At 39.5% G+C, this 131,216-nt stretch overlaps 1 protein-coding gene across 10 annotated transcripts; it reads left to right on the forward strand.

Annotated features, from left to right (window-relative positions):
• Positions 1-9,324: 9,324 nt before the first annotated feature.
• ZNF326 (zinc finger protein 326) lies at positions 9,325-50,114 on the forward strand. 10 transcript variants are annotated; one of them, XM_039324697.1, is made up of 14 exons: positions 9,376-9,533; positions 16,702-16,840; positions 18,773-19,178; positions 22,237-22,432; positions 34,766-34,800; positions 36,792-36,876; positions 37,396-37,462; positions 37,680-37,804; positions 40,101-40,215; positions 41,031-41,178; positions 41,874-41,973; positions 43,431-43,561; positions 46,866-46,961; positions 48,926-50,114. In XM_039324697.1, exons 1-14 carry the CDS (start codon positions 9,518-9,520, stop codon positions 49,121-49,123), a joined length of 1,857 nt encoding a protein of 618 aa, XP_039180631.1. In that variant the 5' UTR covers positions 9,376-9,517; the 3' UTR covers positions 49,124-50,114. The 10 variants fall into 10 exon arrangements, with proteins under 10 accessions (XP_039180626.1, XP_039180625.1, XP_039180631.1 ...); XM_039324698.1 differs by having other exon boundaries at positions 22,237-22,366; XM_039324699.1 differs by lacking the exons at positions 37,396-37,462; positions 37,680-37,804.
• Positions 50,115-131,216: the final 81,102 nt, after the last annotated feature.

Below are 131,216 nucleotides of genomic sequence, written 5' to 3' on the forward strand. Positions count from 1 at the left end.
ATAACACCAAAAAAACCTTGCTTTAACAGGTTTGCACAATGCCTTCAAGTTTGGGAAAAGATTAGAGGAGGTTGCAGAAAAGCTTAGGAAAAAGGAATGTCATAGCAAGATAGGACAATTGGGAGGAGAATTGGGATAATGAACATTTTCCAAAAGCTCTCAGAAATTATATTTGCATGAATAGCTTGATCTAATGTAGATTTTTTTGAGGAAAACATTTTTTTTTCATATTTCAACCTAAAAGTTATTGTACTTTTGAATGGGAAGGTTCTAGAAAAGTTTAAAATTTTCTATTCAGTAACAGGCTCACTGAGCATGTGCGGGAAAACCTGAATACGTGCCTGGAACTAGGTATGGAATGTCCACATGTAGAGAACAAAAGAATACCCATATATGGTAAAGTAGGAGGTAAGGTAGGATAATTGTGTCGTCTGATAGGTTTGTGACCTGCCACGTCAGGAATAGCTGACGTAGGTATAGGAGGAGATAGGGAGGGGTATAACTGCTGTTACGCTTCTGTAGGAGGTGTGGCTTTTCCCTGCAACTCTTGTGAGTGCATGGTTAAGTTTCACCACGCTTTGCAAACCGTTTTCTTTTACTAAACTCAACTTTGATAATAAAAGAAACTTTATTCTGCTACTCCGAACCTCGTCTCTGAATTTCTTTCAAGGAATTCTATAAACAAATTGGGGGCTCGACCGGGATCCAATCTGCGCTGGGACTCTGAGGGGTCCTCCTTAGGTGCACCCCTTTCCTTTTGAAAGGAGGGGAACCACCCAGAGGACTGTGAAGCTCTTGGAAACCCGTAAAATTTCAATAAAGACGAGTATTAGGAGAAGGGTGAATAAAGTGCGGAACAGCCTGAAGACAGACCGGGTAACATCTGCGCGCAGACCCTGGTGAGTCCTGGTTTGAAAACACCAGAACACAAGAGTCCAGGGCGGTCGGGATAGAGTGTGTGGATGTGAGAACTGGCAACGGGGCCGGGTGGAAGTCCTTTTGAGGGACCTCGGGGAGGTCTGCAGGACGGAGTGAGTGAGGGGGATATTATTGAATATCCGGAGACGGTGACGTGTGGAACTGGAAGGAGTTGCTGGGAGGGACACAGGCGCACATACTCAAGATAGGCTGAGCACCCATAAAAGAAATGGGGGGCAATACAGGGTCGACCAATCCGGGGAAAAAGTGTGTTAAAAGGATCCGTAAAAACCCCACACTTAAAATCGACCCGAATGGCCCTTTGGGCAAAATATTGGCTGGATGGGGATCCCCGCCCTATAACCGGGAGATTTTGAGGTTGGGGTTGAATAAAGAAGATATGGTCAATTTATGTTGTTTTATTTGGTGGGAGGAATTGGAACCTAGCCCCAACAACAGCCAGAGAAGGAGGACAGTGTATATTCAGAGAAAGTAAGGCAGAAAGTAAAATGATGGTAGCAACAGTACAGCAAGTGATGAAGCAGGAAAAACCTCCTAGAAGAGAGTTTGGGGATAAGAAGAGTCCCTTTGAGACAAGATATAGGGGGGATGAAAGGAACCAGTATGTTAATGGGAGTAGAGGAAGGGAATTTGGAGGATTTCAAGGTGGATACCAGAATAAGGAGACAACATGCTTTGGATGTGGAATGAAGGGCCACTTTAAAAAAAAAAAAAAAAAAAATTGCCCTAAACGCGCGAGAGAACAGCAAGTTTACTCAGTGTGGGAAGAAGAGGATAGTTTTTACTAGGGGAGGGAAAGGAGCTCATTGGGTTTTGAACAGCTCCTTGAAATAATAATAATAGTTATTGATTTGTCAAGAGAAAGTATGAAATGAAATATCCCTATGTGAAAGTGTTTATACAAGCAGTTTGAATGGAAGTGAATGTATGGATATGCTGATCCTGTCTCTCTCTCTCTCTCTCTCTCTGTGAGTGAGTTTCTCCCCCATTTAAACTGCAGGTTTTATTGTTTTAGCAAGTGTTTGCATGAGAAGAGTTCCATGGAGAATGTGAGAGAATTTATGGCAAATTCATGTGAAGGAGAGAAAGCTATTCCTCCCCCTTCGTTTTCAGCTGGCTGTGTTGCTTTAAGAGTGAGAGACAGAAAGAAAAGGGGGGGGCTGCTCATTTTAACTTTTTTTCTCCGCTTGGAATTCTGCTTTGGGAGGAAGGTGGGGTGGATGTGAAATTTAATACCCATTCTTATAGTAATGAAATATGAGAAGAACTTGAATACACGTATACTGTAGTTTTATTTTTATGTTTTTATGTCTGTGCAGGACACACTGATAAAAACATAATATCTAGGAGACCTGAAGGAATGGTAATTCAACCCTTGTTTAAAACGAAGGAGTTGAGAAAAAATTTTGGGATTATAAATGAGCTATGTTTTAAATAAAGATTTGTATGCAAACAAACTCAAGCAGAGTTGGTGATAGCTCCTTTGTTGGCTCTTTACTAAGCAATGTGTTTGTAAATACGGATAAAAGAAATGGCTAGGGGAGGGATAATTGATACTTTTCTATGGTTAATATATGGTTGGTTATATGATATGTAGACAAATACATAAAATGCTCTATAACATCTAATGGTGAGGCTATTTCAATGCATTCAATTTGATTTTAAATCATCTCAAGTAGGAAATTCCACAATATGAAAACTAATGACATGTTTATAAAGAATTAGATACTGGGGCTGTTTTCTGCTTTGTCTTATCTCAGGAAACAAGGCTTGCTGATCCAAACACCCCCTTTGAAATTTCCTGTCCACAAGTTTGAGGTGGGACAGTGGATCCTGATCCGAACGTGAAAGGAGGAAAAACTGCAACCTAAGTGGGAAGGACCATTCCAGTGTTGCTGACCTCTGAAACAGCAGTCTGGACTAAAGAAAAAGGGTGGACCCACTACACACGAGTGAAGGGACCAGTAGCTGAACCAAAAGAACAGTGGACCTGTGTTCCAAATCCAGAACCTTTAAAGCGACAGTAATCGAATGTCCAAACCAGATCTATGACTGGAGAACGATATAGGAGAGCAACAAAAACAGAAGGATGTGAAGCCTGCATTACGAATGCCACCAAAGGAAACGCAGTAATTAAAACCTTGGTATATTATACCCCAGCACCTAGGGGATGTATATTTCAATCTATGTGTCAATTAAATAACACACAATATTCAGTTTGTAAGGGAGAAGACAAGAAGATACAATGTTATGATCCATCAATGCCAACATATTTCAATTTTAGTATATATGTAGGTCTAGCTAAAACAGGAGCAAGACAGAGACCTGAAAATGAATGGAAAGATTAAAACTATGTTAACGAAATTATATTTGGAAACAGGAATGAATTGGATGAAAACTTTGCCTATAGCCCTGTTTAGAATAAGAACACAACCTCGGAGGGATGTTGGGATTTCACCTTATGAGATGTTATTTGGCATGCCACTAAGAAATGCTGGTATACAAATGGGGAATCTACCTAGTAAAGATAAGGGACTGATTCAATACTTGCAAATACTGTCCCAGACTTTTGATTCTTTCAGAAAAACTGGCTATTTGATACAAACTCCTCCTCTATGCTTCAAAGTCCACTCCATAGAAGTCGGAGACCAAGTGTGGATAAAGACGTGGAAAGATGATTCCCTCAAACCAAAGTGGGATGGACCGTTCTTGGTGTTATTGACCACAGACACTGCCATTCGAACACAAGAAAAGGGTTGGACTCATTATACCAGAGTAAAGAAGGCTAATCTTGAGGAGTCGGAAACATGGAAAGCATTTCAAAAAGAACCATTGAAACTGGTGTTAAAAAGACAATGACTTATATCCTTTTGAATATGACAATAGTGGCGATTGGGGGAAAATTATGGATTGAGCCGCCTAGAATCTTTGAACCTAATGGAACTTGGACACAAATTCGGTGTTATAATGACAAAGAGAGTGAACACTGTCCCATGAACTGGATCTTTGAACCCAAAATTTGGTGGTGTGAATCTAAGTTGCAACCAAACTGGCAGCAAGTAGGTCAGGAGAAAAGTTGGGTAACGCAAAATAAAGGGGGTAAGTGTCAAAGTACTCTATATTTACAAGTAACCAGGGAGACTATAGGTAAATATACCTGTACCATGTGGGAAGGGAAAACTTATTTGACTAGTCACTCTTTAGTGGCTTCTCCAGACTCCTTTGAATTTCCTCCTATTCCCTTGTTGATATGGACAGCTTCGGCTATGAGGAGACACTTTCTGCGGAGAGAAAAGAGAGCAACTAGTACTATTATCTGTCTAAAAGGTGGGGGACATCAAAAGGGAGAGTTCCAATACTGGAAAACTACTCAATATGGATGTAATCTGACTCTGGAAGTAACACCAAGGCAAACCCAGAGAGATCCAGCTTGGACTTGTAAAAATCAAAGTAGAGAGTGGATGAGTGGAATTACCCAGATGTGTGAAAATGCAACCAGGGGAGACCCAAGGTGCCATTGGATAGGGAAGGCCTTGTGGTACAGTGGTTGTGGCACAGAAGGGGAAAGCACTGATTATCTCTACTTTCTATGTAACAATACTAGGAGTCAGTATTTACAACCTGAATGGGAAGGGCTGTGTGAAGTATTATGGGAAGAACTTGTTCAGACTCATCAGCCTGTCCATTCCTTATCCCCTCCTGTTAGAAAGATGAGAACTACTGTTACTACAAAACAGACCACAACGAAGTTCGGACCCTGCCAAGAGTGCACAGAATGTATTAAAAAGACCAAGCAAGGGAATATAGTTACTAGTACCTTATTATATCACACTCTAAAACCAGAATGTAATGCTACTAAAGTGCAACCTTGTGTGTGTAATCAAACTCAATATTTTAGGTGTTATACAGCCCAAGGGATGCAGTGCTATGAACCAAAAGCAGTAGGTCCAATTACTGCTAACATTTATGTATATGGATATAAAGGGGGAGTTACTGGAACAGAAGGTTTATTTGCTATAGCCCAAACTAAGGGAGGATACGTTGCCCACAATACCACAAGAGGAAATACCAAGCTGTCTGTGTGTTTTGACACTTGTAAAGCTATAAGGATAGGACAAGGACATGATAATAGACAAGGAATGACGTGTGGTAACTTTGAGTGGGAAAGAGATTATATGAGGGAAGAAAAATATTTATTCCAAGTTGCTATGCCCGCTGCGAGTACAGGCCAGGTGGCTTTTGCTCCAAGTCACACTTATTGGTATACCACTAAGACCCCTTGGGAATGGAGGAAAGGACCCCAGGGGTTCAACTTGTCTATGGCCTCAGTATCAACAGATTGTGAGCCAGAACAGTGTACACGGATTTGCTTACAAATCAAGGCATCTGAAACCCCCTCTACTAATTTTTATTATTTTGGTATTGGTATAAATGGAAGAGGAAAAGATCCATATGGGTATATTATAGTAAAAGTGAGTTCAACAAAGTTAACTTCAGAGCCAGTAAAAGTATATTGGGAATATCAGGAAGAGATTGCAAAATTTAATAGTCTCCCTGTTCCACCAAAGGCTACAAATATGTTTATCGCTTTAGCCCAAGAGGTTGCTCAGAAGTTAATGCTGAAAAATTGCTTCGTGTGTGGGGGAACCAATATGGGAGATGAATGGCCATGGAATGCTAGAGAAGCTAATTATACTGAAATTGAGAAATGGAAAGGAAATTTCACTTACCAGAACACCTATAATGAAACTTGGAGGATGTCCATTAACCTGGTGGGCAATATATGTTACTCGAGGAATAACCATAGTGGGAGAACTAAACCTATGGGGTTCATGCGCTGTTTGAATACCTGGGAAAACAATACTTGGATATCACAAACGAATCAAAGTGTCCCTAACAACTCTTTATCTTTAATTCCCGAGCTCGCCTTCCTAAAAGATCCTGAAAACGATACCCTCCTCTGGACCACTCCTGATGGGTTCTATGGGATCTGCGGAGCATTTGCATATAATATTCTCCCTGCTGGATGGTTTGGGTCTTGTATTCTGGGTGCTATACAACCCTCTTTCTTCCTCTTGCCATTACAAAGAAGACAATTATTGGGTGTCCCTGCCTATGAACATGTGGGAAACCTGGTAAGGCGGTCTGTGGCTAAAGTGGGAGAAGGGTTAAAAATTGGGAATTGGAAAGATGATGAATGGCCACCCGAACGAATAATTGCTTATTATGATCCAGCTACTTGGGCCCAAGATGGAAGCTGGGGGTATAGACCCCAATTTATATGTTAAACAGAATTATCCGATTACAAGCAGTAGTAGAAATTATAACCAATAGAACAGCTGAGGCTTTAACTAAGTTGGCTAAAGAAAGTGTTTTGTCCAGAACATATATTATGCAAAACCGCTTGGCTTTAGATTATTTGTTGGCTAAGGAAGGAGGTGTCTGTGGAAAATTTAATTTAACAAATTGCTGTAATTGACGATTCAGGCATGGTAATTAACCAGATAACGAAAGATATGGTTATGAATTGCACATGTACCTGTACAAACTTGGACAGGGATATTGGATGATGAAGATGTTCTTGGGAGGAATATTCAGAAATTGGAAACAGGCTCTGTTTATGTTATGTATTGTATTATATTCATAATGATGTTACCTTGTCTGATTCCAGTAATAAAAACCTAGTAAACAGTTCAGTCCACAGTATATTACAAGCCCAACAAAACAAAATGCTATAATGGTATTAAAAGAAATTGAGGACCAAATCCAGTTGTTGGGAAATATGAATACTTACATCCAATGAAAACTACCAAAGAAGAAACTAGTAGGTTAAATGAAATAAAAGAAAATATTAAACTAAACCAAAGAAGAAATGGGGGAATTGAATGGGAAGGTTCTAGAAAAGTTTAAAATTTTCTACTCTATTCAGGCTCATTGAGCATGTGCGGGAAAACCTGAGTACGTGCCTGGAACTAGGTATGGAATGGAATGTCCACATGTAGAAAACAAAAGAAGACCCATATATGGTAAAGTAGGAGGTAAGGTAGGATAATTGTGTCGTCTGATAGGTTTGTGACCTGCCACGTCAGGAATAGCTGACGTAGGTATAGGAGGAGATAGGGAGGGGTATAACTGCTGTTCCGCTTCTGTAGGAGGTGTGGCTTTTCCCTGCAACTCTTGTGAGTGCATGGTTAAAGTTTCACCACGCTTTGCAAACCGTTTTCTTTTACTAAACTCAACTTTGATAATAAAAGAAACTTTATTCTGCTACTCCGAACCTCGTCTCTGAATTTCTTTCAAGGAATTCTATAAACACTTTGGCCCCAAATAATATAAATTTCAGCAGTTTACATTTTTCTAACTTTAAGTGACAGGAACTTATTGACCTTGCCTGAACTTGGAATTTAAATAGATTTGAGCTAGTTAATACACAGGGAAGTTGAAAAACTTCCATAGACAAATCAATTCCATTGTATTTCCAAGAAAGTGCAAATGTTGTGCATTTGTTACAAGAATCATATTCAACCAAGAGAAGACTTCATTTTTATCATTACCTAAAGTGATTGACTGATATTTTATTATCCCTGGAAAAATTAAGTACCCTTCCAAAAATGTTATATAAGCTATAAAATCAGCCCATACCCTAGAAGATTTTATGCTCCTTTTATTGCTTACATTTCATCAATAATTTTATAAAAAGACCAATAGAAGGGTGAGTTTTTGATCCATTGTTCTGCTTGGTGGTTACTTGAATGCATTATTTTAAGTGATTCGTTTTTGTGTTATTGTACTTTGAATTGTGTGCTGCCAGATCCTGGATAGACTGAGCGGCTTATAAATACTGCTACATGAATAAATAACCTGGATCCACTAAAGTCCCCAGGAACGTTCACATCTTTTACATGCCCGATTGTGAGATGGGCAGCTACAGTATATAAATGTGATGAATGCATAAAAGTGATTTGTGCTAAGTTTTAAGACCTTTGTGATTTATTCCGTGCCCCTCCTGCACTACCTCAGAATCCCACCTACGACACGCGTACAAGAGATTGAACACCACTATTTTGAAACAGAATTAATTAAAGATTGTATGATTAAATGGGCGCAAAATATTCAAGAACCGATTTTATTGGATACATGGGAGACAATTTGGGTTAGAAATGTAAAATTTACTCAGGCACAAAATTTAAGAGAAAATTTTTATAAAATGTTTTATAGATGGCATTTGGATCCCCAAAAGTTGTCCCGCATGTATCCGAATTTAGCCCAAATGTTGGAAATGTGGAAATTTAGATGCAACTTATTTTCATATTTGGTGGACTTGTAGAGATATTAAAGGTTTTTGGATTAAGATTTGGTGGAATATTCAAAAGATTTTTAAGAAAAAGATAAAGTTTACTCCGCAATTATTTTTGTTGGGTATTATTGTAGATTTTAATGTTAGAGAAACTAATTTGATGTTGAACCTTATAACAGCTGCAAGACTATTGGTGGGGCAATATTGGAAGAAAAATTTATTGCCTACTTTGGAAGAATGGATAAAGTTTCTAATTTAGCAGAAATGGCGAAAATCTCCGCCTATTTGAAGGATCAATCACAAGAAAAATATATTATGTTTGGAGAAGATGGATTGATTATATTCAGAAAAAATATGAGATTGAAAAGTATTATCTTGCTTTTGAGTAGATTTTAGATAATTATTAATAGTTATAATTATCTTATTATCTTTGATTTAATTTGTTAATATTTGTTTGGAGAAGGAGTTAAAGTGTGTTATGGTTTTGTTTGATAGTATAGTCGGTTTATGTTAGTTAGATTATGTTTGTTTATTTTATTTTTTATCCTGTAATCAGCTCTGGGAAGTGGGGGAGGGGGGAAGGGGTGGGGGGGTTTATATTGTAATAAAATTATAAAACTCTTAAATAAAAAAAAGAAAAAAAGAGATTGAACACCACTGGGGTAACCAGTTCATCAGACCCTTGAAATTCGGTTGGAATATGAGACGCACAAGGATATTTTTAGACTTTTTTTTTTTTAAAAAATCGATCAAATCTCGCTCACCGAGTTTGATGGGAGAGTTCAAGCAGGTCTCACCCTTGCCACCCTGACCCTCTGTAATTTTCCCTATAGAAAAATAACGACATGTTGCACAACGTCTTCTCATTGTCCACAATTCTGATACTACGTTAACTGGACAAGCATGCGTATAAATACCAGAGACCCCCTTGATCACTAGGGGGCGATAAAGAAAGCCGTTCCTACTCTTTTTTTTTTCCCCTCCCGGCCAATCTTCCCGCAGCTGCTGCTATCTCTAGGGGGCTATTGAAACCTTCTCGTGCTCGCGCTGTCCCTTTATCTCTCTCTTTCTCTCTCTCTCTTTCGCCGGCTCTATGCTCGGAGAGGGGTTGACGCAGCCAATGAGCGTGCTCAGAGCCGTGCGTGCCGCGCCGTGCTCCTCTACGTCGCTGGGAAAGGAAATTACGTCACAGGGAGCTTGTGACCGCCACACGGAGAGTGACGGAGCTCCCACCACCGCTTCTAAGCGCGCCTAGAAAAATCCCCGAGAGTCGTCGCTGCCATGGATTACGGGGAAGGTGAGAATTTGGGATTTGCGGTCGCGGCCCTTAGAGCAAAGAGAGGCTTGGGCTCAAAATGGCGGTGGGAGCAGCGGCAGCCCCCGGCGGGAAACGAGCCTGCCGGCCTAGTGGGGGCCCTTTTCCCTGAGACTGAGGCGCGCCATATTAATTAACGAAATGCTCGTCTCACAAAAGGCCCAAGGGAGCCTGAGGAGGCCGCGCTGCTCACAATCCCCCACCCCCCGCTGGCCTAGTGTACCCGGCCGGCGCCAATAATAACGCCGCCTGAAGTGGTTGCCGCCCCCTCCTCATATTAGGAGAAAACCAAAAAAAAAAAAAAAAGGCCTGGCTATCCGGAATGGTGTAACTGACGAGAGCCATCGTAACGTCTCAAACCTCTTCACCGGCGAAGAGACCGTTACATTTTAGGTCGGGCACATCCGGGTTGCCGGAATTTGAACAGACACAAAAAGCAGCAGCGAGAACGAGGGTGGGGGGCGGAGCCCCGCATGCCTGCACGTCGCGTCGCCTTCACGTGATCCGTGCAGTTGTAGGAAAGCTGGTCTGCCGCGTGGGGACGCATTCGAGCGAAAGGGCCGCGTGGCCGGACTAAAGAAGACTTCTCGCTGCAAATGGGACGTGATTTAAGCGCAGCGTTTATCGTGCGGCGGGTATTCGATTTGTCCCTGGTTCCCCCCCCGCTGTTTCCAGGCGGTTTTTCTTTAAAAAAATACTTTAAATAAATAAAAAAATATATTTATATATGGGTAACAGTGACTCCAGGCTGCTTACAAAGATTGAGACCCAATATAAAAACAAAAATCAATAACCACCCCCGCCCTGCGACGACAATGAATAAAAAAGCTGCGTCACACTCCGGGGACTTCTTGGCAAAACCAGCCTCTTTCGGGCCTTGCAAAAGAGTGTCATAGTGAGAGCCAATTTTATTTCCGTGTGGAAGATGTTTCACAAGGAGGAAGCCGCCTGCAGAAAAGGCCCTTGGTCTTTGTTAGACCAACCTCTTTAGGAGAAGGGGACCCGTAGCATCCCTTGCCTTCCCACTCTGTGGGTTGGGCAGAGGTATTCAGAAAAGACAGTCCTTCAAAAACACCTAGCTGCAAGCCCTGTAGGGCTTTATTTCAGATAGAGTATTAAGGCTGAAACATGTTTTTTTAATTGAGTCACATTTGTTTTTGCACTTTTCTGAATAGTAAGAAGTAGTTTGGTGAAAGATAGGGCTAGAAACTGGGAGATTCTGAGTTCTAATCTTTCTTAGGCATTGAAGACAAACTGGATGGCTTTCGGGCCAGTCACTCCCTTTCAGCTCAATTCACCTCATAATGAAATATTAGGAATGTTCACCACTTATTATGTTGATTGAAAGATTACTAGGTATCTTTGGCTGACTAGAGACTATGTATACTATATTTCCCTACCCTACATGGTCTAACCAGGAGCACATATTTTGGGTATCCACTCTGAGAAATCAAATGGATTGTGGCCTGGAAGATAACTTCAGTAGCACTCTTGAACAGCTTTACCCCTGAGGTCCAATCCTATTGTTTAATGGTAAAATAGTTGTTCTCAGAGAACATTTGATGAGAAGGACTTTTAATTAGAAGACAACACTTGTATAATTTATTTTTTATATCTTATGTATTTTAAGATGTATAGAGTAATGAATAGCATACAAATTACTGAAATAAAACCAATTGTTTGGGTTTTCACAATAAATTGAAAGAAAATAATATACACAGGAAAATTTTATAGACTATGCTAGGTTAAAATTTAGATAGTTTGCTATAGGGGTTTGCAAATTCTTTTAAGTTCATGCATATCCATATAGCGACTACCATGAGCAGTATGTAAAGCAGTTTCATGAGCCTGAAAAAAGACATGAAAGTGTTCAATCTATCAAAATAAATGTATTGACCTTTCATCTAACCAAGGGTGTTTTTTTTAACATGGAGAAAAAGAAAAAGTGAGATACATTAAAGGGCCATGATCCAGAGAAGAAACTGAGAGACTTGAGTTTGAATTGCTGTTAGAATAGGGATCTCAAATTCAAATTGCAACATTAAAGCATTTTCATATATTTATCCAAAATCTAATGAATAAGTAAAGAAAATGAAAATATATCTTTAATGTTTTTATTAAATAAAGTTACTGTGTAACAGTGGCTTTTTAAATCATTTCACTTTGGCCATATATTCCGTTTCTTGGCCTATAAAGAGGTAGGAGAGAAAATATAATTTCAGACATGCATGATTCTGTTAAACTTTATAATAAAGTTAGTGCTAGTGTGCTTGTCTGGACTACTTGCAAAGCTGACAAATGTTTCAAAGATCACTAGTTGCTGCTGTTTTACTCATATAAACTTCTTTTGTATAGCTATGCCAGGATTCTCACTCTGATGTGTGTTGTTAGGCGTCCAAAATTTGGTAATAATTATATACATTGATTGGAAAATAATTTTTATTACCATTATATTTGTGAATGGTTGTTAAATGAGGTGGTTACTAAATGAGGAGTGAGTGTATAGGCTGCAAAGATAGCTGTACAACGATAGTTTAAATTACTGTTAACATGTGGTGAGTTTAAATTACTGTTAACATGTGGTGAATAGTTGTTGCATAGAGAGAGGCTGGAGCAAATCCCAGAAATTTTGTAATAAAGTGCTGAAACTTTAGGTGGGGACACCACCACTCACAGCTCTTAACGGAGCCAGGCTTAGACTGTATCTCTACACAAGAGTAGAGGAGTAACTATAGAAGTAGCTATAGCTAGGGATAGGGACTAGGATAGGAGACCAGGCAAGATGGGAAGAGTGGGACTAGGGTTTTGGCCTCCTTTCTCATAGTACCTGAATTTATTATTAGTCCGAAGCTGTTGGTCTCAGCATCTGCAAGGAGCCTGGTGAATTTCACTGCCTTTACATTTTTACCAGTCTCCTGATGCTCAGTTATATATTCAGGGTGGATCCATAGTTCTTGTCCAAGATCATCAAGCTGTTTACTGTTACATGTGCAGTGAGTGAGGTGCTTTTTACTATTTTGGGGCCATGGGGAAAGCTTCTCTTTTCCATCCTTATCTTGTCAATTTAGTTTGCTCTTGCTTCACTTGTTATACCCCCAGACATGAACAGAGAGCATTGCTGTCTCCTGGGATAGATCCTGTTAGATTAGAGACAGATGCCTTCCAGAACTTATTCTGGCCACTATTGTTGTAAACCACAGAAAATGTCATGGAGGTCTACATGCAGCCCATGGACCACAAGCTTGGGAACCCTGTATAAATCATGCAAGAATGTGGATAATAATATGACAGTACAACCGGTGATTCTGAGGAATCATTAGGAACTTTGTTAAGAGAAAAGATTGATTCAAAATAAGGGCTCAACTTAGGGTTAGCAAGTGCCACTAAAAGAATGGCAGAATTGAAAGAAATGACATCTAGTATTAGATATTTAGACAATTACATTTCATTAGCAGAAAGTGAAGAAGAGTCAAAAGAACTCATTATAAAATTAACATATAAAATTAAAAATTGAAAGTGAAGATCTGGATTAATATTAAATATTAAAAGAATGAAGGTAATAACATGATTAAAATGTTCAGAATTGTGAAGGAACTTAGAGTCAACTTTGGGGAATATATGAGAGACATTAAAAAAAGGAAGGAAAGAACTTGCCATTAAGGTAATAGTGTTATAAGAAGGAGCAGACAGAAACATACTTTCAAAATTGTATTAATATGTCTTAAAATAATACAGTAGCATTCCTGGAAAACTTGTAGCCTTTGTTTCTTAACCTGGCTTACATTAAAGGGCTGATAACAGCTGATAGTGTAGAAGTAAAAGTCATAAATTGCCTTGTTTTCCTTGAGCTGAGTAATAAGTAAATAGTGTGCTCTAGAAGTAAACAGTTTAATTCTAGGGAAAAAGGTAATGATAGATGTAGAAAAGATCATAAAGATTAGAGTATAGTTAATACTTAAATGAGCTGTTTTGCTACTGGTAATATATTGATATGCACATTGCACATTGAGAGAGAAAAAGAAGATAAGATACCTTCAGATTACAGCTTTAGAGTGTGTTGTGTATTGAAAGAAGGCAAGTCTGTAGGTCCCAGATAAAATAAAGATGGACTTCTCCCTTGAGGGAATGAGTTTTGCTTATGTAGAGTGGCAGATGATGGAAGAGACAGCAGATAAGGTGGTCGAGGACTACCCAACCGGTCGTAAGTCGAGGACTTTCCCTGCCCGGGAGCGCCGCACATGCATGGTGCCGCCCCCTGCGCCAGCTGAGGCATAGTTGGCAAGCGGCAGAGATGGAGCAGGCCGACCACCGGCTGGGCCACCAGCTGGCCCAGCCCAAGGGAGGTAAGGCACCTGCCGGGCCCCACACATGCCAGCAACCCTCCCTGCGCCCGCCGGCCTCCCACCCCTGGCCCTCTTTTACTTACATTTTTAGTAGTTGCTCAACAGGGAGGGGTGGAAACTTCCAGACAGCTCGCCTTCGCTGCAGACAACTTGCAGCACTGTTTGCAGAATGGGACTTTTGGCGGGCTCAGCAGGGCAGAGACAGCCTGGACAATTCCTATTGGCTTTTGAAAGCCAATAGAATTAGACTGTATTCAAGAGAGTCTATTCTATTGGCTTTCAAAAGCCAATAGAATAAAAGGGAGTAGTACAGCTAAGGAAAAGGGGAAAAAATGGCAGACTGCGTTGTTTGGCGACCCCCGTGAAATGGTTGTTCGACCTCAAATGGGGTCCCGACCCACAGGTTGAGAACCACTGCAATAGTGGCACATCTCACCACTATAGTTACATGCATTTTGGGCACATGGCAACAAACTTGCTTTTACTGCTGGTTGCCACATTCTGCTGTCACAATAAGAGATTTATGATGTTTTTTTGCTGGAAACCAACTTTTTCAGCCAGTTTCTGGTAAAAATATGTTCATAGGAATGCAATGACTCACTTAACGGCTGCTGCATTTGCTTTACAACTGCTGCAAAAAAGATCATAAAATTGGGTTGGTCCTGTAGGTGCTTTGACTTACAATCATTTTAACTTACGACAGACTGCCTTCCACAGTTGTAAGTCTACTACTACCTATAATGAATGCATTCTCGTGCTCAATATATTTGAAAATAATTTCTGTAAGTATTGACATAGTCTTAACTATTGATTCTGGAAAGGATATTTTAGATATGCTAAATCAGCTGCACTTTGAGATTAAAACATTTCACTGACACTATAGTAACTGAGTAGTTTCATGGAAGTAGTAGGGTACTTTTATAGAAGTTGATAGTTTTAGCTGGTAAATTGTATACATATGTAAAAGCTTATATGGCCAGAATTAATTTGCTCTGTGTGGTTAAGTTATAAAAATTGATACCAAATAAAATATCATAAGTAGCTGCTTATGAAGAAATTGCTGCTTTGTTGCCATCTTAGCTTTGCCTCCTCTAATCTCTATTTGCTGTGCATTAATTAATGATGTGATAAATCTCAGTGCAAGAAGTTGAAAGGCATTTAAATCCCCATATATTATTTTTCTCCCATTCTAGGAAATGAGTATTAAACTTAATTACATCCCACCAGGAATGATCCAATTATGGATTTAGAATAATAAAACATTCAATTCTATGTTCTATATATTTTGTTTTGTTTGTCCTTTACAACAATTTGGTAATTTAAACTCTCCCCCTTAAAAACCAGCTGGCATTAGATCACTGTTTCTCAACCTTGACAATTTTAAGGCATGTGGACTTCAACTCCCAGAATTCCACAGCCAGCAATGCTGGCTGTGGAATTCTGGGAGTTGAAGTCCACATGCCTTAAAATTGTCAAGGTTGAGAAACACTGCATTAGATGAAAGATTAAGCCAGGGGTCTTCAAACTTGACCCTTTTATGACTTGTGGACTTCAACTCCCAGGCACGCTGGCTGAGGAATTCTGGGAGTTGAAGTCCACAAGTCATAAAAGGGCCAAGTTTGAAGACCCCTGTTCTATGTCTTTCTTATGCTGGGCCCTACAGGATGCCATTTGGGGACAATTGCTGGCAGCAGATTTGAAGTTGATGAGCTTTGTGTGAACAAAAAAAAGTACATAAAAAGAAATATTCTAGTACCATGATCTTTTCCCAGATGTTTCCTTGGGTATGCCTCATGTATGATCCTACTTTTGTTTAACCTTTTCTCTCTTATTATCAAGCTTGTCTGTAGCTGATTAAAGCATTTGCAACATTTTGTTCTTTGTGTAAATTCCTTGCCATTCCATGTGTTCTTTAAGCCACTAATACAGAATTTCTAGAATTTTAAATCTTAAAATTTCTCAGAAATTTTTAAGTTTAATTGACTTGTATTTGATAGACTCAGTTAAAAAAGTGACTATATAATTTTAAATTGTATATTAATCACTAAAATTATGAGAAATGAAATATTTTATTGAGGGTAAATGTAGTGCAGCATGTTCAGCATTACTGTTAAATCACTTTAAAAAAGAACTCTTGGAAGAAGTACAATTTTAATATTTTTGGCAAAATCCTTCTTGATGATCCTGTGGCCCTTCTCTCAGATTTTAATTTATTTTTGAAAGAAGGAAATATGGAATGCTTGAGCTTCATTTGCTCAGTCCCATCTCTTCTAGCTGCTTTTCTGCAAATTAGCCTCCTTAGTTGAACCAGAAAGCAGAATGAATTTCTGTGGTCTTGCTGTATGGTAGTAAATGTATTGGTAATATCTATTATAAGCTGATTTTGGGACTGGAATTCAAGTAGGTCTTGACATTTAACGACAAAAGTTATGACGGCACTGAAAAATGTGATTTGTAACCAGTCCTTGCACCTATATCCTAGCATTCCATAGTCACATGGTGAACATTTAGGTATTTGGCAAATGGCAGATATTTATGAGGGTTACAGGGGTCCTGGGATCACATGATCAGCATTTACAACATTTTTAGGGGGCTTCTCATAAGCAAAATCAATGGGGAAAGCTGAATTCACTTAATGATCCTACGATTCACTTAACAATAGGAGCAAAGCGGTTGTAAAATTGGATGCAACTCAGTTAACCACATTGCTTAGCGACAGACGCTAGTCCCAATTGTGGTTGTAAGTTGAGTGCCTAATTTATTCATCTGCAACAGTTCAGTAATCTTAAGCCTTCTTTTTTTTAAAGAATTGGACCGGGACTATGGGCATGGTGCCTATAGTGTCCCAAGAGCTATGGACTCTTATATGAATCAGTCATATGGAATGGAAAGCCATGGAGGCGGCAGTGGAGGAGGAGGAGGAGGAGGAGGAGGTGGCAGTGCCAGGTAAAATACTGAATCATTTGCTTTGTATGTCAAAGATAATATAAATATATTCTGCAGTATACCTCTATCCAATTTAAGTGTTCCTTAAGCATATTGCAGGGCATGGTGTGTTATTATGCAGAGATGTAATGTGTAGCATATTTTAAAATAAATGTTTTTATATAAAATATAATGCTGCAACGCATGTTTTATCTCAGATCTCTCTTAAAATCTGTTTCAACAAGTGATCTTTAAAAACCTAGCAATTAAATATTAGCACAGAGCTGAAATGCTCTTAATTGAATCAGAACTGCTGCTTTTGTTTCCCCATTCTGTTTGAAAGGAACACTTAAATTTAATTTGAATAGTAATATCTTTTGCAAGAACATTCATTGGTAGACAGCTTTTCATGTCCAGATTATTTTATTGGCAGGTACTAATTACACTAAAGCATACTTTTTTGCAGTGTTTTAAAATTGTTCCTAGCACTGTAGTAATATTTCTGACAGTTTGATTTTTCACTGTGCCTGCAATTGATGTTTACTAACGTCAGATCACAATTTTATTCTAAATTTGGCTTTCTTATAAGAACTCTGCATTTTAAACAAAATAACTGTATAATATATTAATCCTGGTTGCAGTCTCATTTGCATATCCTAACTCTTCAATGGCGGCAAGAAGAACACGGATTGACAATTGGATTCCTCCAGTTTTTTTGTGGCATTGATTTTTAAGGAATTGGGAGATTAGCTGTATAAATGCACAGTGCTTTTCAACAATTAATATAACTAACATTGATGTAAACTATTTTGAGAATCAGCAAAAAATGTACCTACCATTTAGTAATCTGAATATGGTTGGAATTTACTGAATGCATTATATAAAAAGTTTATTGTTGTAATGGACTGTTTGTAGTTGGCATTTTAAATATGAAAGTTTTATATTTAAAGTATGAACTGGAGAGAAGATAAATTTAGCCTTCTCATATTGTGATTTTAAATTATTAGAAGTTTCTTTTCAAGTTATTTAATTAAGAATTAAAATATAGTTAATTTTTTGGGATGAAAATGATTTCCCATTTCTATGCAGTATATGACATTGATGTTACCCTACGCACTTTTTTTCTGTTCTTCAGTTAATATCTTTTTAAAATGCTGCATACAGCTTTTTGGTAATATAGTATTTGCATGTAATATACAGCCTTTCTCTGTGCTAAAGGGTCATTAATATTTAAGATTTATTTTGACGTTTCAGTTCTATAAAGGTTTTCTGTCTTATTCCCTACAAACAGAGGCAGGTGAATCTATGACCTTCCAAATGTTTCCAAAATCTAGCATTTCTTGGCCTTTCATTCTGGGGCTCATGAAAACTACCATCCAACAACATTTGGAGGGTCATAGATTTCCCACTCCTCTCTAACACATTGTAAATGTAATAGTAGAAGATGAGGCATGCTAGTAGTTAAGCAAAATTATTTAGATTTCTTCTATAAGATATAACTGAACTATGAACCATTGAAATATCAAGTTAAAATAGTTGCATTATTGATACTGTCACAGCTTCTAAGTAGAGAGCAACGTCTTTCAAATGCTATTGAACTGTTTTAGGCATGACTTTAAACAAAAGAGTTTTATGAACCTTTAAAATATGCAGGTGCCTGCATTCGTTAGACTAGGTCTGGGCACAAATAATGAGGTGAAATAATAATTTTGAGCAACTAAATTTAGTGAAATTTAGGCATTCTGAATTTTAATACTATTTTTAACTGAAAAGTGACTCAGATAGCTTTCTGTCTGATCACAGCATGGAAATGCCCAGCCCTAATCAAAGCAAACCCTACTAAAGTAGAATATTCATTGATTTTAGTTGATAAATGTCAACTGATAACTTGTCTTTTGAAATGTTTTAACTTTAGTAAGCTTACTTTTTTTTTCCTCACTACAACTTTTCCAGGTTTGGACCTTATGAGTCTTACGACTCCGGGTCTTCTCTGGGTGGGCGAGATCTGTACAGATCTGGCTATGGTTATAATGAACCCGAACAAAGCCGCTTCGGAGGTAGTTATGGTGGTCGATTTGACAGCAACTACCGGAATAGCCTTGACTCTTTCGGAGGTAGAAACCAGGGCGGGTCTAGCTGGGAAGCACCTTACTCACGCTCAAAATTGAGGCCTGGGTTTATGGAGGACAGAGGAAGAGAGACTTACTCTTCCTACAGCAGTTTTTCTTCACCCCATGTGAAGCCTGCACCTGTAGGCTCTCGGGGGAGAGGAACGCCTGCTTATCCTGACAGTGGATTTGGAAGCAGAAACTATGATGCTTTTGGAGGACCATCAACAGGCAGAGGCCGTGGCCGAGGAGTAAGTACAGAATCTTTTCAGATTCTTTTCACTAGTGACTCTTTTAAACCCTTTCAAGACCATAGCATTAAAACAAAAGCACTGTATATCACACTGCAGTTTTTGCCAAACTATTAGGGTTGATAACTTTCCAATCCAGTTTGGTATTTACCTAGAACTTAGTACCCTATCTCTCTCTCTCTCTTCATTTACACAAGTAAAAGCGCTACAAGATTAGTGGCTAAGGTTTTATCAAATCACTTTTTTTGTGAAAGGTGAATATTAAGGCAATGGGTTTGGTCTAAAAGGGGTTAAAAGGAATTGCATTTTTCCTTGTTAACACTAGCATCTTGGCTAGTGGGAGAAGTCTTGAAACTTTGTAAAGGTTAATTAGAACCTTTTTTCATTTTGACTAGGTTAAAGGTGCAATGTATGTATACTATTGATTTTAGAGAATAAATGCCACAGAACAGATTTTGTTGAGGCAGGAAGCAATTAGTTCTACATGCTCAATTTCAGCTTACTTTAAGGTCACTGAGACTTACATGGAAGGGAAGATTTAATACAGGCAAGAATTAAAGCATAATTTCAAACCATTGTTAAAGGGATATCATCAGAACTGTTCATGCTGAAAGTCAACTGTTGTGTTATAATTCAGTACTAGATATTTTCCTACGTACGCTGAATCTAACGTTTTAGTGCAAGTTCAAAAGAACAATTCAAAGATTATAAACAAATATCAAATATTACCCTACCAAATCAAAACATCATTAACAGCATCTTAAACTTCAGGAAGCTTCAAGATATAAGATGATATCCTATTAACATACTTTATAATTTCATGTCTGAATTTATATAGAGTTCCATTTCAGTTGATAATCAATAGATGCTCTCTTAAAACTCTTTAAATACTGAGTTTCAAGAAGCTGGCCTGAAGAAAACAATTGAAAGTTTAAAGTAGATTGGAGGAGTAAATGTAGAGTAGAATATTTTAAAGTTTTTTGCATGCCTATTACTATATTTTAATTGATTTATTAATGTGATACTCTGAAGGGTACAATTGGCATTTAATCCATAGACCTAGGAACTCTAGTAATATTTCTATAATTTGTTGATAAAAGAATAAACTGATTTGTTTAGTCTGGTATGTTTGTGAAATTAACTAAGCAGTACTGAGTAGTTTCTCTTTTTCTTGAGCTTAATGTTACTCTTGAGAACTAACTACTTTAAGAAATAAGCTGCTTGTTTCTGTGAAATGCATTGCACCTTTAATAGATTCTGAAAATATTTGCTCGTGCAAATGTACATCACCTAGAAAGTGTCCTTTGATGTATGTAATATGCAGGATGAGAATATTGCTAGACTGTTATTTACTAGAGCCCAGTTTGTTACAAAGTGAAATATAGAACATATGCATGGATTTATTTAATATAATGATCTCTAACACATTGTGGCCTGCTAGGAATAAATGCAACTCAAAGTAAAAAAAGTATTGTGTAAATGTACTGCCTTTACTGTGTCTAATTTTTATTATTAAATATTTATGGCAGTTTACTCATTTCTGCTTATATAATTTCAATCATCCAGTCACATGAGCCTATCTTACATGTTACTGTCAGTGAACAGTAGAATCTTTGCATGTTTATTCAGAAGTAAATGCTACTAACTCCCGAGTTAGTATTACAGATTGCAGCTTAAATTATAACTATTATACTCATTCCTTGTCTTCAGTTTGTTCTGTCATTCAGTGCCTTAAAACCAATGAATTCAGTCATGTATGCTCTATTGATTACAAGATAGATGTCCAAATTAAGATTAGATTTTTTTTACCACTTTGTTGATATTCTAAATTTTATTTTTTCCTTTGGAAATAATTTGATCTAAGAGGGGCTAATATTTTACTTTTCTCATTGCTCCTTCAAATATTTATATACTTTTTAAATTGTTGAGATTATATACAATATGCAATTATCTCAACAGGGTGGGGGGGGTGGGGATTGATACACACACATCACACACAAACTGCTGATTGGGTTGAACTGTTGATAAAGATGTAAGATTTCTAATCAGTTTTAATATGGCTAATGCATTGCACTAGGTTTGCTTGTTATATGAGGGGGAAAAGAAAAGACATTTTATGAAAGTTAGCTTTTTATCTACTCTAAATTAATACAGGACTATTTTACATATTTATAATATTTACATAATCTTAAAATCCCTGCCTCACATAAAAAAATCTATATGTATTTACTTGGAACTTATTGTTTTAGTGAAAATAGGAAAATATGAGATATGTTACCTCAAAACAATAAACTTACCTTCTCCATGTATTTTTAGAAGAAATTCCCATGAGTTCAGTGAGACTTATTCCATGTACAGTTTGAACTTCCTACTAGTAGCACTTATTTCTGAGTTGACATGCTTGAGATTATACTCTGAATTGTGAATAAAATATACATATTGTGAGAAAAAGGGAAATAGGAAAAATAAAGTTTGAAAGTAAAATATATTTTACATAAGCAAAAAGTGTGAAGTATGAAACTGGAATCCCATTACAGTGTTAAGAGATAAAAATTATTTGGATATTAACTAATTTTAAACATAGACAATATCATACACAGAAAATCTTACATACATATGAGCAAATTTTAAACCATCAAAAGGTTATTTTAAAACTTTTTTAATCATAATAAAAGAGAAGCTATGAATGTTTCAGGCAGAGACTTTCATGATTATTTTTGTTTTTCCCTAAGTTTGCATTCTTGTATTATTGTTTTGTAGAAATAATTTTTCTTCTGTTTGTTTGAGGCATTATTTGAGAATCCTGAGAATGAATATGGGTAAAATTCTAGCAAGGCTCATAGTCTGGACCAATGATTTTGAATAAGCAGAAATCCATTTGATATAAGCACTTTAAGTCAAATATTTTAAAAACTAATCAGTTTGCATTCCTGATGTGTTAACTTAGTATTGCGTTTTTTTCTTGAGTTAAAATATTTTAAAATATGTTTTTATGTAAGCTAGTTTGTTTATGGTCAGCCACATCATTTTCTAATACTTGATCTTCACCTATTTACAGTATATGGGAGACTTTGGAGGCATGCATAGACCTGGAATTGTGGTAGACTATCATAACAAACCCAGTTCTGCAGCAGTAGCTGCACGAGGAATAAAGAGAAAAATGATACAGCAGCCGTATAATAAACCAGGTGGGACATTTATCAAGAAACCCAAACTGACAAAACCTAATGTGAAGATGAACCAAAACAAACCTAGTAAGTAATTGAATGAAAGATGTGAATTACAGCTCTATTTAACATTTTCTGAGAGGATACATTTATAATGCATTGCTGCTCCTCATTTTCCAGCCTCAAAGCCCCTTCTGTTACCAGTTTTTCATAGGGATTGACCTTGGTGGCACAAATTAAAATTTTTGAAAGATAGTTACAAGATATTTTACTAATTTTGTGCCTATATACTCTATACTATACTATACTATACTATACTATACTATACTATACTATACTATACTATACTATACTATACTATACTATACTATACTATACTATTGTATATATACTATATACTATATATGTATACTATTATATATATACTATATACTATATATTTTTCTGACAAAGAGTTAAAGAACTAAATTGGGAGATTAAGATGGCCATTTCGAGCTCATTCTGCTCTCTTCAGTTAGCCATACCCTTTATGGGATTTGAACCTGGGCAGTTTACATACTAGGCAGTGATTTAACCACCAAGCCACAGGTTCTCCTCCCCTCTTTGTCAGCCGAGTCAAGGGAGTATATACAGAAAAAAGGGTGTGGATTTGGATTTGTAATGTTTTGCAGTTGCGACTTGAGCCTACTTAACACCCCTAGTTGGGGGGCTGCAAGGCAAAAGAGATGGTAAAAAGTAAAACTGCAGTATAGCAGTTAAAAATGTCAAGGTGTAATCAATCAGACTGGTCTGTCTGAAAAACGTCCTGCATATACAGTGGGGCAAAAAAGTCAGCCACCAATTGTGCAAGTTCTCCCACTTAAAAAGATGAGAGAGGCCTGTAATTGTCATCATAGGTAGACCTCAACTATGAGAGACAAAATGAGAAAACAAATCCAGACAATCACATTGTCTTGATTTGGAAAGAATTTATTTGAAAATTATGGTGGAAAATAAGTATTTGGTCAATATCAAAAGTTCATCTCAATACTTTGTTATATATCCTTTGTTGGCAATGACAGAGGTCAAACGTTTTCTGTAAGTCTTCACAAGGTTGACACACATTGTTGCTGGTATGTTGGCCCATTCCTCCATGAAGATCTCTAGAGCAGTGATGTTTTGGGGCTATCGCTGGGCAATATGGACTTTCAACTCTCTCCAAAGGTTTTCTATGTGGTTGAGATCTGGAGACTGGCTAAGCCACTCCAGGGCCTTGAAATGCTTCTTACGAAGCCACTCCTTCATTGCCCGGGCGGTGTGTTTAGGATCATTGTCATGTTGAAAGACCCAGCCACGTTTCATCTTCAATGCCCTTGCTGATGAAATGAGGTTTGCACTCAAAATCTCACGATACATGGCCCCATTCATTCTTCCCTGTACACGGATCAGTTGTCCTGGTCCCTTTGCAGAGAAACAGCCCCAAAGCATGATGTTGCCACCCTCATGCTTCACAGTAGGTATGGTGTTCTTTGGATGCAACTCAACATTCTCTCTGCTCCAAACATGACGAGTTGTGTTTCTACCAAACAGTTCTACTTTGGTTTCATCTGACCATAGGACATTCTCCCAATCCTCTTCTGGATCATCCAAATGCTCTGTAGCAAACTTCAGACGGGCCCGGACATGTACTGGCTTAAGCAGGGGGACACGTCTGACTCTGCAGGATCTGAGTCCCTGGCGGCATAGTGTGTTACTGATGGTTGCCTTTGTTACGTTGGTCCCAGCTCTTTGCAGGTCCCCCTGTGTGGTTCTGGGATTTTTGCTCTTGTGATCATGTTGACCCCATGAGGTGAGATTTATTTATTTATTTATTTATGAGACTTATATACCGCTTTAAGTGCAAGCACTCTCTAAGCGGTGTACACCAGTAAGCAATGTATATATTTACATTGCCCCCAACAATCTGGGTCGTCATTTTACCTACCTCGGAAGGATGGAAGGCTGAGTCAACCTTGAGCCGGTAAGATTTGAACCGCTGACCTGCTGAACACAGTCAGCTAAAGTGGCCTGCAGTACTGCACTCTAACTGCTGCGCCACCTCGGCTCTTGCGTGGAGCTCCAGATCGAGGGAGATTATCAGTGATCTTGTATGTCTTCCATTTTCTAATTATTGCTCCCACAGTTGATTTCTTCACACCAAGCTGCTTGCCTATTGCAGATTCAGTCTTCCCAGCCTGGTGAAGGTCTATAATTTTATTTCTGGTGTCCTTCCACAGCTCTTTGGTCTTCACCATAGTGGAGTTTGGAGTGTGACTGTTTGAGGTTGTGGACAGGTGTCTTTTATACTGATAACAAGTTCAAACAGGTGCCATTAATACAGGTAATGAGTGGAGGACAGAGGAGCCTCTTAAAGAAGAAGTTACAGGTCTGTGAGAGCCAGAAATCTTGCTTATTTGTAGGTGACCAAATACTTATTTTCCACCATAATTTGCAAATAAATTCTTTCCAGATTAGACTGTGATTGTCTGGATTTGTTTTCTCATTTTGTCTCTCATAGTTGAGGTCTACCTATGATGACAATTACAGGCCTCTCTCATCTTTTTAAGTGGGAGAACTTGCGCAATTGGTGGCTGACTAAATACTTTTTTGCCCCACTGTATAGATATATATGTATATGTATATATAAAATATAATAATTTTGTGACTGCTTTTATTGTGAAGACTGCTTGTTACATGAGATGGGCTGTTATCAACAAAATAATAGTCCTCCCAAATTTAACATATTCTATGTACAATTACATTACTATTGGAATTCATTCAGAAATATATGCTTTTAAGGATGCATGGATTTTGTTACTTTAAACAATTATGTTGATTGGATGAGCCAAAAAGTGATTTGTGTTAAGAGATTTGAGAAAACAAAAATTGACAGAATGCTTTTTTGCTAATAAAGTATTTATAATAATATAGCAATATCACTTAGACTTATATACCGCTTCACAGTGCTTTACAGCCCTCTCTTAAGTGGTTTACAAGTTAGCATATTGCCCCCACCAATCTGGGTTCTCATTTTACTGACCTTAGAAGGATGGAAGGCTGATTCAACCTTGAGCCAGTCAGGAAGAAACTACTGGCAGTCGGCAGAGTTAGCGTGCAACACTGCAGGCTAATATCAATGGAGAGGTTAAATAAAAGAGAACAGAACAAATTGTAACCCAATGCTGGCCATGCAGAAATTGGAGGAGAGGTCTCGGGAAGACTGGGAAAATTGGGTGCAGGGGGCATGGAAGGGCAGGGCAGGGCAAGGGAAAAAAGTTGTAGGGTGTCTGCATGTGTATGAGTGCAGGGAGGGTAAGGAAAGTAAGTGTGTGTGTGTGTGTGTGTGCAGGAAGAGTGAGGAAAGAGGATATGGCTTTCTTGCAAGCATACGAAGGCCAGGGAAAGAGAGCATAGAATGTGTGCAAGTTACAAGTTCAGGAAGCTAAGGAAAAAAGGCACAAGGTGTGTGCGAATGTAGGGAGGCTAGGGAAAAAGGGCATGATAGTGTGTGTGTGTGTGTGAGAGAGAGAGAGAGAGAGAGAGAGAGAGAGAGAGAGCGCACAGGAGGATAGGAAGAGTGTGTGAGGTGCTTGAGTGTGTATTTGTGTGAGTTCAGGGAAGCTGAGGAAAGAGGGCAATGGTATGTGCAAGTGAAAGGAGAAAGAGAGTATCATGCTTGTGAGCAAAGACAGGCAAGGGTGGGTGAGACTTACCTGAACAATTTGTAACTTTGCCTATCCCATTAGCTTTGCTTGTTGGAAGCTGGCACGGAAAGTTGTAAATGGCAGTCGTGATCCTGCAACCAATCACAAGTGCGAGCTGATTGCCATGCATTTGAATTTTCTCCATGTGGCTATGTGGGTTGCTATAATGGCTGAAACTTTGAGGACCAAATACGAATCCTTTCATTCGGTGCTATTATAACTTGCACTGGTCAATGAAAAAATGGTTATGACTTGAGGATTATCAGTTATATGTGTGGGAGAATGATTGCTATATTCTCCAGCATGACAAATGGAGAATGGGTTGATCTTGCCTTTCTGCCCTAGAGACTAAGTCAATCAACCTTTGCCACGCCTCTCTTCCCCCGGCTAGGAATCCCCAATCACGACTTAGTCTTAGCCCAAGAGAGACGTGGTGAAGATTGGCTCTTGTTTCTAGCAGAAAGACAAAACTCTGGATTTTCCCAGGTTGTACTCTTCCCTTCCCTTCTCTGGGCTGATATTAGCACTGCTTTTCAAACGGCTGAGTGTCAGCGGTTTTGTAGGCTTTGGCTGAAGTCTCGAGCTAATTATAGCTTCCAGGCAGGCAGAAGTGTAGTGGTCTCCATTTTGAGTGCCGCTTTTATTGTTCCTGAGTGGAGGGGGTGCTGCTTCTCCAATTCCAGGCTCCTTGGCAGCTCGCAGCATACCAAGGCTATTACAATTAGAGGCAACAAAAACAGCCTCCTTCACTGTGTCTGGACACAATTTCCAAAGACTTCAGAGCGTGGCTGAGTGCCCGCTTTAATTGCCACAGCGCCTCTTCCCACCACTGATTTCGCTGTTTATAAGTGTGTTGGCTACCCCATTAAGTTGGTTTTGCCACCACTACCAGGATTGTGAGTGTGCTGACTATCCCATTAAGTTAGTTGTGCCGCCACCACTTCTAACCACAACTTGACTCCTTGCTAGGATCATCTCTCTGTTACAAACACTGAGATTGCCATTTCTGTGATATCTCTGATTTTGCAATGGCAGATAAAACCACAGAAGCTCAGATATCTCAAGGCGCCTCCAGCAGTTCCTCCAGGCACCAGAAATCCAGATCACCCAATCAGGAGGCTGCTGGGAAATTCAGATCCAAAGCTATCTCTTCCGAAGCTGCTGAGAAGGAAGCAAGCAGAAGGCACCAGGCATTGGAAAAACAATTATCCAAAGCTGCAAGGCAAAAGAATGATCCAAAGGTTGGTCAGATTACTTCTGTTCCCAAGGAGGCATCGGCTCCATCAACCTCTGCTGCTTCAAGTGCCTGGTCTCCAAAAGGGGAAACAAGTCAGTTCATATTTCCCATGGCAGAACAGGTGGAGATGGTTCCCCGTTCCAGTGAGGGGCTTGGCCTTCATATCCCTACTCCTCCAGGTACAGCTAGACCTCTGGGCCCAGAGGCCACATTCACTCCTACAGCAGCAGGGCTTCGCCCTCCAGAGGCTCAGGAGACAGAATTATTAGAACGAATGCAGCTACTGATTTCTCAGGCTATTGCCCAAGGTGTAGCTTCAACCCTACAACAGAAAGCTCGACCTGAGTCAGGGATTCCATCTCACAGCAATGTATCATATCTCTCCCAGGCGGAAGCAGCTGCATACCAAGGGTCAGTGTCCCCCTCCAATTCCTCCATGAGTAGAGGGTCGTTCATAGGGGACGACGAACAGACAGAACAGGAGATGTCAGAAGATGAGAATTTATCCCCTGATCTTTCTCCTTTCATGAGTGTGTTTAATCCGGCCCTCTTTAAATCCCTACTTCACAAGGCCAGGAGCACTGCTCAGATTGGTTCTGAGGGGGCCCCTCAGGCTGAACCTTCCACCAACCAGGGACCTACCAGTCAGGTCTTTTCAGAACCCACTTTCACTCAGCAGGACATTCCCTGTCCTCCCCTATTCCTCAACATAGTCCAAAGACAATGGGAGGCACCTGGTACTTTTCCATCCCCGGGGGAAACTGACAAAAAATTGTTTAATGTGGCTTCAGCACTGTCAGAGTTGCTAGCAGTCCCCATGGTAGATGAGCCATTAGCATCATTGGTTTCCTCCTTCACGGTGTCTGGAGATACAGCGGAGGCTTTGAAATCAGAGGATAAGAAAGCGGAGCTTAATTTCCGCAGGACTCATCAAGCCTTAGCATGGGCGGTAAAGGCAGCTGCATCTACTTCTTTTTTCGCCAGAACTTCACTTCTCTGGCTCCACCAGTTGCAAGCTAGGGTCCCGCCTGAAGAGGTACGGATGCACCAAGACTTAAACAAATTAGTGGCTGCATCAGAGTACATGGTGGACTCATCCTTGCACGCGGCCAGATTTTCCTCTCGAGCATTAGCGTCTAATATCACCTCTCGGAGACTTTTGTGGCTCAGACAGTGGAAAGCGGATGCTAGGTCCAAGTGGCAGTTGGCCTCAGCCCCTTACGTGGGAGGCCAGTTATTTGGAGAGGCACTAAACCCTTATCTGAATGAGAATGAGGATAAGTGCAAGGTCATGTCCCATCTTATTAAGAGAGCAGACAGAGCTACCCCTTACGCCCACAAGCAGTCCTTTTGCCCCACCGACACAGGGTCAGAATTCACTAACAGGGACAGGTCCAGACAGCAATTTCAGACCAAGCGGCCCTTTCGAGGGATGGGAGGTCGTCCTTTTAGGCGGTCCAAGTGACAGCAAGGGTGCCCCTCCCATAGGGGGCAGGTTGGCTCTCTTTGCACACAAATGGGAGGACACTACTACAGATCTCTGGATCCTCAACACCATCAGATTTGGCCTGATTCTAGAGTTCAACTCCACCGCCCTGAGGCATTTTGTCTCTTGCCCATCATCCAAAAATCTGGTCAAAAGAAGCCTCATGAAAGAGGCCATTCGACATCTCCTGGAGATCCAGGCCATAGAATGGTACCGGCAGGACAGAAGGGATGGGGTTTTTATTCCATTCTGTTCATTGTTCCAAAGGCCTCGGGAGGGTGGAGGGCAATCCTAGATTTAAAGAAATTAAATATCCATTTGGCATACAAGAAGTTCAAGATGCAAACACTCCAATCCATATTAGCAGGCATTAGAAGGGGGGACCTCCTCATCGACTGTGGAAGGGCGGCAGCTCCTTCCGCGGTCCGAGATTGCTCTTTAGGGCCAACGAAGAAAAGATCGGCCAGTAAAATGGCTGATCACTTTGCTGCAGTAACCGAAAGTCAGAAGAACATTTAAGTGTATAGAACCACCGTGGTTGATCTGGGTGAGACCTTTTCTTTCCTCTCTTAGCCTTTTTTTTCCTGTAAAAAGCATTTTTGGAATTATTTCCCTTCTTTGAGAGAGCATCGTTTGTCAGTGTGGGAAGAGAAGCTTTGAAAAAAGAAAGAAAATTAATTTCATTGACTATTTTTTACTTCTATTTACTTTGGAGTCTTGAAAAAATTCTTATTGAATTTCATTATTGGATTTAGTTTATATGTGAAGAATACTATTTTTTCCTGATTTTCTTAACGATATTTTTGGGTCTGGGAAGAGATTTTATAATCTACTGAGGACACTTTGTGGAGAAATTTAAAAAAAGCAACTGTTTTTTTTTCTTATTTGATGCTGAGGTTGGCTTTGACCTTCAGATCATCATAAAAGGGAAAAGATAAAGAAGTTCAACAGCTGTTAAATCTGTGGGGCTGGACATTGGCTAACTGTTATTAAATATAGCCTCCACTAAAAGATAACAGGACTGTCTATAGTTACTATTGAAATGGAGAAACCCTATTTACAACTCAACTGTAAATTTATATTGGAAAAAATCTATGAAGCCACTGAGCAAGTATGCGTTAAAATAAAAGAGATTACTACAGAAATAAAAAACAGAAACTCTGCTTTGAATTTACAAACTGACCTCCAGACTTCATTTGACTATCCTACAGACCAAAAAACAACGGAAGAGGATTCAATTCAATCAAAAGATTCTATGCCATTCTGTATACAACCTATTGAGACTCTTGATGATCAAAAAGTGACTTTAACTAAACCATATACAATTTCAAAAGTAACAGGAATGAACGCACAAATACAATTTATTGAGAACTATGACAATTTTGACAACCAACTATTAACCACAAAATTGGACATAATTGAATGTCTTACTCAGCAGAATCAAATGTCGAGAGTTGAATTTTTAAGGCAACAAGGGATCAGTTACAAAGGAGTCAGGTTCCTAAAACAGAGGATGGGACTATTTTTTTTTTTTAAACTCAAATGATACCACGAGGAATAAAGAGAGATTTATTTGTTGATATAGAGGCTCTGTAAGGAAACCTTCTTGGCACAAAAAGAAAGCTAAAATAAGACTTAAGAGTGTGACCTAAAATTGTATGTAATGGGTTAAAAAGGCTTTTTAGACACGGATTGACTTAAGGTTTAAGATTTAGAATTATAAGTGGGAGGAAAATTTTTGGCTAGTAGAATATATATCTGAGAGATAGACTGTATTTTTTGAATTAATGTGTTTATGTATGATAATTATTCTGTATTGGATGGAGAATAAGAAAACGGATTGTGTTAATAGAAGATATGGTATTAGTAAATGAGGAGATATTAGAACAAGAATAGAATATGTTTAGGAAATATAAGAATGTAAGTGTGGGAATAATATGCTTTTTTTCTCTTTCTTTGTAGATATTATAATTATTATGTTATGAATAGAGGGAAATTACGGATACCTGAAATTTAAATAATAAGTTTAAATGGCTAATTGAAATATGGTAATTGGAATTTTGTAAAGCTTAAATACAGGATTGGGATTTATTTACAATTAATGGCTTTTTATAAATTCTATTGATTGATGGATTTGTGCTAGAAATGTATTAATCTGAATATGTTACATGATTGGTGGGAACTAGAGAGGGAATTTTAATGAGTTAATTTGAATTATACATAAATGTGTTGGTTTTTGGATAATTGACTACCCCATCACCACGTTGTTTCCTAAGTACTTTGTTGTAAAAATTGAAAAACTTAATAAAACTGTATTTAAAAAAAAAGAGAAGGGGGGACCTCCTGATGTCCATCGACCTGACAGAGGCTTACCTACACATTCCCATACTTTCCGGACACCAGAAATTCCTCAGGTTCTGCTACGCAGGCCACCATTTTCAGTACAGAGTGCTACTATTCGGCCTGTCATCGGCCCCCAGAGCACTCACAAAGGTCCTGGTGGCGCTTGCTGTGCATCTGAGGACCATCCTGCTGCATGTCCAGTGTTATCTGGACAACATCCCCATTCAATTCTCCTCAGTACAATTGGCTTAATCAGAACTGGCATTGTCCATCAAGACCCTCCAGGACCACGGGTTTTCAGTAAATTTTCAGAAAAGCCAGATAGTTCCCTCCACTCGCCTCCTTCACCTGGGCACAGTGATAGATACAAGGAAGTGCAAGGTTTACCTGTCTCAGGAATGTCAGGACAGTATCCGATCCCTAGTCATCCAGATTCAAAGGGGGCGAGTAGTCACCCTAGCAATCTTTTCTCAACTGCTAGGAAATATGGTTTCCTGCATAGCAGTAGTTCCTTGGGCTCAGCTCCACTCCAGAGCCCTCCAATGGTTCTTGCTCCCATTCCAGAGACTAGGCACCAGTTCCTCCAACCACAGGGTACAGGTCCCGTCACAGACCCTGAAATCCCTCCAGTGGTGGGTCTCCCAGTGATGGCCAGGGGAACCTTATTTAAGGAGCCCAACCGACTCATCCTAACATCAGATGCCTGCTTGTTCGGCTGGGCAGCGCACCTGCAATTCCAGTTGGCCCAGGGTCGGTGGTCCCGGACAGATCTGAAGCACAACATAAACTGGTTGGAGCTCAGAGCTATACATCTGGCTCTACGACACTTTCACAACACAGTGGCAAGGCACCACATTTTAGTCCTCACGGACAACGTGGCGGCGAAAGCTCATATCAACAGGCAAAGGGGTACCCACTCCCGGTCTTTCATGGCTGAGGCTCAATTATTAGGAACCTGGGCAGAGACCAACCTCTCATCCCTCAAGGCGGAGCACATCTTGGGAGAGATGAACCGGCAAGCGGATTTCTTGAGCAGGACCACAGTGGACCACTCCGAGTGGCGCCTGCACCCAGATCTCTTCAGGGAGATATCGGAGAGGTTCGGTCATCCAGTGCTGGACTTGTTCGCTACCCCGGCGAATTTCCAGCCCCCGAGATTCTTCTCCTGGTTCCCGTCTCCAGGGGCGGGAAGGGTAGATACCTTCCGTAGCCCATGGCCCAGAGAGCTCCTGTATGTGTTCCCTCCTCTCCCTCTGATCCAGGCAGTTATCCGGAAGATAACTGCAGGAACGGGGATACTCGTTGCTCCCCACTGGCCAAGATGGCCGTGTTATGCTGACCTAGTAGGTCTCTCAAGCTCTTCGTGGAGGATACCCCAAGATCGAATCTCCCTCAGCCAGGGGGTTCTACAACACCCAAAGCCTCAATGGCTCCAGCTAACCGCCTGTCATTTGAAAGGGGACTCCTAATAATAGAGACCTACTCGTCAGATGTGATTGTCATGATTCAGGCTTCAAGACGGCCTGCAACTAATAGAATCTATGATTCCACATGGAAGAATTTCTGTAGCTGGTGTGGGAGACAGCAATTAGATCCAGCTACAATTCCTATCCCAAGAATTTTGGATTATTTACTGGAGGGACTTAAGAAGGGTTTAGCACCCAACACAATTCTCAGATCAGTTGCTGCCCTGTCCATGGTGCTCACATATGGCAACTCAGACCCTTGGCTCAACACCCCATGGTATGTTCCTTTGTCAGGGGAGCAATCAACAGCAAACCGCCCGTAGTTCACAGGTATCCCTCTTGGGACCTGTCCAAGGTCTTACAGGCTCTCACTTCACCTCCATTTGAGCCTGTCAGAACCTCCACTCTACGTTTCTTGACACTCAAGGTCGCCTTCCTAGTAGCCGTCACATCAGGTAGGCGCATCTCGGAATTGGCAGCACTCTCAATTAGAGATAACATGTATTTTTCATAACAACAGGGTAGTCCTACGCTTAGACCCCTCCTTTGTCCCCAAAATCAACTCATTGTTTCACAGGGTGCAGGAGCTTGTACTGCCAGAATTTTGTCCTGACCTGTCCCATGATTTGGAACGTAAATAGCATACCTGCCATTTACTGCCTCTTTGCAAATCTGAAGCTCTATTCGTTTCATTCCACCTCTCTTCTATAGGTCGGAAGGTGACTGCCTCTACTATTGGCAGTTGGATTAGGGCTTGCATAGTAGGGGAGTACCAGACACACTCCTTGCCAGTTCCAAGACGAATCACTGCACACTCCACTTGCAGTGCGGCAACTTCAGCGGCGTGGGCGACACAGGCATCAGTTGAGATATTCAAGGCGGCGACGTGGTCGTCTCCTTCCCCATTTGTGAGGCATAAGTTGGATAAGTTCGCCTCAGCAGATGCTTCATTTGGCAGGAGAGTTCTCCAAAGGGTAGTAACAGATATTGGGACACAGGCCCAGACTTCTTCCCGCCCATAGGGACAGTGAGGTTTTGGTATGTCCCATCTGTGGAGTCTCCATTCATCATGCTGGAGAAGGGGTGTTGTCTTACCTGAACGCCTTTTCTCAGCATGACGATGGAGAATCCACTCCCCCCCACTTGGGTCCATCCGGCCCTGTGTCAGGGGAATTTGAGCCACCACCTTGTAAAATCATCAGCTGCTGTGCCTTCGTCGTGACTGGGGATTCCTAGCCAGAGGAAGAGAGGCATGGCAAAGGTTGATTGACTTAGTCTCTAAGGCAGAAAGGCAAGATCAACCCATCTGGATTCTCCATCATCATGCTGAGAAAAGGCGTTCAGGTAAGACAACGCCCCATCTAAAATACTGATGTTTTCTATTTGTAGAATATATTCGTAATATATATAGATGGCCAGTTTAATAAATATTTATACAAGTATTGAATGCATTAATGAAAATAATAAATAACAATTTCACAATAAATTCTCCCTATTGAATCAATTGTATTTTACATTTGATTGATGACATTACATATTATGAAAAACTAGCTTTTGCTCTTTTATTTGAGATTTAAAACCAATCTGAATTTGAATATATTTATTTTAACAGTTCTTTTACTACTAAGCATTCTTAATTCTAATCAGATTAATCTAAAATATTGTTTACAAATTCCTATCTCCTTGTTTTCAAGTTGGTTGTCTATTGAAATGTCTTTAATTGTTCAGTGTAATTGTTCAGATATTTTATTCCTGAATTGAGAATAGGTGTAGAAAGTTATACTGCTCTTATTAGGTACAATGCTGTGAAGAATAATACTGCATATGATTAAAGCAACAGTTCTGAATGGAAGGTAAAAGATGTATAACCAATTAATGGAAAACCACTTACACAGTATGATGTTATAATCCCACATGGTCTACTGCATTTTCAGTTTTGGTGTATTTTCGGTGCTTGAAAAAGAGAAATAGGCAAAGTCAATTTTTTTTGTATTTTTCCTGGGTTTTTTTTAATATACCCATTTCTTTATTGTTTCCATCTGATTTTCTGTGTCCAAGATTCTTATTTTCTCAGTGCTCCAAGGATTTAAAATAATTGCTAGGTGAGACAAAACATTTAATTGCAGTTTGATTTTCTTGAATTTCTTCCTCCTTTCATGCTAATAGATCCAAGGACGCCAAGCAAGAAAACTACTGCAGAGGTAAAGATCTAGTTTTGGAAAATACTGTACTTTTTATCAGGTGTTGCAGTACATTAAAGTAATAGGTACCTCAATTTTTCAAAACCATTTTCTAAAGAAGCAGAGAGAGACATATGTCTTCATAATAACTTTTCTTGATCTTCATGGTAGAATTTTGAAGCAACATCTGGTACCATAGTGTTAGAAAGTAGAATTTATTTTTGAAGCTCTGGTTGCAATCCAGAGACATTTAAAAAAGCCAGTTCTAACAATATTGAATTTAAAGTAGGCAGATATAGATCATATACAGGTGGTCCTTGAATTATGACCACAATTGAGCCCAAAATTTCTGTTGCTAAGCAAGACATTCGTTAAGTAAATTTTGCCCCATTTTAGGACCTTTATTGCTATGGTTAAGTGAATCACTGCAGTTGTTTAGTTAGTAACATGGTTGTTAAGTGAATCTGGCTTCCCCATTGACTTTGTGAGAAGGTTACAAAAGGGGACATAACCCCAGGACCTCAACTGTCATAAATATGAAATCAGTTGCCAAGCATCTGAATTTTGATCACGTGACCATGGGTAGGCTGCAACGATCGTAAGTGTAAAAAATGGTCATAAGTCCATTTTTTTACAGTGCCATTATAATTTTGAACAGTCACTAAATGAACTGTTATAAGTCAAGGACTACCTGTAATTTTAAAGTCTGGATTTGTAAGAAGTATTTAAATGTATTGAGCAAAACTTAAACAGGAACCTTAAAAGCTTTGAAGTGGCATTTTACAAAAAAAATTGAATTAGTCTAGACTTGGTTTCAGTGAAAAATAATAAGAGGTCTTCAAATTTACTAGGCAGGCAGTTTTCAGTTTTCAACTTAGACCAAATTATGACCGTTCATTTATGTAAAAAAGATTCACCTGTCATTTAAATCTAAGTTCTCAGTCGAGATCATTGTCAATGCCTTGACACATTAAAATTTTAAAATACGATTTAGTTGGTATGAAGCTCCATTTTTTTTAAAAAAAATTGCATCAGAATCTCTGAACTACATCCGAGTTCTCTGTAGATACATTTATAAAAATAGTTAATCATTTGAACTCTTTTTAAGCAGCTGACAGTTTACAGTGGTGATTCATTGATTGTGATCAAGTCAGTATTGACTCCTGATAACCAGTATTGACTGCTTGTAATATCAAAATCTTAAGTAGTTTCAATTCACGCAATATAATTTATAAAAGAATGTGGCACAGCTAAAACATTAAAACAGATATACGAGTCTGATATTCCATAGTAATATCCTCTTACCACTATTCAAGCCTGATGGAACAAAAATGCGAGTGTGCTGTCTTCTTGTAAGTGGTGTATGTATGAGATAAGATTCTGCAGTTGATGATGGGATGTGAAGAGGGGCTTTGGTTTGATCTGTACCACAAAACAACAACAACAACAACAAAATTCAGAGGATAGTTCTTGAGGGCAAATACTTCCTGAAACACCATTGGGATGGATAGGACAGTTACATTTGCATTTCAGTGCATGAAGGATGATCAAGTGAAAAAAACAATATAGTAAAACATGTAACTATCCAGTAAAATAATGCCGAAGTACATTTTCATTTCTAAACTGGGCAGCAGTTTTTGAAAAAGGAAACAATTGCTTCAAGTTTAGTCTTGACAGTAGAGCGAGATACAAATGTCCTTGTATGTGACATACTCAGTTGATGAGAAATGCTATCAGATCACGAATAAATCAATTACCCCAAATACTGTTTACATTAAATAATTGAATATGGCATTTAAATTGTCCGTTATATAAAACATAACTCTTTGATGTGTGACTGCTTGACACACATTAACTCCATATAATGACCTGGAGTTGACTTGCTTAAATTATCTCCTCTGAAGCTAATTGCTTCAGCCAATTGGATTAAAATCCTTTATTGGAAATAATATGGCACATTTTGTCAGCTCTTCTGTTTACTCTGGAAACTTGTGCATTTGACCTTTCATTAGGATAATGAAGCTGAAGCTTGTGACACAATTATGGATGAAGACTTTACAAAAGATGCCTATGATGGCATTGATCAGGCATTTGAAGGTAAGCCTACTTGTTTTATCAGGTAAAACTCAGTATATAATGCCTTTACAGTTTCACCTGGTGAAATATCAAAACCCTACATCTGAAATTGAAATTTTATCCTAAACTTCTTTTCCCTAATTATGCTTTGTTGGATGTAATCTGTATGATATGCAGCATGCTGGGAACTTGTTACATGACATTTTGAAAAATTGTGGACATATCTCATACTGTGTAATAGGCTTTCCATTAAACTACCTTGAACTGATAAAAATCTGCACTGTTCTTAATAATGAAGCTAAGTGGACTTATTTTTCTCTCAGATTGTGCCATTGTGTCAATTCAAAGTCTTATTTAGTGCAATAGTATGTCTGTAGATCTATTAGGTAATGGTACTTTAGCAAATGTTTACATATTTCAGTCTCAACTCTTCAAGTTCATATATGGACCTGAACATCCCTTCTCCAGGTCTGTGCTAGGCTAGGATTTAAATTTGTCTGCTGATCTTGAAACTCAAGATATAGCAATGTCTCTCTGCAGAAGTCAAGCAAATAACTTACAGAGAAATTAAACAGGATTTCATTTGCATACCCTTTGAGCTTCAGAGGTAAGATGCAACATTGTACGTTTATCCCTATGGAGTATTTTGGAGGGTATTGGGGATATGGCGGGCTAGAACAGTGGTGGAGAAACATCTTTTTATTGTCAAGCTCCATGATCACCAGAGGGGGGGGGAAATGTTGAACTGCATTCTAAAGATCAGCAGAGTTTGTGGTGGATCATGGCTTGTTCCTTTCTTCTTACTCTTTTTTCCCCCCACACAGATTTTCTTGGTCAGCTGTTAGGCTTAAATTTATGTTCCACTGTTTCGATAAGCCTGTTAGTGTTACAGAGAAGATTGTAGGCTGCAGGCTGGATTCAAAATCTCTAGGAACACCAAGGCTTTTAGGTTAGCAGTTCCCTGGGCCTGGGCCAGGGTATGTATGACATTGAGGGCTGTTTGTTCTGTAAAATAGAATGCTACTGCTGCTACGGCTTGAAGTAAGTATATGACCAGGTGTGCTTATGTATCTCTTTTATCTTTTAAAAGGAATCTAAGACTCATTAACTAAAGCCTGGCGTAAGATACAGATACTTACTACTAAAGAATTGTAGGCCCTGGAATTTGTTTTGTATATTCAAATGAAATAAAACTCAAAATTCTTCCACAACAAACTCAGTACAGGGAGTCCTTGACTTATACAGCAGTTTGTTTAGTGACTGTTCAAAGTTACAGCAGCACTGAAAAAATGTGACTTACGACCGTTTTTCACCCGACCGTTGCAGCATCCCCATAGTCAAAATTCAGAAGCTTGGCAGCTGACCTGGGCTCATGTGATCATGTTTTACGACCTTCTGACAAGCAATGTCAATGGGGAAGCCGGATTCATTAAACAACCGTGTTACTAACTTAACAGCTGCAGTGATTCACTTAACAACTGTAGCAAGAAAGGTCGTAAAATAGGGCAAAACACAAGTAACATCTGCCTCGCTTTGCAACAGACATTTGGCTCAGTTGTGGTCATAAGTCAAGGACTACCTATATGGGTCATCCTAAGCTTGCTTAATTTCAACAGTATAATTTATGAAGTTGACAGAGCTGTGTGTCTCTTGTTCAACAAATGGGAGTCAGAAAGCCTTCCCGATTTCTGTGCTATTAGATTTGTATCTTCTTTCTGCTCATCCTTAGGTAATGGGAATTATACAGTCATTTCCAAAAGTATTTGTGTAATGCTTCAGTTATTATTTCCACATTAGAAGATGTTTGGCAATTGGGAAATTGATAGCTTATTAATACCTGTTTTTAATAAGGTAGACTTTTATTTCAAAGTGACAAGTAAAGGAAGGAACCCCATTTGACATATGGACTGAAAGCTTGCCTGCCTTATAAGAAAACAGCCCCTTAAATAGAGAAAAATATTGAAGTTACTTTTCCTGGCATACAAACAGATGTTTAGAAAGATAAGGAATGTTGCACATTTTAATATGTATGTTGATTTTCCCTAGCCATGTAGGGAAAATCAGGATGTCTTTTCTTTATTTATGTAACAAACTTACAAAGCTGCCCATCTCACTGAATGTAAGATTGGGCGGCATACAACTTAACACAACCACAAAAAACATTTCAAAAATAAAACAAAAGCAAGAGCGCAGGATAAAAGCATCCCATTAGACATAATACAACCAAGGGGATCTCCAAATATGCTGAAAAAAAAAACCATTTTCTGAAAGGCTAACAATGATGGGACTAACCTTACCTGAAGGGGGATGATGTTCCACAGGGTGGAAACCACAATAGAAAGGGCATGTTGCTTGGGTCCTGCCAAATGGACCTCTTTAGTAGACAGAACCTGGAGCACACCCTTTCTGCTGGACCTGGTAGGACAGGGAGATGTGGTTAGGAAGAGGCAGAGCCTCAAATAGCCTGGTCCTTTCTCATAGCAGAGGTTCCCTTTTTTATTTTTTATTTTATTTCATTTTGGAGAATCTTGCATGCATTGTCTTGTCTGTTTCTGTAAGCTGTCTTCACAATAAAATCAGCAAATACTAAGTTTTAACAAATTTTATCTAACAATAAACCTGCAATTATGGTAATTATAGGCCCTCCAATTGAGGCAATCCCCCACTGTTATTTGCAGCATTTACTTAGTTCTTTTATTATTTTGGCACATTAAGGCTGGGCTTCAGTTCTGGATATTATTCCTAAGAATATGGCCCTTAAACATACATGTATCACAAAGTGTTAAAATTGCATTTTTTCCGTTTTAATTCAACAACATCCTAATAGATGCTACCATCACACATGGCATACATTATCCCTCCTTATGAGATTCTAAATCAGTGGTTCTCAACCTTTTTAATGCCGCAACCCCCAACCGGTCGTAAGTCGAGGACTACTCAACCGGTCGTAAGTCGAGGACTACTCAACTGGTGCAGCACCATTTGCAGAATGGGACTTTTGGCAGGCTCAGCAGGGCAGAGACAGCCTGGACAATTCCTATTGGCTTTCAAAAGGGGAGGAAAATGGTGGACTGCATTGTTTGGCGACCCCCGTGAAATGGTCGTTTGACCCCAAATGGGGTCCTGACCCACAGGTTGAGAACCACTGTTCTAAATAATGCTGAAAGGTGGTAGGGTAAGTTCACATTCTCCCCTGGTTAAAAGTCTAGAACCTAAGGATTTATTTAACTCTTAATTGTTTTTAGGCGTCAAGCCAGAAGTAAAAAATGAAGAGGAAGAAAAACGTCGAATTGAGGCAAGAAGAGAGAAGCAAAGGCGTCGGAGAGAGAAAAATAGTGAAAAGTATGGTGATGGTTACAGGTTTGTGATGGAAATGTTGTCAATTTTTCCCACCCATAATTCAAGGGCATGTATAATAACAATAATATTTACCCTAAAGAGCCTTGGCTCTGTTTGTTTCATGGTGTTGTGCATTCAAATCTCAGTGCTTGTCCTATCATGTCTGCATATATCGGGGGTTTTCCTGGGGGGCGGGGGGAGGGCGGAAGGGTGATTTATGGGCATACTAAGCCATTATATCCAGGAAATATTTTGAAATGTCCAAGAAATATTGGACAAGAATAGAATGCCAGTAAGCCATCTTGAGGAGTCACCTTGATCATTATTTAGATTCAGTAGTGAAAAGGAGTGGTTTTGTCAAAGGTAGTTTTTTTCCTGGTGCTACCAAACCTGATCTGTAAAAATCCAGATAGCAGAGACAAGAAAATTCTAACCTTCTGGTGCCATCTGGTGATGGTCTGGTTTCTTACAGTTCAGACTAAGTAACCCTATTTTTTTGTTTTTGATTTTTAAAATAACCCATTACACAGTTGTATTTTGCTTTATAAGCTAGTATGGTAGCTAAAGATTTGAGCCAGAAAATTTTAGGTTCAAATTTCACTTTGTCCATAAACTCGTGGCCTTCAAAACACTAACTCACAATCTCACTTGTGATGGCTACATTTGTCATACAGCTGAAAAATGTTTTAAGTACAGGGATACATTTTCATTAGTGTTTAAATGTTTGATAAGACAATTTCATTAATCAGAATATCCAGTTCTCTTGATTCCATTAAACTTTGATGAGTTAGCTATTGTACATGTTGCACTGACAATGTGCCTGTATCTTCTGCTAGAATGGCATTCACCTGCTCATTCTGTAAATTTCGAACGTTTGAAGAGAAAGACATTGAAGCTCATCTTGGAAGTGCTGTTCACCAGGACACTTTAGATCACATTCAGAAACAGACCAAATTTGACAAAGTTGTGATGGAGTTTCTGCATGTGAGTAATTTTTAATTCTGTAAATCCAGTGAACTATAATTATCAGCTTAATCTTCTGGGTTAAAAAAACATCATCATAAACAATAAAGGCTGGTATAAAGCCAAGCATAGCTATTACCTGTTTAAGAAATATTTATACAATGTGCTTTTAACTTATGAGGTTCATTGTGTGCATGTTGAAAATGTTTGATCTTCTAACATTGCCATCCTAAAACATTTCCTGAAATGGAGCTCAGATGATAAATTCTCTCTTCTGCCCTACCACACCCCTCACCATTGCTTAATCCCACCCTTGGTTGTCTATTTAGGCACATATTTTTGCCTTTATCTTCCTCATAGTGCCATTTGATCGTACTCTGCCATGTGATAGGATTGTCGGATCTATACACTACCACAAAGCCAAGAGCCTTTTGTTACTGCAATTTGTAGAAGTGCCTTATTCTGGCTGTGAAATTTTTGAAGTTTTTCCCACATTCTGTTGTGGAAACAATTTATCCCATACTTGTCAAGGTGGGAGAGGAAGGGAAGAGAACAGGACTCCACTGTTGCAGAAAATAATATTCTTATGTCCCTAATTTCATAGTTATTTGAATCATGACTGATGAATCTAGAGTTTCACAATGTAGGAGATGAATAGGGAATCAGTGAAAATAATTTTTGATTCCTCCAAAAATATATATTAATTTCTGTTTTAGGAGTGCATGGTGAATAAATTTAAGAAGACTGCTATGCGTAAACAGCAGACTACAAGCCAAATGGAAGCTGCTCAGATTACTGAAAAAGATGTAATGGAAGGCAAGTAGCCTATGAAAATAGGTGTTCTGTTTCAACACTGCTGTTCTCTCCTATAGACCAGGGTCAGCCAAGCTGGCTCAGGAATTCTGGGAGTTGAAGTCCACGAGTCATAAAAGAGCCAAGGTTGCCTACCCCTGCTATAGACTCAGTATGTTTTGAATATCTGTCTCTAGATTCTATTACCAGTAAGTAGATAGATCACAATAAGGCTCTTGTTCTCACTACAGATGGTTAACAACCCCTTATTCAACGGCTGTTCAAAGGTTACATGGGAGCGAGCAAGTGGGACATATGACAGGCTTTCAAAGTTTCAACTGTCCCAGCACCCATGCAGTCACTTGATCACAAACTGGGTACATGGCAACTGATTCACACAAAAGTTGCAGCTTCCTGCAGTCATACGATCATCATTTGTGGTTTTCCCTGTTGACTTCCCCAAGCAAAGTCAACAGGGAAGCTAGAAATTTACTTCCACCCTTCCTGCTTTTTTTTTTGTCCCCAAGGAACCTGACTGTGGTGTATGAGGTTATGGAGATCTGATGCTCCATAGTCCCCCCCCCCCCCGCAGCATCCACTTCTGGCCATACTATCACTACAGCAACCACTTACTGACCGGCTGGCCTTCTGGCAAACCACCCAGGACTTGCAACTTTCTGTAGGCTTCTCCATTGCCTTTGCTTGCTGGAAGCAAGCAGGAAGACATGAACAGATGCTTGTTTAATGTCCTGAAATCCTCGCTTATTGATGGTAACCAAGAGTGCCAGGATTGCTGTTGCTGAGTGTGTAGTCATGTTACACACTTTAAATCTGCATTGCTTAGCAATGAAAATTCTAGTCCCAATTACAATTTAACAACAACAACAATAATAATAAAGTTGGAAGGGACCTTGGAGGTCATCTAGTCCAGTGGTTCTCAACCTTTCTAATGCCGCGACCCCATAATACAGTTCCCCATGTTGTGGTGACCCCCAACCACTTATACATCACCAGGTGCCAGGGGTGTGGCCAAAGAAAAGGGGGAAAAAATGGCGGACAGCCTTGTTTGGCGACCCCCATGAAATGGTCGTTCGACCCCAAATGGGGTCCCGACCCACAGGTTGAGAACCACTGATCTAGTCCAACCTCCTGCTCAGGCAGGAAACCCTATACCATTTCAGACAAATGGCTGTCCAATCTCTTCTTAAAAACTTCAAGTTTTGGAGCATTCATTGTTTCTGGAGGCAGGTTGTTCCACTGGTTAATTGTTCTAACTGTCAGGAAGTTTCTCCTTAGTTCTAGGAGTGAGGAGTTACTTACATGTACTTGTAATTTCTCCCTCCCCCCCTTTTTATATTATGCAGTAATCGGATACTTGGAAAAGTATGGCTGTCCCCTTTTTAACTCAAAGCCATATTGCTTCTCTTTTATATATTGAATCCTCACTTCCTTTTTGACCAAATCTCAGATGTCTGTTCTAGGTGTTACAGCTGATGATCATATGATGAAAGTTGAGACTGTCCTCTGCTCTGCATGCAGCGTGTATGTTCCCGCACTCCACAGTTCTGTTCAGCAGCATTTAAAGTCTCCAGAACATGCAAAAGGAAAACAGGTAAAATGTATCTACTCAGTTGAATTTTGGAAGAGTGGCAGGTGACAGGTATCTAGAGATATGTAGTTAGGCCATTTGTCAGTTCTTTAGGAAGACCCTGAATGACTATGTAAGATGTTAGCATAATTCATCAAAGAAAAAAATAAATGATACAGGCTACTATATTACTCTCCCTTGATTACATCTTTGTTTGAATGGCTGATCTTATTTTATGTTGCTCTGTTCTTCAAATATATGAGAACTGGTAAAAAGTAACATTTGTACAAAGATGCTTAAGTTTTTCTTTTCTTTCAAGGAGGAAAGAAAGGATTGTTGCAGAGTTTTCTCCCTCCATAAAATAAGAAAAAAATAAGTAATTTTGACTCTACTCTTAACTAGTTTTTCACTTTTATTGAGATTTACTTTGACCAACATTTGTATTAATTCTTTTATGTGCTTCAAAAAGTATAATATGGGGAGGATGCAGTAGCCCAGTGCATTTATCGGTGTCAAAAATTGTCCCTTTTTTTTGGATACTATAGGGAGTGATTTTCTTAACATTTTTTTTTAAAAGAAGGAATGCAATCTTTATATTGTTTTTATAGGATGGGCTATAGATGAGTCAGTCAAAAAAAGTGGCAGGAAAGCAGGTGCACATGCCTGTATTTTTTCATACATACACACAGCCTCCATTAGTTATCTTACGAATGCTAACTACACATCATCTTGTAAACAGTCAAAGGGAAGGAAGCTGTGAATTCTAGTCCCACCTTAGGCATGAGAGCCAAATGGGTGACCTTGGGCCAGTCCCTCTCTCTTACCCCAACTGACCTCACATGGTGGTTGTTATGAGGGAAATAGGAGGAGGAAGGACTATTCGGTATGTTTACTGCCTTGAGTTATTTCTAAAAAATAATAAAGGTAGGATATAAATAAATACAGTGCTAGATGATTATCAAGTTCAGATTTTGTATGCCACCATGTCTTCAGAAATGTTCTAGGTTTTTGTGTTTTTTCAGGCTGCAGAAGCTCTTAGTTAAAACAAAAACAACCCCTGATTGAGAGACAAAACTGTATTGAGAGAAAAGTAGTTTTATGTTTCAGTGAATGTTATTTCACCCAAATCTGTCACAGAATTACATCAGATTCTCAACAGAACTCAGTTATGATTATGAACCCAATTTGAAAATTTTGCAGATGGATGGAAACTTAGCTTGAAGAGTAGGAAAACGCTTTCAAACACAAAATTGCTTCCATGCTGGGTTGATAATGTGTTAAATAAAATATGCATGGAACACAAATACCATAACAATGCTGACAAAATGCGTGAAATTTAAAATCCTATTCAGCTACTGCTGAAAGTAGTGAGGGATTGTGAGCTTATTTCAGATTGGTGCTGCCATTATTCATCATTTACATTACAGCAAAGAATTTGTATAGACTAATGATATGATCCCCATACATATTCTTACTTACAACATTAAATGCAAATAGTCTTACCAAAACAAATTTGGTGAGTCCTGGATGGGAGTAATGCATCCATTCTGTTCCTCCTTGACCTCTCATTAGTCTTTGATACATTGAACATGGTCTCCTTTTGCACTGGCATAGAGAGTTGGGCGTAGAGGCCACTGTTTTGTAGTAGTTCTCTTTCCTTCAGAGGTTGTTGTAGTTACTGATGGTTGGTGGGGGAAGTGATCTAATCCTAGACCCCTATTTTGCAGGATACCTCAAAACTCTTTCCTTTTTAACTTCTACACAAAATGCTAGACTGGGTAATCTGTTGGCACAGAATGCAGTAACAGTTTGTTGATAATTGTGTATTTCTGAGCCTCTTCCCTCAAGTGAAATTGTCACGGATTGGTCCTGGTATCTGTAAGCTCTGAGGATCTAGATGGGATACCCAAATGACTGTGAGTTTTGGACTTCTCGGGTCCTGGAGCTGGAAAGATTTCATCTTTGACTCTGGACAGGGTTGCAGTAGCCTGCACTGGTAATGCAGTTTTCCTGGACTGAAATGTGAATTTGCATAATTTCAGTTTGTGTTCCGGTTGCACCTTTTCATGAATTGATGGGGGGGGGGGTTATTTATGGTCAATCACGTTTAATCATCTCCTGATTGGATTGTTACAGTTTTTATGTCCTCTGTATGGAACTGCCCTTGAAAACTCGGAAGCTTCAGTTAATTCAAAATGCATGGGCATGGGTAGCTAAGAGGGTTCCTTATTCCATTGTGTCCACATAACAAAGTCTCTATAGGTTGCAGGTGTTGGTTATCTGTAAGCATTGGACTGGTTTATGTGTGAGGCCAGCTTCTGCCTATACCATACACTCCAATAGGGAGCCTCCACTCAGGAAACAGTGTCATCTTGTGAGACCTCGTAGGGGTGTCTTTCTAGTGGCTGTCCCTGCTGTTTGGGATGATATCCCCTCCCCTCAGTATACGGTCGGCCCCAACCTTGTAGTCATTAGAAAGGCAGGTGAAAGCAGGCTTTGGTCCCCAGGCATTTGGGTCAGGGTAAGTACACTTCCCAATTACTGAGTTATATATTTTTGTGCCAATCACCATTCGTTTTGTACTGATTTTGCACACATTGTTTGTGTAGGGTGGCTGGGAATTAGAACTCTAGAATGAGGAGAAACTGTCCACCTTTTTTTTTTAAAGAGCACAGGTGCACACACGTCTGTAGTTCTTATGAAATTTGTCATAGCAGCATATGGACAAGATGGGGTGGAGAGGGATGTGGTTAAAAGAGAATGTTTCTATAACAAATAGAATGCAGTTTTAAAAGAAGTACTCCCGTCTTCTTCAAATTGGTTTCAAGGTCTTAGGGCTTGTCAGAACAGATACCTTTTAAAATAAAGCCAAGTTTGGTTCAGATTGGAGTAGGCTGCAAATGATCTCTGTGTGGTGTGTCAGGGTACATATTCTAAAAAATATGTGAAAATCAGTTAATGAAACTCTTATGCGTAAGTACTTAAGTTTTTCTCTTTTCCATCAGCCTAAACACTGTAGCTGCTTAACAACATCTAAGGCATTTATGGCTGTTGGCAGCCCTGGCCTTTCAGAATGTCCAGTTCTGTAACTGACCTTTCCCACCTTTCAACACTGTGGAGATTCCATAGAATTAGTTTGGTAAAGAGTTGTGGTCCCTGCTTGATGGGCTTCAGTATAGATGGTCATGACAGATATTTAGATTTATAAGAATTAGTAAGAATTCAACTTTTTTTGAGATTTTTTTTTTCTTCAGTGGCAACTTGGTATATTTGACTAATTGAACTTTTGTTGTGATATTTTTTGAATGGCACTCTGGAATATTTACAGACTTACAAAGAACAGATCAAAAGAGAGAGTGTTCTAACTGCTACCAGTATTTTGAATAACCCCATAGTGAAGGCACGGTATGAACGTTATGTCAAGGTAAGTTTGTAATATGGATTAATTTTTCCAGCAGCAGCGACAGCAATGATTGAAATTGATGTGAAATTAATTTCTTCGAATTTAACAAATCCAAAACTACATTTCATGTTGCTGTAAAGTGTAGCTCACATATAAGCGGAAGGAAGAGCTGGGAAATGAAATTAATGTTCCTAGATTAATCCATTATAAATCCATTAAGTTAGCATATATTTTCATGTTAAAATATTTCTGAAGCAAGCCTGTCTTTTAGTTTATGGACAAGGTATGTTGCATAATTTTGCAAGGTTTAAAACTGCATGTATCAGTTGCCTGCTCCACGTGTATTTTTTAAAATTTGTTTTAATATAATTTTAATATGATAAAAGGAAAAGAAGCCTAAGACAACCAGAAAAAACCCCAAGAAAGTTATAAGTGACATAATTAAACCTTAATACAAAAATGCTGATCATTCTTTTTATTATACTAGTTGAGAGCTAACTCATAAAAAGTGAGTATATCTGAATGATCGAAAATGGACTTTGCTATTTTTATGGCATCGAAAAATAATTGTTTTTTTGCCTCTCCCAGTATATCCTCTTTAAATACCTCAGATAGTTTTAACAACTTGATGACAATAAGTTTATTGGCTAGTTTTGGTTTTACTTATTGTATGCTGCCCAGAGTCACTATTGCAAGATGGGCAGTCATATAAATTATTTAAATAAATGCACATTAAAAAAAATAACAACTTCCAACACAAAACTTTACTTGTTACTTTCAAATTAGATTATTCTAGAATTTAAGTTTATCATGCCAACATAATGCTTTCATCCCAATATGTCTTGTGACGTTTGACCTAGGAAGTACAATTGTCAAATTTACCCTTCTGAATCACTGATTGCTGCAGTTAAGCTAGACCAGACATGTCAAACACAAGGGTGAGGCCCGCAAAGTGGTTTCATGTGGCCCACGAAGCCATCCTAGAAACAGTGAGGAATGGCCCTGCTGCCTTGGCCCTGGCCCAGGCCAGCTGGGAGCCAATATACAATTTTGTGGTGGCCATCTATGCTGAAATGCATTCAGTCTTAGCTACACAAGGCCATCTGGAAACAGCGAGGAACCAGCCCCTGCCGCGTTGGCCCCACCCCCTGGGTGCATGTCACCCTTTGTGAGGAATGAAGAAATGCACCATCGCCTGGAAGTGGCCAGCAAATGGCCCTTGCCTACTTCACATATCTTGATGGGCTCTGCCCTGGTCCCACCCCTTTTTGCCAGAGACCCTCAGATCTGTCCCACTCCTGTCAGATCTGTCCCACTCCTGCCCAGGCCCCCACAGGCACCCTTGACGCGAATGATGTAGAGCTGGCCACGCCCACCCAGTAGGCTGAATCCACCCTGGCCACACCCACTGGCCCCCTGAGGGCAACCACAATGCTGATACAGCCCTCAATGAAATTGAGTTGGACACCCCTGAGCTACTAGACTGTTATAATGTCTGGATTTTATGTCCATCTAGTTGAACCGTCCAGAAGGACTAGATAAGGAAACATGGTTGTACTGAGTCTACTTTCTGCCCCTGCCTCAGTGTATTGTTGCAACAAGTATTTAATTTCAGTAATAATGGTTTGAACAAATTGCAAACAACAATGCAAATAGACCACTCATGAGCTGTAGATGAATTTTTCTCATTATATGTTCTTGATTGTAAAGTAGTCCAAGTTTAGTGGAATGAACTTGAGAAGATATAGGATACAGAGCATGAAATGTAAGTGTGGTTTTACGTTATTTGCATTTTGATTTTAAATACTGTTAGCCACCAGGTGAAATAAGTGGCCATATAAATTGTGTAAGTAAATACTGAAGCTTGTTTTCACCATGAATTGGAATTGGGAGTCCAACTTTAGATTTATTTATTTTTTATTCCTGTCAGTACACATTTCGGTGAGCAGTTTGTTTCTGATTAGCTTTAATTACTGATTTTTTAGGGTGAAAATCCATTCGAAGTCACTGATCAGAGTGCAGAACAGCAAGGAGAGGAAGAAGAAGACAAGGCAAATGAACCCGCAGAGGAGGAGGAGGAGGAGGAGGAGGAAGATGAGGAGGCCGAAGTGGGGGAAGAAGACGAAGAAGTGGAAGCAGAAGAACAGACTGACTTCACTCTTGACCAAACAGAGGACAATTAAATGCAAAACATTTTGCACAAGCCGAGGAAAGTCCTACTTTTACTTTTCTGTTCATGCGGCTAAATGTAAAATTTCTTAACAATTAAAGCTGTTGTTATCCTCGGCCCTCTGCATGTACTTCGTTTGAAGAAATCGTTCTGTAATCTACTTCCACTTTTGCTTAAAAATGGAAGTAAACTCATTTTTAGTAGAATCTTTCTAAGTGATCTTGTTGTTAGAACTTACTATATATTGTATCTTGTGAACATTGGATTTTTTGTTTGTTTCTTGACATTGATTTGTATACAAATAAAGTAGAAAGTTTAAATCATTTCATCACAAAGCGTTTTAACTAAATATAACATAAATAGTTCTAGTAGCCTAAATATAGAATTATGTTGTGAGTGTGCTGTCTCCTGGACTGCAATCCACTCATTGTAAAGTACATATTATGACTTGTAGGTTTTTGTGTGTGTGGTGAAATGTACTGGTTTGTAACAATAAAACATTTTAGAAACCATGATGTCCGGTTTTAATTGTAGGCCCAGCCAAATTTGCCTATTAAATAATATAGACAATAATATTCTCTACTTTTTAAGAGATAATAATTTGTCTATTAAATAATATGGCCTTTTTCATTTCTGATATATAAATGTTTGCTCTGAAAAACGACGCTAGTTTTCTAATGTAATCTAAAATGTAAATTGTCATTTATAACTAATTGATAGTGTCTTTACCCATATCTTCAAAACTTTGATCAGTATTCATATAATCTGTTTATACTGAGCATCTTGAGGTAAATCTGTCATTATGAAACTGTGGTCAGTTGTCCTTGATTATGTTTCTAGATTTTCTTGGCAACTGTTAAGTTTCAAAAGTGCTGTTATTTTCTGTTGTCTGTAAAAAAAATAGAAGTTCTGAGTACAAAAATTAATGCCTTTTAGTTGTATGAATGTAAGAGTGAAAGCATACTTGACCCCTTTTTAATATAAATAAAAGCCACTTGACCTCTGTTGGGGCTGAAAAATAGTTCTGTGTGCAGCTCCCACTATTTATGATTTTATCTTAAACTTCACATATTTTACCATTGAAAAATGGTCTAAAGAAGTGGTTCTCAAACCTTTTATTCTGTTTTATTTCTGTTTTAAAAATGTCATTTGATTTGTTGAAATTTGCTTTCATGTGTTGCACCCACACATATTACAAAGTTCTAAATTTAATTTTTCAGTAGAAACGAGTCTTCAAGTTTATTCTTGGAAGAGTGCAAGAGCAAAATTAGCTTGTTTCCTTAAAACTGAATAGAAGGACTTAGCCATGATAACTTAGTGTAGTAAAATATTACATCAGAAATGGTATAGATGCAACCATGAGCTCTAGAATAAAGAAAACAATGCAACTGAAAGTTCAAATCTGACCCTGATAAAAATATAATTTTTATTGTTCTTTCAAGTAATCATAGATCTCTCCTTTTGCATCTTAATTCTCTTTTCCTTTTCTAAAAGATGCATGTGGCCCTGCACACACATGCACACACACACACATATTGGCTTGAATAAACGAAACCTATTCAAATAAAACCTTACGAGATCTACGAAGTTCCAGATGGCCCTAGAAATAGGAATTATGCACAATATTAATACTGTACATTCCAGCTAAAATGGAGAAACTCTCAAAACTGCATTAAAAAGTTGCCAGATATATGGCTTATTATTCCTTGAGTCTAGAATTTTGCATACTTTGATATAGTCTAGTTTTAAGCTTTATAAGATAAATCTTATAATACTTTGCGTATGTTAGATAAAATAGCTTTCTTGTATTTATTGCTGGTTGTGTAATTTATGCTACACTATAGAACAGTGTTTCCCAAACTTGACAATTTTAAGGCATGTGGACTTCAACTCCCAGAATTCCACAGCCAGCATTGCTGGGAGTTGAAGTCCACATGCCTTAAAATTGTCAAGTTTGGGAAACACTGCTATAGAAGAAAGAATAGCAACAAATGAAAGAAAAGTGAGTTCCTTTGGGTGAGGTGTACAAGAAGACAAGCATGAGTTGGAACTGAGTTGGAACATGACCTGCTGATGGGTGCCATCATTTGTCTTCATTCTGCTCTCCAAATACTGGCTGCACGTAGAAATGATCATGGGAAAAAGGAAAAATGCCCCAAATGCTATTTTTTACGTGTATGGCATGCTCTTTTTTGAAAAGAATTTTGAATGAAAGAATTTTGTTTAATGTCATCTACAATTGGAAATGGATATTATGAATAGAAGCTAACTTTTCTGACCTTAAATTTATCTTATGAATTGTTTGTGTTGTGTGAATGAAAAAAAAAAATCATCAAGGGATCTTAAATTTTTTTGTACCATAGTACCCAATGGGTTATTTAAATCACAGATACCAATTGCATCACAAAGGAAACTGGCTGTTAAGCAACAAAAGAACCTTTGGAACAGCTGGGTTGATCATTGTTAATTATCTGCGAAAGATACTTTGCACAAACAAATGTATTCCAGTTTTCCCTTTTTAAGCACGAGTTAACGTACATTTTTTGAGTCTAGAGGCCATAAATTACATAGTTTTTGATGTAAAACAAAATGCAAGAATTTAGTGAAAAATGAGCAGCACTGCCTGTTCGCACTGTATTGGTATTAAATTTCCTAACAATCATGTTGCCTTTAAAACCTGTGGAAGCATGGACAATAGTTATGGTCCTGACTTCCAATAAAGAGTTAATTTGCTTCCATTCCCATCCTACATTTGAATTGGCTGTTCTCGCTTTTAAATGATGAATGTCTTCCCAAAAATTTCCTGCATGTATCCCTCCTGATACATAGCAACTACAATAATGGTGTGGACTTCTTTAATGTTAAATTGATTCTTTAGAGCAGGGGTCTTCAAACTTGGCCCTTTTATGACTTGTGGACTTCAACTCCTGGTTGAGGAATTCTGGGAGTTGAACTCCACAAGTCATAAAAGGGCCAAGTTTGAAGACCCTTGCTTTAGAGATTTATTTGCTAACTGTTCTATTGCTTCTTAAATGCTCTCTTGACATAGAACAATGCACCTCCTCCTTTGGCATGACGCCTGTGGCTTTCAAAGTTATATAACTTGTGTAGCCCCCAGTTTAATGCTGGTGAAATACTTGCAAATCTCCTAGTGTTTTCATGCAGTAGCTGGGAATGATAAGTAACCCCCCAGACAGCCTCATTGAGGTATACAGAATGCCCAATCATGAGCTTCAGTGTCACTTTGGATGATGAAGCTCAAGAAACTTTGTAATCCCCAAGAAGTAATTATTTGTATTCTCCAGGAAATCTTACACCAGCCAGATATTAATTTGGAAGAATGTCATTATAGTGTATTATATAGAGAACTATAAGATGCTATAATGATACCTCCAGCTTCCTTTCATTTTCTGTCTCCCAAGTGTTCCTATGGTTTTTCTCCATGTGCAGGACTGGCTTTTGTCATCTGGACTGCAGATTGCAATCATTGCTTCAGGAATCACACGCTTACTTCCTTCTGAAAGTCTTGGAATAGAGACGCTGTGGAAATGGGACTAACCTGTGTCTTACGTATTTGGAGTTACAAGTTCAACCGTTTATAGTTAAAATGCTAATGGTTTTTACACCTTGCTTGTCCTCTCTAATATATCCAGGCCACACACATTATTTTTTATAATTAATGTTCTTAAAAAATTCAGTAAACAAATTTGTTTTACAATTGCATTTTTCTGTTCCTTTTTTCAGCAGCTTGTTAAACAGAGTACCTGCTAAATTAATATTTGCCAAGCACAATGATTACATACATGCTCAAAAGATGTATAGAGAAGTCCCCAACCTTTTGGGCACCAAGGACTGGTTCCATGGAGAGAGGTTTTCTGCGGACCGGAGGGTGCGTGGTTTTGCTGCCTGCATCTCGTGGATGGGGCTTTGGTTGTTTGTGTGGACCGGTTGCTGGCATGCCGCGATCCGGTAAAGGTCCGCAGATCGGGGATTGGGGACCCCTGGCGTAGAGCACAATTGTCCAAATTAAGTAATCCTACTTGAGTATAGGACTTAATTTTCAGTAGTGCTAACTTACTGGCTGCTGCAAGTTCTATTCCTTTTGGTAAATAGTATTCAGAATGGTATGTTTTTGTATTATAAAAATAAAACTTGCATTTAAAAAAAATGAACAAATTCATTACAGGGCAAAGAACCTTGTAACAGTTAAATATTCGCAAAAGAGTATGCCATCCATAATGAATATATTGATCTGTTGAAGTATCAAAAGTTTTCCTCCTGTAGTAAAGAAATGTACTTTAAACCTAGCATGATGGGAAAATGTGTATTGAGTGAGTACTTTATGCATAAGGATCTTCATTCTAACAGGTCCTGAATTTTAGCTTTCCTCTGAAAGCTACCTGAGGCAGTGGTAACCTCTGCATTCTCAGGCCATAAATTCTAAAAGGTACTTGTGTTTGATTTGAAGTTCAAAGTTAGATTCCAAAGCAGCCCTATCTGCAGTGGCGCTTAAAAGTTTGTGAATCCTTTTTGATGTTTCAATATTTCTGTATAAATACGGCCTAAAATATGATCTGTTCTCTGCATGTGTCCTACAACTAGACAAAGACAACCTAATGAAAGAAACAAATGTCTCAAAACATTATATTTATTGAGGAAAATGATCCAAAGCTACATATTTGTAGGTGGTAAATGTAGGTGAACGTTGCTGTTGGTAACTGGTGTGCCTCACTCGGGCAGCAATAACTGCCATTAAATTTTCCCAATCATTGTCAATTGGTCCTGCACATTAGCTTGGAGGAACTTTCACCCCTTGGGCTTCCTGAAGCATGAGCAACTTGCTTTGGGTCCTTCAGCAGTGTTTCTATGGGATGAAGGTTAGAACTTTGACTTGAGTTCACAAACTTTTGAGCAACCCTGTACATCTACACAGAGTGGTCAATCCCGTGGCTGAAATATGCGCATCAATGGTCAATATTGGGTATATTTGAACATACCAGCCAAAATGTGGATAGATCTAGCGCTATAACTGGGAAATCCAAACACACAGTTGGGATCCCAGGTGTATTCCCAAATGACCTACTTGATTTTTCCAATGAGCTTTAGCATTTTTACCCATTTCTATAATGTGTACATTCAATTTTGCTTGGCTTAATTTCAGAGAGAGGGGCTGTCTTGGGCCCAGATGCGGGACTTTCCACAACCCTGGAATTTATCTGAAAGGAATTACCAGCATCTGAATCCTTATCCTTCATGGTTTCATTTATAGTTTCACGTAAATGTACAGTGATGTTCTGGCACTCCATAGTGTACTTTCAAACTAAATACAGATACAATTTAAATAAAAAGCTACATTATGAAGGCTCCATATTTATATTTAACCTGCCAAGTGTGAATACTGGTGATTCAAACATGGCCTTGGACTCATCTTGTTCTTAGTTTTTCCTCCACAATCCATGATTTCGGGTACAATCTATGTTAGGTCCTGCTGCCTCCTGACACTGACCCCTGCACTGAACATGCTGTAGCTTTTGCTGGTCCTTGGAAGATCAAGGCTTCTCCAGAGGTTGGCCTCTTTCTGCAAGGCCAGTAACTATGCAGTTTTATCAGAACAGAAATATTAGAACTGTGTCTCTTGCTTGGCTGTTTGGACTACAATTGTTAGGGTTTGTTTGTTTTTTTAAAATGTGGACTTTAGATTCTTTTGACTACGCTCCGGATCAATGGGAGCTTTGATGGTGCAGTGGCATCCTAACATCCATTTTGTGAATGGCAGATCTTGGCTCCCATGCTGCTATTTTGAACAAATACTCGTGACAAGTTAACAACGTCCCTCAGATTTTTGGAAAGGTTGAGGAACACATTTGTAAACATTACTGCAAGTGGTATATTAGGAAGGGGTTGGGTTCCCCTCCCCCGTATTTTTAACTGAATTGAAATGATTTAGAGAAGGAGACATAGAATGTGGCTTCATTTCTGTTAGTGAACCTAAAAGTTAGAAATGTTACCCATTGGAAGACGGCAATGAAATTGCCTCCACAATTCTGATGCTCAAGATGGCTAAATGGTTCTTTAGCACAGAAATGTCCACAGAGGTAGAAGATCAAAAAAGCCAAGAAGGCAGCTCTGACTGCAGGAATAAAGCAGCCCCCCCCCCACATATTATATACCATACATCTAGAACTGGAGGGTTTTATCCAAGCTTTGATTGTGAAACTTGAGTGGGTTAAGGTATCCCTCAAAAGAATCTTAGAGATAGTTGGGCACACCAAATTCAACCTCTTGCTCTGTGCAAAAATACCGATGAAAGTCTCCCAGATAGATGACTATGGAGAAATGCTTTCACTGAAAGGCAGTCTTTTATTATCTTCCTGGGTAATGAATGGCACTTTAACATTTTTTGAAGAATGCTATTCTTTATCAACCTGCACCCCCACCTTTCCATATAATTTCTTTTCTTGGGATTAAATACATTCAGCTCCTTCACCTTCTCTTTCTATTGTTTAGCTTCTGGTTTCTGCGTTGTTTTCATCAGACTGGTTAATGAGAGAAAAGTCCCCAACATCAGCAGACCTAGAAAGCAACCAGTGAGATTGCAGAAGGAAAGATGTTAGAACAATTGTCAGAACAATTAATCAGTGGAACAACCTGCCTAAGAAGAGACCGGACAGTCATTTGTCTGAAATGGTGTAGGGGTTTCCTGCCTGAGCAGGGGGTTGGACTAAATGACCTCCAAGGTCTCTTCCAACTCTGTTATTCTGTTATGTGTATGTATGCATGAGAGAATGGGGTGAAGGTACAGAAATTGGCGATATTTTGTAAGCTGTCCAAAGTTCCCTCTATAGAAGAAGGGCAGCACACAAATCTAATAGTATTTTCTTCTTTCAGATTTAAAGGACTAATTTTCTTACTTTCTCCCCCACCTTGATTTAAAGCAGGGGTGTCAAACTCAATTTCATTGAGGGCCACATCAGCATTACAGTTGCCCTTGGGGGGGCAGGATGGGTGTGGCGTACTGGGTGGGTGTGGATGAAGTGGGTATGGCCTACTGGGTGGGCATGGCCAGCTCTGCATCGTTCGCATCAAGGGTGCCTGTGGGGGCCTGGGCAGGAGTGGGACAGATCTGAGGGTCTCTGGCAGAAGGGGGTGGGACCGGGGCAAGTGCCAAGGTATGGTCCATTTTTTCATTCCTCACAAAGGATGACACCTCCCCAGCATGCACCCAGAGGGCAGGGCTGACACAGCAGGGACCAGTCCCTTGCTGTTTCTAGTCGGCTTTGTGGAGCTAAGACTGAATGTGTTTCAGCATAGATGGCCACCACAAAATTGTACATTGGCTCCCAGCCAGCCTGGGCCAGGCCAAGGTAGTGGGGGCGTTCCCTCACTGTTTCCAGGATGGCTTCACGGGCCATATGAAACCACTTCGCGGGCTGCATCCGGCCCCTGGGCCTTGTGTTTGACAAGTCTGATTTAAAGGATCTGCTTAGATAAAATCCCCTTCCCTATTTCTTATATTGATAGGCAGAGGGCAGCAAAGCTCCATTTGAAAAAAGTCCTCTAGCTAACTAGGAATTTATTTTGAACTACACAAAGCTGCTGCACATTTGCAGGTGACTTGCTCTTTTATTTATCCATTGAAAACTTTTAAATCTGGATAATGCTTTGTAAAATAAATTAAAGAAACAAAATTTGAATATGGAGGCCAAGCAGAGGGTGATACAATTCCTCCTCCTTTTCTGAAAGCCAGCGTATGCATTAACTGTTAAAATAATGATGCTGGGAAAGGGGTATTTTGCAAGAATCAAAACAGGATATTAGTAAAATGTAAAGGTCATGCTAACTGCTGTGGAGAGGGGCCACACTGGAAAGCACAGCAACTAAACATTCTGCACTTGTTTTAATATGGACTTAAAAGCTATCATATACCAAATTCTAATTTTCATTTAGTTGAATGGACACTATAGTATAATCCTTCTTGGTGGTAAACTGCACAAAATAAGTGTAGACTCTTGCATTCTTTAAAATGCATCTGGCTTAGAATTGATTTTTTTAAAATTTTAAATTAGAATATATGTTTATTTTCTAGTAACGTGAAATCACTCATATTATTTGGTGGTTGAATTCCATTCCCATTTCTAACCTTATGTATTTATAAATAGTTCAGTTTATTCAATCAGAAATAAATAAACGTGGAATGCTACAGAGAACACAAATATCAAATCACTTAAAATCTGGCAGCCTTCTTGACAGTACAGGTGATATGGATTCAATCCTTGTATTGGAACACAAGAAGTCCTTGATCTAACACCACTCATTTAAGTGAGAGTTGGAAGTTACAACAGCACTTTAAAAAATGACTTATGATTGATCCTCACACTTATAATCATCACATCATCCTCATAGTCCCTTGATTTAAATTTGGGCTATTGGTAACTGGCATCTATTTTCAACAGTTGCAGCATCCTGGGTTCATGTGATCACTATCTGTAGCCTTTCCAGCTAGCTTCCAACAAGCAAAGTTAATGGGAGAAGCTGCTTAATAACTACATGTTTCATTTAACAACTGTAGCTACCATGTTTCCCTGAAAATAAGACCGAGTCTTAATTTTTTTGCCTCCAAAAGTGGCATCAGGTCTTATTTTCGGGGTAGGCCTTACCTCACCTCTGGCACTGACAGCCCCACCCAGCTGGTCCACGTCTTCTGGAGCCAAAGTTCTGCAGCTGCATTCGGGCCTGCTTTTTGCAGTCAGGCCTTTCCAGAAGGCCTAAGCAGCTGAGTACTGAGTTATGGATTCTGTGTGTGTATACCAATTGGAGTGATGAGTTTTAGAATTCCCAACTATCTGAAGGATATTGGTCCTGGGGTATCTGCTTTAGAAGCTACACCTAAGCTTTTTTATCCCATTGAAAGCAACCATCTTCATCTCACCATCTTTATTCATCCAAAGAGCTGTATAATGATTTATTGACAGCATAAAAAGTAAGTAATCCATCAGACATCAAGAAAATGCTAGTTATTTGCTTGCTAAAAACACACCAACTTCCTACATATTCCATGTTGATCTACACAATCCAGTTAATGTGCTTTTTATTGCTCTGAATCTCATTTGGACGCTCTGGTGGACCCAGTGGCATTAATAGAAGGGGACAATTCCCTATGAGTATAGTAGCAATCCAAATCCCATATATCTTTCTGATTTTCCTTAATTTTTGTACATGATTCTTTTATGCCCAAGACATAGTCAGTGGCCCTTGGATAAATATATTTAGTATTAAAATATATAAAATGGTTTTCATTTGGCAGGAATAAGAGCTGCCCGTCTCACTTTTGTCTCTAGCTTTTTAGGAGTCTTTTGTATGTCTCAACGGGCAACTCCCATAAATATTGTCTAAGGAATGCACTGAAGTTTCCCCAAAGACCTTTCCTATCAGCGAATGCCTGTATACTGTAGATTACTATACAGGTTGAGATTGTTGTGGGCTAAATAAGTGTAAGCATTACTGGTATATTTTAATATTCATGAAAAGAAATAATACACATTTTTTGTTTATCTTTTTTTCCATATATGCTTAAAACCAATAACAGTGAGATGGGCGACATATAAATTTAATAATAAATAAAAAATAAGGACATAGTAGGTTCACTAATATGTGTAAATGAATATTTAAACATACATATACTGATTTAATTCAGGACACGCACATTTTATATGCACAGTTGCTTTTTAAGTATCTTTGATGATATGGAGCTTAGCCCTACCGTTATTTTCTTAAAAAATGAAATAGGTTCAGTGAATTGCTGTATACATGTGCACATGACTGTATTCTTAATTTTCTATTTTCAGTTTTAATGCCACGGGTGCCAGAAGAATAGGAGAAACAAAAGGACAATGGTAACACTGGATTTAGTTGCAATCTTTGTGGCTATCAATATTTAATATCCAGATCAAGGGTGTTTTCCGTTTCTGAATTCAAACATCCCATGTTTTTAATGTTCTATTTCAAAACAGAATTTTGAATTCCAAAAGGTCCGATATATTTTACTGACCTACGTAGTTTTTTGAATCATGCTAGATAATGCCTGAATATAAGCGGCAGCGAGGCGATGATACAGTTGCAATAATAGAAGGTTAAAAGAGTAGCAGCAATAATACTTAAAAGACTTAAAAATTTTCACTAGCTAGCCCGTAGTGCTACCAGTGAATAAAAGATTGACATTTGGTCATTATTTCTTATCAAGGGTGTTTTACTTGTAATGCTATTTGACAGCTATATTCTAGCTCTGACAGCAGTGAACCAGCTTAATTCCCACTGAACTGTTTTAAATACGTGGTATTGCAATCAGTTTAACAACCCCTGGAGGCAATGAAAATCTCTCCTTTGAACACACTCTAGGGGAAGAAATCTAAGATTTATAAAGGGCAGCAAATATTCAAGAAGGGGCAGAGTTTATGTGTGAGCCCATAATTGATGTTTCCTTTGTTGAAAAAGAAAGCTGAGGTATGCTTTAAAAATTAATCTTTAACTCCTCCAAATCTGCGCTAATAAGATGACCAAGAGAGAGATGCCATACTCACATTTATTTATTTATTTTGTCAGTTTTGGTCTAGGAAGGTAATAGAGTTCTGGCACACAGAACTGAAATAAGAGGTGGGGAAACTTCCCACTGCAACGGGAAGCGATAATCCTCTTGTTATTTGAAGAGCACAGAAAGAAACATCCTCTGCAAAGCATCGGGCAGCTCCACCAGGTTGGCCACTGTAGACTAGCCAAGCAGTGAAGTAAAACTGATGTATGTTTTAGGAGCCAAGAAACACAGTCTTTGCTCTGTTGCCATTTTACCTGTGCTGGGTAGGAATGGGCACGTCAAATATTATTCGTGATTTGCTTGAGCGTCAAAGCCTATATAGGAGAATTACCTGACAGAATTGGAATTTCTTGAGGACTTCTGGTGCTACTTCAAGCTATGTTTGGGATGGGATTAGAGAAAAGCTCATAATCTCCTGGATAGGAAGCTATGTCCAGCCCTTGTTCTAACACTTTTCTGTTGACTTTGGCTTATGAATTGTCTTCAGGAATAGGAAGGTCACTGTTTCGGAGCATAGGAAGTGGCAAAGCATACAGAGCTTTGCATCCATAAATCTCTTTATGTACCTTATGCCAGAGGTCCCCAACCTTTTGGGCACCAGGGACCAGTTTATGCGGAGAAAGGTTTTTCCACGGACTGGAGGGGGCGTGGTTTTGTGTGCTGCCTGCATCCCGCGGGCAGGGCTTTGCTTGTTTGTGCAGCCCAGTTGCTGGCATGCTGTGGCCCACTACCGGTCCACAGGCTGGGGGTTGGTGGCCCCTGCCTTATGCAAAAGTCACAAAGAATTCAAACCTTGGGAAACTGATGCATGCTAATATGGATGATGTTGAACTGCATCGAATAATTCAGACTACCAAAGTCTACCAAAGTTTTAAGTTAATGTTTCTTTAATATTTCTCTGATTTCACATCTCTTTATGGGCAACACTTTCCCCTCAATATGACATATATTGTTGTTCATTGCCTTGGCTGCTGTGTACTAAAAGAAAAGGTAGAGATGATATGATGAAATAAAAAATTCCTTGCTAGTCTACAGGATTTTTCCATTCAGAAGTTAGATTAGGGAATAACACCACAATGATGTTTCCACTGCTGATTACCTTGTGGTTTTCATAGGTGCGCTCTCCCTCCCTCCTTCCCTCCCTCTCTCTCTCTCTCTTTCTTTCTCTCTCTCTCTCTCTCTCTCTCTCTCTCTCTCTCTCTCTCTCTCTCTCCTACACAAACACACACACACTGATATATGAACTCCCACCTTAAAAAGATCAACATGTTATGTAGATATATTGTAATACAGGAAAAAAAACCCAATGTGAATAATAATGTATATAATAAATGTGAATGAAGTCAGAACTTCAAATAGTATAAAGCAGGTTGCAGTATGGTTACTACGTACAGTGCTAAATACCTCCCCCTCTGTGGGTGTGTGGGTGTGTAGGTGGACATTAAACCATTCAGATGTACTAGTAAGAGGGTTGATCTGGCTATTTTAGCTCCAGCCTACAGCGAAGGACCAGACGCATTTGAGAAATTCAGAAGCAGGACCTGGAACTGTTAGCCCACTTTCTTGGCTGCTTTCTTCCAACTGTGGTTTTTAAGGTCCTAGAGCAGTGGTTCTCAACCTTTCTAATGCCGCGACCCCATAATACAGTTCCCCATGTTGTGGTGACCCCCAACCACTTATACATCACCGGGTGCCAGGGGCGTGGCCAAAGAAAAGGGGGAAAAATGGCAGACAGCCTTGTTTGGCGACCCCCGTGAAATGGTCATTCGACCCCAAATGGGGTCCCGACCCACAGGTTGAGAACCACTGTCCTAGAGCCTATGATAGCCCTCTCCTCCATGAACTTAGTTGCTTTTTTAAAAGATTCAACTAGAACCCTAACTCTAATCCTGAATGATTAGTGCAGATAAACCAGTTTTTTACTGCTTTTCCCCACTTTGTAGTTGTATTTCTTGATGTGTTGAGGTAGCTACAATTCTACTATCAATTCTGACTTCATAATAAGTTTATAAAGGACATAGTTCTTGATAGATGTTGTTTTGGAATTGGAATGATCAGAAAAAAATTGTAACGCAAGCACAAATTTGGTGATAGACAATACAGTACTAAATTTTCTACTGAATGTTGAGAACTGAAGTATGGAGTTCACCTAAGGAGCTCCATCCTGAAAGTACCGGTATACTTGCAGCTGGATAAGTTCAGAGATACTTGCATACCATCAAAACTATAATTACTTCTATACACAAGGTTCTTCTCTAAAAACACACTGGACTGAACGGGTTACAGACTTTCAGGTGAACTCAGTGAATCATTTTAAATACTAAGCTTAACTAGGTAAGCAAGACCGACTATAAATTGGATTAATTACTGTACCTTAAAATTTAGCTCAACAGCTTTTAATTTCAACTTCCAAAGGCTACACAAACCAATTTTGTACTTTTAGATTTTAATGAGGAGTCTTGATTCTTTAATCAGTTTATCCGGTAGCTAGCTGTCTAATATAACATTCCTTTGAAGCCTACAAAGATCTAACATAATTGAAGACATGTCGAATTGCTTGACACTCTCTCTCTCTCTCTCTCTCTCTCTCCACACACACACACACACACACACACACATACACACACACACGTAAAATCAGACTTTTGCATTTCAATTAAAACAATTAAAATGATCATGGAGGGAAACACAGGCTGGAACAAGTAGCTTTAAACATTTTCATAACGAAGGTCTTTTAGCCTCATGACAATGTGTTAGTATATAGGTGGGAAAGTGAAGTGGATCACACATATATAAAGCAAACAGCGTCATAAATAAATAACTTGATTTCACTGGTATCCTAGAAAGGCACAATTTGGCCTTGTGGACCGATGCATGTACACAAAGTCCATATAATTACTAATAATTTGTAACAAGTGTTAATTGATAAACAGCTCCCTCTGGTAGCTTAATTAATGCGGCAGGATATCTAGGCAATTAACAACTGGGATTGATCTCAATTAGACATCAAAAATCTGTGTAATCTGTTCAAAGTAGAGGGAGAAAATTTAGCCCTGTGAGGCTTTTGAGATTTTTTTTTCTTACCCTTAACAATTCCTTAAAAAAAGAAAAAAGAAAAGAAAAGAAAAAAGAACAAAACCCATATACATCTACTAGTAGCGATTATCTATCATGGCTTCCTCTTACCTTGACAACACTTTCCCTCTTGATTGATTCATATAGAATAATATGGAATAGTGATATGCAATGAGAAAGACATCTGATTATAAACATGGGCCTCTTGGAGACAAATGACAAATCATGTGCAACAAAGTCATCACATAAGCGCCAACTTTTGTCATAGGGAAACAAGTATGTAAGGACTGTGTGATGACATCACTGCCTGGGTGTCATTTGAATGTCATCACGGTTTAGGGTGGAAGCTTGCTGTTTATAAATGAATAACGTGCAATTCTTTTTCACACTGTAATTCAAGTGTACAATATTGGGCAAAGTGGGCCAACAGGCTGTGACTTGCAGAAATCCAAAAACATGCTACAGGTAGTCCTTGACTTAGGGCCAAAATAGAGCCCAAACTTTCGGGGGCTAAGCGGGACAGTTATTGAATTTTGCCCCATTTTACAACCTGTCTTGCCACAGCTGTTAAGTGAATCACTGCAGTAACATGGTTGTTAAGTGACTCTGGCTTCCCGATTGAGTTTGTTTGTCACAAGGTTGCAAAGAGTGATCATATGACCCTGGGACACTGCAACCATCATCAATAGGAACCAGTTGCCAAGCATCTGAATTTTGATCATGTGACCCTGGGGAGGCTGCAACGGTCGTAAGTGTGAAAAATGGTCATAAGTCACTTTTTTCAATGCCATTGAAAACGTCAAACTAAATGAATTGTTGTAAGTTGGGGACCACCTGTATTATGATCTATCCGGTGGATGATTGAATTCTATGGGGTTTTTAAAAATCAAATATTCAGCAAGAACAAATTGTGTGGACTGAATGTTCCAGTTTTGTGAACCACAAATAATAGAAATACCGTATATTCCAGCGTATAAGACGACTTTTTAGAGCGTTGAAACAGGCGCCAAACTCGGGGGTTGTCTTATACGCCGAGTCATCTTATACGTTGGAAATAAAGTAGTTTCTGGCATATAAGATGATTTTCTAGGCATGCGACTCGGTGTCGATCGTCTTATACGCTGGAAATAACGTAGTTTCCGGCGTATAAGACGACTTTCTAGGCATGCGACTTGGCGTCGATCGTCTTGTGACCCACCGTCAAACTCAGGGGTCATCTTATATGCCGGAATATACGGTAATAGAAAAGCAAGACCACCATGCACAAGGAGACTTACATCTGGACACTGCCATACATTAGAAAGTGATCTTTAATATTTTCCTCCGCTTTTATTTTCTTTCTGCTTCTGTGACATTTGGTGAACTAGTTCCAACTCCACTTTATCTATCCTAACCCAATCCTAATTAATTTCAACTCTAGCTCACCCAAATTCCTGAAAAGAATAGCAAACTACCTTTAGCTGAAGTGCTCTTAATGGAGCTAATGAAACTATCTACGTGGAGTTTTATAGAGAAGAGACAGTTGGATTCTATCCCAAGGGGATTGCAATAAAAATGTAAAAGGGAGGGGGGATTGAAATATGTATAGTTAAGGAAATAGTGTGTGGTTATTTAATTACATATACATTAATTACAATAAATATTAGGGGAAGAATAAAAAAATGTCCCGAAAAAATTAGTTCTGAAGAGGGAGATAAAAGACATAATTTTAGCGGAGAAAATAAACAAAATGGAGATTGCAACCTTTTTCCTTCCTGCCTTCAAACCTAACCCCTTGTCTAATCTGACACCCCAACTGTTCCATCTTCAATCAACATTCCACCTCCTTAACAATGGGCTTCCTCTTCTCTGGTGTCCTGCTCAAAGGGCCAGTTTAGAAATAACTCCAAATACAAATTAGTTGAAAATAAGGATGTTATACAGTATTATTAACTAGATCACTGAGGGCGAACCTTTTAGAGACCAAGTGCCCAAACTGCAACGCAAAACCCACTTATGCATCGTCGAGTGCCGGGTGGATGTGGCCCATTGGGTGGGCGTGGCCCATTGGGTGGGTATGGCTGCGGTGGTAAAGCAGACTGGGTGGGACTAAAAAGTTCAATCAATCAATTCCAACTTTGCAAGATCTTTTTTTTTCCTGCGAGAAGTTGAAATTGACTGATTGGTTGGACCTTTTTTTTTTTAACACGGCAGCGGAGGCCTAAAGCGAAAAGGTTTTATAAAACCCAGCTGAAGGTCTAAACTGGGGCGATGGCGCGCATGCCCACAGAGAGGGCTCTCAGTGCTGCCTCTGGCACCCGTGCCATAGGTTCGCCACCACTGAACTAGATGATGTAAGATGGTAGAAATAGAATATATTCAAATAGATAAGATGTGTATCTTGAATATTAGACTTTGTTGTGAATTGTGATAAAGGAAACTTTGGTTACCTAAAACTTGGAAATTATAAATATCAAATGTTAAATTTAAATATTGACACTAAAATTGGGAAAAACTAACAACAGGACATTAATTGTCTATAAAGATTGAATGTTAAAGCAACTAGGATATGTATAAGCTAAAAATTTATTGATAAATGTAACAATGCTATTTTTACTTAAATGATATAATAAGAACTGTATTAGTTCAAATATGAGACAGTAGATATTAAGAGAAAAAGAGAGGAAATATTTGATGTGGTAGCTTGAGATTTGTACTAAAGATTTTTGTATGTTATTAATTATCGATTAACCCAGCCACCACATTGCTTTTTAAATACTGAAATGTAAAATTAGAAAATTAATAAAATATTACAAAAAAAGAAATAACTCCAAATACAGCAACAAAGACCTGCCTAACACTCCCAAATTGGCCGGCCAATTAGAACGCTAGGATTTCCTTCCTCATAGCCCTCAATTCTATAAAAATGTTTATTTTTTCCATTGTTCAGGGCTCCTCTTTCTTGTAAAGCAGGCACCAAATGATAGTTGCAATGAGCGTTCTTTTCAGTGTTGTACTCTGAACTTCTGAATGGTTCATGTCATGGTTATATCAAAGCATTGTGGGAAACCCAAGGTACAATCAGAATAGGCTGGGTTCTGTTTGAGGAAAAGAAAAGTTTTGAAACTCCCAAGGGTCATGGCGTTTGATGACTGAAGGTTACAGAAAGAAATGTGTTGCATCATAAATACGATGGGATAATGAATATCAAAGTCACAGCAGGCCTTGATGGTAAGGTTAAGCTACCTTGAGCACTGCCATCCCTCAGACCAGGGTTGGCTCATGATGAATGTGAGACAGACTCCTCCAGCTTTGTTATGTATTTTGTTGGCAGCTACCCATAAATAAACCAAAGTAACCTTCAGAGATTTGTGTGACATCTAGGATTGCACAGAATGGCAATGGAAGATGTAAAACACGAAGTTGTATACTGTAGTTGGAAGAATGAAAAAATGGCAAATCAATACTTCCATCTCTCTGGTTAGCTTGCCTACCCGGAGTAAAAAAAACTCTATTGAGACTTTGCTTACGAAGGTTATTAAGCTGAGCAGAAAAATCAAATCGTGAAATGAAGCAGAAAAAAAATGCAGGAACGTGTGGAAGTTTAGAAGGAAAATATAATGAACGTACCCTATTTATCGATGTTATATAGGCCTTTTCTTCTTTATATACAGAGGATTATGTCAATTTTTATCCACTTATGGTTTCTGCTGGAGATTTTCAGAGCTCAAGAACCAACCATTGAAAAGGAGGTTTAGAAAACAGACGATTGGAGTGATCCTACAGTTTAATAACTGACAGTAATTTATAAAAAGAGAAAGAGACAGGAATGAACAGACAGGGAAATAATTGTATAATGTATTCTGAGTTGAAATGACTGTTTCTGTATTTGTCACAGCTGAAGTCCCTCTGCACCAGTGGTGCTGTCAGTCAAATCCATCCCCTGTAATAAGTTCCTGACACACCAACAGTATAGTTTTTTAATCATCTTCTTGCTCTCAATAGGTATTCCTTTAAAGTAGAATTTGGCTCATATTTTCCTAAAATAATACTTCCTTGGAACTACTCACTGTCTCTTGCGGTCTTTTGGGTGGTTGTTAGAGCAGAGTTCAATGGAACTGACAAGAGAGTAATGAATGGGGCAAAAAAATATATATTTGCAATTCAATGCGCACAACTTCCATCTTTTGTGGAACTTCTTGGGATGTATGTCTTTCGACTTTGCCTTCAAACAAGTGACTTCTAAACACAGTTAGCAAGTGCTGCATTGCCCTGTTCTTTTCTACTGAGCATTTTGCCCAGCTCCAGGAAGAGGAAATTTTATACATTTTCGCCAGGAGTCACAGAATGGATAACATGATGGTGTCACAAGGCTGCTAGTTAAACTGGTACATGCCTTACGATATTATTCTGCGGATTGTGATTCATAATCCAGATTGGTTGTAGCATCTGACAAAAACCCTGGAAGGAGGAAGGTTGCTTGTCATAGGGTTTCTCATGTGTTTGTTGCTTTCTGATATTTTGGAGGGGATCATCTCATTGTCCATTCTGAAGAAATATTCAGGTGTCAGTACAGTTATCATGGAACGGGATGGAATGAAAGAAGGGACATCTCTTTGTTCTTTGCTTTAGAACAGCCTTGCTCATCCTTAAGACACTCCCCAAAGATATGCCATCAAACATCACAAGAAGGGGATTATCAGAATAAGTATTTTTCATATTAATGTAATTCCTTTCAGGCGTTGAAACAATGCAAAGAGGTTTAGCAGAATCATGGATTTCTCCCAAGGCATCTGTTGCAAATCCTTTTTTAAAAAAATACTTATATTAAATTTTACTCTCCTTCCAACCCAGATTCAGAGTAATATACAAGTAGCTCCTAGATAGTTTGCTGCCCAGCATTAGCCAGACTCGTAGCAATTTAGCTTCTGCAAGACTGATTTTTTTTTTTAAAGACCTTCACGTGTTTATTCTAGTCAATTCTGCTTCTTGATGGAAAAGATGAAGGCTAAGCTAGAAATCTCAGTTAAAATGATAAAAACTTTTTTTGGCTTTTAGATTAATAGCATATACTAGCATCCTTTAAAAATTAAAAAAACAACAATCTAGGATTCCAGCCTACATCTTATTTTATGGGGTAAATGTTCAAATGAAAAGTTCTTCATGCATGAGATGAAATCTCATACCCTATTATCTCAGCATCTTTAGTCCAAGACCATAAATCATTGTCAGTTATTCTGCTAAAGTGTTCTGGAAGTTTTCATAAGGCCCAAATCCCCAAGAAAAACACCGTTTGAATAGCTGGTGTAATATATTATTTAAATCTAGTTTTCCCAATAGATCTTTCCCAATTACAGATCTTCCTTCTGTAGTTTTCTGGACTTTGTTTTAATCCAATTCTTAACAAAAAGACTTTTTTTTTTTTTGAGGCAGCTCTGTCTTGTGAATGATGTGTGTTTTGAGACCTCACATCTTGGGAAGGGGGCAAATGTAACATAATTTGAGATGGAAAGACAGAGTTGGCATTTGGTGATCAAAACTAGTTTTAATATTTTTCAGGATTTGAGAAATTTTTTTTTTTTGCTCACCGTTATTCGCCTTAAGCCCCTTAAATTGGAGTAAGCCTCAAATGAAATAAATTTGAAATTTATGCAAAATAAATTAATAACCATAATATTGCTCCTGGGGCACGAAGAACTGCTTAAAACCTGACTTCAGTGCTTCCTCTGGGCTTAGTAACAGACAGTTCATTGTAATTGTAAATTTGTCCTTTTCATCTTATACTATGTAAGGAGTAACTTTTGCCCTCAGGGCTGACTTGTAAAAGAATGATTCTTATACAAAAAGCTGTTTATTTGGTTTGGAGTTTTCTCTGATCCCGTTGTTATTATTTAAAGTATTTGTAGAAGGCTAAGAACAGCCTTCCCTTCAGCTTCACCGTTTATTTGAGCTGGATCAGAGGAGGAAGAGGCAGTGCATGAATTAGATTTCATTGGTCCTCTGTAGGGATTTCCTCCCCAAAATATTTAGGCAGCCAAACTTTGGCAATAAACAAACATTTATTACTTAGATTTATATCCTGCCTTTTCTCCAGGAGCTCAAGGCAGCTTAGATGCTGATCTTTCTTCCTTTTATCTAGGGACACCCAATGGTGATCCCTATGGGACTTAGTTACATAGACTATTGGTATGTATTTGATTTTCAGATGCCCTGGTTTCAGGATGACTAATGTAAAAAATACAAATAGCATCCAGAATTATTCAACTGAAACATTTTTATAAACATGTATTCATCTAATAGCCTTCTTTTTTTCTTGATTCTAATGGGACTTTGGCATAAACATTCAAATGACGGGTTGGACCTACGTTAGCTAAATAGAACACTAAAGGTATTAACATGCCTTTATTTAAAAAGTTAAAGACAGGACTATGTGGGGAGTATGTTTTTGATCTGAGGACTTACTTGAGGGTTAATACTGAGTCCCACTAGGTTTTCAGTGATGCCCTCCAAAGGTACGTTCTCTAAGTAGGTGGCATCTATTTTCATAGGATGGCCTGCATTTGCTTAGGGAAAAACCCTCTGATATGACATTACAGGAGAAATGCTATTCAATTTCTCCCTCTTTCCTGGTCCTCACCATTTCCATGGATCACATTAAAAATTTCGACCTCCCCTTGACAAATACTGTACTCAGCAAAATTGTTCTTCCAAAGTTACCATTCCTGAATACCATGGAGAACCTGGAGAACAAATATGAACTCTGCGTAAAATACTATATTATTATCGTTGTCTTCATCATTATCACTATCAGTACCACCATCATCAAACCACCTTAGGGGAAGATCCACTGCCTCTCCACTGAAGGTTATGGACCATAATCTGCCACATTGGTCTAGGACAGGTTGGTAGATTTTTTTTCAATTTCAATTTCCCAGGCTTGGGCTGAAAGAGAGTGATTAGAGCAGGCATGTCAAACTTGCGTCGTCATGTGATGTCGCGCAACGTATCGGTTCTTTTTCCCCATTGCCAGCAATAGGGTGGGCGCGGTTTCGGCATAATGCATCCGGCCCATGGGCCAGCAGTTTGACATGCCTGGATTAGAGCAAAGGCTTGGTGGTGTCAAGCCAAGCCCAATAATGACTTAGAACAGTGGTTCTCAACCTGTGGGTCAGGACCCCATTTGGGGTCGAATGACCATTTCACGGGGGCCGCCAAACAACGCAGTCCACCATTTTTCCCCCTTTTCCTTAGCTGTGCCACTCCCTTTTATTCTATTGGCTTTTGAAAGCCAATAGAATAGACTCTCTTGAATAGAGTCTAATTCTATTGGCTTTCAAAAGCCAATAGGAATTGTCCAGGCTGTCTCTGCCCTGCTGAGACCGCCAAAAGTCCCATTCTGCAAATGGTGCTGCACCAGTTGAGTAGTCCTCGACTTACGACCGGTTGGGGGTCGCGGCATTAAAAAGGTTGAGAACCACTGACTTAGAACAATCCAGTCATATTTCTGTTCTTTGTTTGCTTACACACAGTAAACAGAATCTTGCCAGACTAAACCCTTGTTACTCTCACCCTAACCGATATGCCTTGAGGTATTCTAGGGTGTGACTATTCTAATTCACTTCCTTGTTATCCAGCTCTGAGCTATGCTGCATCTTGTCTCCCTCTGTTTCTGGGATGTGTGCGCTCCTTCCTGGGAATCACTGCAATCTATGACACCTGGCTTCCATACCTAAGTGAGGACTGGAACCTAGGTTTCCCTGCTCCTGGTCCAGTATATTAACCGTCTTTATTTATTTATTAAATTCATATGGCTGCCTACCTTAAATGTATAACCAGCCAACATGATCTACCAAAATACATAAGAATAACTCAAATTACAAGTAGAAAACAAAATTAAATCAACCATAATGCATTAACTTAGGAAGCATGGAAAATGACTAACACATTTGCACTTATATTGGACTCAACTAACATTCTCGCCCAACATCTGGGGAAAGTCAGGTCTTCTCAGCCTTCTGGAAGGCCAGGAGGGTCAGAGCCCTATGGATGTCAAGTGGGAGGCTGTTCCATAGGGCAAGTATTGCGACATTTCTCACATACCTATACGCCAAGTTCTCATACATTGGAAAATTCACAATGCCTTTGCCAATATATCTCATGTAAACATAATAAAAACATTGGGGAAGCTGTTTTCAATCTTCTTCACAATGTGAGAGGGTTAACATGAATTTCATCTGAGGGGCCACCCCTTCCCAATTCCATCTACCTGTCAATCAGGTCCAGCTGGAGGGATGCATTATAGGTTCCATCTGCTAAAGAGTTCTGGCTGACGGGACCCAGGAGACGTACTTTCTTTGCTGCAGCTCCCACTCTCTGGAGCACTATTAAGGGGGGTGGGGGAGTTATTGTTTTTTATTCTTTTATATTGGGTTGTTATTCTTTGTAAGCTGTCCAGCATCACTGAGAAGTTAGTGGGCGGCCATATAAATCTTCTAAATAAATAAATTATTCCCCGCCAAGGTGACATTAGTCCCATCTATCTTAGTTTTCAGAAAGCCCTTAAACCATGGGTTTTCCCAACAACCTTGAGGATCCCGTGGGGAGCATGCAAGATGGTTGCTTTGTACTGCAATGTTGTTTTTAGTTATGTTTAATTGTTTTTTAAGGTAATTAAAAACAATGTTTTTATTGCTTGCTGGTTGTACGCTGCCCAGTCATGTAAAACAAACAAGTAAGCAAATGTTATCCTGTTTTCCTATTGCCATCTTTCTCACCCTCCATAGGTTGGAGTCCTCCAGTCTGAGGTGGAGAACGAGTTTAAATCAAATGCATTTCCCTTTATTTTTTTTAAGTGTCAAACTTGAATGAGAACATACATAAAGATATCCATCTTCCAACCTATGGAAAACAAAGACAATGGGGATAGATGATTTTGCGATTCTAATTGGCTGGGGGGAATTTAGAATTTCTCTAATGTATCAGATACCAGACTTAGTTCTAATATGGGCCACCTAGTTTCATGCAGTTCTAGTTAGTAATAAGGAACTGAATGAAGATTTTTCTCCTTAAAAATATAATCAAATTATTATTCTTGTCATGGAGGCAGAACCCGCAGGAGGCTATTTAAGGACAAAACTAAACAATGCCTATAAATTACAATCGAGACCTCAAAGGATATTACTGAAGCAAAACTAATTTCTGTTTCCTTATAATGTTTCAGCTAGTGCGGTAAAACAATGAAGGACATCATAAATCCATTCATGTATTTCAAAATTTGCAAAACAAATCCCTTCTTACACATAGTATTTGTACAACACAAAATTATTATTCAATAAGTTGACATTTTAAACCTATTACTGCCTAAACCCATCTATTATGAAGCTGTTCAGAGCTCTAAGTTAACATTTACCAGGACATACACCCACAAATCATGGAGAGATCACGCTCAAATCCTTTATTTCATATTCAGATCTTGTTGGGTCAGGACTGAAAACTCCTCTCTTTCTGATACTTTACAGAAAAGCCGTGGTGAAATCCACAAAAGAATTATTATCAGGTAACTGCCGTTATTCAGCTAGATGTTGACTTTGATATGTCAACTCTCTGATCTTTAATAGAAAATTGATGGTCTTGCCCCGAGGGTCAGTTGTATGGAAGACCAAGCTGGAGCAAGGCTTGCATTAAATTATGGGGAAATGCTACATTCTGATTCCTTGGCAAGTCAGCCAAAGCCAAATGGATCATTTGTTAATTTTGTTTTCTTCATTTGGTATTGGCATATGGATTTAATTCCATAATGGTAGGCTTCTGTGTACAATCAGATTGACTGATTGATTTTCTGGGTAGAACATTTTTTTTTTAATCCGATGACACCCAGAAGTGTAATATAGCAGAACAAAAGCAATTTGGTGCAATCCTTTACACTTTCTGAACTTGCATTTAATCACTGCAAGCTGGTTTTGTCCCAAGAAATCATACAACCCTATTCGATTTAAATTTCCAATTAACTTCTCACCTGCAAGTATAGTTATTCATTAGAGACAACAACCTTCCTTTCTAAAATGTTTGTGTATGCACATGTAATATTTACATTGGCTACAGACCTCACATACTGTATATATTTTCTGGACCTATATGCTATGGAATTCATAAGTGATAGCCATGATTATTTTTCCTTTCTTTCCTACAAAAGCTAAAAGCATAGGGACAAAGAGTCCACTAGGAAACGTGGCAATCAATTCAAGCTGATTTGCGTATTTATTGAGTAAAATATTTTAATTATGGCAAGATGTTTGCACAGAACTAACTACAAACTATAACATGACAAATAGTAACAATGGCACGTTGAAATATCCGCAAGGAATACCATTTACCTGCAACCAAGAACTGTTGGTTCTACAGAATAGACAAAGTACTAGAAAATGAAGAACCTAAAATGCTCTGGGACTTTAGAATTCAAACAAACAAACACTTACCCCCACATAACAAGCCTGACTTAATAATTGTTAAGACAAAAAAAAAAAAGACAAATTGTCAAAACAAAAAAGTCTAGATAGAAGAGGAAAGAATTGGAGAAAATCACAAAATACAAAAACCTGCAAATAGAAGTAGAACGACTGTGGCAAAAGAAAACAAAGGTAGGACTAATAGTAAGAGGCAATCCCAAAACATCTGGAGCACTACTTGAACATCATTGGCATTGACAAATTCACCATGAGTCAATTGCAAAAGGCAGCTTTACTTGGAACAGCTTACATCCTATGATGATACATTTAACCTGATGAAACAACCATATTTGCTTATCCCAGGTCCTTGGAAAGTACTCAGTAAATGGGCAAAAATGTCAAATCCAGTCTAACATCTGGTTGACTGTCCAACATAACAATAAGCTTACTATGGTGTAATTGATAAACCTTGTATCAATAACCAATATTGATTAACTTTAGCACCAAGCGCACCATTTGTAAAATGTATTATTCTAATTTATACTTGAGGGGTCCTTGGCGCTCTCTGACCTTGCTTGTTTTCTTGCAGACGTTTCATTACCCAAACTAGGTAACATCATCAGTGCTAGTAAGTAGTGCTGCTTGCTGTCGGTTTATATTCTGATGTCTTGTCTGTTTTTGTGGGTGGGGATGGTCTTCGGGATTCTTTGGTTAGGCTGTTTACCAATGGCTCTTGGGCAGTTTCTTGATTGGGGTATTGCTTACCTCTCCACCAGTAATCAGCACTCAGATCATGATAGTTTAACTCCAAAGTCACCTCCAGACCAACAATCAAGTAGGCAACACCCCAATCAAGAAACTGCCACAGAGCCATTAGTAAACAGCCCAATCAAAGAATCCCTAAGACCACCCCTCCCAAATAGCACTCCTTACTAGCACCGACGATGTTACCTACTGTAGTTTGGGTAATGAAATGTCTGCAAGAAAAGAAGCAAGCTCAGAGAGCACCAAGGACCCCTCATTTCAGCCCTGAGTTGCAAATATTCTCCTTCCAATTTATACTTAGAGGATTTGTGATTGACCACCCCATAGTCTTCCTAGCACAATTGAATTGGTAATAGTTACAACTGTCCTTCTCCCTATGGACAAGCCGAAGAAAATACCAATATTGTTTTTTTATCTGGCCAACGACAACATCATCAGTAAATTTTGTGTCAATGAGATATCCTGCTGGTGTAATCAAACATTCGTCGGGAATAACTCTTTAATTTTTTTATTTATTTATGATGCCAAAAGAGAAATTGTAAAAGGCTTTGGCAATAATCAAATGTTAACAGTTTGATAGGATAATGCTAAGCTATCAATCAGTGTGTCTTAATCTTGGGAACTTTAAAATAATAGAGATTGGTACTTCAAGTCCCCAAATTCTCCAGCCAATATTATTAATGGTATAATTTCTTTTTCTCTCTCTGTTTTGATCAGTGCGTTATTTTTCCAAAACTGCATCTTTTTTCTTCTTCTTTTAGGTGGATATGCTTTATGAGAAAAAAATTACAGCAGCCATTTTAAAGACCTAATTTCTAAAGATCAAGGGATTTGAGTGAGGGAGAACCACATTATGCATAATTGCAGACATGTCTACAGACATGGGGTCTTATAGGACATAAAGGAAACAGAATGGAGGGAAGAGATTTGAAAAGGGAGAACTTTTTCAACTTTGTTCAGCGGCATAATTTTTATTGTTCATAATTAAGAAAAAAAATCATGCCAACAGAAAAAAAATGCTGTTTTCAAAGACTGCTGAAAGCATATATTTAAGGATAATTTGTTCTGATTAAACTGAAAATAGAACCCTGCCCAATTCCTTTTACTATACTGCTGTGTGAAATACTTGTATTAAAATAGTTATAGCTTACAGAACATCTATTTTTTAATTATGCCCAACACCATATTTAAAAGAAAACAATATGGCAACACATCAAATATAAAGCAGTGAAGTAAAGTAACAATAAATTAAAACTTACACAAAAAAGCCTGAAGCAGTTAATAGCACATGGGAGGCATCAGATTATTTCTTCAAGTCATGGCTATTATTAAACATCTAGCTTACATCTGTAACAATAATTAGAGAACTAAAAGCAAAGGATGCAAATTCCACAAGCTCCAAGCTGTAGTGGGATTCAAATATGTGAACAACCAATTCTCTTTTTGGATGCCACTTCTGGAAGTCCGTTCTAGGCCTGGGAAACAAAAAATTAGTTACCGGTTCTGCTGAAGCGCTGCGAACTGGCTGAATCCCACCACTGGCTCCAAGGCTTCTTTTGGAAAACCAAATCCGTTGTGTTTCAGCGCCATAAACTCTGCCAAGCAGAGGTAGGACTGTGAAACCAGTCCAGAGAATGATCTCTGAGCCAGGGTGAATAAGGGCATTGCCAGGTAGAGAAGGACAAGTTGGAAACGGGAATAAGCATGTGATTAAAAGAAAAATGCCTCAGGGAGTCTCTGATGCTCCTTTATCCTGAAGCCAAAGATATTTTTTCAAAAGACAACTGGACTTTGTTTTTCTTTGATGACATTTCGTTCTCATCCAAGAAGCTTCGTCAGTTTTCAGTTCTGAACTTCAACTTGAAGCTCAGAACTGAAGAAGCTTCTTGGATGGGAAGCTAAATGTCTTCAAAGAAAAACAAAGTGCAGTTGCCTTTTGAAAAAGCACCTTTGGGACAACCATGACCTGGATGATTGAGAATCTTCAAATACATATGTATTCTGAACTGTGTTAGAGTGGGAAGTCACCCCCCCCCAAGAAGGATCTTGAAGAAGCAGAAAAGCATGCCCAGTTTTCCTTGATAGCCCCAGGTCTCCCTCCCCCAAGCAGAAGTCAGCTCTGTACAGATGCAGATGTAAACCATCAGGAAAGTTGGAGCTAGAAGCTTAGGAAGACAAAGACACCTAAAATCTGCATACCCCACCCAAACTCTAAGAGTCATTAGCCCCAGCACCAGGGAAGCAGGATATGACCTTTGGTCATAATAGGACTAACCCATTCCATCAGAATACCACAAAAACACACTCAGACTCAGGTCAAAGTTCATGCCACAGGAACAGGAAGCAACTCAAAACAAAAGGCTCCAGAGGGTATAAAAACCCACTCCCCACATGTGCTCAGCCCTTTTCTCTCTCCTCTTTCCTGCCAGAACCATCTTTCTGTCTGGCTCTCCAATAAACTGCAGCCTTCTTTCTAAAGCAGTTGCCTTGTTGTTTATCCCTGGCTTCGACTGAACCAGGATGAAGACTTTTCTTCCAACATTAGAAGCTTGCCAGTGGTACTAGGGGTGGAGACTTGAATTTTTGTACAGTTCTGACTTTACCACAACCTAGCCCTGAGGATGTTCCTGTGACCACCTGTCGTGAAGATTTTCCTGAATCCTTGGATTCATTTCTTGGAGTATAACTCTGTTTCATTTTATCTTTGGTTTTTGAAACTTTTGGGCCAGGTTTTTTTGAGGAACTAGCTTGCTAACTTGTTGTAGAGTGTATCTTCCATGTTGATTGGGAGAAGATTTAGCCCTCCTCCATTTCATCAGCTTTAACTCTTTTTGTGGCCCAAGAATGACATGATGTAAGAGTTACTTCTGAGTAGTTTCTTTATTGGTGCTTGCCTACAGGCTGAAATCTTGCCAGACTAAAGCACTTACCTGCATAATTACTAGATAAATCCTGTGAACTGCTAAGGGGAGTCTGCCTTCTCTCTCTTTCTGCACAGCAAAAATTCCCAGCTTTTTTGTCTCTTGGCTTCCTGGGAAAGAGACCCCCCTCCTGGAAGTCTGGCCCACATCCTACCAGACGTCTGAGCTCATGGAATATAATATTCTTAATATTGATACTGGCATTTTTCTCTAAGCCATGTTTGACCACTCCGTCACCTTTCAGGTTATGATATTTTGCTGTTTATCTGACAAAAGGAATCTTGCACAAGCTGGAAAAGAAACCATAGACCCATCTGGTCTCCCTCTCCCTCTCCCTCTCCCCCTCCCTCCCTCTCTTCTTCTTCTTCTTCTTCTTCTTCTTCTTCTTCTTCTTCTTCTTCTTCTTCTTCTTCTTCTTCTTCTTCTTCTTCTTCTTCTTCTTCTTCTTCTTCTTCTTCTTCTTCTTCTTCTTCTTCTTCGCTCTCGCTCTCTTTTTTTTCTCCTGCATTGAGTATTGAAAGTTTATTCACTTTGTCTTCACCCATTGACCATGTTTACCCTTCAATAGAAAAAAGGTTCTCAGTGATATGGAAGGAATTAGTGTTGCTGCCCATTTTCTTCACCGAACAAAGTACACCCCAGCAAAATTGGCATTTGAGACAGTCTTCAATCAAAGGATGCAATTGCGACCTTGACATATTTTGTTCACCAGCGAAGCACTGGCTAGAACTATAAGTTTGTCAAGTTGCCTCTAGTCAAACTTCCTCCTGATTGCAAAAACCTGGATTCCCTTTGTTAGTTCTCTTTTTCAAATATTCCTCCATGCAAGGGCTCCCTGTAGAATTGGAGGAGGAGGAGGAGGAGGAGGAGGAGGCCAGTGGATTCCCTCCCCCCCTATTCCACACAGGGAAAGTTTACAGTTCATCCCTTGAGAAAGAGGAAAATGTTGCATTAGGCCAAGGCAAAAGAAAGTGGGAGGGGTTGAAAGCCCTCCCTCCTTGCTTGAATAATTTGCTCCAATTTTTATGTAATCAGGAAATGACATTCATAGGACAATGTAAACTCATTAAATCCTTTCAATGGAAGCCATGGGCATCACCAAAAAATCTAGTGTCAACATAAAAATACGATCTTTCAAGTATTTTTTTTCCCTCTCTTTCCCCTCCCACCTTTTTTTTTTTTTGCAAGCTGGCTCCATCCTCGGCAGTAAGTATGCGTTAATAGAGTGGGAGCCTTAAATGCTTTTTCTGCATTTGGAAGGCATCAAACTCTCTCCTAGTGCAAGTTCTGCCTCACAGCCAGCTCTGGCCCTGCTTTCACCTTGGTCCTTTCATCTCTCTTTGTTCCCCATCTCTGCTAAGGCAGAGACTTTCCTATCTCTCTCTGTCTGGCTGTGGCTCTGAAAGATGATTGCCTTCTGGTGAAGCCCTTTCCCCCTTCTTTTGTACCCCAGCTCCATGTTCAATGAACATCAAAAAGCCTTCTCATACCCTGATGGTTTAAATCTTTAAACACAGAGTAACAGCCTGAGTACATCCAGACCCCTCGCATTCCATAGTCTTGTCACTATATGTTCCTGCAACAATTACCAGGAGAGAGGGAGGCTGCAGCGGTAGAAATCAAGTAGCGTGTGTTGTCTCCCTGGACTCCATGCTGGTGCTCTGATCAGGACTTCAGCAAAATTCTGTTTGAAATGAGAATAGACTAATTTTCATCAGCCTTTCTCGGAGGAATCCCATGTGAACTGGCACGCCAAGGGTCATCATTAGAAAACTCCCTTCAAAAGAACAAGGATAGAAAATGGAAGAAGGAGGGGTGTCCTATGGCACAGCACTTTCTCTCTCTCTCTCTCTCTCTCTCTCTCTCTCTCTCTCTCTCTCTCTCTCTCCTTTTTCCTTTTTTAAATGCATAAACATTTATGTAAAATGTATACATTCCCCCCTCCTGTGCTTCCTAAAAAAGCTTCCACCCAAAAAATGTACTTGGGAAAAAAAACACACAGGTTCATAGAAATAAAGGTTCACGTAAAGCCCGGGCTTGGGGGGGGGAGGGAGTGTCCACATGCCTTTGGAGTGAAGAATTCAGAAGAATCCCATGATCAAAGAATGCTTCAACTCCCAGTTGTTCAAAGGGACTTATTTATCTCTACGGAAAAAGAAATCAGATGTGACCAGAAAAGAAGGAAGTCATTAAGAGCTTAACAAGATAACGACAGGTGAAACTATTGGATGGTTAAATGCTATAGCACAGTTTGTTCCCTCGCCAAGCAAGTTCGTGTTTGTTTTCTTGGGATCAACTGAATTTTTTTGGGGGGATCATTACGGGGTCAAGCCAGGTTTGTCAACAATGGATAATAAATGTGCAAACTACGTTCTGAAAGGCAAGGTACCCAATAAAAGAGAATATTTGTAGCTCAGGGCTGAAATGAGGGGTCCCTGGTGCTCTCTGAACTTGGTTGTTTTCTTGCAGATGTTTCATTACCCAAACTAGGAACATCATCAGGCATACTGTAATTAATTAAGTAATTAAGATGTTTTTCTTTTTCCATTCCCTCCATTTCTATTACCGGAGAATTATAAGGTGTGTTTGAGGAATTTTTCTCCTCCTCCTCCTCCTCCTCCTCCTCCTTCTCCTCCTCCTCCTCCTCCTCCTCCTCATTCATCAATTGATTCTTGATGTCCTGAAGATTCTTAAAAAATAAACCAAGACTATTGTGGAGAATGGAAGCCAGAGAAAGAGATCACCAGAAGTTCAGGAAAAATTTTCAAGGCCTTTTGAGATTCACCAGGAATGAGGGCGGGATGAATATGGTAAGGTGACCTACTTTTTTACAATGAAAAGGAGGACACAAATAAATTGAAGAAAAAAAATATCGTAAATAAAAGAAACATTTTATTAATTGCAACAATAATACAGAATACACTGTAATATGATAAATGCATAATAAAAACATTTGCAACAATAACATTTTATATTGTAATTATGCTTACATGCCACACCCCCGCCCGCAGCTGCCACGCCAGCACTGCTGCCCTGCGGTGTAGAGCGGGCCCCGCGGCTCCCAAAGCAACAGCTGCGCCAGCTCCGGCCCCTGGGGGCAGCCCGCCATCGACACATCCTGCCTGTAGCTGCCCTGCCAGCACCACCACCCACCCTGTGCAGCCCCGTGTAGAGCAGGCCCCGTGGCTCCCACAGCACGGGGGGCAGCCGGCCACCACTGCCTCTCACATCCCCACCCACAGCAGCCCCGCCGCCCCTGCCTCTTGCACCCGCAGCCATTATTGCCCTAGCAGGGCTGAAGATCAAGAGAAAGTTACCGTGGCATTGCCGCTCCAGTCTCCTCCAGGTATCTTCAGGACTAACTAGGAGATGGTGTAGTTGAGTAGCAGGGAGGGGTGCAAAGTTCCTGCCAATTCGCCTTCGCTGAAGATAACTTACGTGTGCAAAGTTTGCCGGCCGGGTGTTTTGGTGCGCTCAGCAGTAATTCCTATTGGCTTTCGAAAGCCAATAGGGGGAGTAGCACAGCTCATGCAAAAGTTGAAAAAAAAAACCATCAAAAAAAGGTGCTGGAACGCTGTTCTGAGCGTTCTATGAGAAAAAAAAGCCCTGCAGATTAGTCTTCAAATATCAAAAAGGAGGACATGTAGGAGGACACTTTTCGAGGGAGGACAGAACTCACAAAAGGAGGATTATCCTCCCTAAAGGAGGACAATTGGTCACCTTAAATATGGTCACACTTCCTTTCTGTACCTACTGCAAAGTGGGTGGGCCGAAGAGAAGGAAAATACCTTGATAATTCTCTTAAGCGCTTTAAATCCCCCCCTTTTTTTTGCTTTCCCCAGGCAGAACCTTGATTCTACTGGCTGTTCGTGGGCACAGACCTTTGCGATATACATCTCCCAACAGAAGTAGCCAGTTTCTTCTTTAAGTGCTAGAGGAGTCATGAAAAATTCAGGCATCAAGTTTCTCTGAGACCAATCTGGTGGCTTTGTCTTTGTGTTAACTGCTGCTTTCTATGCATCATTCATCAGAAGGTACATACTGTTGTCTGCCCCTGAACCGCTACTTGGTGTTAAACATGAATATTTGTAGCTTAGCTAGGGATCTTAAAAAAAAAACATTTGACAATCTTCGAAAGACTACACTGATTTGAAACTCTGCATACGAAAGACTGGATTTTCAGAAAGGCAAAAACTTTCTGCTTTTGCCTTTTTTTTTTTAAATTCGAATGTAAAAGAGAAGAAGAGGCAATCTTCCCCTCCAGGATAGCTGAGTAATTTGAAGTGACCCATCAAGAGGACAAATACATTAAAATAGATTTGTCCAAAGTCAAAGCAAAAAGCAGACTATAGGTAAGTCTTTCACTTATGATGACAACTAGAACCAGAGTTTCTGTTGTTAAACAAGGCCATTGTTAAGCGAGTCAAATTTTATGACCTTTTTGCTATGGTATTAAGTGATTACAGACAGTCCTTGACTTACAGCAGCTCGCTTAGTGACTGAACATACAACGGCATTGAAAAAAGTGACTTAAGACCATTTTTCTCACTTAGGACCGTTGCAGCATCCTCGGGGTCACGTGATATAATAATAATAATAATAATAATAGTAATAGTAATAATAATAGTAAAGTTGGAAGGGATCTTGGAGGTCATCTAGTCCAACCCCCTGCTCAGGCAGGAAACCCTACACCATTTCGGACAAATGGCTGTCCAGTCTCTTCTTAAAAACTTCCAGTGTTGGAACATTCACCGCTTCTGGAGGCAGGTTGTTCCACTGGTTATTTGTTCTGTCAGGAAGTTTCTCCTTAGTTCTAGGTTGCTTCTCTCCTTGATTAGTTTCCACCCGTTGCTTCTTGTTCTGCCTTCAGGCGCTTTGGAGAATACTTGATTCCCTCTTCTTTGTGGCAGCCCCTGAGATATTGGAACACTGCTATCATGTCCCCCCTCGTCCTTCTCTTCCTTAAACTAGACATACCCAATTCTAGCAACCATTCTTTATATATTTTAGCCTCCAGTCCCCTGATCATCTTTGTTGCTCTTCTCTGTACTCTTTCTAGAGTCTCAACATCTTTTTTACGTCGCGGTGACCAAAACTGGATGCAGTATTCCAAATGTGGCCTTACCAAGGCATTGTAAAGTGGTATTTACATTCGGATGCTTGACAACTGATTCACATTTATGACAATTGCAGTGTCCCGGGGTTCATACGATCCCCGTTTGCAACCTTCCGACAAGCAAAGGGGGAAACCAGAGTCACTTAACAGCCGTGTGACTAATTTACTAATTTAACAATTGCAGTGATTCGCTTAACAAGAAAAGTTGCAAAATGAGGCAAAACCCACTTTCTCACTTAGCAACGTAAATGTTGCAATCCGTTGTGGTTGTAAGTTGAGGATGACCTGTGCTGCAATGGTTAAGTGAACTGGGAGGCTAAGTGAATCAGTTTCCCCCATCGTCTTGGCTTGTCCGGCGTTGGCTGAGAAGGTTGCAAATGGAGACCACGTGAACCCGGGACAATTCAACCGTTGTGAATACCTGCTAGTTCCTACATTCCCAAATTTTGATCACATGACAACGGGGATGGCACAGTGGGTTGTAAGCAGTGGTGGGATTCAGCTGGTTCGTACCACCTCGGCAGAATCGGTAGCTTATTTTTTATTGCCCAGGCCCAGAACGGACTTCCTGAAGCGGCATCCACACAGAGAACCGGTTGTTCACATATTTGAATCCCACCACTGATTGTAAGTGTAAGTATTGGTTGTAAGCTGCTTTTTTCAGCTTCACTGTAACTTGGAACAGCCCCCAAACAAACAATTGAAAGTCGAGCAGTACCTATACTGGGGTAGGGAACCTTGGCTCTTTTATGACATGTGGACTTCAACTCCCAGAATTCCTGAGCCAGCATGGCTGGCTCAGGAATTCTGGGAGTTGAAGTCCATACGTCATGAAAGAGCCAAGTTTCCCCACCCCTGACCTATATTATATTGGTAGCTTTGGAGAGTGTCTTTCTGTCTGCCCCGAAATTGCAAGGCAAAATTCATTCTGGTCCTGAGCTATTAATCCTCTCCCACCCACACAAGGGACCCCACTAGTACACAGGTTATTTTGGTTACTTATCAGTATTTTTTTTTCCCCAGTGGCAAAATGTCCTTTCATTGCTCCATTTTTTAAAATTAGAATTAGAATCATCTCAGAACTACTTTAGCAGATTCTCTTATTAGTATTGTAACCAGAATTGCTAACTCTCTAGTTCAAGTGGCATATCTGTGTAACTTATAGCCTTAAGAGCTTAGCCTGTCACACACTCCTGGTAGAATTCTTTTGACTCCCCCATATTAATGAGTTGCTCTAAATTTAGTCTACTGTGGCAAACTAATATTAATACAATATTTTATGGCCTAGGGTTTTGTTAATGCATAGGAATGAAACACTGAATCAAAAGGAAAGGAAAAGGAAGCCAGCTTGCTTTGTATGTGATTGTCAAGATAGAAGATAATCCAAGTATGTAGGTATTAAGACTTAAAATGTAATACACTGCTTATGGATTTCTATTAATGTGAAACATTTTCTATTACTTTAAATCCTTGTCGCCTTAGTTTCCTATTTTCAGGGGTTTATAACTTGGCCATAAAGATTTGCTCAGGGCTGTAACTTGGCATACAGGTCTTAACCTGGGAGCAACTGGCTTTAGAAAGTAAATTTTCAAACAAATCTGTGTTGCCATTTTTTACTTACATCGCCTCTACACACCACACATATAGATGCCAGACGAAAACTACTATTGTATATTTTTGAAGCTCCACATTTTTTTTTAAAAAAAGAATACAATCCAGGGTACAATTCTTAGGCCAACTTAGTGTCTTAATTTCTATGTAACTTATAGACTGCTCATCAGAAAAAGAAAAAGATAGGGAGAGGCGGGGGAAAGGGATGAAAAAATGGAGATGTTTTTGACTAATAATTGGACTTTCTACCTTTGTTTTTTTTTAAAAAAGGAGAGGAATTCTCTTTCTTTATCTATTCATCCTTTAGAAAAGTCCTGGGTACAATTTGAAACTGTCAACCTTTGATAGAATGTTCTCAGTCTATATCCACACTGTAAGTAAGTAAACCGTGGTTTGCATATCTGCCCTAGGTACCATTTTATTTAAAAGCAATTCCACTGACTTTCCAATCTAGCCTGGTGCCTTCACCACTAGGCCAAACTGTCTCTAGCAACAGATTGCAGTTACAAAAGCTGAGGAATTCTGGCTGAGGAATTCTGGGAGCTGAAGTCCACAAGTCTTAAAGTTGTCAAGGTTGCAGATCCCTGCCTTATACCCACCATGTGGCAGTGACCAGCTGGGATGCTGACCACGAAAATTTATTTGGTGTATGTATGTATAACTTCTTCTTCTTTTGTCCACCAAGCTGTGTTTAAAGCCTGTCTTCTCCACTGGGTATAGTCATTCATCTCAGAGAGCTTCTGTAGCACCCAAATCTATTTTGCTGCTTTCTGTTGGTGCTTTAACTTGGAGTGTCTACAAAGCCATTGTACCTGTTAGCCTGTTTGGTGCCTATGTGCAATATGTTTAGGGGACAATATCCTCTCAGTAAAGTAACCCTCCAGTAAGTAACAGAGATTATTGCTGGCAGGCCAGACGTTTACATCCACACAATTATTTAGTCCCTTCTGTCCCATCATGTTACTCTAAACATCTCTTAGTGCCTCCCACAACAACTTCTTACTGGTGCTAGAGGCTATTCTAAGTTAAATCTAAATATAATTAATATGGTTGTTACTCAGTTACATATTTAACAAATTTGATCTTCAGATATAGTAAAAAGTTACAATTTGGTGGCAATTTTGGGAAGTTTTAGATGGTGGCAATTCAGGCTTTTGGGGGTCAGTGTCAACTTGTTCACTATTATTTACATTAACATGAATTCACATATAATATTTTGATAAGGAATGATATGAATAGGCTGTCCATGGGTGATAGAACTTTGAAATGTAGAGAAGAAGTACTTCCATGAAAAATGACAATATCCAGAGGGATGCTTTTAATCTTAGTGAATAAGTGCTTTAATAATTACATTTATTAAACAGACATGTTCATAATGATTCAGCTGTTTTTCACTCTGTTTTACTCTGTTGGTCAGATAACTTTGACTGTTAGCGAGGGTTTTGTGTGTGTGTGTGTGTATAAAATTTATATCTACATCTACTATATGTTTATATCTATACTTACAGTATATCTATCTGTATTAAGTTCCACAACAGAGTTCCTGACTTTCTTAGAATCCTGAACTTTAATTGGGCACAGGGTACTCAACTCAAAGTCTAGCAAGCACAGATTAAAGGACAGAGGCCTTCACTAAACTAGTTTCATTCCAAAATACTAGAAAATGAGAGTGAAAACCAGCAACTGCCAACTTTAAAACTTTAGCCATTTTAATATATGTCACCAAAAGTTCATTTTTGTCTCTTTTTCCAACTATGCATCTTAACAGAATGGGACCCAATCATTTCTCAAAGGAAGGGTGGTTGATATCTGTACATTGTCATTCTAACCAACCAATCTGATCTTGAGATGTTTCTGAACTTGGTCCTTCTAGCCATCCTGTCCTATTGCAGTACAACTGGCCCTTGACACAACTGAGCCCAAACAGTTGTTCAGTGAGTTTTGTCCCATTTTACCTTTCTTGGCACAATTGTTAAATGACCCATTGCAATTATTAAGTTAGCAACACGGTTTTAAGTGAACCTGGCTTCTCTGTTGACTTTGCTTGCAAAAGGTCGCAAAAGGTGGCCACATGGCCTGGGACACTACAACTGCCATAAACACAGGCTAGTGGACAAGCGGCTGAATTTTGATCACATGATCACGGGGGAATGCTGCAGTGGTCATAAGTGTGAACAATGGTTTAACTCACTTTTTTCATTGCTGTTGTAATTTCAGATGGTCACGAAATGAATGGTTATAAGTCAAGGCCTGCCGGTATCTGATCATGCTCCTCTAGTGCTATCATTAAGTATATGAAAAATATTGTCCCTTATTTTTTCTAAGATGATATTTAAATACCTCATTGCTAGAGGAATCTGGCTAGCTCAGGGGTAGGCAACCTTGGCTCTTTTATGACTCGTGGACTCGTCCACGAGTCATAAAAAAGCCAAGGTTGCCTACCTCTGGGCTAGGGACGGTGGAGAAGGAATTCCAGACAACTTCCCCCAAGGAAGGCTATGGGAAGGGCAGCTTGGTAATTACTCAAAATGTTGATAACTGCTCTATTCTAACTTCCCCTGTCTCCTGGACATGTGATCCTCAGAACTGAGTTCTTATTAAGTGGTTGGAAAGAATCCTAGAAACCAGGCTTTGTAGCCCTGTCCTCCCTTGCTCACTTGCTTGAGCTATCTGTCAAATTTAATAAATTATTTATTAAACAAACAAACAAGTAAGTAATTATAGATGGAAAGCCAGCGATGTTAAGTTGCCCCATTTATTTATGAAAATGATATCAATCTGGTGTGGTAGCATTATCTCCTTATTTGATTATTTCTGAGTGTAGCTGCTGCCTTCTCATAACTGTGCGCTGATACTGTCTCTTTCCAGATTATTCCTGCAGTAATAAAATGTGATCATGCCAAGCAAGCTGTTCTTTCTCCCACCTCTGTCCATTCCCCATACACTGTAGTTTTGACTGTCGCGATTGTGGAAAAATAACCAGTCTTTCTATTTTGATGTTTGTAACGTGTTTTTCTTTGGCTGTACTTGGCACATACTTGAGGTTGCCTTTTGTAATAAAAACCATCTAGATCAGGGGTGTCAAACTGCCAGCCCGTGGGCCGGTTTCATCATACCGGAGCTGCGCCCACCCCATTGCCAGCAATGGCGAAAAAGCTCTGATACGTCACGCGACATCACGTGACGTCGCGAGTTTGACATGCCTGACCTAGATGCATAAAAACACATCACTGAAATTAGAACAAAGGCCTAATGCAAGATCCTCTTGCAGATTTATAAATGTGAATACACTTATATAAACTGTGTCTCTCTGATTTGGCAACCTTATAAAACTAATTAGTTATAACTAAACTATAATTACTATTAATAAGGTGCTAGCAGGTATATGGATTCCAAATAATTGTAATTATTGTAAGACTTTCATCCTTTTTGTTGGAATACGTTAGGAAATTGAGCACCACATAAGGATAATACAAAAAAGTAAATGAAAAAAGTAATTATTTTGGCTGATTTGTTGTTATGCTGCATACTTTCACTTCCCTGTGACAATCTCCTGCTGAAATCTACTTTTCTTATTTTTATTAAAATCTCTCGCTTAATCCTCAGGATAGCTTAGTTTAATTCCTGCAGGCATTGAAAGATCTTTATTCACTAGAGGGCAGCATTTGATTAAATGTATGAAATAAAAGCATTTAAGTCCTTTTCTCCTCCCCACATACCCAGAATATACAAAATAAAATGTTATTTGTTGGGGGAGTTTATTAATCAGGCTGATGAATGTTACAATGTTAGCCATTATTAGTAGGATAGAGTACTTTTATTGGTGCATCTGTCATCTCTCTCTCTCTCTTTTTCTTTCTCTCATCTCTATCTTTCTCTCTCTCTCTCACACATCTATTTATCTATCTATCATCTCTATATCTGTCTATCTATCTATCTATCTATCTATCTATCTATCTATTTTTCATCTATCTATCATTTTTTATCTCTATCTATAATCTATTTATCATCATCATTCTCTTCTATGATATGGGAATATTAGGTTTTAAATTATAGCCTTTCCTAGCAGTCCTAGGCTAATAAATACAAATAATTGGATACCTGAAGTCTCTTTTATTGTTTTAGAAAAACAAGTTATAAATAGATCACACAGTTTGTTGGGATGCTGTGGTCTGTACAGGAAGGAGCCTTGGCTGAACTGGTTACTTCTTTGTATTTTTTCCACAGATTACAAATAAGAAAATGTTCTGTGCAGCCTGATCTCCCTGTCCATTCATTCTTATTCCTCAGGACTATGCTCTCTTTTGTTTTTAGCTACAAGCCATGAGATGATCACTGTTTTCAAATCTTTCTCATGATCCATCATCTCCATGTTCCTCCATTTCTGCAGAATATACCACGGTCTCTGCTGTGCTTTATTGAAGATAAAATTTACCCTGTTAGAGAGTTCAAAGAGATTAAGGATTAGGATGAATATCAACTGCGGATAAGAGCACTTTAAGTCAAGCATATTTTTGTCTTTCTGACTTGGATAAACAGATACATTTTCTCACTCTCCATCACCACTGAGGTGTTCCTTACACTCCACCCTTGATGGCTTAAAAAGGTGAGAACCAGAATATCTTTTGACTTTGGCAAAAGATATGTAATGCAAAGCCACTCAAGCCAACCTCAGTACTTCAAAAATGTACAGGAAAACAAGTGTCTGTTGCAGTGCAGAAGTAGATGTGCACTAGAAATTATTAAAATGGCATAATCTTTGAACTGCCTACAAGGCAGATACACACTGCTAGAAAACCAGGGTACCACTAATCACTACTCAATAGGAAGACATGATTTTACAGATTAGGCTGTGTGATAGGGTTGTGGTGGGAAAAACAGTAGGCAGGCATATTAGGTATTTTCATCATATTGAATTGTCCAAACTGTATTAAAAAGACAGGATAAAGTAATAATGATCCCCATGTGAGGCAAACTTTGACATGGTTGTGGGGCTTGCCAACTCTGAAGAGGATGAGAGCTACACCAGAGGCTCAACCATATTGGATAAGTCTCATCAGAGGAATTGAAACAAAGAATAACTGAGCATTTAGAACAGCACAAAAAAATGCAATAAAGTTGCCTGCATTGAAGCTTGCTTCAAAGAAGCACAAATATTAAAAGATGCCAATACTGTAATATCAAAGATAATACATCAAACATAAGCTCACTGTAAGAAACAAAGCAACTAATGTACAGAACAGCTTCCATGGATGTATAATCAACAATAACAAAGGCCAAACAGTGCATCACCAAAATGGGAGTTCAGGCTGAGAAATAAGATCAACATGCTAGAACAGATGAAAGAAAAAAAAAAAGCTGAAAAAGGAAAGCCAAAATATATTTGATCAGGTAATATTACCTAAAATGGGGATAATTAAGGAAACACTTGAAAAAATGAAGCAACAAATAATTTGTCAAGGAGATCAACAGATATGGAACTTGAACTGTAGACTATAGGTAGAATCGCCAGTCAAATCACAAACCTTTCTACCAATCCATCAATGGAGAGGCTACAATGAATCAGAACTGCAGTTCTGACTTTGCAATGGCTAAAAAACAGGAAATTTGAAAAAAGAGATAGAGGGGCTAATAATGGCTACACATGATCGGACCTTAAAAACAAATACATGAAAATCCACAGTTGAGAAGATAGCAACAGACAGCAGATGTTGCCTCTGTAAAGAAACTGAAGAAACAGCAGACCACATAGCTACTGCAAGATTATACAGACTTAATACAAAAACTGGCATGACAAAGTAGGAAAAATGGTGCATTGAAAAATCTGTAAGAAATATCATTTGCCTACAAACAGGAACTAGTGGGATCACAAAATAGACGAAGTAATAAAAAAGAACTAGTTAAAATGCTCCAGGACTTTAAAACTCAAACAGACAGGCACCTACCACATAACATTCCAAGACTTAACAAGGTTGGCAAGAATGACACACACACACACACACACACACACACACACACACACACACACATGGATAATGAACTTTCTGTGACTGGAGAGAGCAGAAGAGAAGAGAAAGAACTGGAGATAATCACAAAACATAAAGACCTGCAAATAGAAGTAGAACAACTCTGCCAAAAGAAAGCAAAGATAGAATCAATAGTAATAGGTGCCTTGAGTGCAATTCCAAAACATCTGGAGCGCCACTTGAACACCACCGGCCTTGACAAACTCACCATCAGTCAGTTGCAAAAGGCAGCTTTACTTGGAACAGCTTACTTTCTGTGATGATACCTTTAGCACCATCAGACAACATCTGTCTATCCCAGGTCCTTGGGAAGGACTCGATAGGAGAACAAAAATGCCAAATCCTATCTAAATATCTGGCTGACTGTGATCAACAGCAATAACAGTAACAATAACAACAATATACACTACTAAAGTATATTATGTAGATCTGCTGCATAGTCCTACTAAGCTTTTAGTCATTGCTTGGAACAGGAAGGCGACCGAGGCTCTGGATAGGATTGCACCCATGCAATATCTCCTAACAAGTAGACCACTTCATCCCGCATGGTATATGGAGGAATTGAGAGGAATAAAATGGACAAAGAGATGTCTAGAGTGTAGCTGGCAGAAGACAAGGGACAAAATCGATTGAACATGGCTAAGAGGTTGTATTAAAGCCTACCTTGTGGTGATTTGGGGGAAGAAGGATCAGAGATCCTGCCTGAAGGAGAAATTTGCTGATTTTCTGAAAGACAAAATTGCTTGGATTCATTCTGAGCTAGATGCCAGCATGGTTGCTGGTCTGATGGAGAAACCTGGGTCAGGTTCTGGCCAGTTGTCTGGTAACAGTTTAACTCTTTTGCTCCTGGTGAAGTGGACAGGATCATAGGGAGCACAAGCACCTGAGTCTTAGATCCATGCCCCTCCTGCCTTGTGAAAGCTTCAGGGGAGGTGACATGAGGGTGGATTCTGGGGTTTTTTTAATGCTTCCCTTTGTGAGGTGGTGGTGCTGTGGTCCACCCTCTTCTAAAGAAGTCATCCCTAGACTCCACCCTATTAGATAATTTTTATTCTGTCTCCAATTTTCTGTTTCTGGGGAAGACTGTTGAGAAGGTGGTTGCATGGCAATCCAGAGGTTCCTGGATAAAATCTAGACAAGGTTCAGGCCTGGTTAAGGGATGGAAACAGCATTGGATGTGCTTTTTGATGATCTCTGGCAGGAGCAGGATGAGGAAAGGTGCACCCATCCTTGCTCTATTTGAGCTTTCAGTGGCCTTCAGTACCATCTATATATGTCTCGGCTCATGGTGAGTTGAGTGACCTCTCTCTCACAGTGTATAGAGACTGGTAAGGGTTGGACATGGACCAATGGGCTGCAACTGAACCCTGACAAGACAGAATGACTCTAGATTTGAGGTTCTTTGGTCCATGGAGAATTACTAACTCTGGTCTTGGTTGTGGTGGCCCAGATAGACACAATGCATAATCTGGGGGTTCTCCTGGACTCATGACTCCTGCTCAAGGAACAGGTGGCAGTTGTGGCCAGAAGGGCCTTTGTACTAGTGTGGGTTGTGTGCCAGTTATGCCCTTTCCTGGACCAACAATCCCTGCTCACAGTCACTCATGCCCTTGTCTCCTCCTGTTGCAACGCCTTCCACATGGGACTGCCCTTCAAAAGTATCCAGAAGCTTCATTTGGTTCAAAATGCAGTCGCCTGCAGGGTTTGTGCAGGCCTAGATGTGCACATGCGTCATCTCTCATGTGGGAACTGTATTGGCTGCCAATTTGCTTCAGGGTCCAATTCAAGGTGCTTGTCACCTACATAGCTTGGGAGCAGGTTATTTGAAGGACTATCTTTTCCTGTCACATCTATCCCGTCACATCATCAGAACGGGGAGACAGGGAATCCTATAGATCAGCTATCCTAAGGGGATACATTTGGCTGTAGATTTGGCACCCAGAAGCAGCAGCAAATGTTGGCAATATGATGCTGGACATTGCTACCACTGTGGTAGCAAGAAACAGCTATAGAAAGACTTCTCAGGACTAGGCAAAAGTACCTCCTCCAAGCAAGCAAATGGGTCCCATCCTGACATGCATTTCCCACCCCTGGAACTGACCTTTTTTATTTTCTAGCAAATTGTCTTTCCCCCCCGTTCTTCCATATTGTGATCAGGAGGAGGTTGTCCTTGCCAACATGTTGGACAAGTCAAGAGTTGAAACAGCAGCCAAGCTGTTCTATCCCTTATGGGCACCCTTAGAAAACTCCAGGTCTCAGGTTGACAATTTATCATGTTACCAAGCTATAGAGCAGTAGTTCTCAACCTTTTTAATGCCGCGACCCCCAACCGGTCATAAGTCGAGGACTATGCAACCAGTCGTAAGTTGAGAACTACTCAACTGGTGCAGCACCGTTTGCAGAATGGGACTTTTGGCGGGCTTAGCAGGGCAGAGACAGCCTGGACAATTCCTATTGGCTTTTGAAAGCCAATAGAATTAGACTCTATTCAAGAGAGTCTATTCTATTGGCTTTCAAAAGCCAATAGAATAAAAGGGAGTAGCACAGCTAAGGAAAAGGGGAAAAAAATGGCTGACTGCGTTGTTTGGCGACCCCTGTGAAATGGTCATTCGACCCCAAATGGGGTCCCAACCCACAGGTTGAGAACCACTGCTATAGAGGATATCACAAAGACTTGTCCCATCTTTTGAGGAATAGGTCACATAAATATGTTTGCTATATCTTTTATTATTACTGCATAACATTATACAGATTGCTAGGTCCCTCTTTTTATAAGCTTAAAATAGAGAATTGTGAAGGATTACTGGTGCCCAATACGCTACAGAGCATGGAAGGATCTAATGCTAATGCTAGTGAAGGAAGGATGGAGAAAAAAGGAGGCAAACAAGAGCAAGGATAATGTCGACAAATAGCATTAAAAGCAGAATTGAAGTGATACAGAACTGGTAGGAAAAGAGAGAGGATATATGTTCCGGGAGTGGTCAAGGCAGAAGGAAAAATAGGCAGAGACATCCAAAGAGGAGACTTTAAGTCAGCAAGGATAATAAGATTTTTTTTAATCAACTTGCATGCATAATCTGAATCACTAGTGCACTGGATTAATTGGCATGTGTAGATATGTCACTTAGTTTCTCACTACTTGATTGCTCAGTGTTTAATGCGTAACAGCATACAGTAAAATGAAAATGGGGAAAGTATTGCTGTAGAAACATTCCAGCAGTTCCAGCTGTGGTGCTGAATCTGTAATAGTCCCTTCTCACATGGACCTATCTTGAGATAAGTTCTTCACTGAAGAGAGTTCACACTAGCTGAATGTACTGTGACTCACATCATTTGGGGCAATCAAGTTCCAAGACATATAGGCATGGGTTAATTGGTTCTTCAAAAAGAATTCTTCCTAATTATAACCTCGCTGCCGTTTGAAGTGGAAAATACTAAAATTTAAAATCCTTGTCTAATGGTGTTCTTGTCTCGGAAACAAGAATCAAGTGTACTGTTACATCAGAACAAGCAATGTGCCCAAAAGCTAAAAACTATTTTAACTCCATAGCTTAATAGTACAACACATGTTCTCTACACACACAAAAAAATGCAGGGTCTCCTGTTAAAAGGATTGTGCAGCAAATTATGAGAAAATCTACTCCATGCTTGGTGAATCACAGACATTAAGAGTTGATAATATTAGACTAGATAGGCCAGGGGTCTTCAAACTTGGCCCTTTTATGACTTGTGGACTTCAACTCCCAGATTTCCTCAGCTAGGCATGCTGGCTGTGGAATTCTGGGAGTTGAAGTCCACAAGTCATAAAACGGCCAAGTCTGAAGACCCTGAGATAGGCAAACAATGTATCTGGCATAAGATAACCTCTTTAGCCTGTTGAATGAATCCACTTTTCAATCCAATTTTTTAAGACATTTACAGTATATTAATGTTCTTCCTCCATATACTTCCATGCATTCCCTCCGTGCTCCTGACCTTTTTCTCATTTCTCTGCTACTTCAGAGTTTTTATTTTTTTAAAAGTGAAAGAATGCATACATACATTTACACCTGTATATATAATCATGGCTTTCTCCCTGCTATCCAATTTCATCTGACTTGTGTTCTCATCTTGGATCCTACTCCACTCCTTGGCTAGTCTAGACATCTAAAACAGTATGAAATTAAAGCTTTTTAAAAAAAAGATTGCACCAAGCTTGAATTTTAGAGTTTTGCTTTCTTTCTGGTTGGATTTTTTTTTTTTTTGCTTTCTCCTTGTGAGCCTTTGATTGTGTAACTCGGATGTTTCTACTGGCTCACTTCAAAACATTCAGATCTGAATCAGATTAATGAGACTTCTGGGCAGATGGGTTATGTGCCAATGTTTGTCAACAGATGTGATCTCTTGTAATGAAGCATGTGTTCTTAATTTAGTGCTGCTTGACACTGGGAGGGAGCTTCTCACAAATAAGTGTCATTTCATGCATTCTGAAAGCTTCCTTCTCTTCTCTCTGGTTGGTATCCTTGCACTGCTTGAAAACTGGCACAATATCTGTGTAAGTAGGCATGGTGCCATCCTGACAGATGGGCATATCTGCTGATCTGCCAGTAAGCTATTGGATTTGTAGAGGTTGACTTCAAAGGACCAAAACCTCTATCTACCATAAATGCGGAGACAGATTATCTTTATATTCAAGTAGATAGAAGGGAGTTACACTGTCATTCCCTGAATTGCTGAAGTATAGTACTATTCAATGGTTCCCTTGGCTGATTGGAAACTATTAAAATAAAGATTATGCACAATGGAAATAGTCCCTGAAATCCATTGTATAGTAACCAACTATTAATTTTAGGAAGATGAAATAACAACCGTAAAATTTACACAGCAATTACACAGTGCTTTAAAGCAGCGGTCCCCAACCTTTGCAGCTTGGTGGCCCAGGTGGGTGGGGGGGGAGGGGAACCAGGCTGTGCAAGGAGCAGAGGGCTGGCATGCACACACAACTCAACTTGTGTAAATGGCAGGCTGGTACACACATGCAGCTCAACGTGCAGGAGCAACGGGCTGGCATGCATTTGTTGTTGTTAATTGCGAAGTCATGTCCGACCCATCGCGACCCCATGGACAACGTTCCTCCAGGTCTTCCTGTCCTCTACCATCTTCTGGAGTCCATTTAAGTTCACAGCTACTGCTTCAGTGACTCCATCAAGCCATCTCATTCTCTGTCGTCCCCTTCTTCTATTGCCCCCAATCTTTCCCAGCATTAGGCCCTTTTCCAGTGAGTCCTTCCTTCTCATTAGGTGGCCAAAGTATTTGAGTTTCAACTTCAGGATCTGGCCTTCTAAAGAGCAGTCAGGGTTGATCTCTTCTAGGACTGACCGTTTTGAACGCCTTGCAGTCCAAGGGACTCGCAGGAGTCTTCTCCAGCACCATAGTTCAAAGGCCTCAATTCTTTGGCGCTCAGCCTTTCTTATGGTCCAACTTTCACAGCCATACATTGCAACTGGGAAAACCATGCCCTGGACTATACGCACTTTTGTTGGCAGGGTGATGTCTCTGCTTTTTAGTATGCTGTCGAGATTTGCCATAGCTTTCCTCCCCAGGAGCAAGCATCTTTTAATTTCTTGGCTGCAGTCCCCATCTGAGGTGATCTTTGAGCCCAGAAAAATAAAATCTGTCACTACCTCCATTTCTTCCCCATCTATGTGCCAGGAATTGAGAGGGCCGGATGCCATGATTTTGGTTTTCTTAATGTTGAGTTTCAAGCCTACTTTTGCACTCTCCTTCTTCACCCGCATCAAGAGGCTCTTTAGTTCCTCTTCACTTTCTGCCATTAGAGTGGTATCATCTGCATATCTTAGGTTGTTGATATTTCTCCCGGCATGTATACACAACTCAATTTGTGTAAACGGCAGGCTGGCATGCACATGGAGCTCAACTTGCATGAGTGGCGGGCCAGTGCACACGTGCAGCTCAACTTGCACAAGTTGAGCTACCCGTGTCCGAGTGCATGCCGGCCTACCGCTCACGCAAATCAAGCTGTGCATGTGTGGCCCTAAAGCATGTTATCTATACTATCTTAGTAGTCATTATGAGAACCCTGACCAGGATTTGAAGGACTTCTTCCAATGCCAAGGGAAATTTCTTTGTTTGGGTTTTTCAAATGGTAGTCCATGTCATTTCATGTTCATATTTTGATACTTGACAGCAGTCCAAAAATAATTTGTGATCCAGCATAGTAGATGTCTTCTGTTCATGTGAGAAAAAAGTACTTTCTAAAATATTGGACCTAACTTTGTTTTTTGATTACCATCAGGTAAGGTTATTATCAGTCCAGATTTACAAGAAGTGTGCATGTGGAAATTTAAGACTAATTTCTTTGCATCTTCATGGTAGATATAAACTCAGTGTCATTATCAGGTAAAATACATGTAAGATAGCAGATTAGTTTTGCTATGTATGCTAGCAATTTAGCTGTTTAAGCATGTTTGGGGAATGGATTATAACTGAAACTGGGCAAAGACAGAGTCTCTTTCAAATCCTGGTGATTACATGGATACAGTTATTCAGTTTGTTGGCAACAGTTTGGAACTGATTTGCTGTAGTCTTCTTTCAGGATATACGTATCTTAAAAGACATTTCTACTTTTAGATGGTCTGCAAACTAAACAGTAATCAGGCCTGTTCCCACATCGCTTCCAAGCCAGTTATGCTTAGTTCTCATAATTTTAGAATTATATTTTAAAACCTGAAGGGATAGTTCCGAAGGTCTAGAGCAGTGGTTCTCAACCTTTTTAATGCCGCGACCCCCAACCGGTCGTAAGTCGAGGACTACTCAACTGGTCATAAGTCGAGGACTACTCAACTGGTGCAGCACCGTTTGTAGAATGGGACTTTTGGCGGGGCAGGGCAGAGACAGCCTGGACAATTCCTATTGGCTTTTGAAAGCCAATAGAATTAGACTCTATTCAAGAGAGTCTATTCTATTGGCTTTCAAAAGCCAACAGAATAAAAGGGAGTAGCACAGCTAAGGAAAAGGGGAAAAAAAATGGCGGACTGCATTGTTGGTCGTTCGACCCCAAATGGGGTCCCGACCCACAGGTTGAGAACCACTGGTCTAGAGAACAACAATCTGAAAGTAAGCCAGAGATATCATTGATAATCTATAGCAGAGGTGTCCAACCTTGACAACTTTAAGACTTGTGGACTTCAGCTCCCAGAATTCTCTAGCTAGCATGGCTGGCTAGGGAATTCTAGGAGTTGAAGTCCACAAGTTTTAAAGTTGCTAAATTTGGACACCCCCAACCTATAGTTTCTTCTGTTTTTTGCACAGCTTCCTGCCCATCATCAGCAACTGTAGTACTCTTTCCTCATATAGATCCTTCCAGGGATCCTTTGATCCTTGATCCTCTCCTCCTCTTTTCTGCTGAATATCATTTTTTAAAAAATAATGTACGCAAATTAAGTACACCCGTGAGGAAATAAAAATCTTTGTCTGCATACATGCTTGGCATAAATGGTCAGGATGGAAAAAAATGACTTTCCTCTAGGAAATTTTTCTCAAGGTAGTTTTGGAATATTTTTGTTCAGAAAAGGAAGGAAGACATTAATATGCAGGCTGTAAGTAAGTTTGGTTTTAGTTAAGAATCCTCACTGAGAAAAATTATAATTATTCTTGCTGGGAGAAGTGAATGACTTTATTAAAGTTGGTGTAATAAAGTAAACAGTCTGAGATAGGAATCAATTGCCTAATCTATCATGAAAGATCTACAGCAAACAATGACTATTCTTCTGAATGTTGATGTGCATGCATATCTGGATCCCTTCACCAAAGTGATATTCATCACAGTCCGTTGTTTGTGTTAACACGTTTTTTTGTTGTAGCTAGGAAATATACACCAGTATCCTGAATCACAGTTATTATATATGAGTTGTTCGTTGGGTTTGTAGTTGCACTCACTGGAGAAGGCTACAATACTAGGAAAAATGGAAGGAAAGAAGAGAACAACCAGCATCAAGGTGGATGAATTAAGTTACTGTAGCAATGGGGATGGGCCATTGGAAGAAGGGGCATCATGGAGTAAATCTATCCATGTTGTCTCTAAGAGTCAACAATGACTTGAGGGCACATCATTCATCAGTTGCATTGAGATTGTGATCTGGATTTCATATGTTCGCTGAATTGTAAAGGAATAGGACAAGGGTAGGCAACCTCGGCTCTTTTATGACTCATGGACTTCAACTCCCAGAATTCCTGAGTCAGTAAAAACAATCACAGCTTTTAAATGCTCTCATAGCTGATGATGATGGTGGTAATGATACTTTAAGGTTAAGAATATTATTCTAGTCATATCCCAAGGGTGCTTTTTTTTTTTTAACTTCCAAAGGTAACTTTTGAGACAACTATGACCTGGATGGCTGAGAATCTTCATAGACATTCTAATAATATCATTAAAAATAATATCACTCAGATCACTGATAATAATAGTTCAACTGTAAAGGCAATCCATTGAAATAAATGGCTGAAAAGATGATTGTCTCCTCCCCAAAGGAAGGCAAAATTCTACAAAATAAGAGCTAAAGCCTTTGCTGTTTTTTATGTGATGGTGATGATTGAGCTTGTAGCCGCTATGAAATCCCTAAAGGCTCAGGCATAAGGGTCAAAGGGGTAACACAGAGGTGCAAAAAGCTTTTGTCACCCAAACACTGAAGTCAGGACACATCATTCAGTCACAGGAGAATTCAGATGGCTGTGAATCTGTTGGATCTACGAATAGGGTAACTTGTTGCCAACGTTATATAATTAAGATATACAAAACGGTCTCTATGCTTGGAATATTATTGGTACTATTACACTAATTAGGGCGGTTGTCTCTTCTACATTCTTGTCTGACTCCCATTAATATTAATCAGAATAATATTCAAGGGAAGAAAAGACAGTTGTAACAGCTATTTATACATTTATATGTAAAAAAAAAATCCCCGTGTTGTCATTCTAAGCTGTTTCTCAGCAAATTAAGAACTTTTATTACTATCACATTATCCACAGTTCTCTCAACCTCCATTTTTCTGGGGATGTGTAGTTGAGGAACATTATTTTGAAAACTAGATTTTTCAGGGCTTGATAAAATAGATCATGATAGGAGACAGAAACCTCAACTTGAGCAATTTCACAGTGTCTCAACTAGGGAAAAAAACTATAAAGGATTTTATCAAAGTTGAATTCTAAGTAGCGTTCCAACGTATCTGGAAGTCTAAACAAGACATTAAAATATTATATTTTCATATATTGCAAAAAACAGATCATTTTATTTATTTTTTACTGACAGCATCATACAAAACCACCTAAATAGTGATCATACGGATCTAGAAAGGGGAATTGTTCTGTACAGATCATCTATTATTTCTTTTTAAGTGCTCTGTTTGTCTCACACAAATATTTCTTGACTAGGATCCATATCATGTTTTCTTATTATTGCATCTTTGAAGAGGCTTTGGACTTTTCAATCTAGACTCCCTCAGAGCCATATTTGCTTTTAAACAGAACTTTCAAAAATTGTTGGGATGCCATAGAAATCTGATGTTTAAAGGAGTGAAAAGAACGTTCAGACTGTTTTTTAAAAAGCTGTTTGAATTTGATGGACTTTAAAGGTACTGTAACAAAAAACACAGTTGGGTTTTAATTGCTGCTTAACGTTCTGGCTTTCCACATTTTGATTTTCATGGTATTTATTCCTAAGGTAGCACAGTATGTGAAGAACAACAGCCTGTATCAGTGATAAAGAATTAAAATAAAACATCTAAAATTGAGGCCACCGGGAGTATGAAAATAAAGGTTCAATATATCTGGAAGACAGTAGGCTGGAAAAAAAATAACAAGAAGCAGATTTATTGTACAGGATCTAAGAATGGCTGGAAAATGTGCAACCATTATCACAGAAATGGCTATAGGCCATTGTCAACCTTGTGAGGTAGACTGACAAGAAGCAGATCCAGATGAACTAATCCTACGTTATTGTAAAGTTACATTAACAATACTTTGCAAGACTGAAAATATGCTTTTGCCCCACTGCAGACTGAGCTTCCTCTAACTAGACTGTTGCTGTCAATTTTCTTCCTGTCTCCAAAATCATTCTCAAATAACATTACAACTATATGCACACGCTACAGTTTGTGGTGCTATATCCTTATATAAGTCATAGAGGACAGGATTCTTTAATATTTACTGAGCCACTGATAGTCCCAACTTATATATTGGTATCTACAGCTCCACTCTCTTCTATAAATTGGAGATGCAATGTAATAAGGAAGTCACTATGCAGTAATAAACCCTGCACCTATCCGTTGAAGAACAATGGTAGAATCTTGGCATATGAAACCTTTGAGGAATGACTCTTGATTTCCAGAGCAACTTCTGGGAATTATCTCCTCTTCTGTTTCGTGATTGCATGAGGAAAGCTCAAGAAGGAAAACACATTCAAAACTGTAAAGATAAAAACCTCACCAACTTTGAATTTTCTACTAGTGGTTATGAGTCTTTCCGCCTCTAAAGAATTCTGCACATCATCAGTTCTCCCTCTTTTCACCTTTGATTTCTCAATTAATTTTCCCTTGCAAATTCACCCCCCCCCCAAGGGAAAATGTTTCCCATACTGTAGACAGAAGTTTAGTAGAGTGAAATTCAGAAATGGAAAATCTACATGAAAGGACTAAATGGGTACAGAATAGCATTACACAGGACTTGGTAGAAAGTAGATTTCAAATCATGACTTTTGTAATATGAATGAGTCACCACATCATGCCACAAGATTCTTATTATTTTCCATCATCTCAGGCTACGGCATTCTTTAGTACTCAGTTCTAAATAGCCTCAGATTACATAGCAAAATAGGACAGTAAAAAAATATTGTCTAATGAAATTTACATGTCAGTATACTTGATCGGTAATGGCTAAACATAATTTAATTCTAATATCTTACAGGTCTGTACATCTTTATCTAAAATCTTTAGTCCACTCAAGTGTTCAGTTTTTGAAATTTTGAAATTTCTTATTTGTGTCCTTTAAAAACCCAAACAGGAGCTATTTCCCACAAAGAAGCTGTCTGTACTTTATAATTAATTCCCAAATCTTATTGCACATGTTTCAATATTCCAATTTTATCTGGACCCTTACTCTGTTTATAACTTTTTAAGATGAAAATGTTATTTTGCTTTTTGTCTGTTTATTTCATATTCCTTAAATTCTCAGATTTATGATTTAAATTATTTTTTTTATTCAGGATTGAAGGCAGACTTACCTGGCATTTTCAAAGTTGTCGGTCTGATGTCTCTAACAGTTTAGAACAGTGGTTCTCAACCTTTCTAATGCCGCGACCCCATAATACAGTTCCCCATGTTGTGGTGACCCCCAACCATTTATACATCACCGGGTGCCAGGGGCGTGGCCAAAGAAAAGGGGAAAAAAATGGCGGACAGCCTTGTTTGGCGACCCCCGTGAATTGGTCGTTCGACCCCAAATGGGGTCCCGACCCACAGGTTGAGAACCACTGGTTTAGAAGTAATTGATGAGACATTTCTGAAAGTGATGAAAATGTGAGGTTTGCAAATTTAGTGTACTTTTAAAAGTCTCTGTGGTGGTTGCATCTGAGGTGCTTGATGCCTTTATCTCCTGATGCTCAAATATGCAGAAACCCACCCTCTGGGGGTCTCCTTATGTGGAACAATTCTCTGGAGCACATGTGGGCAATCTCGTAGTCTCTTCTTCTCTGGAGAGATTCCAAAGAACCAGTCTACTCACTTCCTTGCTCTTTGCCATTGTTGTTGGCTTTACTTTTGTACAGCTGTCTTCAGTTCACCATGTCTCTCCTGGAAGCTATGAGTTTATTTTAATTCTAGACAGCTCTTAATTGGAAAAGAAAAGAAAAACAAAAAAAAAACATCTTCTATAATGGGAAGGTATTTTTATTGTTAGATCCAATCTGGGTTGATCACTGGGACAAGAGGTTTAATCTTTGAGCTCTCAGATTCTAAGAATCTGAGAAGTTCCCTGAGGATGGGTTCCAGCACAAGTCTGAAAGCTCAGAAGACTAAATCTCTGGTCTCTGGTGACCGACTCAATTGGATCTTGCAACATTATCCTGGGACACATATATTTGCCTTCACTTGTGATATTCTTGTTTTCCAATACATTTGGTGGTATTAGAGACAGTAACAAACCAGTGCATGGGTGAGAAGTTAGATATCATTAGGACCGTATGTGTCACATTCTGTCCTGGGAAATGTTGAAATTGACAGAATTGCATTAGGGAAGTTGTTTCCTCTGAAAAGAGACTCCACTGGAGATCGAAGCTAGTGAGGGTCTGTTTTTGTTTTAGGTGTAATTTAAACAAACCCCAAATACAGGTGCCAGAGAAAGCTCCTTCCTTCTCTTCTGTCCTGCTTTAAAGAAAATGCATCCTGAGATGATGAACATTGTTCTGGGGTACGTGTGTATCATATGTATGTTATGAACAAAGGTACAGGATGTACAGTAAGTGGAATGCACAAAAAACACAAAAAATCCTTATAAATTCTACAACCTCCTCTTCTCTTTCCTACACAGCTGACTTTGAATAAAGCAACTTGCAAGAAAGATGGAGAAATAAAATTTAAAAACACCTCATTTGTTTGCAGTTAAAAGATCGATAAAAGTGCAAAAGTAATCAGAAAGCAAATTGATTTTCAATGCTTTGATAATTAAAACAACAGTAGTATGTATGTATATAGATCTATCTATATGTATATCTAAATCCGTAAGAGATTGAGAAGAGGAAAGTGCTAGCCAGCTTAAAAAAAAAATAAAAATCTCACATTAAAATGTACCGACACCCCTCCTTTTAAATTCATAGAGAATGCTCTTTACTTAACTATGCAGGTTTAATGTAACTTGACAGATCTGAGTTACTTCAGGAAAGCTTTAATGGTTGGCAGGTCTCTACATTTTATTTATGATATCAAAGCTGCGACTCAGATTTTTACTCAGATGAAGACATAAAAGAGATTCAGAAGTCATCCAAATCATCTTGTAATTAATGTTACCATGCACGCCCCAGACATTAAAATGTTAACAGTGTTAGAATCGTGTGCTTCGGAATACAGAGCGAGGGCTTTATTAGAGAGAGATACACTGCAGATGTCATCCACCCTAATTGAGGACATCAGGGCGCCTGCTGCTTGTTCTTACCAATAGTTGAGGTTTTTTTTTTTAATTTATTCATTTTCCTTACTGCTAGAATCTGCTCTCATTATTAGTCTATCTTGTCACTCATTTGCATTTCAAGTGCTGGGACTGTGGGGTACCAGCTAGCAGCCTTAGAAGAACACTTCAAGGGGTTACTCTATCAAATAGCAACACACGATCACAGCGAATTTGACATCTGGGTTATCTTATTCCCAGATGCTCCACGGTGTCATTAGCAGGATTAATCTTAGCTTTAATTTCATAATGATTCTTATTCTAATATATGTGAATGAACACAAAGTCTCTTGACTCATTATCACCAATTTACCCAAGATATGTAATCAGGCTCTTATATTCGCCAACATTTATTTTTGCTAATACATCTAAAATTGTAGATTAAGCAAATACAGTTAGTTCCAGCTGAGTGAATGCCTAGTGAAGTAACAATGTAGTATTTATGCTTTAATTAAACCACAGTAATGACGTTGTCTTTTAAAATACAGGTTCTTCAAACACTGGGAGAGAAAGATTCTTCTCCAGACACCACCGTAGAGTGAGGCGCAGAAAAACTTTATCTTATAGGATTAATATAAAGATTCTTTTTTGATTTTATGTTAGCACGCTGTAGAAAACGCGTATTTTAATTGCGTTCATTTAAGAGAGGGCTATGCTTTTAGATTTAAACAAAAAAAAACCCCATCATTCTTCTGAGAATCTTTTTCTTAAAGGGCCATTGGCGCTTCACGATGGCACACTAGTTTAATTCTTCATGATTACCCCATAATGTGTATTGTTGCCTGCCTCACATCTATTCTCAAACAAAGGATTTCATATTAAATTTTGCACAGTGCACAACTGAGCATCCTCAACATTTCAATACCTGTATCCACTTATTAGTGTATGCCAAATGAGAGCTTTTTTTGTTTTAATTTTTCAGGTGCTAGAGAATCACATGAGCAAAGGTGAAGAAACCAGTCAAACATTTAAAGCAATGAAAAAAAAATCAGCTTTGCATTTTTAATTAATTAATTAAAAGGATTGTAAATGCCAGCATGTTAATTTGCATTGCACCTGCAAACCAGCCCAGATTTTGCATGCCCTTTCTTTGAATATTAATTCCCCCCCCTGCATTTCTTTCTAACGCTTAGAAAGCCTCTCCTGCAAACATATTAGTAAAGAGTAAATATTGAATCTAAGACAAAACTCACGGCTTCAGCTTTCACTGTACACAGAATAAGATTTAAAGGAGGATTTAGGTTGCCAAGGCTTCTAATTAAGTAGTGATAATCAGGCTTTCGGCTGAGGGTCACTTCCTGAGAGTAATTTGAGTTATTAAAATGCATGTTTTTATTTGTTCTGCTTTGCGAGCTAAAACTGATCCCTTTTAATATAGCAGCTAATATGCAAATTGGTGTTTCATTATATTATGCAATTTATGGCAATCTTCTCTAATTTACAGAAAGGGCAAGAGACTGACCTTGTCATTCAACTCCACCCCCCACCCGACTAATCTAATTATATGGATTTCCTTAGGAAACTTAGAAAGTGTGCCCGCACTATCAAGAATGTGACAAATGGGATTTCTGCCTACTTCTTTGTTTCCCTAAGATGGCCTTTGGCTTGGGTTGAATCCCAAGGTGGAGAAGATATTTCAGGAAATATTGTTCTCCAAAGATAGAGAAACAGACCCTTGCTGCTTCTATAGTGACATTTTTCTATTTGTTTATGGTAGGCAATGTGGACAAACATTCCAGACCCATGAACGGAATATTTGCTGCAGTAGATTAATCCTATGGTGTATATGTTGCTACTATTTTAAAGGTCATTTGATAGACTAGTCCGTGGGAGTCTATATGAGAATTTGGGGTTCCTTTATCAATGTATGCACGTTCTTTCTGTAATATGTATGCAATCATTAGGAATCCTAATTTTTAAAATCTTTTTCTTATCCCTTCAGTGATCAGAAGATTATTAGATTGCAGCTTCAGTTCTACTTGCCTTGCTTCATACATTATTGGAGTTTCATTTCCACAACAAAATAATATACTGTATTTATGCAATGTTAAGTGGAATTATATTAGGAAGCAATGTTTTGGGTTCACTAACAGAACAACATGCCTCTTGGAAAGGTCAGTAAAGATCAGTAAAGGATAACGAATCGTCTTTTAAAATATTTTTTAGAGATCCTGCAGCTCCATAGTTGAGTACAGAATCTGTAGAATTTGTCTGCTTTGCTTCTCTAGTATTTCTATTTTCCTCTGTTCATAATTCCACAAAGCCTTGCTTAGAGTGGAATGTGGGATCAGAGTTATGGATTTGTAAGATTAACTTGTTTTTTAAGATTTTATCATATTGTTGGAATAGATACCTTCTGGCAATCAATGGTGCATAAAACTTAGGGTACCAAGAAAGATAACAAGTGATTTGTTGGCACTTGTCTCCAAGAAATAATCCCAGGATTAAGAAATGGATATGGATGTTCTAGATGGGGAACAAAAACAATGTAAATCATTGGAGGAAATTTGGGTCAAGAAGGTTGACCCAAATAGAGGAGATCTTGCTAAACCATGGGCTATTTGGTCAGGTTGTCTTATCATGGACAGAGGTCCTCAACCTTTTGGGCACCAGGGACCAGTTCCATGGAGAGAGGTTTTCCTGCTGACCGGAGGGGGCGTGGTTTCATGTACTGCCTGCATCCTGTGGATGAGGCTTTGCTTGTTTGCACGGACCGGTTTCTGCCATGTTGCAGCCCAGTGCCGGTCTGCAGACCAGGGATTGGGGACCCATGATGTAGGACACCACATTTAAGAACATTTTTCTTTGAAATGCTATATGACCAGGTGAGTGCACAAAATGTGAAAAAAGGGTACGATGATGGGCGTCATAGTGGTTCAGGAATTGTTTCTATTTCTCTTTTGTGCGAAGGGGAAGCGAGGGAATTTTAATTTCTTTAGGACAGGGGTCTTCAAACTTGGCCCTTTTATGACTTGTGGACTTCAACTCCCAGAATTCCTCAGACAGACATGCTGGCTGAGGAATTCTGGGAGTTGAAGTCCACAAGTCATAAAAGGGCCAAGTTTGAAGACCCCTGCTTTAGGAACTTTGGCAGCTTGGCGTAACCAGTTCATTCTTTGCTCCTCGTTCTCAGCATTCAAAAATTTGGTGCAAGAGGCTATCTATAGGTTGCTTCAGAGGGAGTAAAGAAAGGAAAGAGAAGCTATATAGAGATGCCTTTAAAAAAACAAAACCTACTTCCTGCCTGCCTTAGATGAAAAGATTTAGTGCCTTTCATCTCTAGAACATCACAGAGAACATTTGTTTGTGTATATGCACACACATGCTCATATACAGGGCTTTTTTTCTCATAGAACGCCCAGAACGGAGTTCCGGCACCTTTTTGGGATGGAACCTTGTAGGGTAGGCAAGGCGGGTTGTATGACATGTGTGAGTTCTGGCATCTATGTTTTATAGAAAAAAAGCACTGCTCATATATCTACCCTACTGTTCTTGGAAAATTAAAGGTTATGAACGCATATGCATGAGTGTGTGTGAGCTTGTGTATATACAATATCTATGCACAGCAACACTCACTCAAAAATATGCAGATATATATTTTCAGGGCTCATTGAAGATATTTGAAATTAAAAAAAGAATACACATGCCCATATATGTGTCTTTGTATGTGCACACACACACACACACACACACACACGCACACACACACACACTCATTCTAATATCTATCTATATCTACATTTACATCCTGTTTTAGCTCTGTTGTACATTGCCCAGAGTTGCTACTTGTGAGATGGGCAGCTATATAAATATGCAGAAAAAAACAGCATTATTATTATTATTTTTACTTTACAGGTGAAGAATCAAGCCCTTAAGATACTGCTGATTTTATCCAAATGGTCTATTGATACCTGCCTGTTTAAAAGACATTTACAAAATTATTCGCGTTAACATCTGCACATCCTTGTTATAGGGTAAGCAGAATTTAACGGTGTGAATACTTTTTAGGCTGGTTGCTTTGTTTGTTGCCTGGCACAATGATCATAATACAAATCAAAGAGCAATATTCATGAGCTTCTTAATAGAGTACATTCAACGAATTTAAATGTCAGGAGCAGGATATCGGTGAATGGATAACTGGGAGTTGGTTTCACAAGACAAACCAAACCAAAAACCAAACCAACTGAAAAAGCTGTGCCATGTCATGGATATGTTCCAGAAGGACCATTGGATGTGTGTTGTTTTGGTCAGGGCAAAGCAAGAAAGAAATATTTCTTTACACAACACCTAGCGCTGTTAGAACATGTTCTTTATTTGCTTGGAGTAACATTGCAACTAGCATAAAGACTGGTAAGAACTGGGAGGTTGTAATACGCAACGGTGATACCATTTTGCAAGGGAGGACTAAGCTTTGTCATTAGGGGTAAGTGAGCAGCTCACAGGCATTTGGCTGGGAAGATTAATGGCTTAGGCATTGTGGGTAACGGTAGACACTACCTCTGTTGGCATTGTGGCTAACCACAGATAAGAGAGGAGGGAGACTGCCTGCGAGGTCTCCATGCTAAAAGAGTGAAGGGGAGTATGCAGTTGGTCAATGCTTTATATTCACATTGTTAATGATCGGCTTAAACTTTTGAATTAGAAATCTATAAAAGAGGTGGTGAGGATCAGCTCTGCTTACTGATTTGGCTGTTCTGCAATAAACAGATTTCACTTGTCCTTAACTGGAGGCCAACTTGGAATGAACTCCTTAACTTCTAGCAACAAAAAGATAGCATTCACTGTAGCAGAACACTGGCAAACGAGAAAGATGGCTCTGTCAAATAGGAACTTCAGTCATTTTCAGATTAAACCGATTTAGCAATGAACTTTTCATTGATTGGTTTGTTTTTTTTAAAAAAACTAGGCTAATGTGATGTTCCATTCATCTTTAACTCTGAATGGCTTACTTTGAAAAATTGCAAAGCAAAGCAAAACCATACATATTTAGAAAATTGCCTAGGAGTGAAATTATTTGAACTTTTTTCTGTTTAAATACAGCATCTGTGCTAAAGACGTAGCTAATTCCTTGCTTTAGTTTTGTGTTACGTGGAAACGCATTGTAACCAATGAGATACATCTCTTTATTCCTTTGTTCAACTACAATAAAAGGTTTTGTACTCCTGGAGTCAAGATCCTATTTTGCCAGAAAGAGACTTATCCAAAGTCTCTTGTTGGTTTGACCAGACTCTGCAGACCCTAATCAAATTCAGGAGACAATATAATTGTGTAGTGTCCCATATGCTAAGGGAGTAGAAGAATAGTCCTCATCACTGGTTTGTAACTGGGAAGGAAGAAGGGTGACTGGAGCCCTTTGGGGATCCTTCTCCAACATTACTAAAAAATTCAAAGAATACTGAAATTCAAAATGAAAACCGCCAAATGCAATTACCCAAGGGCTAAAGGACAATCATAGTTCATGCCTAAAGGATAATCATACTATCCCTATGCAAGAGAGACAGAAGCAACCCCGTAGAGCAGTGTTTTTCAACCTCAAGAACTTTTAAGATGTGTGGACTTCAACTGGGGGGCCAGGGACCCAGCAGATGACATTCTGTGAGATCTCAAAGGATAGTGGGAGATAGCTAGTTCTTGAACCATTAAGTGGCCATCAGCATTTTAAACTACATCTGGAAACAGACTTACTCAAGGCAGTTCTCAAAACAGAGATGTTACATCAGAGGTCTTCAAACTTCATGTCTGGCTGAGGAATTCTGGGAGTTGAATTCCACAAGTCATAAAAGGGCCAGGTTTGAAGACCCTGTGTTACATGGACAAGCTGCCAGGTACTCATAATGATTTTAATTACATTGCTGTATACCATATTTTGGTCTAGTTGGAGTTTTTGGATGGTCTTCAAGGGTGACCTAAGGATGGTCTTTGGAGTGACCTAAATGACAGGTGGCCAAGGCATGGGTGACTGTGAATAATATTCCTGATTCAGGAAAGGCTATAAGTGCCACATAAAACAGATTAATGCAAAAGATCCTCTGAATCATAGCTGCCACCTGTTCTTCAAGCAGGACTCCCAGATTTTGTTTTAGTTAAAATACTCCAGAAAAACAAGCAATGGATATTAAAACCCATATAAAAAACAACAACAAAACTTGAGAACTGCTTTTGTTATCAAGAGGCCAAGGGATCTACATTAGGAAATATTTTTGTAATTTTGATTGTGATATATTGTTGATAAGTAATTTTACAATTATTGCTGGTGAAAATTAAATCTCTTTACGTTTGTGTTCTGTTTCCTCCCTCCCTCCCTTCCTTTTTTTAAGAGCGGATTGTTCAGTGTCTTCTTTGAATAGTATTTTTTATTTTCTTCAGATTAAGTCATATCAACATTTTTCACATAACCTTTTAGTGCCAGGGTTATAGATTCCTGCCCATTGGAGGCATGGAGATAAAATAGTGTTTTAGAAAAGTTTATTTTTTTTAACAAAATACTTTCTGTAACCCCTCCCCATCCTAAGATTGACAAATATGTTCACTTACAGAAATATACTTTCCCAAAACAACTGATGGGATTTTGTTCAGACTTTTGAGAGAATAAATATTAGCCTCGGGGCAAAGTATCAGCCTGACCACCTTATTCCCCCAAAGTGAATGTTTAATATGGCTAGACTTGTGTGAAAGCCTCAGCGTAAGTGGTTCTGCGAGGTTAATCATGGCAGGACCTATAGAAACCTAGTGGAATTGAATGGAGGTGTTTTCCAATAGTTCTATCCACAGGAGACTTTTGTTGTAGGAGATTCATAGCTCATTATCATTTTGTTTACATCATTTGTCCTGGGAGAATAAAAACCCAGAACAGCTTTACTACAACAAATAAAAATTTATAGTGAAAAACACATGTTAGGATCTGAACCTCTTCTAAACACTGTTTCATTTTGTTCTTACCTTATAACAATAAAATAATCCCTAATAAAGGCTTGGTTCAGACCCTGCGCTAACAAAACCTGTGGTTCATCTAGCTTGGACTTAGCAATATGGCCTGACTCCAGTTGGTGTAACATATAAATGGTGATTAATGGTTAACACTGCATTTGAACCCAGTTGATTATGGCTTATTCTACAAATTATGATTATGAACATCAGGGATTAATATGACAAGGGAATATAGCAAGTGTTGATTTGAGTGAGAACAATTAATCAGTTAAACGACTTACCTCCAAAAGTTGTGGGTGTGCCCACACTGGAGGTTTTTAAGACGAGATTGGACAACTATTTGTCTGAAATAGTACAGAGTTTTTTGTTTGAGCAGGGGATTGGACTAGGAGACTTCCAAAGTCCAATTCTGTTAAGCTATTCTGCTCAAGAAAATCTAGAAAATACGATGAGATAGAGATTTTATACTGCAAACATTTTAAAGTTTTTAATTATATGATCAGGATTGGGGCTATTCTTTCACTTTTATTTTGATCATTAGTTTTTTGCTTTTCTTCATGTTTATTCATATTTTCCCATTTCCCCCCCTTCTTTCCCATTTTTAAAGAAATGTGAACGTGCTAAATTCAAATTAAAAAATTAACCAAAATAAAAATTTTCAGTCAAAACTTTCTGCTGTAAAAGGATGGATGTTAGTTTTATTTTCTTCTTTTTTAAAAAAATTCTAAATCATTTTCATCTTGTTTATGAATACCATTGCGGATTTTGCTAAATTATTATTATTATTTTTTAAATAAAAAAGCTTAAACAAATTTCCCCAAAGATGAAAATAATTATTTTCATGTTTTCCTACCTGGTGAGGATAATTCTTTTCCTTCCCATAATGTAGAAGTTAGTTTATAGTTTCACATTAAAACAATATAGAGACCAAGTGCCCAAACTGCAACCCAAAACCCACATGCATCGTCGGGTGCTGGGTGAGTGTTGCCCATTGGGGGTGTGTGGCCCATTGCGTGGGCGTGGCTGCGGTGGTAACGGCAGACTGGGTGGGACTAAAAAGTTCAATCAATCAATTTCAACTTTGCAAGATCTTTTTTTTCCCCACGAGAAGTTGAAATTGACTGATTGATTGAACCTCTTTTTTTTTTGCACACGGCGGCGGAGGCCTAAAGCGAAAAGGTTTTATAAAACCCAGCTGAAGGCCCAGGACTGCGGTGACGCTGTGCATGCCCACAGAGAGGGCTCTGAGTGCCGCCTTTGGCACCCGTGCCATAGGTTCGCCACCACTGCGATATAGCATAATACCAAACATTAGCTCCAGAGTCCAGATAGAAAATGGGAGAGAAAAATAGCCTATTGAATACAGTAAGTAATATAAAGCTACTTAATTGGTGTTACTTACCATAAATAATAAAATTGATATAGATCACTTTCTATCTATTCTCAGCGTGGTCCTATCTCAACAACTACATGATGATGATGATGAAAAAGAAGATACATTTTGGTGTCATACCCATTAGTGACTTAAAGCATCTGCTACAAATATTGTTGAACAGATATAACACTAAGGGGAACAGTGAATTCTGAATTCTGATTAGTGAATTCACTCATTTTCTGTGTTTAAGCAATATACAGAAGGGTCATTAAGCAACCAAACAGGTTGAATTCACAAAGTCATTACGGCACAACGCCCCCAGTCCAGACATACTTGGGCAAAACAAGAGCAAGCAAATGAAAAACATGTACCATTTTATTAAGTAATTAATTAATTACATTTCTTTGCTGCCCATCTCATATCCTTTACGTTCATCATAGCTTTTCTGCTGCATAAAAATTAACCAGGGTCCAAATTAATCAAGCTTGGCTTGGATTGTTGTCCCGATCCAACTTGCTCGGTCGTTAACTGCCCTAGTTAAACATGTTTCATGAGATCAGAAGCAGGAGAACTATCAGTTGTGAGCAAAAATAAAGTGGTGGCAACTAGTTCTCCTCAGGAAAGTGGCAGCTTCTTCTCCACAGAGAGAAGCACAGGAGCTGTGAGCTTTAATGGGAAAAATAAGTCTCAAGTAAGCTGTAATTGGTCCCTCTCCTCCACATTCATAACAATTGGCCCCAGGCCTGATTCATTTCTGTTTGCTTCTAAAGCAGATACAGCTTCTCTACTGAGCAATGTATACAGGAATCAAACTGCAGAGTCCAAAACAATATCCAGAAAGAAACATATGAAATGCATTTTGGAATATAAGCGCAAATGGCAGTCGGACCATTTTGGCTTTTCATTGTGTGAATTATGCATGGTCAAGACCTAGCAGCAAAGGGATAAAACTCTAGAGCAGACGCCTCCTTATTAAGTCTGACATAATCCTTGCAAATCCAATAAAACTTTCCTCCCCAAAATAATGGCCACTGAGAATGAAAATAGCCACTCTTCCTGACAAGGTAAAGTGGTCTATGCTGAAGAAAATGATCTCACGCTTAAATCAGAAATGGCAGTTCTTTTATACCTGAGAACCGCATTTTTACTTATGAACTCCCCCCCCAAAAGCTGAGGTCTACAGGGAAATGATGATTTTTGTGACAATGCCACATCCAGAATTTGGGGAGGGAGTTGGAGGCCTTCCCATTTTGAATGAGGTGAGAACACCTATTTTATTAGATTATAACTGAAAAAGAAATCACACCATTGTTAGGGTGCAGCAGTCAAAGAATTCAGAGATTCTTTGAGTGCTATAAAAAGTGAGATCTTTAAGACGACACTTGCTTACCCATCTCAAAAAAACACAAAGAAAGGCAAAACAATGGTCCACAGCTGGTTTTGAAAAATCCTCTAGCGCTAAGCACTGCTCTGAATAGGATGCTATGCAGGAAGTAATATTTGATAGTTTTAAGTCAGTGACAGCTGCTATTTTCTAGAAGCAGATGGCCCCAATCCAGTCAAGCAAGCTGTAGAATAGTCATACATAGATGGGACCTCCTTCCTTGCCATTCTGTTCTTGGAGATAGCATTGAGTAAGGATGGAGAGATGTTCCAGCATCAAGACAAGGTCAGTATTGACTTGAGGAGCACTCTCTCTGGCAAAGCTGCTTTTCTCTCCATGGCTAAACAAGCTTTTACAGGACGACGGCACGATGCATTGGGTAATAGCCTTACTTGGATTACTTTACTTGGATAAATGATGCAGAAAATACATTGCATAGTTTAAACTTTTAAAACCATTTAATCCCCCATCTCACCCTATTTTTATTCTTCTAAGAAAAGTCATCAATAGGAAGGGCAGGAGCTGTTTGCAGTATTCTCTGTCCAGAATATATGTATATTATCTTCACCTCCTGTGGCATATCTGCAGCCTTGCTTGTTATCTGGCTCAAGCTTCCCATTAACTGAATCCCCGGTGGAAAGCCCGTTTCCCTACATTATATTGTAATGCTCTTGTTAATGATAAATTGATGAAGAGCTGCTTTTTTAGATTAGGTGAGTGGTCCTTTGATAATGGGGTTGGAATCAGGCCAGGGGTTTTAAACTACTTTGCCTGAAGGGTGAGAATCAGCTAAAATATTCCTCTCTTGTGTTCTGTTAGTGAAACAGTCCAAGAATTTCAGCTTTTTAATTTTAACCTAGCTGTTTCAGACTCGGTTTACATTGTTGATATTTTTAGAGGCTGTCTTTATCCTGTCCTGGAACTCTAATAAATTATGAACAGAAAGTGTTTCTCCTTTAATTAGCATGCTCGGCACCATCAACATGAAATGGCTCTTGTAATATATCTGAATCGCTTGGTTTTGTTACAAATGTCAAAAGATCAGAAGCAAAATAATTTTCTTTAGTGTTCCAAAGTTGGAAGCACTTTGAATTGTTTTTCTTTTTAAGTTGCGTTGTCTGTTATTTGCTTATAATGCCTCTATTCCAAATTAGCCAGAATATCTTCAACCATCTTATTTTCATTTATCTTTGAAAAAGCCTGGGGTTAAGACCTCCTTTTTGTATTTCTCCTTACATCTATGGGAATAGTCTTGTAAAAAAAAATATGCTTGGTCAAATATCCATGCTGGGGAAAACTGAGTTCTGGTGCTTTCCATCAGTTCTCTGGACTATGAAAATATAACAACATGATACATTTATTTCTGAACTCACTTTCCCACTCTTCACTTATAGCAGTGATGGTGAACCTTTTAGATCCCAAGTGCCCCAAAACTGGCCCCGCCCCTGCTCCACCCCCTGCCCTGCCCCCACCCTGCCTGCCTGCAGGGCCACTAACCGCTTCCAGGGCCCACCGCAGATCACCCAGGCAGCCCAGCAGTGCCATGGCGGCCACGCCCTCTGCCTGCGCCCCGCAGCATCAACTGTGCACGATGGGGCATAAAGGCAGAGTCTTGTCTACACTGCCTGGCTGCCATGTCCTTGGCTGTGCTGCTCTGCGTGGGCCACGCTCGGGGGCAACTCTCCTCCAGGGGGGCTGCTGGTGAGGGGGTCACGGGGGGAGGCAAGGCTGGGGCAATGGCACGTGTGCCCACAGAAAGGGCTCTGAGTGCCATCTCTGGCATGCATGCCATAGGTCGCACCACTGACTTACAGCATGTTTCATAATTATCTGACAATGTGATATCAACTGAATAGTATTGAGTTACGCTGATCTTATGCTTTAATTACAGCTTGGTCTTATCATTGACTAGTGAAGGAATGGCCAGAATATATCATGTCTTAATACACATGTGGGAAGGCATGCTTAATTGTATTTTGTCTTCCTAAAATTAATGCATAGGAAGCTCCTACAACAAGGTAGTCCCTGAGGGATTTTCTCTGGGGGAAAGCTTTGGTCTGAAACCTAGATTTTCCATAAAACTTCTTAGAATCAACTTTCCCTAAATATCTTTTCTGCAAAGTCATGTTTTGGAGGACTCCCAACTCCCTGGAGTAATTTTTCAAATACGTCCATTGAAGACTAAAATTCTCTTTTGGTTGCCTTGATTTTGATTAAAGGCTCTGCCATTTGTAGAAGAATCTACCTGGTGAACCAAGTCAAGACTTTTTCTCTACTGTAAAACAGAAAGACAGAGAGAATTTAAACTTACTCTTGGCCTGAAGAGTTTAAATTGTAAATTTATTAACAGGGAAACCAGGTTGGAGTGGATAGAAAAACTCAAGAATAAGAAATAGATAAACATTCTTTGGAGAGAAGAATATGGGCTTGTTTTTATTAGATAACCTGGCAAATTAAAGTTGTAAAGACCAAATAGTGCTTCTATTTTTGTAGAAAACATTTAACTTTGGCAACTCTAACAAGATTTAAAGTTGTGGATAAAAATGGACATTTTAAAGTCACCCCGTTTACCCAGGACAAGGTTGGCTTCGCTCCTTACAAGAACTGGCCTGTAATATAACTACATTGTCCAATGTTCTTAGTTTGCTTCTTTAGCACTGAAAGACATATTGAATATGAAAAGATACACATGAGGCGAAAAATAAGACAACTTTGCTAGAAAACAGCTCTCAGAAGCCAAAATCCAGGAAGATTTATTTTTTATCGAATATCTTGTCTTATAAATGTTAACTGTCATTACAAGGAAGAGAGTTCAAATATATAAATATTAGGTTTAGGCCTTGCAAAAAGCTGGAATGAAAGGCCTAAGTGACACATTCATCACACTGATATTTGTTTCAACTCAGAGAAAAAAAAAAACGTGGCTGACTCCAAGCGCTTGTTAGAGGTTCCCTCCTTTCAAGTTATAGGGAGAGAGATGTCAACTGTTTCCCATAAGTATATTTCTGCATTTGAATATATAAATGATAGTGTTATTTTACCCTGTGTAAGTTTCTCACTGACAGGTATGTTCAGATAACATCGTTCAAGAAAGCCAAAATGTTGATATAAATATCTGAAGAAAAATACTAATCACAGAATACATTGAACAAGACTTACTGATCTCGTATACCTGGAAAAAGATTTTCAAACAGGCTTTGTCAGCCCAGTCTTGGCATTCCTTGTCAAACAAAAGCATGCCTAAAGACACATTTCAAAAGCAGACAATGCCGCGCTTGCTAACCTGCAGAAAATCGAAAAGGATCACGGAGCTGGAGAACAAACAGAATGCGTAAGCAACCAGAAATGGAACACAGTTCTGAAGCTCCCCGTTTCAAGGAGCCAACAATGTTTAAAGAAGCCTCCATCAATAATTGAATATGAGTAAGTAAAATTCCAGTATACTTTTGCCAGTATTGTCTTAAGATTTGTAATAGAGAAATGAAATTATTGATTCAGTACCAGCAAGGTAAGGAGAAAAAAAATCCCCCTACAAAAGATTGGCATGGAATGGTGCTATCATCATCATCATCATCATCATCATCATCATCATCATCATGGTTGGTTGCACAGCCAGCCAGATGTTCAAATAGGATCTGGCATTTTTATTTACTCATCAAGTTCTTCCCAAGAACGTGGGTTAGGCAGATGTTATTGTTTGATGGTAATAAAGATATTGTAAATTGTTCCAAGCAAAACTGCCTTTTACAATTGACTGATGGTGATTTGGTCAATCCTGATTGGTGTTCAAGTGGTGTTCCAGGTGTCCTGGGATTGCACCCAAAGTGCCTATTACTACTGGTACTATTTTTGCTTTCTTTTGCCACTGTTGTTCTACTTCTATTTGCAGGTCTTTGTATTTTGTAATATTCTGCAGTTCTTTCTCTTTTTTTTACTATCTCCAGGTACTGCCACGTCCAGTACCCGGACTTTTTTTGTCTTTCCTATGAACAATGGTTAAGTCTGTTACAATTGTTAAAGTAACCCACGTAACATTAATTTATTCATGACTAGAAGAAGGATGCAAGATACTACCTACACAGAAGGTATAGGAAAGCCATTCCGTGTGTAAGATCACCCCGTCCTTATTAGAATATTTTCTTTCTCTGAGTCTGGAAAGTTTCTCAGTTTTATTTTAATCTTGCCCAGCCTTTGAAATAAAGCAGGGATCTCCAACCTTGTCAGCCTTAAAGAACTGTGGACTTCAATTTCCAGAATTCCTCAGCCAGCCATTCAATTAGGAGAGTTGAAGTCCCCAAGTCTTAAACATTGCCAAGGTTGGACACCCCTAAGTAAAGGGCACTTCATACCAATATTGTATCACTCCTATATGGCATTGTACTGTAAAAGAAGTGTACAGCACAAGCATACAAAGAAAAAAATATATATTTGTATTTAAAAATGTTTTCATGGTGCCGCAATTAGCTAAATGGGTAGATGTATTTCTTTACCTAACTATTCCCAGAACAAAAGGTGTAGAACACAGTTTTTAATTTCTCAAGTTCAGATGCATTGGAAATGAAACAGAGGTCCCTAGGTATGCATGCTTTACATTTCCTGATACGGCTGACTTTTTTTTTCAATCTCTGTTTTCAGTTCCTTTTCTGCTATCTTCTTTCCTTCATGTTAACATCTAGATCCAAGGCTTCTTGGAATAACAATTCCTTCACTGTATTCCTGAAACTGAAGTTAGCTACAGAAATGTCTTTTCTTTGTATCCTTAATCTACTATGTCAAAGTAGTAAATCTTAACCAAAGCATAAGAAATTCCATGATACAGATTAGAAAAATGTTTCATCAAGATTAGTATATTCAATGTTGCTGTAGATTTTCATCTATGATTATATCTCAAAATTAATATTTAATGTTTTTTTTCCCCATCTGGAGGTGCTAAAAACTACTGCAACATTTCCTGGTTTAATACCAGGTTTAGTACTCTTCAGAACTATTGATACTACAACTCCATTCAATAAATTGCTTTCCCACTCATTAGCAGCTCTTGATTCCAAAGGCTCTCCTAAAGGAAACTAGTCTCTCATTATTCAAAAGTTCTAGATTCATTTAGCACTTCCAAAAAGGGTGATAAACACATGTTGAGACAAATTGGTATAATTTATTCATGGTGCCAAATTCACCCCTCAAACAATTAATCATGCATTTTATGAATCACTAAAGTGCCCAGCTCTTGGCTACATCCCAAAAAACATATTCATGTTCCTACAACAGAAAGTGATACTGATTAAAGGAACACCATAAGCAGCAGTGAGTGATGTATTGTCTAGTCTTCTCTCAGCCCCCACCCCATCAGATATTTGTTGGGAAATGTCCAGACTTTCAAGAGCTAAGAAACCACAACAATCAAGCTATTATTCAGCTTTAATCTTGTTCTGTAAGTCTTTCCCATTTTTTTGGTGGAGAGTTCCTGAATCTGACATTCCTTTTCCTCTCGTGTTTGAGGTGAAAGCAAGCAAAAGACAAGAGGCAGTAGATTTCACCTATAGATGTTGCTGAATATCTAGCTATCTCATTATAGCTGCAGTATCTTTTCAATTTGTTTTTTCAGAGATTTGTCCCTAAAGGACCTCTCTGGAAAGAATGGAGTGGGGGAAGAAGAAAAGGAGACAAAAGAATAAAGCAAAGAAACAAACTATAAGAAACATGAAGTAAATAATAGAAAAGCTTCCTCCGCTTGGGCTTTGCTTACTGTGTCCTCCACACCAAAATACACAATGAGTCTTTGGACTTTATGAGCAACAAAGATGATTAGGGGACTGGAGGTTAAAACATATAAGGAAAGGCTGCTGGAATTGGGTATGTCTAGTTTAATGAAGAGAAGGATGAGGAGGGACATGATAGCAGTATTCCAATATCTCAGGGACTGCCACAAAGAAGAGGGAATCAAGCTATTCTCCAAAGCACCTGAAGACAGGACAAGAAGCAACGGATGGAAAATAATGAAGGAGAGAAACAACCTAGAAACAAGGAGAAATTTCCTGACAGTCAGAACAATTAATTGGTGGAACAACCTGCCTCCAGAAGTTGTGGATGCTCCAACACTGGAAGTTTTTAAGAAGAGACTGGATGCCATTTGTCTGAAATGGTATAGGGCAGTGGTGGCAAACCTATGACACGCGGGCCACAGGTGGCACATACAGCCCTCTCTGTGGGCACTTGTGCCATTGCCCCAGTCCTAGGCCTTCAGCTGGGTTTTATAAAACCTTTTTGCTTTAGGTCTCCACCGCCGTGTGCAAAAAAAAGGTTCAATCAATCAATCAATTTCAACTTCTCACGGGGAAAAAAAGATCTCGCAAAGTTGGAATTGATTGATTGAACTTTTTAGTTCCACCCCATCTGCTGTTACCACCACAGCCACACCCACCCAATGGGCCACACCCACCCAATGGGCCATGCCCACCCAATGGCCACGCCCACCCAGCATCCGATGATACATAAGTGGGTTTTGGGTTGCAGTTTGGGCACTCGGTCTCTAAAAGGTTCGCCATCACTAGTATAGGGTTTCCTGCCTGAGCAGGGGGTTGGACTAGAAGACCTTCATGGTCCCTTCCAACTCTATGATTACAATTATGATTGTGATCGTGATCATGATTATGAATATTATTAAGCAAAGTTGGAGAACATTCTGTTGCAGTCTTTAAATCCATTCAAGCTCCTCTTTGCTTAGCATAACTTTGTAAATGAAATAAAGATGTTGGCAGGTATTGGTTTGCCACATACTGTCATATTTTTTATCAAACATACCCAGATTAGAGTCCACCTAGTGCTCTTCAAACACATTTCTATGCAGGTAGAGTGGGTCTCCCCTCATTATCAGACGTGAATTTAAACCCTATTTTGTCTATGAAACTTGCAGCATGTTTTGATGGGGAAATATGTGGCAGACATGTGAAGAGCTTGCTGAAGAAAAAGGAAGTTTTCTAGAAGTAATGGCACTTTAATCCTTGAGCTGAAAGAGGAAAATTTGAGGATTTCATAATCACTTTGGGGTTCTCTTGCTCTTTTTGTTAGGAAGCAGAGAGAGACTGTACATCCAACCAGGTAAATCTAATTTGCTTTCCAAAGACTTCTCCTTGGAGGACTTTGAAAGGAATAAGAAAAGGGGGAGAGAGGAAGACTTGAGTGAAAAAAAAAGAGGAAAAGACATTGAAAGGTAAGGAACTGAAGATGCAAAGAAATAAAGTTGTTTGATTGTAAGTTTTGCCTGTTGTGTCCTCCAAAACACAAATTCAAAGCTGGTTTCTCTTTGCCAATATAGAAAGCTGCAGGGCAAACTGAAACTCAATTATTACTCCATTTAGTTCCTCTGTATGTAGACATATGCTGCTTTTGGGTAACAAGGCAAGGAAGAAGCATTTATAAAATTTGTATTGCATTTTTAAAGTACTGTATACTTAAATCATTGATACAAATAATTGACGTCCACTGAGATTTATTCATTTTTAAGAATACCATGCAACATTAGGAAAGGGAGTCTGGCAAAAAGGGAATTTAAAAGTCTGGCAAAAATGGAATTTAAAAAATTTAAGAGCTAATTCCTTTATTAATACGGAGTTGATATAGCATCTTCCTAGGTGAATTATTGTGTTTTACTGCCATATGAATGAACTGAACTTCCCACTCTGGGGAAAAACTGGTGAGCCATGGAGTTTCAAAGGAGACAGGTAAAACAATAATCTATGAAAATGTGTTTTAATTTAGTTTAATTAAATGTCCAGGACATAGCATATAAGTATTGTTTGAGCAGGGTCCGCAAGATTATCCGGGACACTTCACATCCTCTTCACAACCTGTTTTCCTTGTTACCTTCTGGGAGGAGGCTTTGTGGTATCCGAAGCAGAACATCCAGATTCCGTCACAGTTTTGTTCCATACAGTATTAACCTTGTGAACTCTTAAGCTTCCTCCTTCCATTATGTATTCAAGATGGAGATTAATTAATATATGTGTGTGTGTATGTATATATATATATATATATATATATATATATATATATATATATATATATATATATATTCTTTTGAGAATAGGCAACAGAATTGCATTTTTAATGAAATTTTAATGGGCCAGTGTGCTCATAGTAAAAAAATGTCAACAGAGGTTATTTTGTCTTATCTTTGAGCTGATAGTACCTGAATTGATGGCAAATACAAGTAGTCCTCACTTACAAACTGCAATTGGTACTGGCAGTTCTCTTACTAAGTGATGAAAAGTGAAATGTCACGTGATCACGCCAACTTAAAAAATCCATTCTGGCTTCAGTCATTAAGTGAAACACTGTGAATTTCTACTTCTTGCCAGCTTCTCCATTGAGTTTGCTCCTTGGATGTAGCTGTGAAGATCACAAATGAAGACCACATGATTGCACAACATTGCAACTGTTGTACATGCATGCTGCTTGCCAAGCACCCAGATCAGGGTCACATAACCGCAGGGATGCTGCAATTGCTGGAGTATAGAGGCCCCATTGTAAATCTCCCTTTTCAGCATCACCATAATTTTGAATAGTCATTGAATGAATGGTAGGGAAGCAGGGATTGCCTATATACAGTAGTGGCCAAAATTACAGTATAGAAACTGTTGAGTCCGTCGCGAAATGGTAAGACACGAGAAACAGTTGTAGTTCTCAGGAAACCTTTATTCTTCAGTTCAGCTTACATTGGAATATGGCGGCAATGCCCAAAACTCTCGGCCTCATTTTATAGGCCTTTCCCGGGTCAATCTGCTACTTTTGGCGCGCCAGCACCCGCGCATGCGCACACATACTGGCGACAGCCTGTCTGGTCCCAGGCAGCTTGCACCTGCCCGGAACCGCCTGCAATGCCCCAAGCCTGCTTGCAAGGCTCAGGACATAACACCCCTTTCCCCCGGGCTAAAACTACGACCAATGCCATAATAATACACAACCCACTCTTAGTACAATGCTCTGCTCCCCCAATGTTCAGAGTTCCCCCGTTTCCATTGCCTTAGTGTTTCTACCTTTCTACTGGCTCTTTTTAGCCAATAGTGTTATGTAATCCTCTAAGTATTTAGGAGATTTCCTTGCTCTCTGTGACCTCCTAAGCTCTGGGTGTCTGACAGGTACCCCCTGACTGAGGGGTGATGTGTGCCTGTTCCCCTTGTTATGCCTTGGTGACTCCCAAGGACTGTGCTCCAATGCCTGGCCTGCTTGTTTGCCCACCGGGCTCGTCAGGCCAGGGCTTCTTCCAGTGTATGACCTGGTTGTCCCGCCTAGCTGTAGGCTCTCTGGCCCTTCTAAGTGACTGTCACTGTTGGGCGTTTTTGTAGAACCTCCTAGGTCCGTCCAAGACCTGTCAGGAGGCTGTCTATCCCCTGAATCCCATTCTGTGTCCGGGCTTGTGTGGGTTTCAGTACTGTCCCAAAACTCAGTTGTCCCCTGAGTGTAGTCAGAGGTGTTGTAGTCGGGATTTGGTTCCTCGACCACCTCCCTGTGTGTTTGCCCCCTTCTAGGACTAGGGGTACGGTCAGGCCAACTATGAGGAGTGTGTGCCAGCTCTCTTGCAGGGAATGGATTGTTAGGATGCTCCCGGGTATTCTCTCTGACTGGAGTACTGAGTGATACGGATGAAAAGTGATCATGCCCCCGGGGTTACTCCCTGGCTGGAGTAGGCGTGAATGCCTGATAACTGGTTAAACTCCTAGAATTCCTGTTTGGAGCACTCGCGGAATTTTGGGATGGGCCGTTTGTGGCTCCCTCATTGGAAAAAGGCAGCATTACATGCCCCTCCCTTTGCCCAAAGGGCTCCCCCTCCCCCCTGGAAAAGACCCAGGAGTCTCAGCGGGAAGGTCCCGTCTAGGACGAAGTTGGTCAATGTGCCGACGCAGGACACGACCGTTGTCCAGGGATACCTCGTAGGATAGAGGACCTGTGACCCTGGATATAGATGCGGGGACCCATGTATGACCAGGCCCATAATTACGAGTCCAAACCGGGGCACCCACAAGTAGTTGCCTAGGTGCCCTGGGGTGTGATACAGAAGGAGGCAGTCTGTCCGGATGCAACCGGTCAAGCTTGGTAGTCAGTTTGCACCCCCAACGAAGTTCAGCTGGGCTTCTCCCTGTATAAGTGAACGGTGTGGTGCGATAAGAAAGGAGGAAGTCAGCCAACTTGTGATGCCAGTCCCCGTAGGTGAGCCTCTTCAAAGCGTCCTTGGTGATGCAAACCATGCGTTCAGCCATACCGTTGGTGGACGGGTGGAAAGGTGCAGAAGTGGCATGACGAATCATGTTAGCCTGCAAGAAAGCTTGGAATTCGGAGGAAGTGAATTGAGGGCCGTTGTCAGACACAATGACGTCTGGGAGCCCGTGTGCAGCAAAAATCCCCCTCAGTACCTGAATAGTCTTTGCAGTGGTGGTGGAAGAGACAGGTACAACCTCAAGCCATTTTGAATGGCTGTCAACGAGGACCAAGAAGAATTGACCCTGAAAGGGCCCAGCGTAGTCAATGTGCACCCTAGACCATGGAGACTGTGTTTCCTCCCATCTATGCACAGGAGCTTGGGGCATTTCAGGGCGTGAACGTTGACAAAGGTGGCAAGCATGCACCTTAGCTTCTATGTCTTTGTCTACCCCTGGCCACCACAAGTGGCTGCGTGCAAGAGCCTTCATACGAACAATGCCAGGATGACCCTCGTGGAGGGAATCTAAGACCCTAGTCCTCATTGAGGTGGGAATGACAACCCTGCTTCCCCAAAGCAGACAACCCTGAGAGGTGGACAACTCGTTCCTTTTAGACCAGAAACTCTGAAACTCAGGACTAGGACAGTGCTCAGGCCATCCAGACAAAACCCAAGAAAGGACACGTGAAAGTGTGTGATCTGTGCCTGATTCAGCGGCTACATCCCTGGCATTCAGGGGGGACTCGGGCAAGGCTTGAATGGAGAGAATATTGATGGCTGGCGCGGGGTCAGCCTCTATTACCGGCAGGGGTAATCTACTGAGGCCATCAGCATGGCCCATTTCCTTCCCAGGCTTGTGAAGTAGGGAAAAATCATATGCAGACAAAAAGATAGACCACCTGAGCATCCTGGGGGAGATGATTTGGGGAGTTTGTTTACGTGTGGTAAACAGTCCCAACAAAGGCTTATGGTCAGTGAAGACCGTGAATTGCCTACCATATAAAAAATCATGGAATTTTTTAATTCCAGCAACAACAGCTAAGGCCTCCCTGTCTATTTGAGCATAGTTGCGCTCAGCTGCAGACAATGTCCTGGAGTAATATGCAACAGGAACCTGAGTTCCATCAGCCCTGAGGTGGCTCAGTACAGCACCCACCCCATAAGGGGAAGCATCACAAGCGATGCACACAGGAAGGGACTCATTGAAGTGTGCAAGTACACTGTTAGAAGTGAGTAAGGCCTTGACCTCATTGAAACTAGCCTCATGTATTTGTGACCACTGCCACACTGCCTGTTTATCTAATAGCCTGTGAAGAGGCTCAGCTACACTAGCCTTATGTGGAAGAAAGGAATTGTAAAAATTCAGAAGGCCCAGAAAAGCCTGCAGTTCGGCCTTAGACTTTGGCCTAGGGGCTTGCATAATGGCTTTTAGTTTGGATTCAGCAGGATGAATTCCAGCAGCATCAATTTTGAACCCCAGAAACTCAGTAGAAGGTACCCCAATTTTACATTTGTCCTTCTTGAGTTTGAGTCCCGTTTTCCTGAACCTTAACAGGACAGCCCTTAGCCTTTCAGCTAGAATGTGTGTGGAGTCTCCTGCAATTAAGACATCATCAAAATAGGGGCAAACCCCTGGTATACCCCGTAGTGTGTTTTCCATTACGCTTTGGAAAATCCCAGGAGCGACATTTACTCCAAATTGAAGTCTCTTTACCTTGAAAGCCCCTCTGTGGGTCACAATAGTCTGAGCTATAGCAGCATCATCATCAACAGGCAGCTGTTGATATGCTTGAGCTAGGTCAAGCTTTGCAAAAACGCGCCCCCCCTTGAGGGAGGCCAGGATATGACTGACCACAGGAACAGGATAGGCATGTTGCTGCAATGCCTTATTTAGAGTGCATTTGTAATCAGCACAGATGCGAATGTCCCCATTTGCCTTAAGAGGCGTGACAATGGGGGTCTCCCATGGACTGGAGTCAACAGGTTCTAGAATTCCTTGTTGGATCAGTTTGTCCAACTCAGTGTCAATTTTACTCTTTAAAGCAAAAGGAACCCTTCTTGCTTTAATTCTAATGGGAGTGACCGTGGGGTCTAACTTTAATGACACAGGGGGTCCTTTGTATGTGCCCAGCTGGGGGCTGAAAACGTCTGCAAATTCTTTGCAGACTTCCTGTAGGTCGAGTGTTTGTAGGCTGTTGAGCCCTGTGACGTGTATCCCCAAGGCCTCAAACCACTCGAGTCCTATGAGACTCGTTCGTTCACCCTCTACTACTAGTAGGTCTAGTGGACCCTCAAAATCCTTATACTGTACGTTAAGGGTGGCCTCCCCCTTAACACACACTCTGGAGTTTTGAAAATCCGTTAGCACAATGTCAGAAGGCCTCAACTTGGCCTGGGTTCCGCTGCCGGAACAAATCTTCCTAAATGTGTGCATAGAAATGATCGAAAGTGCAGACCCCGTGTCCAGTTCCATAGTTAATGGAACCCCTTGTAGCTTCACCTTAAGTGACAGCTTTTTCTTAATGGGCTTGTGTGTGCCTGTCCTGTAGATGCTTCTTCGCGAAGCACAAAACCCCACCCTATTCTGGCTGGGGACCCTGGTACCTTTCAGGCGCAATTCTTCCTGAGGTTGTACCTTCTGACGGCCCAGGCACACAGCTGCAATGTGTCCTTGTTTTCCGCACGCCCGGCAGATAGCGGAGCGGAACTTGCAGTCGGCTCTCTTGTGGCGACCTCCACAACCGATGCACTTGGGGAGAGCTGAAGAGCTTCCTCTTGGTTTTCCTTCCTTTGTGGGGTGGAGACGGTCCACTTCCTCGTCCGGATCCTCCTCGGAGTTTCTTTGGACTTCTTCCTGGTGCACGGATGCAGCATCTGGACTGTTTCTGATCGTCCACATGTTCTTGATGGCGCCGCCCGCTGCTTCTTCTGCGGTGACTTCTCTCAAGGCATCTTGGAAGGACAAGTCCTCCTTGGCGAAAAGTCTCTGTTGCAACTCTCGATGCCTTAGCCCGCACACAAATCGGTCCCTCAGTCGTTCTTCGAGGTCCTTGAACTCGCAATATTTGGCGGCTTTCCTCAGTGCGGCGATGTACTCCTTGGCCGATTCTCCGGGTCGTTGATCCCTCTGCTTGAAGGTGTGGCGCCACGCGATGACGGACATCTTAGGTTGGAAGTGCTCCTTCAGTAACTTCTTTAGATCTGCATAGCTGACAGACTCTAAAGGAACAGGTGCTGCGAGGTTCTCAGCAATTTCGAATGCGTCTTGACCGCAAACGCACAGCAGGGTGGCAGCCTTCAAGCTCTCTTCCCTCACCTGGTTCACTTTGAGGTAGTTTTCCACCCTGGCTGCGTAGGACTCCCACCTCTCTGGATGTGAGACGTCGAATTCCGAAAGCCTTCCAATCTTCGCCATTTCGTATCAGGAAGGGTCTATCAGCCAGCCTACCCCCAATGCACGCTGGATTGGCGGGTAGCTGCCAAGCCAACGCCGTTCCTGCCGCTCCGGACTCACTCGGGTAAGCTTACACCTTCTCTTTTCCGATGTAAGGCATCCCACCTTCGTCGCCAGTGTTGAGTCCGTCGCGAAATGGTAAGACACGAGAAACAGTTGTAGTTCTCAGGAAACCTTTATTCTTCAGTTCAGCTTACATTGGAATATGGCGGCAACGCCCAAAACTCTCGGCCTCCTTTTATAGGCCTTTCCCGGGTCAACCTGCTACTTTTGGCGCGCCAGCACCCGCGCATGTGCACACGTACTGGCGACAGCCTGTCTGGTCCCGAGCAGCTTGCACCTGCCCGGAACCGACTGCAATGCCCCGAGCCTGCTTGCAAGGCTCAGGACATAACAGAAACCTTTTGGGACAAGTGTATTTTTGAGGCTTGATGGCTAATAACACCACTTTTTTGGGAGTAGTACCATAAAATTATATATCATTGGAAAGATAATTTAATCAAGAATGTAATGCAACAAAGTTTGTTCAATTGTCTGTACTGTATTCTATGAAAAGTTATAGCCAAATAACCAGAAAAAGGAAGCACAACTTGCTTAGGTTGATATCAGGTAGCTTTCCTTCATCTGATTATAGCCAATGAGCATGAGTGTTTAGAGAGCCAATCAGGTGTATCTTGTTTTGGCAGATCACAGTAGGATTCAGTTATTGAAGTCATGTATTGAAGCTGAGAAGAGGACATTTGTCAGTGTGTCATGTGATCGCTATCAAATTGGTTGGCTTTTTTTGTGTTCTTTCATTTAGTGAGCTTGTAAAATATAATAAAATTAAAGTAATGGTGCAAAGAGTTGACTGGTTGCCCAGAAAGTGATATAAAATAGTATTATTAAGTGAACAAGGCTACAGTTATAAAGAAATTAGAAAAAAAATTGGTGGAAACTTAACCAAAGGTGGCATTTCTACTGTACACTTTTCCCAAAAGATTTCCACAATATGGCCACTACTGTACTATGACACAGTATCTTATCTTGGATTTCATCCCGATTCTGTTATTTGCATCCAGTTTTGATTAATTTCTTATGTCTAATCTAGAGACACTCACCTATACTTTTCAAACAATTTTAATGAGAAACTCCTGAAAAATCTTTTCTACTTATTATCCGAGACATGAGGATAACTCATATATTTGACCATGGAAGTCCAGGAGAGAATTACAGGATCTGCAAATATTGGACATCATTCCTGTTGACCTTTTATGAACTTTCAACTGCAAAACGTTATTCTAGAAGGAACGGTGACAACTTCTGGGATCCAAACAGAAAGGATTCATGAGGAGTAGCAAAAAACCCTAGTACAATTTTAATTTTAAAAATATTTGCGAGTAAGGCTGTTCATTAATTTGTCATGTGCTAATTACCCAAATGAGTATAACACTTTCTATTTAACTGTGAATTATTCCCAAATGATTTCTAACTTGTGTGGATGGCTTTCTTCAAATAGTTTGTTGAGATAAATCATTTTTTTTAGCCAGTTCAATCTTTATAGTCCTCCACCTCAATTCTGGCATTCTAAGAGCTCCTTCAGAAAGATATTTTAAAGTCCTTTTTTTCCAGTCCACAAGGCAGTGCAAAAGAATATTAGCTAAATCTGTCCTGTTCACAACCAATCTCTATTCTACTTCAGTATGAGGCTTATGAGTGGCATTGTCCTTCCAGTCTCATATAGGGCAAGTTAAGGATATCAGTTGGTGATTTTGTTTTCTCTCCAACCTGCTGGGAGGAAATAACAAAAACCAATCAGTTTTTACCAAGTTGTGGTATTATTCTGGATCGTATAACTCTATGTAACCCTGACTAGAACATGTAGATCTGTACATAAGAATGTCTGGCATTTATTGGGTTAAGTGCTGTCTCCTTAAGAGATGGCTTATGGGAAATGTAGTTTTAGCTAGTTAGCTGTCTCATGTTAACAGGTCAGTAGTAGGAGGAGCCTCTGAGCTCTTCTTAGGACATACTGGCTACGTGCCCAATTTGGAATGCCTTTGTTCATCCAGCCTCATGTCTCCTAGCCACATGGCTTGGAGGTCCTATACCAACATGTGATGCTTATGCAGAAGAAGAGGGGAAAATCCATTATCAAATTACCTATGGGAATGAACAAAGATGTATTGTTCAGAAGAAACAACCAACACAGTTGCTCGTATTTCCTCTGAGTAAATATATTTATCTGTTTTGCAATCATTTCTATTGAGTTATCTGTCTGTCCTAGATGGGACTATTCTCTCTGGGTCAGAACAGGTATGGTGGGATTGGTGATGGGATCATGCAAATTAGGGACCCAATGCTCTAGCAAGGCTCATGTTGGAAGAAGATGGAATAGAACAGAAACTTTGTTGATTTCATCATTTGACCATATCAAAAATATAAAACTAATACAAACATACATGTAGATACAAAGAAAATGAACAGGACATGTTCACAGTGAGTCGTCAACCCTACAATTTGATCTAAATATTCTGTCCTCTTTGAAGTGGCTTTTGAAATGAAGAGTGCATTATTACGAATGATATGCATATGGAAGAAGATGAACAACCCCATTCTGGTACCATCTTATTTAAATATGAAGTTATGTAGCCTTAGCTATAGGCTGGGTATGTGGAAAAAGCAGTGTCAGTAGGATATGTCCTTAAATAAGAGTTAGCAAGTCTTCTTTGTGACACTGTTAAAGGCATATGGTTGAGATTTAAACTGAAATACTGGAGATTTTCTCTGAGCCATCCCCCATCGTCAACTTTAGGCATACCTGAGTAGAACTATTTATTGAGTTTTGTTGTATAGCAGGTTAAAGGGTTTTTTTTTAACCACATAAATGATTTATTCAGCAAAAGTGAACTTATTGAGCAAATAAACTGGAATTTTACTTGCCTAGAGCTTCTTCTTCTTTTTGGCTGCATATCTTGAGTTCTTACTCAGTCCTGAAGTGTTCCTACTACAAATAATATTTTAGGGCTTTTTTAAAAAAGAAAAAAAAGAAATGGAAACTGTAAGAGTGTGGATTTAAAATGCATTAGGGCAAGCATGTCACAACTCTTAAGTTTAACTATTTAAAAGTAAGGTACTCTTGTTCTTATATGGGAATATTTGTAAAAAGAAAAGGTAAAAGTATGCTTTAAAATATTCAGTAAAAGTTTTGCTGCACTTTAATATGTGTGTTGATTAAAAGAAATAATTAAATATTAGGCTAGACCTAGTCGTTAACTTATATTTAATGAGGCATGACAATATTATGTTTTAGTTATTAACTTTTAATATCTAAAGAGTAACAATATATTTTGAATAGATTATAAATGCAAAGAACAAATGAAAAATAGAATACACTAATAATTAGGTCAGGGAAATGACTCTGAACCATTTACCACCACATCTATTGAGCTGTGTAGCTCAGTATTAAATGGTCTGTTTGACAGTAGTGTCCTTGATACAAGTATGAATCTTCACATGACTTTAACACTCCTGTTCTGCCCTTCATTGCACAACTGTTCATCAGGTACCACCAGAGGGATTTAATCCTTTGCCCTCTTCTGCATTCCAGTTTAGATTTTGCATCTCTGGGTTTCCAAAAATAATCCTATGCATCTCAAATTTGTACTTTTTTTTTAAAAAAAGGAAAAGCCATTGAATGAATTTGGATCTTTGGGTGTACAAAGCATATACAATGCTCTGTATATCTGGCAAACCTAGGCCTGTGATTTGCCTACGAGCAGCAGAAAACAATAAATTTTTCAATGGTTTATGAGGGCGAGGCCAGGGAAATCTACAGGAGTGTATGAACTATTAAATTGATGCAAATAAAAAAAGTCACAGCAGAAAAACTTGAGGAAGGATGCCGACATCATAAGAAATCCAGATAAATGGCCTGAACCTCTGTATATACTGTGGTGGATGGTTTGACATTTGGGGCTCAGGAGATCTAGGATGCTCTATCAAAAATTGCCATTGTTATTCAAAGCTTCCTGCAGACATTCGAGTGTTCACAATAGATGTCTGCAGGAAGAAAGGTATTGTTTATACCCTGTGTACATTGAGACAGGCCCTTGGACAAAACCTTCCTTCTTGCAGAAGCTGGTGAAGAATGCAAGAATGTCTGGAGGAGGCTGACCTCATGTGAGTAATATCTCTCTCTGTGTGTGGAGTGGAGCTTAGGGATGCTCAGTTAATGAGTACTCTTGGTTTTATAACCCATGAATAAGTTTCTTTAGACTGTTACAAAATTCAGGCATGATTTGGTTATGGACCATTTCCCACAATGGAGACAGACCCCATTTTTTTTTGAAGAAGAGGGCAGGTTTCTATAACAGAGATCATGCCATAAACTGAATGAAGTATTAGAGGAAAAGAAATCATTTGAGGAAGGGATAAATCACATGAAAGGTTGCTAGGTCTCTTTGAAGTGGCGTTGCAGTTGTAAGGATTGCTTTTGGTCTGCCAAATGTGTCACCAGTTTGATCTGTACAATAGAGGCCTATCACCCACACTCTCTCTGCTTCCCTCCACAACCCCTCTCCCCTTGCGGATATTGCTACTGTGTGATTAGCCTCTTCTGGTCATGACTGTTGGGAAGGAGGAAAATAGATGCTGAGGGAAGTAATTTGGGATCCCGTGAGTAGATGTGCACGCCCCAACTGCAATTTGAAAGTAGTGCTTAATTTTGAAGATCTTTCCCTCTTGAAAGGGGTGGATAGGATAAAGCCCTGTGGAAGAATTTCTGCAAATATCCACTTTACAACTGTCCAGTAATGTTATCTCCCATCAATCCCCTCACAAGTTGTGATTACCTTGTATTTTAAATGTTAGAATGAGAACATTATGAAATAAAATTAGTGAATGAGTTCCACTAGTAAGTTGTTTTAGCAACAGTATGGAATTAGTTAGCCATTTGCTTCCTCCAGGAGATAGATTTTTCAGTCTAGTTCAGTGATGGCGAACCTTTTAGAGACCGAGTGCCCAAACTGCAACCCAAAATTATTTATCTCAAAGTG

This window comes from Crotalus tigris, unplaced genomic scaffold (assembly GCF_016545835.1).
Source record: "Crotalus tigris isolate CLP2741 ecotype Arizona unplaced genomic scaffold, ASM1654583v1 scf7180000024307.1902530, whole genome shotgun sequence".
NCBI lineage: Eukaryota > Metazoa > Chordata > Lepidosauria > Squamata > Viperidae > Crotalus > Crotalus tigris.

Coding starts and splice junctions, on each gene's coding strand:
- ZNF326 (XM_039324691.1), top strand. Junction 16,841..18,772: donor GGAGGAGGTGGCAGTGCCAG/GTAAAATACTGA, acceptor CAACTTTTCCAG/GTTTGGACCTTATGAGTCTT. Junction 22,433..27,102: donor GATGAACCAAAACAAACCTA/GTAAGTAATTGA, acceptor TTGCAATGGCAG/ATAAAACCACAGAAGCTCAG.